At 39.9% G+C, this 144,179-nt stretch overlaps 6 protein-coding genes across 13 annotated transcripts in view; 2 read left to right on the forward strand and 4 right to left on the reverse strand.

The window, feature by feature from the left end:
* Positions 1 to 1,418: 1,418 nt before the first annotated feature.
* LOC133617244 (uncharacterized) lies at positions 1,419 to 8,600 on the forward strand. The gene is made up of 9 exons (XM_072914920.1): positions 1,419 to 1,475; positions 4,763 to 4,849; positions 6,657 to 6,797; positions 6,995 to 7,119; positions 7,302 to 7,438; positions 7,594 to 7,672; positions 7,771 to 7,870; positions 8,066 to 8,325; positions 8,433 to 8,600. The coding sequence occupies exons 1-9, from the start codon at positions 1,460 to 1,462 to the stop codon at positions 8,493 to 8,495; spliced, it is 1,008 nt and encodes a 335-aa protein (XP_072771021.1). The 5' UTR covers positions 1,419 to 1,459; the 3' UTR covers positions 8,496 to 8,600.
* Positions 8,601 to 13,055: 4,455 nt separating this feature from the next.
* LOC133617245 (group XIIB secretory phospholipase A2-like protein) lies at positions 13,056 to 31,114 on the forward strand. The gene is made up of 4 exons (XM_061977112.1): positions 13,056 to 13,361; positions 17,900 to 17,988; positions 28,979 to 29,144; positions 30,782 to 31,114. The coding sequence occupies exons 1-4, from the start codon at positions 13,118 to 13,120 to the stop codon at positions 30,898 to 30,900; spliced, it is 618 nt and encodes a 205-aa protein (XP_061833096.1). The 5' UTR covers positions 13,056 to 13,117; the 3' UTR covers positions 30,901 to 31,114.
* An 8,614-nt stretch (positions 31,115 to 39,728) lies between these two features.
* Positions 39,729 to 65,404, reverse strand: LOC133617337 (uncharacterized). Of its 2 annotated transcripts, XM_072914921.1 has the most exons (6): positions 65,052 to 65,404; positions 64,634 to 64,980; positions 64,405 to 64,557; positions 48,724 to 51,699; positions 41,491 to 41,548; positions 39,729 to 40,306 (listed from the first exon to the last, which is right to left on the reverse strand). In XM_072914921.1, the coding sequence occupies exons 2-5, from the start codon at positions 64,937 to 64,939 to the stop codon at positions 41,498 to 41,500; spliced, it is 3,486 nt and encodes a 1,161-aa protein (XP_072771022.1). In that variant the 5' UTR covers positions 64,940 to 64,980; positions 65,052 to 65,404; the 3' UTR covers positions 39,729 to 40,306; positions 41,491 to 41,497. The 2 variants fall into 2 exon arrangements, with proteins under 2 accessions (XP_072771022.1, XP_061833255.2); XM_061977271.2 differs by lacking the exon at positions 39,729 to 40,306 and having other exon boundaries at positions 40,543 to 41,548.
* An 8,669-nt stretch (positions 65,405 to 74,073) lies between these two features.
* Positions 74,074 to 88,764, reverse strand: LOC133617254 (uncharacterized). Its single transcript, XM_061977134.2, has 4 exons — positions 88,393 to 88,764; positions 87,979 to 88,327; positions 87,758 to 87,910; positions 74,074 to 78,415 (listed from the first exon to the last, which is right to left on the reverse strand). Exons 2-4 carry the CDS (start codon positions 88,282 to 88,284, stop codon positions 76,016 to 76,018), a joined length of 2,859 nt encoding a protein of 952 aa, XP_061833118.2. The 5' UTR covers positions 88,285 to 88,327; positions 88,393 to 88,764; the 3' UTR covers positions 74,074 to 76,015.
* Positions 88,765 to 96,050: 7,286 nt separating this feature from the next.
* LOC133617252 (uncharacterized) lies at positions 96,051 to 121,910 on the reverse strand. 2 transcript variants are annotated; one of them, XM_061977133.2, is made up of 5 exons: positions 121,520 to 121,908; positions 121,102 to 121,448; positions 120,873 to 121,025; positions 106,721 to 109,735; positions 96,051 to 98,195 (listed from the first exon to the last, which is right to left on the reverse strand). In XM_061977133.2, exons 2-5 carry the CDS (start codon positions 121,405 to 121,407, stop codon positions 98,145 to 98,147), a joined length of 3,525 nt encoding a protein of 1,174 aa, XP_061833117.2. In that variant the 5' UTR covers positions 121,408 to 121,448; positions 121,520 to 121,908; the 3' UTR covers positions 96,051 to 98,144. The 2 variants fall into 2 exon arrangements, with proteins under 2 accessions (XP_061833117.2, XP_061833116.2); XM_061977132.2 differs by lacking the exon at positions 96,051 to 98,195 and having other exon boundaries at positions 102,201 to 109,735; positions 121,520 to 121,910.
* Positions 121,911 to 122,619: 709 nt separating this feature from the next.
* Positions 122,620 to 144,179, reverse strand: part of LOC133617250 (uncharacterized) — a 30,588-nt gene continuing 9,028 nt past the window's right edge. For 2 of the 6 annotated variants that reach the window (XM_072914933.1, XM_061977126.2), the window contains exon 5: positions 131,277 to 132,192. The gene's annotated coding sequence lies outside the window, so the exon portion shown is untranslated. Of the gene's footprint in view, positions 126,099 to 129,107; positions 129,501 to 131,273; positions 132,193 to 138,574; positions 138,877 to 142,075; positions 142,203 to 144,179 lie in introns of those variants that run through there. The other 4 variants (XM_072914928.1, XM_072914929.1, XM_072914930.1 and 1 more) reach the window with 4 other exon arrangements.

Below are 144,179 nucleotides of genomic sequence, written 5' to 3' on the forward strand. Positions count from 1 at the left end.
AAGCTTTTATAATTGTAAAGGACAATGTTTTATCAACTGATTGCAATAATGTTAATTTGTTTTAACTATTAAATGAACCAAAAATATGACTTATTTTATCTTTGTGAAAATATTGGACACAGTGTGTTGTCAAGCTTATGAGATGCGATGCAAGTGTAAGCCACTGTGACACTATTCTTCTTTCTTTTTTTTCTTTTTTATAAATGTCTAATGATAGTGTCAATGAGGGATTTTTAATCACTGCTACGTTGAAATTGTAACTAATATTGATACTGTTGTTGATAATATTCATTTTTGTTTCACTACTTTTGGTTTGTTTTGTGTCGTGTTTGTGTCTCCTCTCAATTGCTCTGTTTATTGCTGTTCTGAGTGTTGCTGGGTCGGGTTTGGTTTTGGAATTGGATTGCATTGTTATGGTTAGGGATGTCCGATAATGGCTTTTTGCCAATATCCGATATTCCGATATTGTCCAACTTGTGACGACCGGGGCGCATGGTGATGCGGGGTTCGTTCTCTCAGAAATGCAGACGGGCGGCAGACACAGCGTGCAGGTAAGAAAGTATTTATTTAATAAATAAATTATACTGGAACAAAGAAAAGGGTGCTCATAGCACATAAGGCAAAAACTAAAAGAGCTAGCATGGGAGCTATAGGTAAAAAGGAGTCTAGCGTGGAAGCTAGCAGGTTCAGAGCAGGAAACAAAAGTCGTCATCTGTTGTATGAAAACAAACTAGGAAGCAAGACAGAATGACAGGGAAGGCAGGCTTAAATAATAATGTCAGTGATGACAAACAGGTGCGCGTCGGGAACACACGCGGCAGGTGAAAATAATAAGCAGCCATGGCAACAAACTCAGGTGTACAAAACAGGCACTCAAGGAGTCCAAAACTAACAAAAAACACAAGTACCTCGAAAACGTAAACGAAAATATGATCCGGGCAGCGGATCATAACACAACTCTTTAATTACCGATACCGATATCAACCGATACCGATATCAACCGATATATACAGTCGTGGAATTAACACATTATTATGCCTAATTTGGACAACCAGGTATGGTGAAGATAAGGTTCTTTAAAAAAAAAATAAAAAAAATAAGATAAATAAATTAAAAACATTTTCTTGAATGAAAAAGAAAGTAAAACAATATAAAAACAGTTACATAGAAACTAGTAATTAAGGGAAATGAGTAAAACTAACTGTTAAAGGTTACGGTAGTACTATTAGTGGACCAGCAGCACGCACAATCATGTGTGCTTACACAGTAAAATCCCCAGTGTTAAATATGCAGTGTTAACATGAATTACATCTATCAGTTATTACAACAACAGCTGGAGTAAAACGCCCCCCAGTGTTGGTGTTGATTTCCATCGTTAAACGAGACAGTGTTAGAGGTACTCTGATTAGCCACTCCTCGTGTCCACACCCTGAAGAATTTTCTGGACGCCATATTCTGGATGTTTAAGGACTGTGGTAAGTTGCTTCTCCTCTCTTACTAAATCAATTATTTGTCATTTGTAGCATCATGTCAGAATTTACTTTATATTGTTGCTCAATACGTAATTAAGTTATTTGTGTACGGTTTTGTATCTAATAAATATGGTATTCTAAAAGGGCTAATGTCACCCAGTGAATGTTAGCTTAAATGTTAGGCACCTCAGACTTCGATTTTGCGCGGGATGTGGGACAATTTTAAACATTATGTGAAATAGAATATTTGATATGTAAATTGTACATAATTATATACTGTATAAACCTGGAAAACTTATGTTTTACTCACTTATTCACACAATACCGGTTTTCACTGTAGTATAGTGATGTACATTGATCCCTGTACTTGAGTACTTCAAATGCCTAATGGAGTGCTTCAGTACTTATATCTTTTAATTATAATTTTTTTTTTTAATATATATATTTTTTAATGTATTTATTTTTCTAACTTTTAATACAAGGGTTTTTCGACCACGGAGCACAACATTAGAAGAGTCATTTTTCAGTTCAGTTCAGTTCAGTTCAGTTTCAGTTTATTTCGAACATGCATCACACAATTCCAGTTGTTTCATGACAGCATGTCCGAAAAGGAGTAGGAAGAAGCAGAGCTTATTTAATCATACCCCTTTTCATACCATAGCAATTTTATCCAATTTCCTTGTTCTCTGTAACAGAACAGTGAACAAATAAATAAGGAATAAATATTAAATACATAAATATTAAAAAATAAAATAAAATAAAATAAATATGTTCATCATAATTCTTGTTCTGTGTACTTTGTGAACACTTGTAGTTTGAACCGTCTCTTGAACTGAATCATATTGGTGCTTTGTTTGGATTTCTTTGGTTAATCTGTTCCATAATTTAATTCCACATACTGATATACTAAAGGTTTTAAGTGTTAAACGAGCATACAAATGTATTAAATTAGATTTTCCTCTAAGGTTATATTTCTCTTCTTTTTTTGAGAGGAATTGTTGTACATTCTTGGGTTGTAGTTTGCTTTATACATTATTTTAGCTGTTTGCAAATGCACCAAATAATTGATTTTCAATAATTGTGATTTAATAAATAAAGGCTTTGTATGTTCTCTACATCCAACATTATGTATTATTCTAATTTATCTTTTTTTTTTAACACGTTTGTTACATTTACAGGAAACATTTAAGCCCAAAAATAGATTATTTTTGCACCCAGTCCAAATAAGGCAGTACCTTTGTCATTCCGCGCCCACAACAGTGGAAGCTCAGTATGTTAGCCGCTTGGCTAACAGCCCTAACTAGCAGACGAGGCTCGCAGAGCTCTGGGCGGACAGGTGAGTTTACCGCCGCTGCCACGAAGCGAAAAGAGGAACTCGTATAAATACCACAGTGTTTCTATGTCTACTATCAGGTTAGTGTGCCGGGTAATTTTATCATTGTATAATCTTGTGACGATATGCTCCGTGTACAGGCTGGGAAAGGGAGAGTTTAAAGATGTAAGTACCGTATTTTCCGCACTATAAGGCGCACCTAAAAACCACAATTTTTCTCAAAAGCTGACAGTGCGCCTTATAACCCGGTGCGCTTTATTACGATTCATTTTCATAAAGTTTCGGTCTCGCAACTTCGGTAAACAGCCGCCATCTTTTTTCCCGGTAGAACAGGAAGCGCTTCTTCTTCTACGCAAGCAACCGCCAAGGAAAGCACCCGCCCCCATAGAACAGGAAGCGCTTCACCCGCCCCCGGAAGAAGAAGAAAAAACGCGCGGATATCACCGTACGTTTCATTTCCTGTTTACATCTGTAAAGACCACAAAATGGCTCCTACTACGCGACAAGGATCCGGTTCATAAAAAGACGCAATCTCTCCATCCGCACACGGATTACTACCGTATTTCACAGCAACTGATATTCCTGTGAACTGCACTGTGGAACGGGAGCACGTACGGTGAATATTCGCACCACAGGGAATGAGAAGTCATCCTTCACTGTGGTTCTAGCTTGCCATGCTAACTTCCACCCATCCAAAAGAGACCTTTCCAGCCGGCGTCATCATAAAAGCTAACTCGAAGGGATGGATGGATGAAGAAAAGATGAGCGAGTGGTTAAGGGAAGTTTACGCGAAGAGGCCGGGTGGCTTTTTTCACACAGCTCCGAAGGCGAACACACCTTCACTAAGACGGGCAGATAGCGCCGGTCGACATACGCCAACATCTGCCAGTGGATCGTAAATGCCTGGGCAGATAGTTTCGGTCACAACTGTGGTCCGAGCTTTCCGGAAGGCAGGATTCACAGAACTGCTGCACAACAACAGCGACACTGAATCCGATGACTTCGACGAGGCGGAGCCGGCCATTTTTGGATCCCACGCTTGCGCAACTTTTCAATTCGGACACCGAAGACGAAGAATTCGAAGGATTTACGAATGAAGAATAACTTCAGAAGGTGAGCGCTATGTTTATTTTGTGTGTTGTGACATTAACGTTCGAGCAACATTATGTTGCTATTTATTGCTCTACACCATTTTGAATTTTACTATGTTTGTGATTGCACATTTGCGTACATTTTGGGACAGAGTTGTAAGAACGCTGGTTTTCAATATATTATTAAAGTTTGACTGAACTATCTGACTGTTTTTTTGACATTCACTTTAGCGCAGCGTTTTTTTGACATTCACTTTAGCGCAGCGTAGGCGCGGCTTATAGTCCGGGGCGGCTTATTGGTGGACAAAATTATGAAATATGTAATTCATAGAAGGTGCGGCTAATAATCCGGTGCGCCTTATAGTGCGGAAAATACGGTATTGTAAGGACGCCACTCGCGCCGTTATCAACAGTGAATGAATGTAAGCTGTAAGCTGTATTCAACGCCAAAATAAATATATAATAATGAACGCACAGAAACCGGCTTTTACTCTGTCCTTCGTTACACACACAGACCAAACTTGAACCTCCCCTTGCTCTGTAAACTGCATGTAACAATTGGCTTCAAGTTTATATCAGAAACCAGAACATTTGTAACTATTAAATAAACTAACATAGGGCTCAGTCCGTTACAGTATAGATGCATATATATATATATGCATACATACATATAAGTATTTATAACTTACTTTCACAAATGCATTGCAGTTCTTAAAAATAATAATTTAAAAAAAGGCTGCTGTATCACATATACCCAGAACTGTGATACGTTGACTTCTTTTCCGGCATTCTGAATGAAATGTGCATGTGGATGGATCTTTATTATGTTGCTCTAATCCTGCTTATGTGTTATGTACTTTCTACAGTGAAAATGCTGGTAAAAGTGAGACTCGGTGATGTCCAAAAAGTTGTTAGAATAACGGAACCAAATTTGTCGGACTTTTTGAATGCAGGTAGGAATTTGATATTGTGAATGTGATGTTTGCACACAAGCTTTAACTGTGCTATGAGCAGAGTTTGTACACAGCCTTGAATGTCTGGAAATATAGTGTTTTCCAGGTTTCAAATCAGAATCATCTTTGTTGGCCATGTATAACACACAAGGAATTTGACTCCGATAAACTGCTTTCTCTGAAACAATGAACGAAAAAAAAAAAATATATATATATATATATAAATGTGCTGGAAAATGCTGGATTTACTCTATGATGGCCAGTGTCATAATTTAAAAATGTATAGTTTGATGTAATTGTGTTGCTCCCGGTGTAAGCATCAAATGTGTCTGGGTGGGGCAAGCCCAGTTATTTGTCATGCAGTATATATATAGATGTATATAGTCTATTTAAAGCTTTGGCTTCTTTAAAAAGTTTACATTTTATCTTGAAAGTGCTGGAAAATAGCTTGAATGTTGCTCCTAAAAAGCTGTATGTTAGTTAATAGCACTGTTTCAATTAAATTAAAATTCAGTTGAATTTAGTTATAGAAATCTGCTCTCACTTTATAACTAATGGTAAGCACAAAGTGTATATTATAACTCAAATGATAGGTTTTAATTCCAAATTTAGTGTCTGTAACTGGGTTTCCATTACAGATTTTTTGCAAAATAAAAACATTTCTAAATGGCGACAGTCGAATTGCGCATGAAATCTTATCTCGTAAGAATTCGGCATAGGAAGATGGACTCTCCAAAAATCCATATAACACTCTGTATTCTATGTTGTTATAACACAAAATGGCTTCGAACACTCACAAAATGCTACAAAAACCCATAAAATGACTTAAAAAACACACAGAATACTACAAAAACCCATAAAATGACTTAAAAAAACACAGAATACAACAAAACCCATAAAAGACTTAAAACACACATACAATACCCCCAAAACACACAAAATACTAAAAAAAACCACACAAAATGACTTAAAAAACACACAGAATACTACAAAAACCCATAAAAAGACTTCAAACACACATACAATACCCCAAAAACACACAAAATACTCAAAGAACATACAAAATGACTTAAAAAACACACGGAATACTACAAAAACGCATACAAAGACTTAAAACTCACATAAAATACCCCCAAAACACTACAAAAACACACAACATACTCACAAAACTCAGAAAATGACTTAAAACGCACATAAAATACCCCAAACAACAACATGACTTAAAAAACCCACAACATGACTTAAAAACACAATATACTCAGAAAATGACTTGAAACACATAAAATACCCCACACAACACTACAAAAACCCATGAAATGACTTAAAAAACACACAAAATACTCCAAAACACACAAAATTAAATAGTGAGTAACCCTGGTCTAGGCACTATTGAGCATAGGTGGCCAGAGCACAAAATCATGAGGTGTGTGTGTAAATATTTTTGCTTCTACATTGTTAATGGTGAGGTTACTAAACAATCACCTGTTAGCTTACCAGCGTGAAAATATGCAGATAAGATTACAGGTATCATAAATCATGTTTCATTTTATGTGTTTTTTGAATTGAGTGTGCAATTTCACATTTGTTGGCCCTTTTTTTTGGTAGCCCTATTTGAAATTATATATAGGAGTATCAAGTCATTAGGTTTTTCTAATGATCATTTTTCTTATATTTGTGTATACAGTATTTGTTTTGACTGGGCCTTTCAACTTTGGCTGTATGTTTTGCTTCAAAATAACTGATTTGAAACTCATTTTAAAAATATATCAAATGACCTGTCGGTTTCTGCTTTTTTTCTGTTTCCTAGCATTTTCCAAATTCTGTGTCCCAGCTATAACAGAAGGTGTCAAAGTTGTTGACAGTTCAGGGACTGAGATAGACGATGATGTTTTTGAGGAAATTGTGAAGGATCCATCCACTGGGGTACTAACCATCAAATACGAAACAGGTTTGTTACCGCTTTAAATTTGTAAGCTATATTAACATTTTTATTCCAATAGTGAGAAGAGGTAAATCTTTATTTATAATCAAGCTAAGTAACTTTTTTTTTCAAAGCAAACCGATATTCTCCATTAGATTAGGTGTGGGTTTATGAGCAAATTGTGTCCAACATGTCTTCTTTCTCCTTTATGCAATGGTGGTTAGAATCTGTCTCCATGGTAACCTCTCCAATGTCCCAATCATCCGTTTGTTCATCGGACTCAGACACAATCATCCTTGAAGACACTCCTACCAGAAAGCGTCAGAGGCCGGACTTTGAAGCTATGCAAGTAAGACTTCATACAGGCACTAACGCTCTCTATTGAACAAGGATTAAAATGGTTCGAACAATGATCTTAAATTGCATCGTATGAGGGCTATGTTTAAGTTATGTCCAGATTTTAACATTGTATTGTACTAAATATAGATTTCTTAAACTGTTTTATATTTTTGTTTGATATTTTTATTTCAGCTGGTGAAATCCATTCTTACCAAGAAATCGGGTGGAGAATATTTAATAAATGAATACAACCGAACTAAGTCCTTGACAGATGAGAGCAGAAGAAAATTGGTGAATATACTGGCAGCTGAGATGACGGAGAAGAATGGGTAAGTTGTTTATTGGTTTTGATTGGCGCATGTGTTCTTATTTAGGTTTCAGAGTAATTTTAAATCTAAATAATAAACATTTCACTACATCTTATAAAACGTGTGTATGACAAATAAACTTGAATGTGATTTTTTTTTTGTACATCTCCATCTAGACAGGTGAAGGAAATGTATGCACAAGGAATTGTGAACCTGTTCCCCAACCTCAAAGACCCATTTTTCAAGAATGGCTATGTGAGTTACACACTCTTAATTGTTGTTATAGTTTTTATTTTGAGTCGTCCCAGAGTATGTTGTGACTAATAGTGCCTATTTTTGCAATTTTCTCAAAGGAACATTTTTATGATAGCAACAGTGGTACTGGGTACTTGTCCTGGATAATTAAAACTATTCAGAGATGCAGTGCTAAAGAAAGGCGATCATCATTTGGAGGTAATCCTATATTATTCTTGAAAAATGTATTAAATAGAATAGTCATATGAGCACTTATTGGTTTTGTTGCATTTGTTGCAATGCTTTTCAGCTAGTAGCCAAACATTTTTTCATAAAAGTTGGGTCAAATCCAGCTGACAAAGTGTTTTGAACTGTATGTGATTGTCATGAGTAGTATGTCCCCATATTGTTTAGCTTTGGCGGAAGGACCATCTGATGAAGACAAGTCGGGAGGACCAACTGTTGGACGAGTTACCCAATTCATTCCAGAGATTGTCCTGTCTGAAGATGAGTGCAAGGAAGCGATGTCACTGATGAAACATTCGGCTGACGTGGACATGGTCATCAAAGAGATGAAGCTGACATTTGCTCATCGGCATAACATGGTCCTGGACCCACAGCAGTCAAGCAACATTCTATCTTATTTTCCTCGTTTTAAAGACATCAAAGGCTTGGTAATTATCTCATCAACATTTTCTGTATTAATGTTGTACAACTATTGCACATTTTAACTGTCGTTTACTGTGTAATTTTAAAATTGGTACCTAACTTCCCACTACAGGTTGAACAGGATTTTGTTCTATTGTTTGGAGAGGATGTATCGGGCAAGTTTCTGGAGAAGTAGCCAATCACATTCAAAAAGAAGATCATCCAACAATGCAGAAAGCTTCCCTCCATCACTGAGCTTGAGAAACTCCTGATGGCAGCTGACCCTCCTGAGGATGGGGCTGAAGTGAATGTTGACTTTGGTAAGATGTTTGTAAGGATACATTCATTTAAATGAGGAAGCATGTTCAAAATGCAGACTTACAACCATAATTAGAACAAAATTCCAAAGTCTTTGGCCTCACCAAGAAGATATTTTTTGAAAAAAAGGGCTTCTTCAGGTGTTTTTAAAGTGACATATTTTATTTATATATATATATATATATATATATATATATATAGTAATGAAAATGCCACTGACCTTGCAGTGTATTAAATTAAATTGTTGGTCCACATTTGAAGTAGGCTATCAAACTTGTTCTGTTTCAGGTTGGGACAATGACCTCTCATCGATTTTGCTGCTCTTACACTTGATCCCACCGACTGCTCTAGGTCGGAAGAGGCCAGGAAAAGTTTCTGCATCCCGGGATGAGAAGCATCTTGTGGTCTTCAAGAAGGTTTGTATTGTTCTCTAATAAAGGATTTTTAGTTTACAATAATTTATGTAATCATTTCTACAATATAACCACAACCATGTTGATTTGTTTTTATTCTTCTCTCCATAGACTGGAACAAGCATCCAAGAACATCTTGACAACATTACTACCAGCACTCAACCCTATCTCCTGGCTGTTGGAGTTCATAATTCTCGACAAGAATGCCATACCTTGCAGGTCACACTCCTCTCTTGGTGCTTTTGATGAACTGTTTAAAGCACACTTTGTGTTTGCAACATCATACCACACCATGCTCCACAACATGTACACGATCATCCAGACTACTTTGTACAACATTGATGTTGGGAAGGTCAAAGAGAGTCCTTGTGTTGCTGAAATTAGGACAAGGTTGCTTCTGTAGTGTTTGACTTTTGTCTTCCACCATTAAGTGTTTTGTTTGTCAGGCTGAGTTCCCGAGTTCAAACATGCTTGTTCGACATTTACGTTTAGTTCACGGTTACCTGCCTGGAAAAAATATTAACCTTAAATGCGTTCAAACTGGATGTGGTGGTGTGTTTGGTACTTTCTCTGGTTTTAGGAAGCATTTGAAAACAAAACACTCAGTGTACTGAACTACAGATTGGCACCTATGTTCACTTAAACAGGACAGAAGAGACAGTGTCAGTTAATGTAGATGAGTCAGCCACAACATCTGAACAGTCGAGACAAGCTAATAGGAGCAGTCTTGATATGTGTACCACTGCTGTTGCACAATTTAAGGTAGCTGGATTAAGTCAGTCTACTATGAATGGTTTTGTCTCATCCATGGAGGAAGTGTACAGAGTACCGCTGTGACTTTCATTGTCTGTTCAGATGTGGCATTTGACATGCCTGTGTTTTGTAAGATAAAAAATATTATTGTCAAAGCTGATGATGTATTGCTCTGTGGGAAACTGATGGAAACTGTGTTTTGAGGAGCATTACCATGCCTATAAGGTCAGGTTGCATCCAGACAAAGTTGTTAAGGTTTTGGACATAAAGAAACTGCCTTACTCCAAACCAATTGATGTTCAAATGGCATATGGAACATCATGTTCCACATTGTATGTTGTCCCATATTGCCATTTCATGCAGACCTAAGGTCACCCTTTCTGTATTCTCTCCCTAAAGTTGATTGTTCTGCCTGACAAAGAAATAAAGGTAATTAAACGTATGATATTGTATTACTGTGTTTTGCACTCACTCTTGCTATTTACAAGACAAAGTTGTTGAGACTTAATTTGACACTGCACAAGAGTAAATCAAGTAGAACGAGCACCTTTTTTTTTTTTCAGAAATAGTGAGGTTTTATAAACACTGCAATGTTAAAGCATTTTTACTATTTACTAAATATTTTTTTCTTCACTGCAAGGGAGTGAATAATCAACATATTATGAAACCTTATCAGAGTTATTTGAACACCAAAGCAGTGTTAATGAGCAAATACATTTAACTTGGTGTACATTTATCACCACAGAAGAGTAATTTATCAACACTACTCAAGAGTAATATTTACACTAATCAGAGTTAAAAAAATAAGTTGAACAACACTCTACAGTGTAACAATTTTTGACTCTATTTAGTGTTCATTTAACACTATGGAAAGAGTAAATTTAACACCAGACAACACTCTACAGTGTTACAATTTTTGACTCTATGTAGTGTTCATTTAACTCTATAAATGTAACACTATGGAAAGAGTAAATTTAACACCAGACAACACTCTACAGTGTTACAATTTTCAACTCTATTTAGTGTTCATTTAACTCTATAAATTTAACACTATGGAAAGAGTAAATTTAACACCAGCTCAGGTTAGGACCATATAGACTCGGGAATAGTGTTAAATTTAACTCTTTAAGTGTTGATTTGACACAATGGAATTTACTGTGTACGGACTGTATCCCTTGCAGACTGTATTGATATATATATATATAATGTAGGAACCAGAATATTAATAACAGAAAGAAACAACCCTTTTGTGTGAATGAGTGTCAATTTTTTGGGTTGGTGCACTAATTGTAAATGTATCTTGTTTTTTTTGTTGATTTAATTAAAAACAACAAAAACCGATACCGATAATAAAAAAAACGATACCGATAATTTCCGATATTACATTTTAACGCATTTATCGGCCGATAATATCAGCAGGCCGATATTATCGGACATCTCTAGTTATGGTATTGCTGTGTATTGTTTTGTTGGATTGATTAATTTAAAAAAAGAAAAAATTAAATAAATAAAAGAAAAAGAAAATCGATTTTTTTGAAAATGAGAATCGATTCTGAATCGCACAACGGGAGAATCGCGATTCGTATTTGAATCGATTTTTTCCCAAACCCCAAGTAGTCACACTGTCATGTTATGAAATGTTAATTCATTTTTTGTACATGAATTACTATAAAACAACTATATATTCAGCTTGTCCATCAATAGCAAAACCATTGTGTGAGCAGTTGTGTTGTTTTGTCTCTGCACTTACACATTTTAATTGTATAAAAGTGCCATCCTGTTCTTGGCATAAGATTTCATCTTTGACACCTACCGTATTTTCCGCACTATAAGGCGCACCTAAAAACCACAATTTTTCTCAAAAGCTGACAGTGCGCCTTATAACCCGGTGCGCTTTATTACGATTCATTTTCATAAAGTTTCGGTCTCGCAACTTCGGTAAACAGCCGCCATCTTTTTTCCCGGTAGAACAGGAAGCGCTTCTTCTTCTACGCAAGCAACCGCCAAGGAAAGCACCCGCCCCCATAGAACAGGAAGCGCTTCACCCGCCCCCGGAAGAAGAAGAAAAAACGCGCGGATATCACCGTACGTTTCATTTCCTGTTTACATCTGTAAAGACCACAAAATGGCTCCTACTACGCGACAAGGATCCGGTTCATAAAAAGACGCAATCTCTCCATCCGCACACGGATTACTACCGTATTTCACAGCAACTGATATTCCTGTGAACCGCACTGTGGAACGGGAGCACGTACGGTGAATATTCGCACCACAGGGAATGAGAAGTCATCCTTCACTGTGGTTCTAGCTTGCCATGCTAACTTCCACCCATGGTGATATTCAAAAGGAAGACCTTGCCAAAAGAGACCTTTCCAGCCGGCGTCATCATAAAAGCTAACTCGAAGGGATGGATGGATGAAGAAAAGATGAGCGAGTGGTTAAGGGAAGTTTACGCGAAGAGGCCGGGTGGCTTTTTTCACACAGCTCCGAAGGCGAACACACCTTCACTAAGACGGGCAGATAGCGCCGGTCGACATACGCCAACATCTGCCAGTGGATCGTAAATGCCTGGGCAGATAGTTTCGGTCACAACTGTGGTCCGAGCTTTCCGGAAGGCAGGATTCACAGAACTGCTGCACAACAACAGCGACACTGAATCCGATGACTTCGACGAGGCGGAGCCGGCCATTTTTGGATCCCACGCTTGCGCAACTTTTCAATTCGGACACCGAAGACGAAGAATTCGAAGGATTTACGAATGAAGAATAACTTCAGAAGGTGAGCGCTATGTTTATTTTGTGTGTTGTGACATTAACGTTCGAGCAACATTATGTTGCTATTTATTGCTCTACACCATTTTGAATTTTACTATGTTTGTGATTGCACATTTGCGTACATTTTGGGACAGAGTTGTTAGAACGCTGGTTTTCAATATATTATTAAAGTTTGACTGAACTATCTGACTGTTTTTTTGACATTCACTTTAGCGCAGCGTTTTTTTGACATTCACTTTAGCGCAGCGTAGGCGCGGCTTATAGTCCGGGGCGGCTTATTGGTGGACAAAATTATGAAATATGTAATTCATAGAAGGTGCGGCTAATAATCCGGTGCGCCTTATAGTGCGGAAAATACGGTACTTGCAGAATATGAAACGCAATCAGGCTGACATGAATCATCAATAATGATTAAAGGCTCCACAAAATGCGGACTTTGTTCTTCCACATGCAACGCTCTCTTGACGTCTGGCTCAAAGGTCAGGTCAGGCAGTTTGATTAGTGTTTCCCCTCGGCCTCGCTCACTCGGTTTATTTGTGCGGGACCGTCTGTGTTGCAGAATGACCCGCTGGGAAGGGATCGCTCCCCTCCTGCTTCTGCTCCTACAAAGCGTTGCCGCTCAAGAAACGGACCAAAGCGCGGCACCACCTCCACCTTCGGCATCCAACGGCACGGAGGAAGAGAGCGAAGAATGGGGCCTGAACTCCCTGAGAGGAAGCTTCGAGGCAGTCAGTGGCTACTTTGACTCAATGCTGGAGTTCATGGGTGGACGGGACGGACTCTGCCAATATCGCTGTCGATACGGTAATGCAGATTTAGCAAAATATCGTCTGAACGCATACTGGGGGTTTGGGTTTCCTCTGTCTTATGGAGGAAAGGAAGGATAAAGGACAATATGCAGATTAATTTCACAAAGAAATCACACCAATGTTATGTTTTTATGCCAAAACTTGAAGACTTATACCAACACTTCATTGAGACTGATACTGTTTTGTAAATTCCTTAGTATTTATCAATGTCGTTATCATCTGGACTGTGGCCTCAAGCCTGATAGGAACAGGCGATGATAGAAAAACGTGGAAAGTTTTTAATGTGTCAGCATAATAATTTTCAACGCATACAAATTTTCAAACAACACTGCAAAAACTGAAATCTAAGTAAAATTAAATATCTCAAATAAGGGTGATATTTGCTTATTTTCTGTCTGATAAGATAATTCTTCTCACTAAGCAGATTTTATGTTATAGTGTTTTACTTGTTTTAAGGGTTTTTGGTCCTAAATTATCGCAGTAAGATATTACAGCGTGTTGCTGAAATGTTATGACCTATATTGAGTAAAACATGCCTGAAACTAGAATATCAACTGTTGCAAAGCTGTGTCATCAACACTCACAAGTATAAAACTACTTTTTTAAAGTAATATTTTTTTATTTCAAGCATGAAATAAAAAATCATGACTCATAGTTAAAACAGATGACAGCCAAATGGACTTTGCTGTTTTATTTTCAATGAAATAATAGAAAATACGTACTATTGGTACAGTACAGTAAACTGACAGTTAATATTTAAACATTTAACATGTGACATTTCTAACAGAATTACAATTGAAAACAATTTGGCTGGGGGAAGGGCTTTGTATATGCGCACTAATTGACTGAAAGAGCACGCACTTGGCACGATGACGTCATGTTGTCGATGGAAAAATGCATTTTTAGACAATATGATTTGCCTGAGCGGCGAGGAGACCCCGAGAGTAACAAGCGGTTGCCTTGTTGCCTTTCCATTAAGAACAATAAATTAGTTTTTAGTATAAGTGTGCTGGTTTCAAGAAATGTAATGCCGAGCGCATATCATTATGTCAAGATAATGGCACGAGCATTTACTTCATTTAAGAATATTTTTCAACATATTGAGCAAAAAGGTCTCTTTTTTTTTCTACCAAGAAAAGTGCACTTGTTATTAGTGAGAATATACATATTTTAAGGTATTTTTGGGTTCATTGAGGTTAGCTAATTTTACTTGTTTTGGAAAGTCTTGACAAGCCAAATTTTCTTGTTCTATTGGCAGATCACTTTGCTTAGTTCAAGTAAAAAAAAACTAATTTTTTGATTTTTTTCCCCTTGTTTTTGAACACTGCCTTTTTGCAGTGCATTTTGTTGCTGTTTTAAAGTGAGTCCAAGATCTCAGGATTTCAAAAGAGCAACATGAGTGCAAAAAACCTAAGATTATTATAGTACATGTACAGTAGAGGCCAAAAGTTTGGACACACCTTCTCCTCATTCAATGCGTTTTCTTTATTTTCATGACTATTTACATTGTAGATTGTCACTGAAGGCATCAAAACTATGAATGAACACATGTGGAGTTATGTACTTAACAAAAAAAAAAGGGGAAATAACTGACGACATGTGTTATATTCTAGTTTCTTCAAAATAGCCACCCTTTGCTCTGATTACTATACAATTGAATTAAGTAACTCATATCATGTTCTACATACAGTGAATGTCTACATTCATCTTGGAGGAAGCAAACCACCAAGTTTGAGTAAATTTATTTCAGTTTGAGCACATGATAAGGCCCCTTAGTTTGATATTCGCAGTTGGATTGGATCACTACTCGTAGGAAAGACGCCCTGATTGGGACTTTGGAATGCAAAAGTGATAACTATATCCTTGAGAGGAGATGAACTGTCTAGCTCAACGCTAACATTTAAGTTATGACTTAAAGCAGTTGTTTTCCAGACACTTACACAGTAGCATCTCCTTTTATAGTCAGGATGTGCTCTCCTGACTTAGCACACACAGAGACACGAGGTAGGAATACAAAACTGGTGGTTTGGCTTCTCCATTTGAGGAGTCCTTCATTTTTTTGACCTAGGTTCCTCTGGGTACGGCAGACGCTCGCTTGTAATAAGGCAACTTTTGGTTCAGTAAAGCGTCTCCAACGTCTCTTTTGATCCAGCCGCACTGCCGTGTCACCCTTCTGTCCGGACGAGGATGACAAAACCAGAAATACACTTCACTATTTTGCACACTCTTGGCATTCTCTCAATGAGCTTCAAGACATAGTCACCTGAAAGGGTTTTCACTTCACAGGTGTCATAGTTTTGATGCCTTCAGTGACAATCTACAATGTAAATAGTCATGAAAATAAAGAAAACACATTGAAATGAGGTGTGTCCAAACTTTTGGCATATACTATATATACATATATGTACAGTATATATATATATATATATATATATATATATATATATATATATATATATATAGTCAAGGTTTCTGTGGTTTATCCGTTATAGTGCTCAATACCGGGGTAGAGCGGAATGTATGTGAAAAACCGCAAGAGGCTATATCAGGGGATTTTATAAAATCCCCTGACGAGCAGGGAAACCTGTGAAACAGGCTTGTAGGGATGATATAGCCTCTTGTGTTTTTTACCGACCTAACATACTGTATATATATATATATATATATATACATATATCAGTGACGTGCGGTGAGGTTCTTGACTGGTGAGGCACTGACTTCATCACAGTCAGATTTACAAAACATATGAACCCTAAAGAGTATCTTATTCACCATTTGATTGGCAGCAGTTAACGGGTTATGTTTAAAATCTCATACCAGCATTCTTCCCTGCTTGGCACTCAGCCTCTAACAGCAACCAAAAATGATTCCCGGGCACGGCGCCGCTGCTGCCCACTGCTCCCCTCACCTCCCAGGGGGTGATCAAGGGGATAGGTCAAATGCAGAGGACAAATTTCATCACACCTAGTGTGTGTGTGACAATCATTGGTACTTTAACTTAACTTTAACTTTACACATACTAACTGTAGCACACAAAAAAAGCACATTTAATAAAAATAAACTTTATTATGGTCTTACCTTTACTTATAAATGAAGTCCATGCGCCGCTCCTTTTGAACAAAAGCATCGATAACTTGTTTATAGAAGTCTTCCTTATCTTTCTTCAGTTTTAAAAGTCTCTCTGTCTCGATGGAGATCTTCCTTTAAGTATTACCTCCTGCTTCGATTGAAAGTCCAGTTTAGAAAACGGTTTTATTTTAGATATGTAATCCTCCATGTTAATAGTCCAGGCAAGAGGAAAAAATAAACGATCGCTGCTAACTGTTGCTGCTTGTTGTCACTTCTTTTGCAGCCGAGTAGTCGCAAGAATGATCTCTGGGATCACTAGCGCCCTCTACCACCAGGAGGCGCGATTACTGCGAGCCTCACACAGTGCGTCTTCGCAGCCGTTTTATGATTGCTCAGCACAAGAAATACGTTACACACATACAGTTGTTGACAAAATACACTGTACATTATATACCTCAGCTAACTAAACTATGGAAATGTATAATATAATTCATATAGCAATACGGTCTCACTGCACAGCAGGCCAGCAGTTAGCCGAGTCATTGCGCAATCCATGGTGAGGCTCAACTGGCTGCTGACTCACCGCACCGTCTCTTCTCAGTATTTGAACAGCAAATGTGAAAATTCAGCGATTTTGAATAAAAATAATCTAAAACTGGTGAAGTTAAATGGAAAATAACTTTATAGTATAATCACTGGATACATAAAACAATTTAATTATTTTTTTTCTTTTTGAATTTGTTTTCTTTCCATGATGGCACGTGAGGCTCCGCCTCACCTGCCTCCCCTGACTGCACGTTACTGAGATATATATATATATATATATATATATATATATATATATATATATATATATATATATATATATATATATATATATATATATACACACATTATACTCCAGTTAGTAACATTGAGACACAGACAAAACAAAATTACCTTTTCATTCTGACATTTCAGCCATTTGTTTTTGATTCTGCAACGTTCAAATGACTGAAGCATTTTCGTTTAGCATCTGTGTTTGAACACTGCTGGGCGTTTGCCTCTTTCGGTAGCCGTAGACCAGGGGTCTTTAATGTTTTCAAGGCCAAGGACCCCCAAACGTAAATGTCCAGAATAAAATTGTCCTACACAATAGTTTTCAATTTAAATGGTTCTAAAGGTACCTTGTTATTGTGCGAAATAAACTTAAACTCAACTCAATAGTAAAATTATTTAATAATGCAGTACTTAGCTGCTAATTGCTTGCTATCCAAAATGCTAACATAAATATAGTAGTTTAATCATTTGTTATTTAGGGTGCAGGCAATGCCACTGCCTTTTATAAACCACGCCACAGTGTGTTGCATCAGTGTTAATATGTATTTAAAGACATTTAAATTTGTGGAATGAAACATTTTATGTAAAAAAAAAAGTCTAATTGACCAAAAATTTCACTAAATCTTCATACAACAATGTGTGCAGGTAACGCTCCTCTGCCACGCCCTGGGTACCAAATGCCAGAACCTGATGGGTGCAGCTCCTACTTCTTTGGTCTTCCTGTTCCAGAAGGGGTATGTACTTCACTCCATTTAAGACAATTGTAGGTGTGCATTTAACATATTTTTCAAGGGGTACAATATGATGAATTTAAAGCACAGCCTTGGCACTTTTGGGCTTATGTCTTTACAGTCCTTTGGACAACCAACTTGACAAAAACAAAAGTACAACCTATGATCAACTGTGCCGCCATGTGTGATCTTATATGTACTTTAACCCACGTTTTTTGATTAACATACAGTACAGGCCAAAAGTTTGGACACACCTTCTCATTCAATGCATTTTCTTCATTTTCATGACTATTTACATTGTAGATTGTCACTAAAGGCATCAAAACTATGAATGAACACGTGGAGTTATGTAGCCACCCTTTACTCGGATTACTGCTTTGCACACTCTTGGCATTCTCTTGATGAGCTTCAAGCACACCTGTGAAGTGAAAACCATTTCAGGTGACTACCTCTTTGAAGCTCATCGAGAGAATGCCAAGGGTGTGCAAAGCAGTAATCACAGCAAAGGGTGGCTACTTTGAAGAAACTAGAATACAAGTCATGTTTTCAGTTATTTCACCTGTTTTTGTTAAGTACATAACTCCACATGTGTTCATTCATAGTTTTGATGCCTTCAGTGACAATCTACAATGTAAATAGTCATGAAAATAAAGAAAACGCATTGAATGAGAAGGCGTGTCCAAACTTTTGGCCTGTACTGTATTTTAGATGCACTTCCAGTGTGCTTAATCAGATGATTACATAGGCACGTCACCGGTGACTTGAGTTGAATGTTGCAACGTTCCTCTATGTCCGCAACCTATCATTATTAATAATATATGTGACAACTTCGCTCATATTTCTGCAAATATTTTGTTATATATTTTAATGGGTGAGTCAACACTGAATAAATGACAGTTAGATGGAATGTAAAGAGTGTAAATATACGGTCCCCTCTAACAACACACAGCCAGTCATGTCTAAAACTGCTCCGGTACTCAAATCCCTGTACCACAATAAGGTAGTGATTTGCAAAGGGGGTTTTGTTTGGTATGGTTTGACTATAAATATAGTTTTCTTTCATATAGTCAGACTAGACAGTATGGTTCGTTTTTGTATAGTCAGACTGGCAATATGTATATCTACCAGAGGTGTGGACTCGAGTCACATGACTTGGACTCGAGTCAGACTCGAGTCATGAATTTGATGACTTTAGACTCGACTTGACAAAATGTAAAGAGACTTGCAACTCGACTTAGACTTTAACATCAATGACTTGTGACTTCACTTGGACTTGAGCCTTTTGACTTGACATGACTTGCCACTTTCCCCAAAATCCAAAGCTTAAAAAGTTATTTGGGAGCGCTCTGTATTTTTCATTTTCTTCGTCTGTCTATCAGCGTGTTGTTCCTGTCAGCTGGTGTGCTGTCAGCGTGTGTGCTGTCAGTACAACAGCCAATCAAATTAGATCTACGTTGTTTTCATCACACAGCATTCATCCAATCAAATTGCAGGAGAACCAATGAAGAAGAGTTGTCCAACAACGTGCCAGTGATAAACAATTATGCCAAAGTTGGTTTTGTTCGGGTATAAAAACAACGACTTGGTCAACAAAAAACGAATTGCCGTATGCAAATCACGCAGTTCGAATATTACAGACGGAGACGCAACAACTTCCAACTTCGTTCGACATTTGAAGTTGCACAAAGAAGGGTAAGTTTTGAATGTAAGATAACGTTTATTGGCTAAGTAACGTGACTTTTATTTTCTGTGTAGTTAAATCAGTGAGGCTGCAAACTCACTGCTAACGTTATAACCATAGACATCTTATAAGTAGACGCAGCATGGAGCGCTACTGCCTACTGGCGCAGACGAGGCGCGGGGCCGCCATCTTGGAGTGGTGATCCGCTCCACTCAGTGCAATTCATTTGGCAGGAACAATGAACTGTCAGCGCATTTCATTCATTTTACCTCACTGAATACCACTGATTTTCACCCCCTTTTTTGTCATACGTGTAGCTATGATAACAGACACATGTTTTGGCGTGTTTTATTATTCATAGTTTGCTTAACAGTAATAGAATATTCTTATACGCTATAAGTGACCAGACGTCCGAGATCAAAACTGGGAATATAATCCCAGAGAAGGGGGAAAAAAACGGTCAGCTATTTTTAAATTGAAGAAACAATATGATTAGGTTATATATGCATATGCGTGTATCCTACATAAACAATGTATGAATACATTAGATATCTATATATCTTAGGGACTGTATCTCTGTTGCTTCAGCAGCAGAGAGTTTATTCTGTCTTGACACTTTGTATTGATATTTTCTATTACATTCTTCCCTTAAATGATAATGTTTGCAGTGATTGTTTTATATGTATTATTTTATGTAAGTCGCTTTGGATAAAAGCGTCTGCCAAATACTTAAACATATATAAACACCTGAAAGTCTTCATATCAGCTAAAACCACCAATCTGTTTCACTGGATTCAGAATAAAACCAAATTCTGTTTTACCCAACAATGTTAGTATTTGAATATTGTTACTTGAAGACTTATTCCTGGTTACAATTATATTGTTAAGAAAGTATTGTCTTATACTTTGCCTAAAATGAGAATGCATCATAATCAGTGGCGGCTGGTGAATTTTGTTTTAAGTGGGGCTGAAAGTTTGTAAACCAAACCCCTGTAGGGGCGTCATCTTCCCCCAGAATATTTATTTGTGATTTTCACATACAAATATTGAAGATCTTTGATCCTTCTCAACTCTGTGGTAAGATTATTTTCATAAAATACAACCAATAGTACGTTAATGTTAAATCTTACTTGTGAAAAGTAATCCCCCGATTCCTATTTTCAACAGTCCGCTCATTTGAGCAGGAAAACGCTGAACACCAGCCCGGCATCTTTGTTTTCTACCTTTCAACTGTCAGTTTAGGCTGCTCGCCGGCTCCTCATCAGCACTTCAAGATGGCGGCCAAATTGCTCACTTCACAGCAACCAATGCTGCGTCTACTTATAAGATATCTATGGTTATAACGTCATTGCAAACACTGCAATATGTTGCGTCCACTGCAGTTTGCTACCTTATTCATACTTTTTGTCAAGTTATTTTTTTTTCAAGCAGGGTTGCATGAGGTACCTATACATAACGTTACGTTAGTCAATGTATCACACACAGTAACATTACGTTAGTCAATGTATCACACACAGTAAGGTAACGTTTGACGGCGGTCAGCAGCACCGCGTATTTTAGCCACCTACAAAAAGACAAACATAGTCAAATAAAGGTCAGTTAAAATGTATACTATATTAAGAATATGTGTACATATTGCATAGGGCCCTGACATCTAAAAAGTACAACTCTGTTCATTGTTATGTTCATGTATTTGTTATGTTTTTCATGTGTACGCACACATCAACACACATACAGTATGAGATGAGATCAATGAGATAAGGTAAGAACAGGATAGAAACTGCTGTGGAACTAGTTACAATGCAATATGCCATGGAAATACAATGTTAACACTTTTGTGCAAATAAGTACAGTTGCACTTGTTTTTTTCAAATGTGTTTATTCTGTAAAGGGATGAGTTACATGTTTAAAATGACTGGTTAATAGTGCTATTTTGAAGTGCAATGTCAGCACTATCTTTTTCCCTGCAATTTCAAATGCACTTGTTTTAATAAATAAATACAGCGTTTTAAAAGCATACACAATCTGTGTAAATATATTAGTCTGTGGTTAAACGACTTGAAAGGACTCAAAACTCAAAATGCAGGACTTGGGACTTGACTTGAGACTTTCCAGTCTTGACTTTGGACTTGACTCGGACTTGCCCTGTCTTGACTCGGGACTTGACTCGAGACTTGAGGGCAAAGACTTGAGACTTACTTGTGACTTGCAAAGCAATGACTTGGTCCCACCTCTGATATCTACACTGAATAGTTGGCATGTACGAAATGTTTTATTCTGCAAAATCTATGGCATGAACTTCCACAACAAAACCTACGGTCTACATTTACAAAACAAAACATACAATATAGTATGTTTCTTCTGGATATTACGGAGAAAAAAAGGTTTTGGTATGGAAAGTCATACCTTAGGTTCTGTTTTGTATAGTCAGACTATATAGAATGTAAGTTTTGTTCTGTATATTATAGTCAGACTATGTTTCGTTTTGTATAGTCAGACTATAGAATGTATGTTTTGTTTTGTATACTATGGTCAAGTTCAAGTTGCTTTATTATTGTCCATTCTTCACATGTACAAGGTATACAAGAATTTATATTATGTTTTCAGCACAGTCCCACTCAGAGCAGACATACATTAAAGGGAGACAAGACAGGACCGCTGACGGATCAGCCACTTACGGTGCCCCTTAAAAAGGTGGATATAGAATGAATGAATAGAATCAACAAAACTTGCAACAGAAGGGAGGAAGTTACAGAGGCCGGCTGCTGCTGTATAAGTGCTACTCAGCCGTCTATCACCCCTAAGGGGAATCAAGCGGTGGTGAAGGCGTGGGGTGGGGGTTGGGGAGTGCATAAGCCCATTGTCCAGGGTGGTGTTGTGTCTATAGGCCTGGAGCCGCTCTGCAGGCAGTGCAAGCAAAGTTCAACTCCCAGGTGTTGTTGAGGAGGGAGGGGGGTCAGAGCGTCCATCATTGAGGTGTCCTCAGGGGATGTTTTCAGAACAGCCTTCTTCTGTTTTGAGCAGTGTCAAGGCCATACGAGGGAGTCAAATCGTAGATTAGGTTTGTTGTTTTTCCAAGCGAGCAGACATTTCCATGGCTTGTCTGTTCTAATCGTTTGGTCATATCCAAATTTTGCATTTCCATAAGCCTCTCCATGATGTGATCCAATTTACGATTCAGTTTAGAAATCTCCAAGGTCTGTGAACCCACAGCTGGACCCGTGCCTTCCATTGCAACAAACAGCCTTTCGGCTCCTTGAGTGGCAGCCATCGTCTTCCGAATTTAACGATACACCAAGCCAATGCTCAGCCCAATCAGCAGATGCCCTGCGATCACGGTTCCAAATAGGTAGATGTCTTCCACGTCCTCGATGGAAAGCCCTGAGAGGCACATGATTCTCCATTTGTCCCAGGATTCTCTCACGTACCCCGCAGCAATTACTCTGTCAGGGCAGCCAGGCTCCCCAGAACCTCTTTTGCTCGTCAAAAAAGATTTTGTCAAGTCCAGAGAGGCCAGCTAATCAATTCCATTTCTGGTGTTTAGATTTTGGAGGACAGTGCAGAGAAAGAGGCTCTAAAAAGTATAGACAAGACAAGACAAAGAGAGCAAGCAGGGAGAGACAGAAGGGGGCGGGGGTGACCGCCTCGACCAAGTGCCAAGGCAGGAAATATAATAATAATGTAATATATATAATACAATGTATGTTTTGTATACTATGTATACTATAGCATGTATGTTTTGTATACTATAGCATGTATGTTTTGTATACTATAGTCAGACTATGTTTTGTATAGTCAGACTATATAGAATGTAAGTTTTGTTTTATATACTGTACTATAGTCAGACTATGTTTTGTACAGTCAGACTATATAGAATGTAAGTTTTGTTTCATATACTGTACTATAGTCAGACGATGTTTTGTACAGTCAGACCATAGAATGTATTTTTTGTTTTGTAAACTGTAGTCAGACTGTTCTGTTTTGTATAGTAAGACTATATGGAATACAGGTTCTGTTTTGTATACTATAGTCAGACTATATGGAATACAGGTTCTGTTTTGTATACTATAGTCAGACTATGTTTTGTTTTCTATAATCAAACTATAGAATGTATGTTTCGTATACTATAGTCAGACTATGTTTGGTTTTGTATAGTGTTCGACGAGGGACTCGAACAAACCTTGACTTTGTTCCACCTCACCACGTGTTCATTTGATCAGAAGAAGAATAAAACTGGTCACTTATTTCAACGTTAAATCAGTTACATTTATTTGCATCAACAAAAAGGTATATACTTACAAAGATGTATGGAAAATTGGCCACACACGTCACCTTGCTTGTTGGATCATGTGTAGGCGAGCGTGTCTTCTCTCAAAATCATCTCTTCTGGGCTAACACAGTAGCAACATTGCCTTCTTCATATAATTTCATTGTTAGCTACAGTATGAGCTTGATTTACTAAGATCCAAATACCACGCACTAAACAGTGTAAGCATTCTATAAAATAGCGTGTACTATTAGTGGGTGTGTTGCATGTAATTCACTAAGACCAGAGGTGGGTAGTAACGCGCTACATTTACTCCGTTACATCTACTTGAGTAACTTTTGGGATAAATTGTACTTCTAAGAGTAGTTTTAATGCAACATACTTTTACTTTTACTTGAGTATATTTATAGAGAAGAAACGCTACTTTTACTACGCTACTTTTATCTACATTCAGCTCGCTACTCGCTACTATTTTTTATCGATCTGTTAATGCACGCTTTGTTTGTTTTGGTCTGTCATAGTGCCTGCGTTTCAACAAATACAGTCACTGGTGACGTTCACTCCGTTCCACCAATCAGATGCAGTCACTGGTGACGTTGGACCAATCAAACAGAGCCAGGCGGTCACATGACCTGACTTAAACAAGTTGAAAAACTTATTCGGGTGTTACCATTTAGTGGTCAATTGTACGGAATATATACTGTACTGTGCAATCTACTAATAAAAGTTTCAATCAATCAATCAAAAGTGTGAAGGAAAAAAGACCCTTTTTTATTTCAATCGTACATCCTGTCAAGAGCCTAAAGACTGACTGCACAGTTCCTGTCTTCACAATAAAAGTGCCGCTCCATCGCGCCTGCGCTTTCAAAACAAGAGTCTCCGAAAGCCAGCGCAAACAAGCTAGCAAGCTACGGAGTTTGCCGCCAATGTATTTCTTGTAAAGTGTATAAAAACGAATATGGAAGCTGGACAAATAAGGTGCCAAAAACCAACCACTTTCATGTGGTATTAGACAGAAAGGAGGAACTTTTTTTCTCCTCCATTTGAAAACGTGGACGCTATCAGCACTACTGTCTGATTACAATCAATGCAAGTCATCAGAATCAGGTAATACACCAACTTATATTCTTGTCTTCATGAAAGAAAGGAATCTATATGTGTTAAACATGCATGTATATTCATTAAAACACCTTTAACATGTAAACAAAAACGGCAAAATAAATAAATATAAATTATATACTGTATATATATATGTGTGTGTATATATATGTATATGTATATGTATATATATATGTATATACACATATATATATATATATATATATATATGATATGTGTGTGTATGTTACTCATCAGTTACTCAGTACTTGAGTAGTTTTTTCACAACATACTTTTTACTTTTACTCAAGTAAATATTTGGGTGACTACTCCTTACTTTTACTTGAGTAATAAATCTCTAAAGTAACAGTACTCTTACTTGAGTACAATTTCTGGCTACTCTACCCACCTCTGACTAAGACCGTGTGTACAACTGAAAAGTAGTGCGGACCACCTTATTTAAATGAGGATTTTGCATGCATTCTACGGGGAATCACCATGGAGACACTCATTTACTGCGCATCCACATTATCATGCTGTGGCGTTTTGCTATGTTTTTAAACGACATCTACCACTTTTTATGGGCATTTTAGAAGCAGTCGTTCCAGTGCATCTTCATTGACACCATTTTATTTAATTTTTTTTACCACTGAAGGTGCATGGAAGGGAGCTTACACTTACTTTGCGCAATTCGCAAAAATACATACTTCAATATAGAGATGTCCGATAATATCGGACTGCCGATATTATCGGTCGATAAATGCTTTAAAATGTAATATCGGAAATTATCGGTATCGCTTTCAAAAAGTCATTTTTTTTTTTTTTTTGTCCTGTCCAGCTTCTCAGGCATATCATATCGTTGATGTAGATGCCCATATCGGCTGTTCAGATTGAGCCCAGTTTATAATTTCCTGTTACACAGTATGCCAGGCAGTCTTGCACTAAAGGAGTACTGTGTTATTGTTCACTTTATTACTCTAGTATACTCTGGACTGAAGCTGTGTGCTTCATTGTTTTTGTAGCTGTTGTTTTGAGGCATGTTTAAAAAAAATAATGCACTTTGTGAAAGTCAAAGTATAGTATTTCCCATAGTTGTAGTGGGTATCAGGATTATCTCAGGGAGAGCATGTCCCAAATTCCAAGCTGCTGTTTTGAGGCATGTTAAAAAAAATAATGCACTTTGTGACTTCAATAATAAATATGGCAGTGCCATGATGGCATTTTTTTTCCCATAACTTGAGTTGATTTATTTTTGGAAAACCTTGTTACATTGTTTAATGCATCCAGCGGGGCATCACAACAAAATTAGGCACAATAATGTGTTAATTCCACGACTGTATATATCGGTATCGGTTGATATCGGAATCGGTAATTAAGAGTTGGACAATATCGGATATCGGCAAAAAAGCCATTATCGGACATCTGTACGTCAATACGTTTTTTCCATATAAAAAAATAATTGAATGATATATATTCTATGCGGGGAAAAATGTACATCATTAAAAAAAGAAAAGTAAAGGACACCAAAACATATAAATTGAATTTGTTTTAATCAGCCCCTTAAGTCCTCGAACAGCTATAAAATTATGTTGCTGAACAGACGATATGTGTAATAATTTATTTTAAGTACAACAATAGTCAGTATTTACATAAATGAAAAGTACAGTAGTCTTATAATCAATACAAAAACGTTCTTCTCAAACTAGTTTATCATCAGCTCAGCTGCATCGTGCCTCAAAGTTTCTGCATTCTACACTCATTCTCATAGACAAAGAAACTTAACAGCACCGCCTACACTCTAGACATACTAATGTTTTTATCCAAGTTGTGTTTTACTGTACCAACCAGGAGTCATTAATTCCCCCTGTTCTTTTAAATTCTATTAAAGGCCTACTGAAATGCGATTTTCTTATTGAAACGGGGATAGCAGGTCCATTCTATGTGTCATACTTGATCATTTCGCGATATTGCCATATTTTTGCTGAAAGGATTTAGTAGAGAACATCGATGATAAAGTTCGCAACTTTTGGTCGCTGATAAAAAAGCCTTGCCTTTACCGGAAGTAGCAGACGAGTAGCGTGACGGTTGTGGAGCTCCTCAGATCCACCAGCAGCGAGAGCGATTCGGACCGAGAAAGCGACGATTCCCCCATTAATTTGAGCGAGGATGAAAGATTTGTGGATGAGGAAAGTGAGAGTAAAGGACTAGAGGGCAGTGGGAGCGATTCAGATAGGGAAGATGCTGTGAGAGGCAGGTGGGACCTGATATTCAGCTGGGAATGACTAAAACAGTAAATAAACACAAGACATATATATACTCTATTAGCCACAACACAACCAGGCTTATATTTAATATGCCACAAATGAATCCCGCATAACAAACACCTCCCCCCTCCCGTCCATATAACCCGCCAATACAACTCAAACACCTGCACAACACACTCAATCCCACAGCCCAAAGTACCGTTCACCTCCCCAAAGTTCATACAGAATATATATTTCCCCAAAGTCCCCAAAGTTACGTACGTGACATGCACATAGCGGCATGCACGTACGGGCAAGCTATCAAATGTTTGGAAGCCGCAGCTGCATGCGTACTCACGGTACCGTGTCTGCGTATCCAACTCAAAGTCCTCCTGGTAAGAGTCTCTGTTGTCCCAGTTCTCCACAGGCCAATGGTAAAGCTTGGCTGTCATCTTTCGGGAATGTAAACAATGAAACACCGGCTGTGTTTGTGTTGCTGCAGCCGCCCGCAATACACCGCTTCCCACCTACAGCTTTCTTCTTTGCTGTCTCCATTGTTCATTGAACAAATTGCAAACGATTCACCAACACAGATGTCCAGAATACGGTGGAATTTTGCGATGAAAACAGACAACTTAATAGCTGGCCACCATGCTGTCCCAAAATGTCCTCTACAATCCGTGACGTCACGTGCAGACGTCATCATACCGAGACGTTTTTAGCAGGATATTCCGCGCGAAATTTAAAACTGCACTTTAGTAAGCTAACCCGGCCGTATTGGCATGTGTTGCAATGTTAAGATTTCATCATTGATGTATAAACTATCAGAATGCGTGGTCGGTAGTAGTGGGTTTCAGTAGGCCTTTAATGAATACACATCAAAATACTATAATTTATGTCACCACATGACCACGGCTGAAGAAATACTATACAGAAACACACTTGTGCACTACTGGACATTGACCCCCTTAACAGTGTACAAAACAGGCTATATTTCGGCACATTTAAAAATCAATATACCCACTTCAGCATTTAAAACATTATGTGGTACTGTCAAAATTAAAATAATTGTAAAGAATATATTAAATGTGGAAAAATAGATAAATAAAATATTTGAACTTTTTCTTTGTGAGTTAAAAAAGTGAGAATCGATAATTTCTCTGTTGGCCAGGTATGGCTCCGGTGCCCCTTCCTGCTTTTTCGCAAATTACAACCTGTGATTGGATTCTCACTTGGGAGTGACAAGTGATAATCCAATCACAGTCACATTTAGCGTAAGGCAATTTAAATGGGCTACTGTCAAGAACTCGTGATCTGATTGGCTATCGCAACTGTCTATCCGGCAGAATTCATATGGCGCTGGCAACAAGCTGGCTGAATTCTGATTGGATGAAAGCTCTAACATAAAAACAAGCAACACTGGAGCCTAATAAGACATGAAGAGAATATGATGTAAACATTATGGGAAGTAGATCATGATCATGATTTATGTTAGGCCAGCAGAGAAGGCCTTGCTGGCCCTAACGGCACACCACTGATAGAATATAGGTTTTGTATCGTATAGTTTAACAACAAGTTTTAACAGCCTTTTTCTTTACTTTGTAATTGAAATGATCAATATCATGCAAAATGTACTTTGTGGCATCAACAATTTATTAGAAACATATTTTATGTGTACCATTGCCACTGTTTGTTGTACTTCAGATGGACATGGGCATCCCCGCCATGACCAAGTGTTGCAACCAGCTGGATATGTGTTACGAGACCTGCGGTTCTAACAAGTACCGCTGTGACTCCAAGTTCCGCTGGTGCCTCCACAGCATCTGCTCCGACCTCAAGAAAAGCCTTGGCTTTGTGTCTAAAGTTGAAGGTTGGTAACTCAGTCCTATTATTACTTTGTATTATACAAAGTATATGAGTTGGGAAATTGTGTTAGATGTAAATATGAACGGAATACAATGATTTGCAAATTACTTTCAACCCATATTCAGTTGAATATGCTACAAAGACAACATATTTGATGTTCAAACTGATAAACTTTTTTTTTTTTTTTGCAAATAATCATTAACTTTAGAATTTGATGCCAGCAACACGTGACAAAGAAGTTGGGAAAGGTGGCAATAAATACTGATAAAGTTGAGGAATGCTCATCACTTATTTGGAACATCCCACAGGTGAACAGGCAAATTGGGAACAGGTGGGTGCCATGATTGGGTATAAAAGTAGATTCCATGAAATGCTCAGTCATTCACAAACAAGGATGAGGCGAGGGTCACCACTTTGTCAACAAATGCGTTTTCACAAATTGTTGAACAGTTTGAGAAAAACCTTTCTCAACCAGCTATTGCAAGGAATTTAGGGATTTCACCATCTGCGGTCCGTAATATCATCAAAGGGTTCAGAGAATCTGGAGAAATCACTGCACGTAAGCAGCTAAGCCCGTGACCTTCGATCCCTCAGGCTGTACTGCATCAACAAGCGACATCAGTGTGTAAATGATATCATCACATGGGCTCAGGAACACTTCAGAAACCCACTGTCAGTAACTACAGTTGGTCGCTACATCTGTAAGTGCAAGATAAACTCTCCTATGCAAGGTGAAAACCGTTTATCAACAACACCCAGAAACGCTGTCGGCTTCGCTGGGCCTGAGCTCATCTAAGATGGACTGATACAAAGTGGAAAAGTGTTCTGTGGTCTGACGAGTCCACATTTCAAATTGTTTTTGGAAACTGTGGACGTAGTGTCCTCCGGACCAAAGAGGAGAAGAACCATCCGGATTGTTATAGGCGCAAAGTTGAAAAGCCAGCATCTGTGATGGTATGGGGGTGTATTAGTGCCCAAGACATGGGTAACTTACACATCTGTGAAGGCGCCATTAATGTTGAAAGATACATACAGGTTTTGGAGCAACATATGTTGCCATCCAAGCAACGTTACCATGGACGCCCCTGCTTATTTCAGCAAGACAATGCCAAGCCACGTGTTACATCAACGTGGCTCCATAGTAAAAGAGTGCGGGTACTAGACTGGCCTGCCTGTAGTCCAGACCTGTCTCCCATTGAAAATGTGTGACGCATTATGAAGCCTAAAATACCACAACGGAGACCCCCGGACTGTTGAACAACTTAAGCTGTACATCAAGCAAAAATGGGAAAGAATTCCACCAGAGAAGCTTAAAAAATGTGTCTCCTCAGTTCCCAAACATTTACTGAGTGTTGTTAAAAGGAAATGCCATGTAACACAGTGGTGAACATGCCCTTTCCCAACTACTTTGGCACGTGTTGCAGCCATGAAATTCTAAGTTGATTATTATTTGCAAAAAAAAATTAAGTTTATGAGTTTGAACATCAAATATCTTGTCTTTGTAGTGCATTCAATTGAATATGGGTTGAAAGGGATTTGCAAATCATTGTATTCCGTTTATATTTACATCTAACTCAATTTCCCAACTCATATGGAAACGGGGTTTGTAATTGAGGATAAAATGTAATGTTCTCTCAACAGCATGTGAGACGGTGGCAGACACTTTGTTCAACACAGTGTGGACTCTGGGCTGCAGACCCTACATGAACAGCCAGCGAGCGTCATGCTTCTGCCAAGGAGAAGAGAGAGATGAACTCTAGACTAAACTCAAACCATATTTTTATTTATGACAATTATAATTCACAGAAACATCTCATCTTTATGGCAACATTGTTTTACCTGAGTGACAGTTGTTTTTTTTGCTATTCACAACACAATGCATTTATCTTAGTAGCCTCTTAATTATTTTGACAAATGATTATGCATTTTCTTTGTCTCGATTGTACAGTATGAAATATTAAAATAAAAAATAAAAACATAACACTACCCTCATTTTTAAAACACCTCCTTTTGGCCTACATTAGGGGTATCTCATTATTTTGACATGGGCGCCCTACTTTTCCGCGACGGAGGGGCCCTAAGCCCACTCAAATATTAACACGGAATAAGGCATTTTACTCTTGAAGTTAATTGTATTCTGTAGAAGTCGCTGTCTTGCGGTTCCACAGAAATGCACGCCAAGTCTCCAAGCGTACAGAGTTGACAACAGGTTTCATGTTTTTTAACACAACCATCAAATAATATGCTTTCTTTCAGGACTTTCCAGTCTCTCTCCAAACTTCCTCCTCCTGCACCCGGCCGCTCACTGTTAAAGACAACAGGTGATTAGATTAACACGTACCACCTGTGAAATCTAATCACCTGCCAGCTGTGTCTCGCTGTCAGCACATGCCCCGCCCCTGCCCGATGGCGCTCGTCCTCAGCACCACGGACAGCGGCGGTGACTTTTACTCCTACAGGCGGCGCTGGCTACATCTCCCCCCACATATTCAATAACTCGAAAATTCACGCGGAAATTTGGATCGGCCTGCTATCTGTGCCCTGGACCTCTGGCCGGGGGTCGCCGGAAGCCGCCGTACTTTTAAGATCAATCAATCAATGTTTATTTATATAGCCCTAAATCACAAAAGTCTCAAAGGGCTGAAGATGGTGCCGAGTGTCTGAATCCGTCAATTTTAGGTGTAACTGTACAAAATGAGCTACAGAGCGAGCCTAAAACGTTAGCATGCTTACATAAAATTTCTAACATTTAGCATGTGTGCTAAGGACGGCATGCTAACAGTTAGCATGTCTCACATTTCAAGTAACGCGGCGGTAAAGTTTATGGCTGCGGAAATAGAGAAAACAAGTGTAAAATTAGATGAAAAAGTTAGCATGCTAACGTTAGCACACTAACAGTTAACAGCTGTCACATACGGTTGCAAAATTAGCTCAAAAAGCTAGCACTTTAATGTTAGCATGTTTACTCTTGAGGTTAATTGTATTCAATATTTACAGTACCGTATTTTTCGGAGTATAAGTCGCTCCGGAGTATAAGTCGCACCGGCCGAAAATGCATAATAAAGGAGGAAAAAAACATATATAAGTCGCACTGGAGTATAAGTCGCATTTTTGGGGGACATTTATTTGATAAAAGCCAACACCAAGAATAGACATTGAAAGGCAATTTAAAATAAATAAAGAATAGTGAACAACAGGCTGAATAAGTGTACGTTATATGAGGCATAAATAACCAACTGAGAACGTGCCTGGTATGTTAACGTAACATATTATCGTCATTCAAATAACTATAACATATAGAACATGCTATACGTTTACCAAACAATCTGTCACTCCTAATCGCTAAATCCCATGGAATCTTATACGTCTAGTCTCTTACGTGAATGAGCTAAATAATATTATTTGATATTTTACGGTAATGTGTTAATAATTTCACACATAAGTCGCTCCTGAGTATAAGTCGCACCCCCGGCCAAACTATGAAAAAAACTGCGACTTATAGTCCAAAAAATACGGTATATATAACCTACTTACAGTTTAACAAATTATGTCAAGCATGTGTTAACCCCCAAGATTATTATCAAGGCTTAGGTTAGGCTAAATATAAAAAAAATAGTACTAATCAAATATACGGCAAAGAAGGGAAAAAAAAAAAAATTACATACAATTAAACAGTGCTAAAATAAATACGTTCTAACTTAATGTTTATTTAAGTGCAATTTAAAATACCTCTTCAACACTTTAATCACAATTTTTGCTCTCAACTTAAGAAACTTCTCTATGACTTTAATATTGTCATTAATCCCACAAGTGGTGGAAAAGTATATTACCACAGCTGAAATTTTCTTTGGGCCAGCCTTATGGGTAAGAAACACTGGTCTAAATAACATGTAATGATGTTTTTTTAGTCAAAATGCTGCTGTAAAGACCAATCTTCAAGCTACTTTTGGGCTGCCTTTGAAAACAATCCGTTTTGAAAGGCGGAATTGTTGCAGATGAATACTCACGCTAACTAAACTTTCGTCCCCATGTTTGTAGTTTAAGCGAGAAACTTTCCGCGAGGTACTGAAAAAATCTTATTTTAAGAATATTCAACTTTTGAGCAACATACACTATATTTCCAAAAGTATTTGACCACCTGCCTTTACTCACATAACAACTTGAAGTGCCATCCCATGGAATTGTCCAAAATGTTTTGGTATCCTGGAGCATTCAAAGTTCCTTTCACGGGAACTAAGGGGCCAAGCCCAACTCCTGAAAAACAACCCCACACCATAATTCCTCCTCCACCAAATTTCACACTCGGCACAACGCAGTCCGAAATGTAGCGTTCTCCTGGCAACCTCCAAACCCAGACTGGTCCATCAGATTGCCAGATGGAATAGCGTGACTCATCAGTCCAGAGAAGGCGTCTCCACTGCTCTAGAGTCCAGTGGCGACATGCTTTACACCAGTGGTCCCCAACCTTTTTGTAACTGCGGACCGGTCGACGCTTGACAATTTTACCTCGGACCGGGAGGGGCCGGGGGGGGGAGGTTGATTGTTATGAAATAATAATAAACGTGAATCCACTGTGTACTCAGCCCATTACATACATAAAAATCACATGGAAAAATGTATAATTGACAAGAACCAGCAATTCCACACTACTTTCTTTATGAATGTTATTTTTCAACAGCTACAACATTAAAAATCGAATATAAAGTGCATGAGAAGTTTAACTCACCGTAACGCTAAATCAATGGGAGCCCTGAGCTTGTTTCTCTGCAACAAGACGGTCCCAACTGGGGGTAATGGGAGACAAAGTGTGTTGCATATGTCCAGTCTGCTCCGTTGTTTTGTTTTGGTGGCTGTCACTGCAGAAAATCCCGCTTCACACAGATAGGATGTCGGAAATGGCAACAGGGTTTTCAGTGCTGTGGTGGCGATCTCGAGGTATTCTGCCATGACTTTAAAGGCCTACTGAAATGCGATTTTCTTATTTAAACGGGGATAACAGGTCCATTCTATGTGTCATACTTGATCATTTCGCGATATTGCCATATTTTTGCTGAAAGGATTTAGTAAAGAACATCGACGATAAAGTTCACAACTTTTGGTTGCTGATAAAAAAGCCTTGCCTGTACCGGAAGTAGCAGACGAGTAGCGTGACGTCACAGGTTGTGGAGCTCCTCACATCCGCACATTGTTTACAATCATGGCCACCAGCAGCGAGAGCGATTCGGACCGAGAAAGCGACGATTTCCCCATTAATTTGAGCGAGGATGAAAGATTCGTGGATGAGGAAAGTAAGAGTGAAGGACTAGAGGGCAGTGGGAGCGATTCAGATAGGGAAGATGCTGTGAGAGGCGGGTGGGACCTGATATTCAGCTGGGAATGACTAAAACAGTAAATAAACACAAGACATATATATACTCTATTAGCCACAACACAACCAGGCTTATATTTAATATGCCACAAATTAATCCCGCATAACAAACACCTCCCCCCTCCCGTCTATATAACGCGCCAATACAACTCAAACACCTGCACAACACACTCAATCCCACAGCCCAAAGTACCGTTCACCTCCCCAAAGTTCACACAGCACATATATTTCCCCAAAGTCCCCAAAGTTACGTACGTGACATGCACATAGCGGCACGCACGTACGGGCAAGCGATCAAATGTTTGGAAGCCGCAGCTGCATGCATACTCACGGTACCGTGTCTGCGTATCCAACTCAAAGTCCTCCTGGTAAGAGTCTCTGTTGTCCCAGTTCTCCACAGGCCAATGGTAAAGCTTGACTGTCATCTTTCGGGAATGTAAACAATGAAACACCGGCTGTGTTATCCGGCACAACAGTCAGGGGGTGCATTTTACGGCGGGGGTGCGTTATCCGGCACAACACCTGCCGCAATACACCGCTTCCCACCTACAGCTTTCTTCTTTGCTGTCTCCATTGTTCATTGAACAAATTGAAAAGATTCACCAACACAGATGTCCAGAATACTGTGGAATTTTGCGATGAAAACAGACGACTTATTAGCTGGCCACCATGCTGTCCCAAAATGTCCTCTACAATCCGTGACGTCACGCGCAGACGTCATCATACCGAGACGTTTTCAGCAGGATATTTTGCGCGAAATTTAAAATTGCACTTTAGTAAGCTAACCCGGCCATATTGGCATGTGTTGCAATGTTAAGATTTCATCATTGATATATAAACTATCAGACTGCGTTGTCGGTAGTAGTGGGTTTCAGTAGGCCTTTAATCCAGAAAACAGGCAGAGTTTTTGTCTCAAACACACTTTTAAGGCTGCCGTCATTTGCAATCTCCAGCAGTAGATCTTCTTCTTGCACAGACGTGCTGGATTCACCTGCTTTGTTGACAAATGGGTCGCGGAGACATCCTGCCTCGTCGGTGTGTTGTCGGAGGGTGTAACAACACGAACAGGGACGGATTCAAGTTGCACCAGTGGCCCAAAGATGCGAAAGTGGCAAGAAATTGGACGTTTGTTCCGCACACTTTACCGACGAAAGCTATGCTACGACAGAGATGGCAAGAATGTGTGGATATCCTGCGACACTCAAAGCAGATGCATTTCCAACGATAAAGTCAAAGAAATCTGCCGCCAGACCCCCATTGAATCTGCCGGAGTGTGTGAGCAATTCAGGGACAAAGGACCTCTGTAGCACGGCAAGCAATGGCGGCAGTTTGTTCCCGCAGACGAGCGAGCTAAACCCCCTATCGACCCTAGCTTCCCTGGCCTGCTGACATCAACTCCAAAACTGGACAGATCAGCTTTCAGGAAAAGAGAGCGGATGAGGGTATGTCTACAGAATATATTAATTGATGAAAATTGGGCTGTCTGCACTCTCAAAGTACATGTTGTTGCCAAATGTATTTCATATGCTGTAAACCTAGTTCATAGTTGTTAGTTTCCTTTAATGCCAAACAAACACATACCAATCGTTGGTTAGAAGGCGATCGCCGAATTCGTCCTCGCTTTCTCCCGTGTCGCTGGCTGTCGTGTCGTTTTCGTCGGTTTCGCTTGCATACGGTTCAAACCGATATGGCTCAATAGCTTCAGTTTCTTCTTCAATTTCGTTTTCGCTACCTGCCTCCACACTACAACCATCCGTTTCAATACATTCGTAATCTGTTGAATCGCTTAAGCCGCTGAAATCCGAGTCTGAATCCGAGCTAATGTCGCTATAGCTTGCTGTTCTTTCCGCCATGTTTGTTTGTGTTGGCTTCACTGTGTGACGTCACAGGAACATGGACGGGTGTTTATAACGATGGTGAAAATCAGGCACTTTGAAGCTTTTTTTAGGGATATTGCGTGATGAGTAAAATTTTGAAAAAAACTTCGAAAAATATAATAAGCCACTGGGAACTGATTTTTAATGGTTTTAACCATTCTAAAATTGTGATAATGTTCCCCTTTAAATTAAACTGGTCATAAAGGTACCTTGTTCATACTTGCCAACCCTCACGGATTTTCCGAGAGACTCCCGAAATTCAGCGCCTCTCCCGAAAATCTCCCGGGACAAATTTTCTCCCGAAAATCTCCCGAAATTCAGGCGGAGCTGGAGGCCACGCCCCCTCCAGCTCCATGCGGACCTGAGTCCGCTTTCCCACAATATAAAGAACGTCTACAGTAAAGCAGTCCGTCTGCCGTAAACAGCAATGTTGTGACACTCTTAAACAGGACAATACTGCCATCTAGTGCATTTGATGAAAGCACTTTTGTGCGTGCCACACAGCAATGCATAATCAGAGAGGGTGTTCAGCATGGTTAGAAAGATAGTGACAGAGAATAGAACAAGGATGGACAATTCAACCCTTAACTCAACAATGAGTAGATGAGTGTTATGTGTGTGTGTATGTGTAAATAAATGAACACTGAAATTCAAGTATTTCTTTTATATATATATATATATATATATATATATAGCTAGAATTCACTGAAAGTCAATTATTTCTTATATATATATATATATATATATATATATATATATATATATATATATATCCATCCATCCATTTTGTACCGCTTATTCCCTTCGGGGTCGCAGGGATATATATATATATATATATATATATATATATATGAAATACTTGACTTGGTGAATTCTAGCTGTAAATATACTCCTCCCCTCTTAACCACGCCCCCTGCACCCACCCCCCACCTCCCGAAATTGGAGGTCTCAAGGTTGGCAAGTATGACCTTGTTATTGTGGAATAATAGGATTTCAAATAATACACTAATCTAATCTCTAATCTCTATCTGACATTTGCGCCCTAAACATTAGCTCTCAGCTTGCATAATAATCAACTAGCTTTTTTAGATGCTAACATGACAATGAAATCATTTTTAATAGGGTGGCCATGCCACTGCTCAACCACTACAGTGTGTTGGATCAATGCTAATGTTTATTTAAAAAGATTCCAATCAGCCAAAGATTTCACAACCCCCTGCTGAAGGCCTCTGCAACAGGCCATTTAAGTAGGCTATCATGTTTTTTTATGAAACTAAAATACATACTGTTCACTTATATTGATGATTTATAGCCAATCGCTTTGTTTCACTTCCTTTGAATCGCTTCTACTTCCGTGGAGTTTCGGTGTGCGTTTAAGAGTGCAATGCTGTTGGAGGAGAAAAATATTTGATGTTGCGGTTTCATTCTGAACGTGCAACAAGCGTCCTTCCGTCAGCTGCTGGGACAGAGTTACCATGCAGCAGGTGATGTGTCGGGAACGTCGCCACAACTTGTTTATAACGTTTTTAGTTTGTTGACTGGGATGGTCACCATACTTGCCAACCCTCCCGATTGTCCCGGGAGACTCCCGAATTTCAGTGCCCCTCCCGAAAATCTCCCTGGGCAACCATTCTCCCGAATTTCTCCCGATTTCCACCCGGACAACAATATTGGGGGCGTGCCTTGAAGGCACTGCCTTTAGCATCCTCTACAACCTGTCGTCACGTCCGCTTTTCCTCCATACAAACAGCGTGCCGGCCCAGTCACATAATATATGCGGCTTTTACACACACACAAGTGAATGCAAAGCATACTTGATCAACAGCCATACAGGTCACACTCAGGGTGGCCGTATAAACAACTTTAACACTGTTACAAATATGTGCCACACTGTGAATCCACACCAAACAAGAATGACAAACACATTTCGGGAGAACATCCGCACCGTAACACAACATAAACACAACAAATATACACCCCCGCTACCACAACCCCCCCCCCCCCCCCATCTCCCGAATTCGGAGGTCTCAAAGTTGGCACCGACACCAGCAGATGACATGGCACCCCAAACCATCACCCAACCATGCAAATTTTGCATTTCCTTTGGAAATCGAGGTCCCAGAGTCTGGAGGAAGACAGGAGAGGCACAGGATCCACGTTGCCTGAAGTCTAGTGTAAAGTTTCCACCATCAGTGATGGTTTGGGGTGCCATGTCATCTGCTGGTGTCGGTCCACTCTGTTTCCTGAGATCCAGGGTCAACGCAGCCGTCTACCAGCAAGTTTTAGAGCACTTCATGCTTCCTGCTGCTGACCTGCTCTATGGAGATGGAGATTTCAAGTTCCAACAGGACTTGGCGCCTGCACACAGCGCAAAATCTACCCGTGCCTGGTTTACGGACCATGGTATTTCTGTTCTAAATTGGCCCGCCAACTCCCCTGACCTTAGCCCCATAGAAAATCTGTGGGGTATTGTGAAAAAGAAGATGCAGAATGCCAGACCCAAAAACGCAGAAGAGTTGAAGGCCACTATCAGAGCAACCTGGGCTCTCATAACACCTGAGCAGTGCCAGAAACTCATCGACTCCATGCCACGCCGCATTAACGCAGTAATTGAGGCAAAAGGAGCTCCAACCAAGTATTGAGTATTGTCCATGCTCATATTTTTCATTTTCATACTTTTCAGTTGGCCAACATTTCTAAAAATCCCTTTTTTGTATTAGCCTTAAGTAATATTCTAATTTTGTGACACGGAATTTTGGATTTTCATTTGTTGCCACTTCAAATCATCAAAATTAAATGAAATAAACATTTGAATGCATCAGTCTGTGTGCAATGAATAAATATAATGTACAAGTTACACCTTTTGAATGCAATTACTGAAATAAATCAAGTTTTTCAAAATATTCTAATTTACTGGCTTTTACCTGTATATATATATATATATACATATACATACATACATATATATATATATACATATACATACATACATATATATATATATATACATATACATATATATATATATATATATATACATATACATACATACATATATATATATATACATATACATACATATATATATATATATACATATACATATACATACATATATATATACATATACATACATATATATATATATATACATACATACATATATATACATACATATATATATATATATATATATATATATATATATATATATATATATATATATGAAATACTTGAAAATATATGACGTCTGGTCACTTATAGCATATAACAATATTCTATTACTGTTAAGCAAACTATGAATAATAAAACACGCCAAAACGTGTACTTTATCATAGCTACACACATGACAAAAAAACGCGTGAAAATCAGTGGTATTCACTATTCAGTGAGGTAAGATAAATTAAATGCGCTGACAGTTTATTGCTCCTGCCAAATTAATTGCACTTAGTGGAACGGTGGCAGAGGGGTTAGTGCATCTGCCTCACAATACGAAGGTCCTGAGTAGTCTTGGGTTCAATCTCGGGCTCAGGATCTTTCTGTGTGGAGTTTGCATGTTCTCCCCGTGACTGCGTGGGTTCCCTCCGGGTACTCCGGCTTCCTCCCACCTCCAAAGACATGCACCTGGGGATAGGTTGATTGGCAACACTAAATTGGCCCTAGTGTGTGAATGTGAGTGTGAATGTTGTCTGTCTATCTGTGTTGGCCCTGCGATGAGGTGGCGACTTGTCCAGGGTGTACCCCGCATTCCGCCCGATTGTAGCTGAGATAGGCTCCAGCGCCCCCCGCGACCCCAAAAGGGAATACGCGGTAGAAAATGGATGGATGGATGGAGCGGATCACCACTCCAAGATAGCGGCCCCGCGTCTCGTCAGCGCCAGTAGGCAGTAGCGGTCGATGCTGCGTCTACTTATAAGATGTCTATGATCCAAACAACAGAAGAATAATTGATTATTACATGTTAACAGAAGTGTAGATAGAACATTTTAAAAGAGAAAGTAAGCAGATATTAACAGTAAATGAACAAGTAGAATAATAATTCATTTTCTACCACTTGTACTTAATAATTTTGACAAACTAATAGAATGGCAAATGACAATATGTTACTGCATATGTCATCAGACTAAATTAGGAGCCTTTGTTTGCTTACTTACTACTAAAAGACAAGTTGTCTTGTATATTCACTATTTTATTCAAGGACAACATTGCAATAAGAAACATATGTTTAATGTACCGTAACATTTTTTGTTAAAATAAAGCCAACAATGCCATTTTTTGTGGTCCACTTTATTTAAAAAAGTATTGAAATACATTTTGGTACCAGTACCAAAATATTGGTGTCAGAACAACACTAATATATACACATATACATATATATAATAATGTAGTTTGTTTGAGCTGGTGTAAAACTACATGACAACACAATAACAGGTGCCAACAAGGGTGTCTCCCAGGAAATAAGATGATGTAAAAGAGTTGTCATTACGAAAAAATATGTCTCAGCTTTTAATTACAAAAGCTGTTATACTTTTCAAATGTTCTTGTTGTCAGACAATATTTTCGATATATTAGAATACCAAAAATATCTCACATTATTAAATATATTCACTTGCACCGGTCGCCCGGGGGGGTCCCCACATCTGTGGTCCCTTCCAAGGTTTCCCATTGTGCCCATTGGGTGGAGTTTTTCTTGCCCTGGTGTGGGATCTCGTTGTGGCTTGTGCAGCCCTTTGAGACACTTGTGATTAAGGGCTGTATAAATAAACGTTGATTGATTGATTGATATTGTCTGACTAAGAGAACATTTGAAATAAGAAGACATAATGAACCTATTTATTCAAACTATTAGTCACAATTTGCCATGGGTATGAATGCTTTTATGCTTGACTGTATATTATATCACTATAATGAATAGTAATCAAAATAATATTGCCCAGAGTTCAACTTCACACAGTTGCTGTCGTGTTGATGCAGATCTAAGAGCGCCTTTCCTGTTTGCACCCAATATGTTGTAAATCAACTAATAAATGTCACATATTTCTCAATCAAAAGATCATAAGGCCCATTGCTGTTTCAAACATGACAGTATGGCATAAGTGGCTTACTTGTGTGTCACGATTTTGGAATGGTGTGAGGCTTGTTCTTCTGGTTAAATTCTTCCAACTAGGACAGAAAGCACACAGAAACAAAGTATGTAAATAAAGACAATTTCATAAGAAAAATGTACTGCAGACTATAAAAGTTCATTATGGAACAAAACTTTTCTTGAAACTAGAGACTCTTGATTTGTTGAATAAATTCCAGAAATGTCCATAAATTACACAATACACAAAATTGCTGTAAACTAAAAAAATTCAGTGGTTTCAATTAAAAGCATATTTGAGAGTACCTTTGAAAATGTGGCTGTACTGTATTCTTACATATTTGGCAGACATCCCTCTTCAATTTGGTATGAAATTAATACGCAGACTTAAAGCATCGTGATCGACAATTACCTGTAAAAACAGTTGTGTAAACCGGATCACAGATCACTCGAGACAGCAGATATACAGTAGTTGTAATACATATTTAATATCTATATAAGTACACATACTTCAGAACTGTATACATATATAGGTTTATATATACATATATAGGTTTATATATATATATATATATATATATATATATATACATATATATATATATATATATATATATATATGTAATATTTGAATGATGATAAATGAATGTGATATGACCAGTGTTGGGACTATTGTAACGCCGTTATTTTCGGTGGTAACTAGTAATCTAACGCGTTATTTTGGGTGGTAACTACTAATCTAACGCGTTATTTTTTATATTCAGTAACTCAGTTACCGTTACTACATGATGCGTTACTACATAAAAAAGTATCGGCTAGAAACAGAAGATCTGAGCGCGTTTCATTGGAGCGCTGCGGTGTCGTCCTTCTGTGTCACAAGGAAAAGAAAAGGCGTGCTTTGTGGGGGCTCCCAGACCGTAGTTGAGGGGCGCAGGAGAGACGTCCTATGTACTTCGGGGCTAACAACCTTCACTTTACCCGGAAGTGGGTCTTTACAGCTGAGGGTGATTGACGAGGCCGGCGGTTTGTTGCAACTTTGTGACTTTATTTGGACGCGCGCGCGCACACGCGCACGCACACGCACACACACACACACACACACACACACACACACACACACACGCTACTCTCATAACAACTAACAAGACATCATGGCGAAGCCAGAAGTTGAGTTTCTTAACATGGAGACATTCTCAATACTTTTCTTTTGTCGAGCACAAAGAAAATAACATTTTAGTTAAATGTAAGTTGTGTCTTGGATCAAAGATCCTATCTACTTAAAGCTAAAGTTAAAGTGCCATTATGTTGCAGCTATTTTTTTTAAATAGTTTTGTCAATTTGTTCTGGCCTGAAATAAATTGGACCTTTGAAACATATCTTTGTCTTTGTGTGTTGTATGTAGACCACATTGCTTTCTGAGTTCAGTGATACAAATGCATGCCAAGTTGATCAACAGATTGTATTATTCTCCAGTGCAATAACAGTACTGAAATGAAGGCTAAAAGGGCATTAATGGGAGCCTTTAAAAAAAAGAAGAAAAAAATAAGCAACTAAATTGTTACTTTTCACAGTAACGCATTACTTTTTGGTGTAAGTAACTGAGTTAGAAACTGAGTTACTTTTGAAATAAAGTAACTGGTTTTCAGTGGCGAAGTTGGTAGAGTGGCCGTGCCAGCAATCGGAGGGTTGCTGGTTACTGGGGTTCAATCCCCACCTTCTACCATCCTAGTCACGTCCGTTGTGTCCTTGGGCAAGACACTTCACCCTTGCTCCTGATGGCTGCTGGTTAGCACCTTGCATGGCAGCTCCCGCCATCAGTGTGTGAATGTGTGTGTGAATGGGTGAATGTGGAAATACTGTCAAAGCGCTTTGAGTACCTTGAAGGTAGAAAAGCGCTATACAAGTATAACCCATTTATCAATTATCATTTAACTAACCCAACACTGGTTATGACAGTTGCGAATGTCACCAATGCGGCGGCTTGAGTAAACACATCTTTAAAGGTGAAATGCCAACATGAGAATGCTTAACAGGAAGTGCTTAAAGTTTAATGGCTTTGTAAATAGACCGAGACAAAGTCTAAGTGTATTGTGTTCTTCATGGTATTTTTCAAACTGCACCATTTTTTTTCCTCAGAATTTTCAACTAACTTGAAATGTTTTGCCAAGAGGATTATTTACGATATGAAAATTTTCAGGGGGTTGGTGGTAGCGGGGGGTGCATATTGTAGCGTCCCGGAAGAGTTAGTGCTGCAAGGGGTTCTGGGTATCTGTTCTGTTGTGTTTATGTTGTGTTACGGTGCTGATGTTCTCCCGAAATGTGTTTGTCATTCTTGTTTGGTGTGTGTTCACAGTGTGGCGCATATTTGTAACAGTCTTAAAGTTGTTTATGCGGCCACCCTTAGTGTGACCTGTATGGCTGTTGATCAAGTATGCTTTGCATTCACTTGTGTGTGTGTAAAAGCCGTATATATTGTGTGGCTAGGCCGGCACGCTGTTTGTATGGAGGAAAAGCGTACGTGACGACAGGTTGTAGAGGACGCTAAAGGCAGTGACTTTAAGGCACGCCCCCAATAATGTTGTCCGGGTGGAAATCGGGAGAATAGTTGCCCCGCGAGATTTTCGGGAGGGGCACTGAAATTCGGGAGCGAGAGTCTCCCGGGAAAATCGGGTGGTTGAAACTGATACCGATAATTTCCGATATTACATTTTAAATATTATCGGACATCTCTAATTTTGAGCGATTGTTTGTGCAAAGTTTCCAATGGCCTCAGGGTGGTTTTACTTGCCTATAGGTTTACCTTTTGTAAATGACTTGACTAAAACACAAAAAAAGGCCAACCTTGTGTGCTTATTGGAGGAAATATTGATATTAACTGGCTGTCCAGCTTTGCACAAGTTAAAGGTGCCATATGTAATGTCAAGTCAAGCCCTGATAGATAGATAGATAGATAGATATATAGATAGCTAGATAGATAGATAGATAGATAGATAGATAGATAGATAGATAGATAGATAGATAGATAGATAGATAGATAGTTAGTACTTTATTGAGATTTCCCTCAGGAAAATGTCAAAGGGCATTAATAAATCATATTCTTTTCGAATACCTCTATAACTTGATAACAGTAGTTAAGCCGGGATATGCTCATTTCAAAATTAGATTTACAGCCCCGAAATCTTGTTATTTTTTCAATTTCCATGTCCCGCCCTCTACCGTTTCACCAATTAGAAAGTCTGTGAGTGTGTCACATCCAGGTTGCCAGTTACGCACCGCCACCTTCATCTAGTTACTGCCACTGGTAAAGTTACTAAACATGTCAGACCTTAGTAAAGCTAAAAGACGGTGTTATGAGGAACAAAACGAGGATTTGTATCGGGGATGCCTTTGAAAGATGAAGACGGTTAAAGGGGGAGAAGATTTGTTCATCTCACGCCAAACTTGCTAATTTCCTCCTTCATCTCACGCCAAACTACTAAAAGTCCATTAATGATTTCACAGATACAATGTATAGTATGAGTTTGTATCCCCAAATCACAAGGCCAACCAGAATTGCAAGCCACAGTGCTACACTTATTGACAATATCTTCACTAATGTCTTTGAAAATAACACAACAAGTGGACTGTTAACAACCGACATCAGCGACCATCTGCCAGTCTTTACTATTTATGATGGGAACTACAGGAAGAAGAATATTGACAAAAAGACATTTCAAAGACTATGCACAGAGGAAGGAATGATTTCCTTCAGGAATGATCTGAGGAAACAAATTTGGGACAACGTATATAATGAAGATGATGTAGATGATGCATATGGGAATTTTGTTAACACCTTTCTTACACTCTATGATAAACATTGCCCATGGAAAGAACGTAGTAAGAAGCAAAAGAAAAACAACCAACCATGGATGACAAAAGGACTGAAAAATGCTTGTCACAAAAAAAACACATTGTATCGAATATTTATAACACAGAGATCTATAGAGGCAGAAAATAAGTATAAGAAATATAAAAACAAACTAATTGGTATACTACGAACATGTAAGAAGGAATACTACAGTCAATTATTAAACAAGAACAAAAACAACATGAGAGCAACATGGGGCATCCTAAATAGCATAATTAAAAATGGTGCTAAGAAAGATTACCCCCAGTACTTTCTAGATGGAAATACAAAAAATGACAATATGAACCAAATAGCGGAACGTTTCAATGATTATTTTGTTAATATCGGAAAAAATCTGGATCAAAGAATTCCAAATGCAGATGATGGGTCAGTTGAGGCCTTGAGTGAGCTCATAGACAGAAATCCCAATTCCATGTTTCTTAAAAGTGTAACAAAAGAAGAAATAATCAAAATTGTAAAAAATTGTAAATCCAAGACCTCAACCGACTGTCATGGAATAGATATGGTAACGATAAAAAAGGTTATACAAGACATTTCAGAACCTCTGACATATATCACCAATGTATCATTTTTAACCGGTAAATTCCCTGATATAATGAAAATTGCAAAAGTCGTACCAATTTATAAGAATGGAGACGTACACCAGTTTACTAACTACAGACCAGTTTCATTACTTCCACAATTCTCCAAAATCTTGGAAAAATTATTCAATAGTCGATTAGATTTATTTATTAACAAAAGTGGGACGCTTGTGGAGAACCAATATGGATTCCGAGCAAATATCTCAACATCAATAGCACTAACCAAAATAACAGAGGAAATTACCAATGCAATAGATGATAAAGAATGTGCGGCCGCAGTATTCATGGACTTAACAAAAGCATTTGACACAATTAATCATGATATTTTAATACGAAAATTAGAACGATATGGCATCAGAGGTTTGGTATTGAATTGGGTAAGAAGTTATTTAACCAACAGGAAGCAATATGTAAATATGGGTGAAAATATGTCAACACGGCTAGATATATCCTGTGGTGTACCCCAGGGGTCAATACTGGGACCAAGATTGTTCAATCTTTATACAAACGACATTTGTAAGGTTACGAAGGACTTAAAGTTGGTTTTATTTGCAGACGACACAACTGCTTTCTGTTCAGGAGAGAGCACACAGAAGATAATACAAATAATAACAGAAGAAATGAACAAATTAAAAAGATGGTTTGACAAAAACAGACTATCTTTGAATCTCAGTAAAACTAAAATAATGCTATTTGGTAATAGTAGAAAAGAGCATCATACACAAATACAAATAGACAAAGTAGACATAGAAAGGGTAAAAGAAACTAGATTTTTGGGAGTATTAATAGATGATCAAATGAACTGGAAATCTCATATACAAAACATACAACATAAGGTGGCAAAAAACATTTCAATAATGAATAAAGCAAAATATGTCCTGGGCCAAAAATCACTGCATATTCTCTACTGCTCGCTAGTGTTACCATATCTGAGTTATTGTGCAGAAATATGGGGAAATAACTACAAATGTGCGCTACATTCGCTAACCGTGTTACAAAAAAGATCAGTTAGAATAATACATAATGTTGGATATAGAGAACACACAAACCCTTTATTTATTAAGTCAGAAATATTAAAGTTTGGTGATTTGGTAAAATTGCAAACAGCTAAAATGATGTACAAAGCAAACTATAACCTGCTACCAAAGAATGTACAACAATTCTTCTCAACTAAAGAGGAGAAATATAAAAATAATTAAAAACATTTATATGCACGTACAACACTTAGAACTTTTAGCATATCAGTATGTGGAATTAAATTATGGAATGGATTAAGTAAAGAAGTTAAAAATTGTACTGATATGATCCAGTTTAAGAGGTTGTTCAAAATAATAGTGCTTACAGAGTACAAAAAAGAAGAATTATGAGAAATACTTTCAACCTTATTGAAAATAAGGTTGAAAGTATCTCAGTATGTTAATAATGACTGAATTAATTAATTAATTACATATTACAAAACTGTTGTATACTAATTCATAGATGTTATTTTATTATATAAAAGGTCAGTAAATGATTCTAAATATTTGTAAACACTTGAAGTGAGAAAGGGGTAGGATTAAATAAGCTTTGCTTCTTCCTACTCCTTTTCGGGCATGATGTAAAATGAAATGATATGAAATTGTGTGATGTATTATGATGTAAGTGTGTTCATGTTCGAAATAAACTAAAGAAAGAAAAGAAAAGAAACTTGCTAATTTCCTCCTCGATAGGCAAGTAACGCATTTGCGTTTTATTATTACTTGTAATAAATAGACATTGACATTTTGTATGTAAACTATATTGTCCAATACAGTCTATGATATTGACTAACAAAGCTAGTATGTTTGTGCAACAAATGCTTAGTGTGAGGTAATGTTCCCTCTAAGGTGCGCGCCTGCGCAATTGCGCACTGCTCCCGATTTACTTCACGCACGGAAAATCTATGCAGCGCACAAAATCCAAATCCAACCTGAACTCTAAACAAAATTAACACAATTTCCTCCGTATCATTTTCAATAAGTGGTCACAACAAACATTGACGACATCAGCCGAGACGTTGTAAGGAGGGGAAGGAGGTGGTCTGCATCAACAATCATTTTATTGAGACAAACTGATTACTGTCGGTTGTAACTACACCAAAAAAAAATCAGCAACAAAATTACTTTCATGCAAAACGGATCACTTTCTGTCGTAATCACACCAAAACAAACAAACTTTAGGTTGTATTGACAGCAACCGCTCGCTTTCTTTCATTCACACCAAAGGGCGCGCACACTCAAATCAGCCAGTGATGTGTTCACGACCACAAAAACAGTCGGACAACTCAAAGACCACACACATACTAACTATTAGGTCGTTACAATGTGAAACAGTTCACACGCAGACAATCAATATCATTAACTGTGTGTTATGTGTCCATATTGCGGTTTTGCAGGTTAGCTTATAGCAGTGCTTCTCAAATATTTTGTGTTACGCCCCACCTCGGAAGAAGAAAATATATTGTGCCCCCCCACTCTCCACTCTATAAATAGTATAATTTGTCTGTAAAATGGTTATAACTATACCTCTGCATAACATTTTAATCTTACTGACATTAAAGGAAACAACACACCAGTCTTTCCTCGTCTCCCATCGTGATTACAGTAACTGCTACATACGCGTCATCATATTGACAGGTGGTGGGCTCTTGCTCGGTGGCTACATCAACATAGTATTGGATCTTGCTCGTTTTTGTCGGAAAGAGAGCAGAATGATCAAATGTAAAAATTCAAAAAAACATTGTACCAACCTTTTTTCTCAGTTTTGCTTTAATTTCCTCTTCTGTTGGTGGCTGTTTCGCCTTTCTTGGATGATCAACCTCTTGGTGTTTCGTGCCGTGCGGAGGCTCCTTCATCTTCGGAAGGTCACTTGTCAGTTTTGTTTGTTTTAGTATCTCTTGTAGCTTTTCCTTTTTTTTAGCTTGGAATTCACCACTATGGCGTGACAGTTCGACTGTTTGCAGGCAACCTGGGCCAGTGTTTGAGCCAAACTGACATTCGCTCAAGGAGAGGTCTGGATTCTTATAGACATGTTCATGGGAGTGGTAGACATAGTGGCTTAATTCAGAGTCTGCGGAAGCAATTAAAGGGTGGGAGTGGTCTGTATACAATGAGTAAGGCAAAGAGAACATGGAACTGGAACCATGAGCGTGTGTCCAGCAAGAATTGTTGTCACCGTTGAAAGAAGCATTGAATTGAGAATGCTCAGGCAAACTGTAGCCTGAAACAGTATTACACTCCTGGCTGGAATGTGCCTGATGGGTTTCATCAAAGGTTTGCAGATCTTGGTTGTTGCCAGCAATCCTCCGTAGTGGTGCATTATCTTGGTAAGAAAATAAAGAAAGTTCCTCTCTGCTCTTTCTTGAGTCGCTGCACTCGGAAAGGGACTTTTCACTGTGATGATCCATAGAGTTCCTGCTGTTGGAGATCTGCATGCGAGAGGGACTGTGACTACTACTAGTACTGTCATGCTCCACTATGCTGGGGGCCACTGGACTTCTCTCATTCCTTTTCCCATAAAGTCTCTCTTGAGTTCGGTCTGTTAGTTTGCTCAGCTCTTCGGTTTCCAGGTTCAAGCCCAGAGTTTTTAGGATGTTCTGAAGCAGTTCACACCTCCCATCAACCTCTGCCGGTTTTTCTTTTTCTTTTTTGTTCTCTATTGTTGGGGGAGATTCGGATCGATCACTGAGGCTTAAAGAGCACTTTTGTCTGTCTTTTCTGTTCTTGTTGTCATCAGACAGTGAGTGTGTCTCACAGGAGGACTGTTCGTAAGTGGACCGCTCTGTTCCCACTGGTATCAGAGTGTAATTGTTACATTCGCGGTTCTCACTGCCAATAGGAACATCTAAAACGCCCTTTAATTCCTCCCCAACTACTTTTCGCTTGTGTTCGGGTAGCCTATAGGGCCGAGACCTCACCGTCACGCCTGGGCTGGTCTCTATGTGATGCTGGGTGAGGTTCGTGTGGCCTGGCATGGGGGAGAACACGTCAGCAAAACGCTGCGGCAAAGTGGCCACATCTGCTCTCTGTGACGGCGTGAGATGATTATCACAGAGGAGAGGGGAGGGCTGCGGGGAGGGAGGAACCTCCGGACCCAGCTCCTCGCTCTCCGCTATCGCCGTTACCATGGAGAAAGGCTCCGCCTCCCTCCATCTTTTTAGGAGGTTGAGGTGGTATATTTGTGTTGCCAAGCCTCGGCCACACTGCCTGACCTCATAATCCACGTCACCTACTTGTCGAGAGACCACAAAGGGTCCTTGCCACTCGGCGAGTAATTTAGAGCTGGACGTTGGGAGTAATACAAGTACCTTCTCTCCCGGTGAAAATTGTCTGAGTTGCGTCCCCCTGTTATACAGGTGATGCTGATGTTCTTGTGCTCGGAGCAAATTCTTACGTGACAAGTGCTCCAATGTGTGGAGTTTCGCTCTCAAGTCCATGACGTATTGAATTTCCTTTTTACTGGGGCTTGGACCTTCCTCCCAGCTTTCTTTAACTAGGTCCAGCACCCCGCGCGGCTTCCTGACGAACAACATTTCGAATGGGGAAAACCCTGTGGAGGACTGAGGAACCTCCCGCACTGCAAATAACAGGGGATCCAACCATTTATGCCAATTTGGTTTGTCCTTGTGTACGAACTTCAGGATGATGGATTTCAAGGTTCTATTCAGCTGCTCTATCAGCGAATCAGTCTGCGGGCGGCAAACGCTGGTACGAATGGATTTGATCCCTAATAATCCGTACAGCTCCTTTAACGTGTCTGACATAAAGGACATTTTCTGGTCAGTCAGAATCTTTTTCGGGATTCCGACTCGGGAGATAACTTGAAACAGCGCCTGCGCGACACTCTTTGCAGAGATGGAGCGCAGCGGTACTGCTTCGGGATAGTGCGTTGCGTAATCCACCAGGACTAGCGCAAAATTATATTCCTGGGTCTTCGGGTCAAATGGTCCGACGAGGTCCAAGACAATTCGCTCAAATGGGACTTCTTTGAGTGGCAATGGCCGCAAAGGCACCCTAGAGGCCGCTGAGTTGACTTGTTGACAGTCTGGGCAAGCTGCGCACCAGCGGCGCACGTCTGCCCGGATGCACGGCCAATAGAAACGGGCCATTACCCGGTTGAGTGTTTTATTATACCCCAAGTGATCAGCCATCGGGTTGAAATGTGCCGCCTGGAAAATCATTCCCCGACGATTTTTTGGCACCAGCAATTGGGTGATTTCCTCTCCTGTCTGAGTGTCACGACTCACTCTGTATAATCTGTCCCTAATTAATGCAAAGTGAGGGAAATGCCGCTCTATCCCCGGGCGAACCAGCTGCCCATCAATTGATATCACTTGGTCCCACGTCGCGCGCAGAGTGTCATCTCGAGACTGCTCGAGTGGAAAATCATCCATGGGGCGCCTTTGGGGAACCGGGGAAACCTCTTGCGAAGTCCCCGCCGACTCCCCTTCCCCCTCCCCCCCGGCAGCGTCGACATCATTGGGCTTAATGTTCATGGACCCGTCGTCTGAATGGAGATCTTCGCTGTCATCGTTGACAATCTTACTTAGCAGTTCGATGTTGACTCCACTGTTGAGCAAGCTTAGGAAGCATTCAAAGCCTTTGTTGGTGTCACTCTCCTCCTGGTCTGGTAAAGTAACACTTGAACTGGGAGGAGGCGTTGCAATAGGTGGTGGTCTGGGAAATAATTGTGCAGCAAGAGGTCTAATGGCCGTGTGATCAGGAACCTGGCAGAAGATCAAATTACAGACATGTTACTTATAAATGATTGAATCAAAACAGTGTTGAAGTAGTCTTTAATTGTACAACAAGAGTTTTGAAAGCACCATTAACTTGTCACAACGCTACAGTTTCAATCCACTTTATTTATTTTAGTTTGGAATGGGGAGACCCTGATCCGGTTAGCATTTTGGGTAGAGATGGACATGTAATCACTGTAAATTTGCTTAATTAACTATGAGCTAAACAATTATTACCTTGGAGCAGGGGTGTCAAACTCAAATACAGAGTGGGCCAAAATTTAAAACTGAACAAAGCCGCGGGCCAAGGTTGAACGAATTAACCTTTTAATAGGGACCCAAACAAGCTTTGCATTGAATATTGAACAAGCAAGGCTTATATAACTTCATAGTGACATGCAAACTCGAGTTTCAAATAATAATAATAATTTAAAAAAATCACTGGCATATCAAATACAATTTAAATAAAAATTGAATGCCTCTTTTCTATTTGCAGCCTTCTGAGGTAAATATCAACATTAACTTTTTCCACAGGCTATTAAATTTGAAAATAAAATAACAATGAATAAATCAACCATTCAGGACTTTAAACTGCTCAGTTTGCAACACACTAACCTAACCTGATGCGCCTAAGCCAGATACCTGGCATCTTTTCTTGGATGCTAGTTCATTAATGTCGGGGCTCAGGCTTTGAGCTGAGGCAACCTTCATTATCGAATGAAGGTGTTCATCAGTCAGACGTATCCTGTGAGACGTTTTCGTCATCTTCATTGAGGAGAAAAGTTGCTCACATAGATAAGTGCTGCCGAACATGGAGAGCAATTGAGCAGCTTGGTTGCGGAGCTGAGGCATTGTCAGGGATGAATTGTGGAAACTGTGCGGCGCCAACAGCATCATACTTTAACTTCAGTGTGTCATCACACTGGAGTTCTATCAGCTACATTTGGAGGTTAATTGGTGCATTTTCCACATCAACTGCAAAGGGATTACTAAGCAGTTCAAATCTACAATTCTGACCATCAAAGTCGCCAAATCGCCGGCTTAACTCAGCGCCGAGTACACTGAGTTTTTCAGCAAACTGTGCACACACGGTGGTAGAGCACACTTGCCAACCCACCCGAATTTCCCGGGAATTGCCCCTCCTGAAAATCTCCCGGGGCAACTATTTTCTCGTATTTCACCCGGACCACAGTCTTAGAGCGTGCCTTAAAGGCACTGCTTTTAACTTCCTCTACGAGCTGTCGTCACGTCTGCATTTCATCCATTCTAACAACTTGCCGGCTCAGTCACAAGATATGTGCGGTTTCTGTACGCACACACACGTGAATGCAACGCATACTTGATCAACAGCCATACAGGTTTCACTGAGGGTGGCTGTATAAACAACTTTAACACTGTTACAAATATGCGCCACACTGTGAACCCACACCAAACAAGAATGATAAACACATTTCGGGAGAACATCCGCACCGTAACACAACATAAACACAACAGAACAAATACCCAGAACCCTTTGCAGCACTAACTCTTCCGGGATGCTACAAGGTGTGTGTGTGGGGGGTAGGGAGTAGCAGGGGGTGTATTTTGTAGCGTCCCAGAAGAGTTAGTGCTGAAAAAGGGTTCTGGGTATTTGTTCTGTTGTGTTACGGTGCAGATGTTCTCCCGAAATGTGTTTGTCATTCTTGTTTGGTGTGGGTTGACAGTGTGGCGCATATTTGTAACAGTGTTAAAGTTGTTTATACGGCCACCCTCAGTGTGACCTGTATAGCTGTTGATCAAGCATGCCTTGCATTCACTTGTGTTGGTGCGTGCAGAAGCCGCACACATTATGTGACTGAGCCAGAACGTCGTTGGACTGGATGGAAAGCGGACGTGAGGACAGCTCGGGGCAAATTTTCGGGAGGGGCACTGAAATTTGTGAGTCTCCTGGGAGGGTTGGCAAGTATGACAATTAGCGGTGAATGCGGTGTTACAGCGGCACCGCCGCTGTATATAATCGGCGGGCCAGCTCTAGTGTTAATTTGATATTGCCTCAAGGGCCAGAGTTTGACACTCATGCCTTAGAGTATGTAAATGCAGTCATTACTGTTGGTTTGTCAGCTTGTTAATGAGTAAGTTAGTCAGCAACATAACTCAAAAACTTAATGATGGATTTTCATGAAACATTCATGAAATGTAATAAGGAAGAACTGATTGGATTTTGGGCCTGATCCATATCATTTCTACTATGTTACCTTATGTTTCTGTGTGTGCTAGCAATCTTATAGAGACAAAGCTAGTGGATGACTGACAGAGGCTTCCCTCTGTTTCCTTCATTCCACTATAGATTAAATCAAGGGCACAAACACAGATCCCCTTGTGCTAGTATTGTATTTATTTTAAATTCTCCGACTGACAAGCTAGCAGCTAATTGTGTGAAGCCGCTCTCCGAAGTTAATAATCAACTCCATTATGGCAAATAAACTACATTTCTTAATAACCTAAGTATCATTATCAAGTATTAGGACGAGGCTAAACCTTTTACACACCAAGAAAGAGCAAGCAGGAGAAGGCATGCTAATAGCTAAACTAGCCGTTGAACTAGCTTGAAGTAGAATAAATACGTGCATAGAGTAAGACTGAGCGGTATACCGGTATTAGGGATGTCCCGATCCAGGTTTTTGCACTTCCGATCCGATACCGATATTGTTTTTGCATTTCCGATCCGATACCGATACTGACCGATACCGATACTGACCGATACTGGCCTATCCGAGCATGTATTAAAGTTTAAAGTTATTTAGCCTACTTAGTTGTCAGAATCATGTTGAAAAGGGTTTTAGTACTCTTGATAACAACTAGCCAGCTGAATTAGGGGAGTTTGAATAATACACAATGGTTGGTAACAAGAAACTGACCTGTTTATTCAAGGATAAACACAAAATAGACAAAATTATACATGACAAACAGAAATGGCATCATTGAAATAGGGCTGGGCGATATGGCCTTTTTTTAATATTGCAATATTTTAAGGCCATATTGGGATACACAATATATATCTCGATATTTTGCCTTAGCCTTGAATGAACACTTGATGTATATAATCACAGCAGTATGATGATTCTATGTGTTTGGATTGATTGATTGAGACTTTTATTAGTAGGTTGCACAGTGAAGTACATATTCCGTATAATTGACCACTAAATGGTAACACCCGAACAAGTTTTTCAACTTGTTTAAGTCGGGGTCCACTTAAATTGATTCATGATACAGATATATACTATCAGATATATACTATCATCATAATACAGTCATCACACAAGATAATCACATTGAATTATTTACATTATTTATAATCCAGGGTGTGAAGGGGGGCGCCTGATGTAAGTGTCAAAAAGACAGCCAAAAGAGTTTGATATGAGAATAAATCTAAAGTTAAAATATAGGATAGAAATGCACCCATTTGCAGGAAATGTAGTCTTGATTTTTAAAATGTTCTTTCAAGGCTTGCATGTCTACATTAAAACATTCTTCTTCATACTGCATTAATATATGCTACTTTCAAACTTTCATGCAGAGAAGGAAATCACAACTAAAAAAATCACACATTTTTTCATACGGTGTTGATGTGGACATTTTTTGCCATTTTGATGGTGTGGAGTCTGGACGTGTGGCACCGAATGGAGATAAGCGTCTCGACAGACGTCACAATATTTGAACAATGATGACGAAAACTGTTGTCTCTGTCGTGTCCGTGTGTCGAAAATTGTTATGCGCTTATTTTTTTATTTGATTTTGTGCGTGGCATAGATTTGCCGTGCGCAGAGGACGTTTGAGCAGGCGCGCACCTTAGCGGCTGCGCTAGCATCACAGCTAACGTTAGCCATGCCGCTACCTCGCCCTCTGCTGGGAGAGGACGTATACGTATGTGACGTATGACGTGACAGTATGTGACGTGTGTAAGAAGGTGCGCTTGCTGTCTGTGAGAGGGAGACACAGGAAAGAGTGAGAAGAGCCTGTCGTGTAATGCCAGCAGCTAAAAGCAACTGCGTGAGAATCGTGGATCTGTTGAAGGTGTGCTGGAAAATGCGGAACGGAAATTATGGAGCAGCAGAAAAGTGGAATGTATTATTTAAATAGGTGCGTTGGAAAACACAGAGTTTTTTTTTAAACTGGATCTGGATCGGCATTTTCCCATGCCTTGCCGATACGCAATTTTTGGCAAATATCGGCAGCCGATCCGATCCAAATATCGGATCGGGACATCCCTAACCGGTATCACAGTTAATACCGGTATTTTAAAAAAAGAGATATATATTTGAGACAATACCGCCATACCGGTATCATTTGATGTGCCTTTGTTACGGCCGCGCATTGCCTCCAACCCCCCGCCACATTCCCCTTCACACACAGCCGACATGCCCGCACCGTAGCGCAGGCGGATCCTTTTTTTTAACCAGAGGTAACACAAGCCGGTGAAAAGATTCAACAAAACAGCCGTCAAAACTGCCACTGCTAACTGCTAAAGCTAACAAATACAGTTCAGCTGAAATCCTTGCTGACGTCACAAGTCGCTTGACACAAAAGGCCCACGCACGCATGCGCTGCTCTCATAAACTTCTCTCAACTGCATATGACATTTCCTAAAGGTTTTTTAAATAACAAATTAATTACTTTCCCCAGTAATTAATAAAAAAAGTAATGCCTAAAAATACCGCCCAGCCCCAGTGCTCAGTAAAGTTTAAGAAGGGTTGATGGAACCATATTACAGCAGAAAGTACACTGAAATTAAAAAGTAGGTTACAGTTGGCGAGAGGAAATATAGTAACAACTGTTGCCGTGTCAACATTGTCAGTCAGTATACGACACTTCTTTACGTGTCGTATATTGACTGACAATGTTGACACGGCAACAGTCGTATGTTTTACGCCAAATGTAATAATTTCATGTCAAGTCATCATTAAATGGCACTGATATGTCAAAAGACATTTATAAATCCTGTTATTTTCAAATACCTCTATAACTGATAACAGTAGTTCAGCTGGGATGTGCTCATTTCAAAATTAGATTTACAGCCCCGAAATCTTGTTATTGTTTAATTTCGATGCTCCGCCCTCTACTGTTTAACCAAATAGAAAGTCTGTGAGTGTGTCACATCCAGGTTGCAAGTCGCGCACCGCCCTCTTCGTCGAGCTACTGCCACTGGTAAAGTTACTAAACATGTCAGACCTTAGTAAATCAACTTATTCATGACAAAGCCAGGAACAAAATGAGAATTTGAATCGGGATGCTTTTGAAAGATGGAGACGATAGAAGGCAGAAAATATTTTTTCATCTGACGCCAAACTTGCTCATTTCCTCCTAGATAGGTAAGTAAGACATTTATGTTTTCTTATTACTTTTAATAAATGTAAATGGACATTTCGTATTCAAACTATATTGTCCAATACAGTCTATGACCTTGTCTAATAAAAGCTAGTATGTTCATGCAACGAATGCTTAGGAGCGAAGCACCATCACACTAGTGTAGTAGCATGCTAGCCTGGTCAATGACACATTGACATATAGGCGGGGGAAATATATGCCGTTAGCCTGCATGTCGATGTGTCATTCAAATGACAGGGCAAAATATATTTTCGACAAAAAAAACCTATGTGGATACACGTAGTGTCAGTGCCTAATTCGTTCTCAATATGCAGATATGCTGAGGAAATGAGTTCCAACATTAGCACGGCTAATTGCGGTTTATGGTACAGAATTTTGACCCTGATTGCAGCACCATTTCTGGCCACATTATTACACATGGCACCTTTAAGAGGATCGAGCCATAAACTGGTGGTGCCTAAACCAACGGTAATTTCGATATGAGAGTGATTAGATTGTGATTTTTATTTTCTCAAAATATTTTATTTTTTTTGGTTAATGTTTAAAAAAATATGATAATTCCTTGGACAGAGGAAGACTGAGGGTAAAACATGATTTAAATAAATAGTAGAAGGTATTTTTTGCGTTTGTATAGTAATTTAGTACTATTGACTTTGTTTTGATAAAACAATTGTATGTAATATAAGAGAATAAGGAACTTGTTAAAATATTGTGCTATTGAATATATATTGAAATATTTACCAGTGTTTCCCACACATTCATTTATTTGTGGCGGCCCGCCACGAAAGAATTACGTCCGCCACAAATGGATTTTTCGGCTTTTGACTCGCTCGACCGCTCATAAAAGCAATGGGACTGTCTGTGAATGTTGCTTGTAGTTACACCTCTGGTGCAGTAGGTGGCGGTAGCCTACTATGCTACGCCAATAGCGCTTAATTCACCTGGTGCTCGCCGGCTACTTTTCATAATGATGGCGCTTCCTACGTTTCTACCTCAAACGTCCAAAAGCTGCTGAAAGCCTTGATCCAGGATGCCATGGGGAAAAAAACTTAAATGGTGCCTTTTGGCGATAGTTAGCAGCTTGGTGGCTCATAGCCGGCTAGCTAACGCTTGCTAGCGTGGTAGCATTGCTTCATTTTTACAGGTGTTATAGGTAGATAGTAGTGATGGGTCCGGCAACACCGATGCATCATAGAGCAAAACCCTGTGTCGGTGCGCGTACCGCTTTTAGAAAGTCACGTGACCGATCATGAGCTGTTTTGGTCACGTGACCAATACGCGAACTGTGTCGCACTGACGCCTCCTCTGTGCCCTGTGAGCGTGTCTTTTCTACAGCCGGAGAAATAATAACTAAGAAGAGAAAGCGTCTAAAATGGAATACGTTGGAAAAACTGTTTTTTTTTAAAATAAAAATGTGTAAAAATAAATAAATAATTTCCAGGTCCACAAGCATCCTCATTCACAACACGTTCTCTTAGATTTCCATGTTATGATACATGTTCACATTATTTATTGACTGTATCTAAAAAAGACAAAAAATATATTTTTATTTAAATGAAGTTATGAAATAATCCTAAATGAAATACAATGACTTGGTTTATATTATTGTATATACTAGGTCAGTGGTTCTCAACCTTTTTTCAGCAATGTAGCCCCTGTGATTTTTTTTTAAATTCAAGTACCCCCTAATCAGAGCAAAGCATTTTTGGTTGAAAAAAAAAAGATACAGAAGTAAAATACAGCACTATGTCATCAGTTTCTGATTTATTAAATTGTATAACAGTGCAAAATATTGCTCATTTGTAGTGGTCTTTCTTGAACTATTTGGAAAAAAAGATATAAAAATAACTAAAAACTTGTTGAAAAATAAACAAGTGATTCAATTATAAATAAAGATTTCTACACATAGAAGTAATCATCAACTTAAAGTGCCCTCTTTGGGGATTGTATTAGAGATCCATCTGGATTCATGAACTTAATTCTAAACATTTCTTCACAAAAAAAAAAAAATCTTTAACATCAATATTTATGGAACATGTCCACAAAAAATCTAGCTGTCAACACTGAATATTGCATTGTTACATTTCTTTTCACAGTTTTTTTTGACAGACATTTTAGTGACAAACCTGAGCTTGTGCTTCACTGAGTTTATGAACTTACATTCATATTTTGTTGAAGTATTATTCAATAAATATATTTATAAAGGATTTTTGAATTGTTGCTATTTTTAGAATATTTTTTAAAAATCTCACGTACCCCTTGGCATACCTTCAAGTACCCCCAGGGGTTCGCGTACCCCCATTTGAGAACCACTGTACTAGGTCATAAAATCAGTGTCAGTTGAGTCGGTCCATAGGTTGCCTGTAGAGATTTTTAATGTCCAGCAGATGTCAGTATTTAGTGACACAGTATCGACACAGTATCAATACAGTTTTGCAATGTCTCGAAACGCTTCATGACGCCTCATCAACCCATCACTAGTAGATAGGTTATAGCTGCATCGCTCGCGGCTCGTCATATATTTAACGTTAATCCGTGATTTCACCGAGCGTTTCACTGACGGTGAGCAGCCTGACGCTGCTTCATTAACACCGCCGCTGTTTGACTCGTGGCCCGGGGCAGACGCACGTAGTAACAGTCACGTGTTACAATACCGACGAGCTAACGTGTCCAGGTTATAACCATGTTGTCAATAAACACACATGGACTGAAGCTAAATTGTCCACTGTCCACTGCAGCATGTGAATGCAATGAAAAGAATAACATCTGAGCCAACCAGCTGTTAAAATGTTGTCCAGGTTAATGTTTTGGCCATTAAAGGCCCTTAATTTCAAGATTTCAACTGTGATCGGGCTTTAAACAGGTGGCTGACCTGTTCAGATGAGTGTAACTGCTACTGGTCAAATAATGTGAAATAGCATTTAATTTTACATGTATGCAATGCCATTTAAATGTAATTATAGATAATAATAATAATAATAATAATTACTGTGTAGTGTTGTAAATAGTCAACGGGAAGAATTTTAGTAAGATATAAGCCATGAGCACTACACAGCCAGAAAAAAACCTAGGCAGGACAAGTAAAAATATTGGGGCAAGTAGATTTGAGAAGTCGGGCAAGTAGAAAAAACCTTAACGTTGAACCCTGCATGTGTTGAGCTGCTGCCGCTTAAGGTTAGACGGCACTGTACAAAGAGCAGTTCTGCTCGCTAGTAATAAATTCTAATGTTGGATGTTCACTCCTTCACACAGATGAGTATAGAAAAATATTTTCAACAGCCGAAAAGGGCTCGACTTGGAGAGGAGGTAGGCCTACAGGAGGAGGTTGTTGACTGACTGTGGCAGGACACCTCTGCCTCCGTTTCACTTCATGTTGCTGGTAAATAATATGGTTGTAGTAGTAGGCTAAAGTTAAATTATTTAGTATTCACTAATTAAAGGGGCAGAGCTTTAAGAGACATTTTAGCTTTTATATTTTATAAGATATATTTTTTGTAAGAACCACAATTAATAAATATATTTCAGTGAATCACTAATTGTTCAAATCTGTATATAAATATGTACATAGAATGTTGTAATTATATTCCAACTCCGCGTTCTTCTTGGTCATCGCCGCTGCCGCCACCCACCACCCCCGACCACACCACCACAAATAGATGCCTGTCCTGTGGGAAACACTGTTTACAGTTAGTACACATGATCGGTCTCGTTATTGGGCAATCTCCCTAATGGATAATCAGTATTGCCAGCAAAAATACCCGATTGGAACATTCAAAGTCAAAAATGAATAAATAGAACAAAAGCATGTAATGAGAAAAAGCTCAAATGTAAATACCAATTATGAAAAAACATAAGTGGATAACTTTTTGTAAGCCTTTTGAGCACTCTATTTTATAACACATTACATAATGACGTAACGTTTAGGTTTATCCAACATAAATAATAATTGTGACTATTAATTATGCTTTCAGGAAATACCAAAGACTGTTTGAAACCTAGAAAAGTAAAACAGGGAAAGGTAGTGAAAGTGAAGAGTTTTATGGCCAGTAAGATGCTTTTTGTGCAGTTTAAAACTTAAGTGGCTGTTGGAAACTTGAAGAAATTTACATTTTTCGAACCAAAAAAGAATACAACTACAACACCATCGGATAGCTTATGTTACCTTTGGTGGCTTATGTAACATTTATGCGTCCTCAACTTTCACAATTATTTATTGTATCGGATAGAAATTGGTCCTCTGCATACTTGCCAACCTTGAGACCTCCGATTTCGGGAGGTGGGGGTTGGGGGGCGTGGTTGGGGTGGGGCAGGGGCGTGGTTGGGGGCGTGGCTAAGAGGGGAGGAGTATATTTACAGCTAGAATTCACCAAGTCAAGTATTTCATATATATATATATATATATATATATGTCTTAATAAGGTTATCCAAAAAATAGTGCTCGATACCGTAGTAGAGCGCAATATATGTATGTGTGGGAAAAAAAATCACAAGACTACTTCATCTCTACAGGCCTGTTTCATGAGGGGGTTCCCTCAATCATCAGGAGATTTTAATGGGAGCATTCACAAACCATGGTTTATTTGCCATGTTACATGGCAAATTCTTGCATCCAGCACACCTTACAATAGTGGTAATAAAAGATGCAACCTATGCTTGAAAGAGAAACTGTTTATTATATACCGTCCAGACCTGTCATCCCTCAACAAGCGCAGCGAAATTGTATCAGCATGCCGCCACAGACGGAAACACCTCCTAGGTAACACATGAGCCAATCACCACGCCCCTACGCCAGCCTGTACCCACCCACTCTGTGCCCTATATAAACCATGGTATGTGAATGCTCCCATTAAAATCTCCTGATGATTGAGGGAACCCCCTCATGAAACAGGCCTGTAGAGATGAAGTAGTCTTGTGATTTTTTTTCCCACACATACATATATATATATATATATATATATATACTGTATGTATGTATATATATATATATATATATATATATATATATATATATATATATATAGCTAGAATTCACTGAAAGTGAAGTAATTCACTGAAAGTGAAGTATTATATATAATATATATAATATATATATATATATATATATATATATATATATATATATATATATATATATATATAAGAAATACTTATATATATATATATATATATACATATATATATATCTCAAGAGGGACAGAGACAGCGCACAGTGCATGTGGATCACATGTTACCATGGCGAGAAAACATGGAGAGACTGCCAGTTATCTAGTCTCCACCAGTTGCAGAAAATGTGCCATCAGTACAACTGGACAGTGCTGTTTCAGTTCCATCACCAGGACCATCAGTGAGTCAGACACAAACTAGTCTCATCATTGAACCAGATTCAAGGGCTGCTGAGTTGCCATCATCAGAACCCAGATCACCCACAACAAAAACCCCACCAGTGATCCGCAGGTACCCAGAAAGGTTTCGAGTACCACCAAAAAAACTGAATCTCTGAAGACAGTATAAAAATCTGTGTTAAAGATGTACAAATACTGTTTGTAAAATAAGCATGTTATTGTTTACAAATGAGGGTTAAGAGTTCAGTACTAAAAAAAAAAAAAAAAAGAATGTGGCTTAAGTACAGTTTTTTAATTGAGCTGCTGCATTTTTTGGCTGGGTTGTTTGGGTGATCTGTGTTTGTCTGTTGCCATCTCCTGGTGAATGTTGGCTATAGCGTACTGGGGTTACTTTTTGGTTGGCCAACGATTTACGTGGTGTTGCGCACCTGACTTCAAGTGTGTGAGTCTGTTCTGAAGTCTACAGTAAAGAGACGTACTTCATCACCTCGCCTGTTTATTGCCTCCAACTCAATATATTACAACAACATTGCTCCATGCAGACTCTCTAGGTCCGCATGGAGCTGGAGGGGGCGTGGCCTCCAGGTCCGCCTGAATTTCGGGAGATTTTCGGGAGAAAAATTGTCCCGGAGGTTTTCGGGAGAGGCACTGAATTTCGGGAGTCTCCCGGAAAATCCGGGAGGGTTGGCAAGTATGGTCCTCTGGCTGAGGAATTCATCTGGCATTTAGGCTTGTCACTCACTGCTGATACACACATACTCAAAAGGAGTCCCAAGAAAAGCAACTGACAATTTGCTGAAATGTTGTTATGCTACAATATAAATTCAATGATAGCTATCTAAGTAGCTATCATAAGCTAGCAACACAAGGGGCTAAATGCTAAATTGCATAAACTTAAGATGTAAGGTGACACTGCTCGTGCAGATGTTAAAACAGCAAGTGAGATTCTAATGCCTTGGCTGGTATTATAAAAAAGTAAACATTTTTTTTACAATTACTGTTTCATAGAAAAAGGAAATCTGGGGCCCAGAATTAATTGTAAGTATGCATTAATGCTATCCTCTGTTACATTGGAAAACAAAATGTTTAGCCCAACTACAAACACCAGAAGCCTCAATATTATAAACTTATGAGAGGGACAAGCGGTAGAAAATGGATGGATGGATTTGTTTGGAAAGAAATTATTGGCAAATTGTGTAATGGCCGTTTTTATGATTTCCCATTGAATTCCAATGTGTTAAGTTCCAAAGTTATCTTTCAGAAGTTGCAGTCTGCTTCATATCAAATGTTTACACATGACAAAAACAACCTCAAAGTCGCCTATAGTGGAGGAAAGCACAATAGGCGCAGTTGGGAGAGTGGCTGTACCATCAACCGGAGGGTTCCTAGTTCAATCCCCACCTTCTCCCATCCTAATATACACCCTCAAAAATCAATACATTTTACTTATGTGAGAAAAAAGTTTATTATGCATGTATTTTACATAAACATACCGTTAATATATTTCTAAGACCTTTCATTGTCGTATTTAAGACTTTTTACGAGATTTTAAATAAGATTTAAGACATTTTAATAGTTTAAATTATAATTATTAGATATTAGACTATTTAAGACCCGGTGGATACCCTGATGTATTAACATGTAGTATTACATGAGTATTAAGAGTTAATTTAGGTATGAGTTCTGATTTACTCTAAAAATTGACTCATAATGGAACTTGTTTGTAACCTAAGAATCACTTGTGGTCGACTCAATTTTCCTACACCATTAACAAACAACCAATTATTGTTGTAATTTTGATAGCCTTTGGTGCAAAGTAGCACAATGACATTCAAATACAAATCCATACTGTACCGCTTGGTGAAAAGGGAGCTCAACCATGACTCATGGATGGCGATAGACATGTTTTGCAAATTTAAGCATAGCATGCATTTTATTTTAACATTATATTACAATTGTATTGATTGATATTGACAAATGTACTAACCGGGTGGTTTGATACAAAGACACTGGGATGACCATTTATATGCTTCAGCAGAGCTTTCACTCGTCGCTTCAGAGGGTGATGGTCTTCCAGCAATTCTTGATCTGATCTGGGGATTGGAGCCTCTCTTGCAACAGGTGGCTTAAACATATTGCACTGGGTGAACATAAATACAAATATTAATAATCATGAGAAACTTAAGACAGCTGATAGGCCATTGTCTAAGTCTTACCTTTAACACAAAGCTGGGACATTGTTGCTCCTGCAAAAATGTAGTTACTCTGTTCCTGAGAGTTGTGGCTACACAATCTGGTCCTGGTTGTTCCTTCTCAGTCAGTTTCATCTTCTTCGGAGCAATAGCAGCATTCCTTTCAAAAAGGTGTTCCTCGATGTGTCGAAGCATAATCCCTTTTCTTGTCAGCTCTGGATCAGATTTCAAACGTTCCCCACCAGAGTGCAAAGTTTCTGCATCATTGCGGTCAAAACTACGGGGAGCGTTCGCTGCAATGTGAATGTATGTCTGATAAACTTGATCCATTCTTTTATTCAACTCTCTCTCAACAGTATGGCTGGTGCGTTCTAGGAAGTGGAAACAGAGATGGATTATGACCATAAATTAAGTTCACATGCAAAATGCTCCTTTTACTTACCCTCTTCGTGGAGTAGCCTGCTCCCCTACCGTGCTACGTTCAAAGCAACATTTTTAGTCACCTCAAATGAGTACAAATAGTACAGTAAATAGCACGCAGCAGTTGTAGTACAAAGAAAATTACACTCGATGTTTAGCTTGGGAGCTAACACCTATCTGACCGTTAACGGGGATTAAATGTCCGTTTCGTATTCCGGCAAATAAATATGTTTACACATTTTAGTCCCGGTTGAATTTTCGCTTTAAAACGTGTAACGTGAATGTGAGCATTATTTGGGGAAAGAACGTTCACGGTCGATTAAACCTAGCTTTATTTTCCTGAAAGGAACAGACAACATAAGACTGCTTCGATGGTCCAGTTGGAGCGTTGACTACGTCACAGCGCCCCCTACTGGGTGGAAGAATTCACGCGCAGCTTCATCCAGGACAATATTCATGACAAATTAGTGCTTTGTTTTAAAGATATATTTAGATTTACAATGTATGAAAACAAGGAAAAGGAATTTTACCTTTGCAACCTCATTATACTATCCCGACTTGTTTTTTGTACCTTTAAAAAAAGAATTAGAACTATATGTTAAAACACTCTCTGCCTCTAACAACCAAAAAGCTGTGAAAACGATGATGCTGTGTTCCAAATTTCAATTATTTACTGAAATTGTGTGAGCCTGTGGCTTTGCACTTTGTATATATATATATATATATATATATATATATATATATATATATATATATATATATATATATATATACATATACATATATATATATATATATATATATCAGTGACGTGCAGTCACTAGAGGCCATCATGGAAAGAAAAAAAAAGTAAAAAGAAAAAAAAAAATTAAATTGTTATATGTATCCAGTGATTATACTATAAAGTTATTTTCCATTTAACTTCACCAGTTTTAGATTATTTTTATTCAAAATCGCTGAATTTTCACATTTGCCGTTCAAATACTGAGAAGAGACGGTGCGGTGATCAGCAGCCAGTTGAGGCACGTCACTCAGTGCCGCAACATGGATTGCGCAATGACTCGGCTAACTGCTGGCCTGCTGTGCAGTGAGACTGTATTGCTATATGAACTATATTATACATTTCCATAGTTTAGTTAGCTGAGGTATATAATGTACAGTGTATTTTGTCAACAACTGTATGTGTGTAAAGTATTTCTTGTGCTGAGCGATCATAAAACGGCTGCAAAAGACGCACTGGCTGAGGCTCGCCTCCTGCACCCCCGCCGTAGAATTGTTATATCAACTAAAGCCCACACTTAAACTTTCCACGTGCAAGATTGAATCTATTTAAAAAAATTATTTCATAAGAAGCCAAAAAGTGCAAAAACAATAATGTTGGTGTTGGAGGAGTTGTGAATGACTGCAGGGCCACAACATTAGAATTAGATACACCTGCAGACTGCAGGTGTACCTAATTCACAACTCCTCCAACACGAACATTATTGTTTTTGCACTTTTTGGCTTCTTATTGAATAACTTTTGTAACCTATTTTCATGGGCTTTCCTCTTTGTGATGTTAAGTTCCTTTTATGCGCTGTTATACAGTATATGCCTTGAGCTCTTATTTTGAAGGCGCTAAGAGCGGAAGTGATGTCACGTTGCGGAGGTTTTTGAAAGAATGTAAATAAAGTGGTCCTCGTGTAAACTAGAGCCTCCGTGTTTGTTATTTTGTAGTTTCATACAGTATAGGCGACATTTATAAACCCTCGGTTACACTTTTTTAAATAGATTCAATCTTGCACGTGGAAAGTTTAAGTGAGGGCTTTAGTTGTGGCGCATGGACTTAATTTATAAGTAAAGGTAAGACCATAATAACGTTTTTTTTATTAAATGTGCTTTTTTGTGTGCTACAGTTTGTATGTGTAAAGTTAAAGTTAAGTTAAAGTACCAATGATTGTCACACACACTAGGTGTAATGAAATTTGTCCTCTGCATTTGACCCATCCCCTTGATCACCCCCTGGGAGGTGAGGGGAGCAGTGGGCAGCAGCGGCGCCGCGCCTGGGAATCATTTTTGGTGATTTAACCCCCAATTCCAACCCTTGATGCTGAGTGCCAAGCAGGCAAGAATGCTGGTATGAGCTTTTAAACATAACCCGTTAACTGCTGCCAATCAAATGGTGAATAAGATACTCTTTAGGGTTCATATGTTTGTAAATCTGACTGTGATGAAGTCAGTGCCTCACCAGCCATCAACCTCACCGCACATCACTGATATATATATATAAGAAATACTTGCATTTCAGTGAATTACAGCTATATATATATATATATATATATATATATATATATATATATATTGCATTCTATTTTAGTTACTTTATTGAGTTTAAAACCCCCAGGCGCTGTTTTGTACTGTTTTTGTACTTATTTTGATTATTATTTCTCAACTGTCCTCCCACCTCCAAAGACATTCACCTGGGGATAGGTTGATTGGCAACACTAAATTGTCCCTAGTGTGTGAATGTGAGTGTGAATGTTGTCTGTCTATCTGTGTTGGCCCTGTGATGAGGTGGCGACTTGTCCAGGGTGTACACCGCCTTCCGCCCGAATGCAGCTGAGATAGGCTCCAGCGACCCCAAAAGGGACAAGCAGTAAGAAAATGGATGGATGGATGGAGTTGAGCATATGTCAGCATGTGGCCCCACTTTTAACTCTTTTTTTCAAACGCTTATTTCAAACTTGTCACCTCATGTGTTTAAATAAAACATTTGTTACGCAAGACAAATATAGGATGTTAGTTACTAAAATACACTTTTACCTTGTTTCTGCTCGTCTGCTGCTCTTTAAGGGGAACTGCAATTTATTTATTTATTTTGTCTATCGTTCACAATCATTATGTGAGAACATACATCTTTTTTCTTTTACGATTTTAATGATAATAAAAAACAATTGAAAGATGCGGCTAATAGGAATCACCGTTGTAGCTTTTAAAGCATGGGTGTCAAACTCTGGCCCGCGGGCCAAAATTGGCCCGCCGTGTAATTTCACTTGGCCCTTGAGGCAATACCAAATTAACTCTAGAGCTGGCCCGCCGATTATATACAGTGGTGGTGCCGCGGTACACCGCATTCCCCGCTAATTGTCATACTTGCCAACCCTCCAGGGAGACTCCCAAATTTCAGTGCCCCTCCCGAAAATCGTCACGTCCGCTTTTCATCCAGTCCAACGATTGCTGGCCCAGTCACATAATATGTGCGGCTTCTGCACGCACACACAAGTGAATGCAATGCATACTTGATCAACAGCGATACAGGTAACACTGAGGGTGGCTGTATAAACAACTTTAACACTATTAGAAATATACGCCACACTGTCAACCTACACCAAACAAGAATGACAAACACATTCCGGGAGAACACCCGCAGCGTAACACAACAAAAACACAACAGAACAAATACCCAGAACCCTTTGCAGCACTAACTCTTCCGGGATGATACAAGGTGTGTGTGTGTGGGAGGGTGTTGGTGGTAGCGGGGGGTGTATTTTGTAAGGCATCCACCCCGGTGGGATTACAGACGCCGCCATCAACCCCGGTAAACTCTCCCACGCCTGCTCCTCTGACTCCGCCCACGCCAGCAGACGAGCCTCCTGCTGCTCTGACTCCGCCCACGCTGGCAGACGAGCCACCTGCTGCTCTGACTCCGCCCACGCCGGCAGACGAGCCGCCTGCTGCTCTGACTACGCCCACGCTGGCAGACGAGCCGCCTGCTGCTCTGACTCCACCCACGCCGACGACATAGTCTTCCTCGTCGCCAGCGGGCCACCCCACGGCTTCGCCAGCGTCTACAGCATCGTCGCCTCCGCGACCTCCAGCTGGCCTGACGCACAGTCGGCCATCAGGCGCCGGCATGCGGTCCTCTCGTCAGCCATGGATGTGGCCATTCCATGGGCGACCGCCTCGCCCACCTGACTCTTCCCCGCTGATTGCGGGGACAATAGGCCTGGTGCCTCACCGCCTCGTCCTCCCTCCGCCCTCCCGTGACTTTGGACTCTTTTGGTTTTCTAGAACGTCTGGTATCCGTTATTGGAAGGGGGCCTACTGTCAGGCCTGTCACTGACAGTTTTGGTTATGTTTTAGTTTTCCTTCTGTTTGTTATATTTCCTGTCATCGCTCTTATTTTTGTTCAGTTTTCTGCTTGCCTCTCTTAGCGCTGTTCCCCTCAGCTGCGACTGATTGGCACCTGGCCACACCTGGTGTCAATCAGTCTGCTGCTATTTATACCTGCCTTGCCCTCCAGTCAGTGCTGGAGTATTGTTTGTTGTATGATGTGGACTGCCTGTTTCTTGTATGCTGTGAGCTATTCCCTGGATCCTGACTCCTGTCCCTGTTTGCTGTTTCCTGGTTTCTGGTTTGTGTTTTCCTTGCATTTTTTGAACATTAAAACCATGTTTTCTTGTACCAATCCTGCCATCTCTGCATATTGGGGTTCGTCACCACCACTTCATGACACCGAGACGTTGCAAGGAGAGGAAGGAGAAGGTCTGCATCAACAATCATTTTATTGAGAAAAAACTGATTAGTCGGTTGTAACTACACCAAAACAACATCAGCAACAAACTACTTTCATGCAAAACCTATCACTTTCTGTCGTAACCACACCAAAACAAACAAACTTTAGGTTGTATTGACAGCAACCACGCTCTTTTTTTCTTTCATTCACACCAAAAGGTGCACACACTCAAATCAGCCAGTGATGTGTTCACGACCACAAAAACAGTCGGACAACGCAAGGACCACACATATACTAACTATTAGGTCGTTACAATGTGAAACAGTTCACACGCAGACAATCAATATCATTAACAGTGTGTTATGTGTCCATGTTGCGGTTTTGCAGGTTAGCTTATAGCAGTGTTTCTCAAATATTTTGTGTTACGCCCCACCTCGGAAGAAGAAAATATTTTGTGTCCAGCAAAAACTGTTGTCACCGTTGAAAGAAGCATTGAATTGAGAATGCTCAGGCAAACTGTAACCTGTAACAGTATTACACTCCTGGCTGGCATGTGCGTGATGGGTTTCATCAAAGGTTTGCAGATCTTGGTTGTTGCCAGCAATCCTCTGTACTGGTGCATCAGTACTGTACTGTTCATAAGTGTACCGCTCTGTTCCCTCTGGTATCAGAGTATAATTGTTACATTCGTGGTTCTCACTGCCAATAGGAACATCTAAAACGCCCTTTAATTCCTCCCGAACTACTTTGCGCTTGTGTTCGGGTAGCCTATAGGGCCGAGACTTCACCGTCACGCCTGGGCTGGTCTCTATGTGATGCTGGGTGAGGTTCGTGCGGCCAGGCAGGGGGAGAACACGTCCGCAAAATGCTGCTGCAAAGTGGCCACATCTGCTCTCTGTGACGGCGTGAGATGATTATCACAGCGGAGAGGGAAGGGCCAGGGAAAGGGAGGAACCTCCGGACCCAGCTCCTTGCTCTACGCTATTGCCGTTACCATGGAGACAGGCTCCGCCTCCCTCCATCCTTTTAGGAGGTTGAGGTGGTATATTTGTGTTTCCCCGCCCTGGTCAGACCGCCTGACCTCATAATCCACATCACCTACTCGTTGTGTGACAACAAAGGGTCCTTGCCACTGGACGAGTAATTTGGAGCTGGACGTTGGGAGTAATACAAGTACCTTCTCTCCCGGTGAAAATTGTCTGAGTTGCGTCCTCGTTATACAGACGCTGCTGACGTTCTTGGGCTTGGAGCAAATTCTCACGTGACAAGTGCCCCAATGTGTAGAGTTTCGCTCTCAAGTCCATGACGTATTGAATTTCATTTTTTCTGGGGCTTGGACCTTCCTCCCAGCTTTCTTTAACTAGGTCCAGCACTCTGCGCGGCTTTCGCCCGAACAACATTTCAAATGGGGAAAACCCAGTGGAGGCCTGAGGAACCTCCCGCACTGCAAATAACAGGGGATCCAACCTTTTATGCCAATTTGGTTTGTCCTCGTGTACGAACTTCCGGATCATGGATTTCAAGGTTCTATTCAGCTGCTCTATCAGCCCATCAGTCTGCGGGTGGCAAACGCTGGTCCGAATGGATTTGATCCCCAATAATCCGTACAGCTCCTTTAACGTGCGTGACATAAAGGACGTGCCCTGGTCAGTCAGAATCTCTTTCGGGATTCCGACTCCGGAGATAACTTGAAACAGCGCCTTCGCGACACTCTTTGCAGAGATGGAGCGCAGCGGTACTGCTTCGGGATAGCGCGTTGCGTAATCCACCAGGACTAGCGCAAAGCGATATCCCTGGGTGCTCGGGTCAAATGGTCCAACGAAGTCCATGCCAATTCACTCAAATGGGACTTCTATGAGTGGCAATGGCCGTAAAGGCGCCCCAGGGGTGGCCGCTGGGTTGACTTGTTGACAGTCTGGGCAAGCCGCGAACCAGCGGCGCAAGTCTGCCCGGATGCCTAGCCAATAGAAACGGGCCATTACCCGGTTGAGTGTTTTATAATACTCCATGTGACCGGCCATCGGGTTGAAATGTCCCGACAGCTTTTTGGCGCCAGCAATTGGGTGATTTCCTCTCCTGTCTGAGTGTCACGACTCACTCTGTATAATCTGTCCCTAATTAATGCAAAGCGAGAGATACCCCGCGCTATCCCCGGGCGAACCAGCTGCCCATCAATTGATATAACTTGGTCCCAGGTCGTGCGCAGAGTGTCATCTCAAGACTGCTTGAGTGGAAAATCATTCCTGAGGCACCATTGGGGAACCGGGGAAATCTCTTGCAAAGTGCTCTCAGTACAATAGCCAATCAAATTAGATCTACGTTGTTTTCATCCCACAGCATTCATCCAATCAAATTGCAGGACAACCAACGAACAAGAGTTGTCAAACAACGTGCCAGTGAGAAAAAATTATGCCAAAGTTGCTTCCGTTCGGGTATAAAAACGACTTGGTCAACAAAAAACGAATTGCAGTATGCAAAACATGCAGTTGGAATATTACAGACGGAGACGCAACAACTTCCAACTTCGTTCGACATTTGAAGTTGTACAAAGAACGGTAAGTTTTGAATGTAAGCTAACGTTTATTGGCTAAGTAACGTGACTTTTATTTGCTGTGTAGTTAAATCAGTGAGGCTGTAAACTCACTGCTAACGTTATAATCATAGACATCTTATAAGTAGACGCAGCATCGAGCGCTACGGCCTACTGGCGCTGACGAGACACAGGGCCGCCCTCTTGGAGTGGTGATCCGCTCCACTCAGTGCAATTCATTTGGCAGGAGCAATAAACTGTCAGCGCATTTAATTAACCTTACCTCACTGAATCCACTGATTTTCATGCGCTTTTTTGTCATGCGTGTAGCTATGATAAAGGCCACATGTTTTGGCGTGTTTTATTATTCATAGTTTGCTTAACAGTAATAGAATATTCTTATATGCTATAACTGACCAGATGTCTGAGATCAAAACTGGGAATATAATCCCAGAGAAGGGGGAAAAAAACGGTCAGCTATTTTTAAGTTCAAGAAACAATATGATTAGGTTATATAAACATGCGTATATCCTACATAAACAATGTATGAATACATTAGATATCTATATATCTTAGACTGTACCTCTGTTGCTGCAGCAGCAGAGAGTTTATTCTGTTTTGACACTTTGTATTGATATTTTGTATTACATTCTTCCCTTAAATGATAATGTTTACAGTGATTGTTTTATATGTATTTTTTTATGTATGTCGCTTTGGATAAAAGCGTCTGCCAAATACTTAAACAGATATAAACACCTGAAAGTCTTTATATCAGCGAAAACCACCAATCTGTTTCACTGGATTCAGAATAAAACCAAATTCTGTTTTACCCAACAATGTTAGTATTTGAATATTGTTACTTGAAGACTTATTCCTGGTTACAATTATACTGGTAAGTATTGTCTTATATTTTGCCTAAAATGAGAATGCATCATAATCAGTGGCAGCTGGTGAATTTTGTTTTAGGTGGGGCTGAAAGTTTGTAAACCAAATCCCTGTAGGGGCGTCATCCTTCCCCAGAAGATTTCTTTGTGATTTTCACATACAAATATTGAAGATCTTTTCTCCTTCTCAACTCTGTGGTAATATTATTTTCACAAAATACAACTAGTACATTAATTTTAAATCTTACTTGTGAAAAGTAATCCCCCGATTCCTATTTTCAACAGTCCGCACATTTGAGCAGGAAAAGACGGAACACCATCTTTGTTTTCTACCTGTCAACTGTCAGTTTAGGCTGCTCGCCGTCTCCTCATCACCACTTCAAGATGGCGGCCGAATTGCTCGCGTCACAGCAGCCAATGCTGCGCCTACTTATAAGGTGTCTATGGTTATAACGTCATTGCAAACACGCCAATCTGATGCGTCCACTGCAGTTCGCTACCTTAATCATACTTTTTGTCAAGTCAGTTTTTTTTAAGCAGGGTTGCATGAGGTACCTTACGTTACGTTAGTGAATGCATCACACAGTACCGTAACAGACGGCGGTCAGCAGCACCGCGTATTTTAGCCACCTACAAAAAGACAAACATAGTCAAATAAAGGTCAGTTAAAATGTATACTATATTAAGAATATATGTACCTATTGCATAGGGCCCTGACATCTAAAAAGTACAACTTTGTTCATTGTTATGTTAATGTATTTATGTTTTTCATGTGTACGCACACATAAACACACATACAGTATGAGATGATATCAATGAGATAAGGTAAAAACAGGATAGAAACTGCTGTGGAACTAGTTACAATCATACTTGCCAACCTTGAGACCTCCGATTCCCGGAGGTAGGAGGCGGGGGGCGTGGCTGGGGCGTGGTTAAGAGGGGAGGAGTATATTTACAGCTGGAATTCACCAAGTCAAGTATTTCATATATATATATATATAGGAAATACTTGACTTTCAGTGAATTCAAGTTGTATATAATTTTTTTTAAATTATATTATATATATATATATATATATATATAAATAAAAGAAATACTTGAATTTTAGTGTTCATTTATTCACACCTATACACAACACTCATCTACTCATTGTTGCACTTGAAAGTGCAATGCTTTGCAGCCAGAAGCACAGCTTTTGGAGGAGCATAGGTATGGGCAGCATCTGTGAAATGTAATTTGCAGGAAAGGAGTTAAGGGTTGAATTGTCCATCCTTGTTCTATTCTCTGTCACTATTTTTCTAACCATAATGAACACCCTCTCTGATGATGCATTGCTGTGTGGCACGCACAAAAGTGCTTTCATCAAATGCACTAGTCTGGAATCTTCCATCTCTCCCTAGCATGGCCCAAAACCGGTCAATCCTTGCTTCCTGAGGAAGATCTTCAATGCCAACTTGTTCCCTCTAATTGTTCATGTGTGTGAGCAAACACAAAAACTCCCTGAGCATTCAGTCGAGCACATGTGAGCAACATCACACGTGGCAATACCAGCAGCACACCTGTCTCAAACCAATCTTTTATTATAACACTCAAATGAGAGCAGTCATTTTCATGAGATTATTTTGTAATATTAGTGATTTGGCCCACTTGTAATGAAAATAAAATAAAACTTGTTTTTCATAAACTATGGATTAGTATTGTACAATATGTCTGGGTGGGGGTCCTGCTTTGAAAATCATTTGTACCCCTTTCAGAGATCACATTTAGTTCCCCTTAAACATCCTCATGTTGCACAATGAAATGTAAGCATAGGATGAATTCCTGTAACTTTCTCTATTAACAGCATTCCATGATTAATATAAACAAATTAACATTAATAATAAATGACAGTAGAATAAGCACACGTATGACTGAGGAGTCATAGTGTAACTTTGTGTGGTGTTAGAGTTGTCCGACTTTTTGTGTGGCCATAAACGCACCAGTGGCTTAGTGCTATGCGTGTTGGTGACCGATGACAAGTTGGTTTTGGCCTGGTTTGTACGGCAGAAAATGACTAGTTTTTCGAGATAGCAGTTTTTTAATCATGTTTTTGGTGTGGTTATGGCCGAATATAAACAGTGTTGCTCAATAAAGTGATCGATATAATTCGTGTCCTTGAAACATCTCGATAAACGTTACAATAATTGAACGGTGTTCAATTGAACGGTGTTGACGAACACCGTTAGGGCCGCTTGTTGTCACTGTCACTCAGAGTTGCATTGCAAAATTACACAGAATAAATGTGTTTATTTTGTTTAGAATTCAGATGGGTTTGATTTGGTGCGCGGCATGTATTTGCTGTGCGCAGAGGACGCTTGAGCATTGCGCAATTGCGCAGGCGCGCACCTTAGAGGGAACGTTGTGCCAAGCACTTGGTACTCCACTACTTTTTCCCGGAGGCTATCAGGTCTAATTGCAGCTGCTGCTTGGAACTTACAAGCGTATTTCTTCATCTTACTCGTCGTTGGCGTCACCATGGCTGTATCTTCCTCGTTCTTCTGCGTCGTCTCCCTGTTTTGTGCGCAGTTGTGCGCTCTCTAAAAGCCGTAGATGTTATAACGTGATTGGGCAGGCACGCTGTTTATATCGTGGGAGAGCGGACGTGAAAACAGGCTGTCGACAAGTCACTCAGGTCTGCATGGAGCTGGAGGGGGCGTGGCCTCCAGCTCCGGCTGAAAATCAAGAGATTTTTGGGAGAATATTTGTCCCGGGAGGTTTTCGGGAGAGGCGCTGAATTTCGGGAGTCTCCTGAAAAATACGGGAGGGTTGGCAAGTATAGTTACAATGCAATATGCCATGGAAATACAATGTTAACACTTTTGTGCAAATAAGTACAGTTGCACTTGTTTTTTCAAATGCGTTTATTCTGTAAAGGAATGAGTTAAATGTTTAAAATTACTGGTTAATAGTGCTATTATGAAGTGCAAAGTCAGCACTATTTTTTTTTATCAACCTCTTGGTGTTTCATGCCATGCGGAGGCTCCATCATCTTCGGAAGGTCACTTGTCAGTTTTGTTTTAGTATACTTTCACTACTTCTCATTGACAGTTGTAGCTTTTTCTTTTCTTTTTTTTAGCTTTTAATTTACCACTACGGTGTGACAGTTCGACTGTTTGCAGGCAACCCGGGCCAGTGTTTGAGCCAAACTGACATTCGCTCAAAGAGAGGTCTTGTTCATGGGAGTGGTAGATATAGTGCCGTAATTCAGAGTCTGTGGCAGCAATTGAGGGGTGGGAGTGGTCTGTATACAATGAGTAAGGAAAAGAGAACATGGAACTGGAACCATGAGCGTGTGTCCAGCAAGAACGGTTGTCACCGTTAAAAGAAGCATTGAATTGAGAATGCTCAAGCAAACTGTAACCTGAAACAGTACTACACTCCTGGCTGGAATGTGCGTGATGGGTTTCATCAAAGGTTTGCAGATCTTGGTTGTTGCCAGCAATCCTCTGTACTGGTGCATCAGTACTGTACTGTTCATAAGTGTACCGCTCTGTTCCCTCTGGTATCAGAGTATAATTGTTACTTTCGTGGTTCTCACTGCCAATAGGAACATCTAAAACGCCCTTTAATTCCTCCCGAACTACTTTGCGCTTGTGCTCGGGTAGCCTATAGGGCCGAGACCTACCCGTCATGCCTGGGCTGGTCTCTATGTGATGCTGGGTGAGGTTCGTGTGGCCTGGCATGGGGGAGAACACGTCAGCAAAACGCTGCGGCAAAGTGGCCACATCTGCTCTCTGTGACGGCGTGAGATGATTATCACAGCAGAGAGGGAAGGGCCGCGGGGAGGGGGAAACCTCCGGACCCAGCTCCTCGCTCTCCGCTATTGCCGTTACCATGGAGACAGGCTCCGCCTCCCTCCATCCTTTTAGGAGGTTGAGGTGGTATATTTGTGTTGCCCCGCCCCGGTCAGACCGCCTGACCTCATAATCCACGTCACCTACTCGTCGTGTGACCACAAAGGGTCCTTGCCACTGGACGAGTAATTTGGAGCTGGACGTTGGGAGTAATGCAAGTACCTTCTCTCCCGGTGAAAATTGTCTGTGTTGCGTCCCCATGTTATACAGGCGCTGCTGACGTTCTTGGGCTTGGAGCAAATTCTCACGTGACAAGTGCCCCAATGTGTGAAGTTTTGCTCTCAAGTCCATGACGTATTGAATTTCCTTTTTACTGGGGCTTGGACCCTCCTCCCAGCTTTCTTTAACTAGGTCCAGCACCCCACGCGGCTTCCTGCCGAACAACAGTTCAAATGGGGAAAACCCTGTGGAGGCCTGAGGAACCTCCCGCACTGCAAATAACAGGGGATCCAACCATTTATGCCAATTTGGTTTGTCCTCGTGTACAAACTTCCGGATCACGGATTTCAAGGTTCTATTCAGCCGCTCTACCAGCCCATCAGTCTGCGGGTGGTAAACGCTGGTCCGAATGGATTTGATACCCAATAATCCGCACAGCTCCTTTATCGTGTGTGACATAAAGGACGTGTCCTGGTCAGTCAGAATCTCTTTCGGGATTCCGACTCGGGACATAACTTGAAACAGCGCCTGCGCGACACTCTTTGCAGAGATGGAGCGCAGCGGTACTGCTTCGGGATAGCGCGTTGCGTAATCCACCAGGACTAGCGCAAAGCGATATCCCTGGGCGCTTGAGTGAAATGGTCCGACGAGGTCCATGCCAATTCGCTCAAATGGGACTTCTATGAGTGGCAATGGCCGCGAAGGCGTCCTAGGGGTGGTCGCTAGGTTGACTAGTTGACAGTCCGGGCAAGCCCCGCACCAGCGGCGTAAGTCTGCCCGGATGCGTGGCCAATAGAAACGGGCCATTACCCGGTTGAGTGTTTTATTATACCCCATGTGACCGGCCATTGGGTTGAAATGTGCTGCCTGGAAAATCATTACCCGACGGCTTTTTGGCGCCAGCAATTGGGTCATTTCCTCTCCTGTCTGAGTGTCACGACTCACTCTGTATAATCTGTCCCTAATTATTGCAAAGTGAGGGAAATGCCGCTCTATCCCCGGGCGAACCAGCTGCCCATCAATTGATATCACTTGGTCCCACGTCGCGCGTAGAGTGTCATCTCGAGACTGCTTGAGTGGAAAATCATCCATGGGGCGCCATTGGGGAACCGGGGAAACCTCTTGCGAGGTCCCCGCCGACTCCCCTTCCCCCTCCCCCGCGCCAGCGTCGACATCACTGGGCTTAATGTTCACGGACCCGTCTTCTGAACGGATATCTTCGCGGTCATCGTTGACAATCTTACTTAGCAGTTCGATGTTGACTCCACTGTTGAGCAAGCTTAGGAAGCACTCAAAGCCTTTGTTGGTGTCACTCTCCTTTTGGTCTGGTGAAGTAACACTTGAACTGGGAGGAGGCGTTGCAATAGGTGGTGGTCTGGGAAATAATTGTGCAGCAAGAGGTCTAATGGCCGTGTGATCAGGAACCTGGCAGAAGATCAAAATGACAGACATGTTACTTATAAATGATTGAATCAAAACAGAGTTGGAGTAGTCTTTAATTGTACAACAAGAGTTTTGAAAGCCCCATTAACTTGTCACAACGCTACAGTTTGGAATGGGGAGACCCTGATCCGGTTAGCATTTTAGGTAGAGATGGGCATGTAATCACTGTAAATTTGCTTTATAACTATGAGCAAAACAATTATTACCTTAAGAGTATGTAAATGCAGTAATTACTGTTGGTTTGTCAGCTTGTTAATGAGTAAGTTAGTCAGCAACATAACTCAAAAACTTGATGGATTTTCATGAAACTTTCAGGAAATGGGATAAGGAAGAACAGATTGGATTTAGGGCCTGATCCATATCATTCCTACTATGTTACCTTATGTTTCTGTTTCAATGTCAGAAGTGGGATTTGAACCCACGCCTCCAACTGGAGACCAGAATTCCCAAGCAGGGAAGGTGTGACCTTGAACCTGGCGCCTTAGACCACTCGGCCCTCCTGTTTCCTTCATTCCGCTATAGATTAAGTCAAGGGCACAAACACAGATCCCCTCGTAATAGGATTGTATTTATTTTAAATTCTCCGACTGACAAGCTAGCAGCTAATTGTGTGAAGCCGCTCTCCGAATTTAATAATCACCTCCATTATGGCAAATAAACTACATTTCTTAATAACCTAAGTATCATTATCAAGTATTAGGACGAAGCTAAACCTTTTACACACCAAGAAAGAGCAAGCAGAAGAAGGCATGCTAATAGCTAAGCTAGCTGTTGAAATAGCTTGAAGTAGAATAAATACGTGCATAGAGTAAGGCTGAGCGGTGTACCAGTATAACAGATAATACCGGTATTTTAAAAAAAAGAGATATATATTTGAGACAATACCTCCATACCTTCATGTAGTATCATGGCGCCGATGAAGGCTGCCTCGGTGCTCTCGTGCGCTCTGTTTTGTTTGTTTTTGTGCGTAAATTGTGTGTCCGCGTGCTCTTACACCCGCGAAGAGCTACTGAACATCAGATCCATCATCCCTATGGACTTATTACCGGTCATTTTAGCGTCAGCTGCGGATTTGGTCCATTCTGTGATCAAAAGAGGGAGACCGCACCGAAGAGGGAAGCGAGCGGGCGCCCTTATTAGTCTTCGCGGACGGGGATTACGCACGCCTCTACCAGGCATCTTTCTCTCCAACGTCCACTCACTTGCCAACAAGATGGACGAGCTAGCGTTGCTGATGAGAAGAAACAAGGACTTTTCCTCATCTTGTGTTTGAGCGCAAGTGTCCCGGACAGCGCGGTTCAACTCTCCGGCAAAAAAAGAGGCGGCGGAGTCTGCTTCTTTATCAATAACAGCTGGTGTACAGACGTGACGGTAATATCCAAACACTGCTCTCCTTCTCTGGAATATCTTTTCATTCACAGTAAGCCCTTTTACTCACCGCGTGAGATCATTTCATTCATTCTGGTGGCCGTTTACATCCCACCCGGTGCGGACATGCGTGATGCTCAACGCACGCTTGCAGGACAGATCTTACATGTGGAACGGTCTTTTCCAGACTCTGTTATCGTGCTTGGTGACTTTAACAAGGGAAATTTTAGCCAGGAATTACCCAAGTATAGGCAGTCTATTAAAGGCCCGACCAGAGAGGAGAACACTTTGGATCACTGCTACACTACAATAAGCAAGGCTTTTCATGCAGTCCCGCGCACTGCTCTTGGACTATCAGATCACGTGATGGTGCACTTAATCCCTTCATACAGACAGAGACTGAAACTGGCTAAACCTGTTGAGGACCATTAAGTGTTTCACCGCCGAGGCTGTGGAAGAGCTGCGTGCATGTTGGGAGACGACAGACTGGGAGGCAATTGGAGCGGCCACGGACAATCTGGACGAGTATACATACATACATACATACATACATACAGTTCAATGAGGCGCGCGTCATTCCAACACGCACCAGGGCTTGTTATAACAACGACAAGCCCTGGTTCACACCCAAGATCCGACAGCTGCGCAAGAAGGAGGCTGCGTGGAGAAGCGGGGACCGAAGTACCTACAGAGAAGCGAAGTACCACTTCAACAGGGAAGTGGAGAAAGCTAAATCTGTGTACTCTAACCGTCTACAGGAACAGTTTCGCTCCAATGATTCTGCGGACGTTTGGAGAGGGCTAAGGGCCCTTACGAACTATAAGCCCAAAATCCCCCAGGCCCTGAATGACCGGACTCACGCTCAAGACCTCAACACACATTACTGTCGTCATGAACGGCCTTCAGCTCATCAAAGCTCTGCTCCCCCCACCATCACCCTCCCCACCAACGCCAGCACTTCATTAAAGGAGTTAAAGGACATCACAGGACTCCAAGAATATCATAGGACTGTAAAGGCCCTCTCCATCCAAGAGGAGGATGTACGCCGGCAGTTCTTGAAGCTGAATACGCAGAGGGCCCCCGGGCCGGATGGTGTCTCCCCTTCCACTCTCAGACACTGTGCGGATCAGCTGGCTCCTGTCTTCACTGACATTTTTAACACCTCTCTGGAGCTATGCCGCGTGCCGTTCTGCTTTAAGACCACCATTGTCCCTGTCCCCAAGAAAGCATGGATCACAGGACTTAATAACTACAGGCCGGTTGCGCTGACGTCTGTGGTCATGAAGTCCTTTGAGCGATTGGTCCTGCCCCACCTCAAGGACATCACCGCCCCCCTCCTGGACCCACTGCAGTTCGCCTACAGAGCAAACAGGTCTGTGGATGATGCAGTGAACCTGGCCCTCCACTTCATCCTGGAGCATCTGGACTCCCCAGGAACCTACGCTAGGATCCTGTTTGTGGACTTCAGCTCTGCCTTTAACCATCCTCCCTGGACTGCTACGAGACAAGCTCTACCAGCTCAGCGTGCCCAACTCCCTCTGCAGTTGGATCAATGACTTCCTGACAGACCGAAGACAGCACGTGCGGCTGGGGAAGATTGTCTCGGACAGTCGAACCACGAACACTGGTACTCCTCAGGGCTGTGTACTCTCCCCCTGGCTCTTCTCCCTGTATACAAACTGCTGCACCTCCAGTCACCAGTCCGTAAAACTGCTCAAGTTTGCGGATGGCACTACCCTCATCGGGCTCATCTCGGATGGTGATGAGACCGCCTACAGGAGAGAGGTGGACCGGCTGGCGTCCTGGTGCAGCCTCAACAACCTGGAGCTGAACGCCCAGAAAACAGTGGAGATGATCATGGACTTCAGGAAAGTCACAGCCCCACCATCCCCCCTCAACCTGATTGACTCTCCCACCCCCGTCTCCATTGTGGACTCCTTCCGTTTCTTGGGCACCACCATCACCCAAGACCTCAAGTGGGAGCCGGCCATCAGCTCCCTCATCAAGAAGGCCCAGCAGAGGATGTACTTTCTGCGGCAGCTGAGGAAACGTAAGGTGCCGACCAAGATGCTGGTGCAGTTTTACTCAGCTATCATCGAGTCCATCCTGACCCCCTCCATCACCGTGTGGTTCCCCGGCGCCACAGTCCAAGATAAGCATCGACTGCAGCGCATGGTACGTGCTGCTGAGAAGGTGATTGGCTGCAAGCTTCCATCCCTCCAGGACTTGTTCTCCTCCAGGACCAGGAGGCGTGTGGGTCGGATCACAGCTGACTCTTCTCACCCTGGACACAAACTATTCTCCCCTCTCCCCTCAGGCAGGAGACTATGGTCCATCCAGACCCACATCTCCCGCCACATGAACAGTTTTTTCCCTTCGGCCATCAGGCACATAAACAACTCCCAACAGTAGCTCCTTCTAATTCTATAACAAGATCTGATAGCTCAGTTACAGCTCTTGTTATTACCAAATCTGTGTTATATGTGTTTTATGTTGCACGATTGCACCAAGAAAAATTCCTAGTTTATGAACCCATTCTCAAACAATGGCAATAAAACTATTCTGAGTCCGGTATCATTTGATGTGCCTTTGTTACGGCCGGTGCGGCGCACAGGCACCATAGCTGAAGAAGGGTCTGGCACATGTCCAGAGTCGCTACCGCGCATTGCCTCCAATCCCCCGCCACATTCCCCTTCACACACAGCCGACATGCCCGCACCGTAGCGCCGGCGGATCCTCTTTTTTAACCAGAGGTAACACAAGCCGGTGAAAAGATTCAACAAAACAGCCGTCAAAACTGCCACTGCTAACTGCTAAAGCTAACAAATACAGTTCAGCTGAAACCATCGCTGACGTCACAAGTCGCTTGACACAAAAGGCACACGCACGCACGCGCCGCTCTCATAAACTTCTCTCAACTGCATATGACATTACCTAAAGGTTTTTTAAATAACAAATTAATTACTTTCCCCAGTAATTAATATAATATATATATATATATATATATATATATATATATATATATATATATATATATATATATATATTATATTTCGCGATTCGGCCTAAAAATACTGAGGTATCAGTTTTGGTCCATACCGCCCAGACCTAGTGCTCAGTAAAGTTTAAGAAGGGTTGATGGAACCATATTACAGCAGAAAGTACACTGAAATTAAAAAGTAGGTTAGAGTTGTCGAGAGGAAATATAGTAACAAGAGTTGCCGTGTCAACGTTGTCAGTCAGTATACAACACTTAAAAGAGCCATATGTAATAATTTCATGTCAAGTCATCATTAAATGGCACTGATATGTCAAAAGACATTAATAAATCATGTTATTTTCGAATACCTCTAACTGATAACAGTAGTTCAGCCGGGATGTGCTCATTTCAAAATTAGATTTACAGCCCCGAAATCTTGTTATTGTTTACTTTCGATGCTCCGCCCTCTACCGTTTAACCAATTAGAAAGTCTGTGAGTGTGTCACATCCAGGTTGCAAGTAGCGCACCGCCCTCTTCGTCGAGCTACTGCCACTGGTAAAGTTACTAAACATATCAGACCTTAGTAAATCTAAAAGGTGTCGTTACGATTCTCAATTTATTCATGGCAAAGCCAGGAACAAAACGAGGATTTGTATCGCAATGCTTTTGAAAGATGGAGACGATTGAAGGCAGAAAATATTTTTTAATCTGACGCCAAATTTGCTAATTTCCTCCTTGATAGGTAAGTAAGACATTTACGTTTTCTTATTACTTTAAAAAAATGCAAATGGACATTTCTTATTCAAACTATATTGTCCAATACAGTCTATGACCTTGTCTAATAAAAGCTAGTATGTTCATGCAACGAATGCTTAGGAGCGAAGCACCATCACACTAGTGTCGTAGCATGCTAGCCTGGTCAATGACACATTGACATATAGGCGGGGGAAATATATGCCCGTTAGCCTGCATGTCAATGTGTCATCCAACTGACAGGGCAAAATATATTTTCGACAAATAAAACCTGTGTGGATACAATGTAAAGCGCTTTGAGTCACTTGAGAAAAAGTGCTATATAAATGTAATTCACTTCACGTAGTGTCAGTGCCTAATTCGTTCTCAATATGCAGATATACTGAGGAAATGAGTTCCAACATTAGCACGGCTAATTGCGGTTTCTGGTACTGTATGTTCATCAAACACATATTGGGTGGTATGTGCTTGGTATTACTTGTAATGATTTTGTACTTTGTGTATTGACATGGTAGTAGGCTATATGATTTATGCGTAATGTGGTTTTTGCGTAACGTGGTTTGCTCATAGAATTGCACTCTGCACTGAAAGATGGTGATGTGCGAAGATGGAAGTGAATGCAGTGCGTCAGGTTGGATGCAACATGGGAGTTATGCTGAACGAAATGTGGCGGTAATTTTAGTGTTGGCCCTGGCTTGCCATCAAAGTAGGCCTATGCAATATATAATACCTACTCAGTGGCCTAGTGGTTAGAGTGTCCGTCCTGAGATCGGTAGGTTGGGAGTTCAAACCCCGGCCGAGTCATACCAAAGACTATAAAAAAAATGGGACCCATTACCTCCCTGCTTGGCACTCAGCATCAAGGGTTGGAATTGGGGGTTAAATCACCAAAATGATTCCCGGGCGCAGCCACCGCTGCTGCCCACTGCTCCCCTCACCTCCCAGGGGGTGATCAAGGGTGATGGGTCAAATGCAGAGAATAATTTCGCCACACCTAGTGTGTGTGTGACAATCATTGGTACTTTAACTTTTAACTTTAATATATTATCATATATATAATTATTTCGATGGTGGTCCGTGTGGTCAAACCAGACATTTTAGCAGGGTAATGCCAACAATCTGTCCCAACTCCCGGCGAAAATATCGCTGCGTAACTTTACAAATACATTTAACAAATCGACATCAGTAAACAATCTTGCAAGAAGCATAAACAAGAGAAACCTACAGGGTAGAACTCGTCGATTGCGATTTGAAGTTCCTTGGAGTAGAATTCGGATTCGGCTGCGTATCTGGCAACCTCAGTCATGGAGAGTGGGAGGGGACTACAGAATTTTGACCCTGATAGCAGTACCATTTCTGGCCACATTATTACACATGCCACTTTTAAGAGGGCGGATCGAGCCATAAACTGGTGGTGCCTAAACCAATGGTAATTTCAGTATATAATCAATGAGAGTGATTAGATCGCGATTTTTATTTTCTCAAAATATTTTCTTTTTCTTTTTTTAATCCATCCATCCATTTGCTACCGCTTATTCCCTTCGGGGTCGCGGGGGGCGCTGGAGCCTATCTCAGCTACAATCGGGCGGAAGGCGGTGTACACCCAGGACAAGTCGCCACCTCATCACAGGGCCAACACAGATAGACAGACAACATTCACACTCATATTCACACACTAGGGTGATTTAAATAAATAGTAGAAAGTAGTTTTTGTGTTTGTATAGTTATTTAGTACTATTGACTTTGTTTTGACAAAACAATTGTATAAGAGAATAAGGAACTTGTTAAAATATTCTGCTAGTATTGTAAAACTGTAAATGGCAATCATCATAAATGCATTGAAACATTTACACTTAGTACACATGATCGGTCTCGTTATTGGGCAATCTCCCTAATGGATAATCAGTATTGCCAGCAAAATCCCTGATTGGAACATTCATACCGTATTTCCTTGAATTGCTGACGGGGTGGTAATTCATTTAAAACCTCTTCTCACTCCGGCGCTTACCAAAGGCATGCGGTAAATTTAGGCCTCTGCTTATAAATTTGAGTGTGATGTATGGATACCATCATGAGAAGCACATTTAATAAAAAAAACGTTATTATGGTGTTACCTTTACTTATAAATGAAGTCCATGCGCAGCTCCTTCTGAACAAAAGTATCAATAACTTGTTTATAGAAGTCTTCCTTATCTTTCTTCAGTTTTAAAAGTCACTGTCTCGATGGAGATATTCCTTTATTACCTCCTGTTTCGATTGAAAGTCCAGTTTAGAAAACTGTTTTATTTTAGATATGTAATCCTCCATGTAAAAAGTGCAAGCGAGAGGAAAAAATAAACGATCGCTGCTAACTGTTGCTGCTTGTTGTCACTTCTTCTGCAGCCGAGTAGTCGCAATAAGGATCACTAGCGCCCTCTATCACCAGGAGGCGGGAGTCATTTAATGACTCATATTTGGCACACGCAGCTACGGTATATTAATAAAACATAGCTGCTTACTGTTCTTTTTAGCATATTCAATAGCTTGGACCTTAAATCCTACTGAATAGCTCTTTATCTTCTTCCCTTTATGCGATTTCAAATTATTGAAATCAGCCTCCTCCATTTTGAAAATGATGACAGGTGAAGTGTCACTCGTGACGTGACGAGTTTGACCCGGCGGAAATTCTAGGCATATGCTAATTATTTTGCGAAACGAGTTTGACCCGGCGGAAATTCTAGACATGCGCTAATAAAAATAATATTTAGCGAAACGAGTTTGACCCGGCGGTAATGCTAAGCATGCGCTAATTATTTTACAAAACCAGTTTGACCCGGTGGTAATTCAAGGCAGGCGCATACTATATACCCGGCGGCAATTCAAGGTAATACGGTAATCAAAAATGAATAAATAGAACAAAAGCATTTAATGAGAAAAAGCTCAAATGTAAATACTATCCATCCATCCATTTTCTACCGCTTATTCCCTTTGGGGTCGCTGGAGCCTATCTCAGCTACAATCGGGCGGAAGGCGGGGTACACCCCGGACAAGTCGCCACCTCATCGCAGTAAATACTAATTATGAAAAAACATAAGTGGATAACTTTTTGTAAGACTTTTGAGCAGTCTATTTTATAACACATTACATAATGACGTAACCTTTAGGTTTATCCAAAATAAATAATAATCGTGACTATTAATTATGCTTTCAGGAAATACCAAAGACTGTTTGAAACCTAGAAAAGTAAAACAGGGAAAGGTAGTGAAAATGAAGAGTTTTATGGCCAGTAAGATGCTTTTTGTGCAGTTTAAAACCTAAGTGGCAGAAATTTACATTTTTCGAACCAAAAAAGAATACAACTACAACACCATCGGATAGCTTATGTTACCTTTAGTGGCTTATGTAACATTTATGCGTCCTCAACTTTCACAATTATTCACTGTATTGAATAGAAATTGGTCCATACTGTTAATATATTTCTAACACCTTTCATTGTCGTATTTAAGACTTTTTACGAGATTTTTAATAAGATTTAAGACATTTTAATAGTTTAAATTATAATTATTGGATATTAGACTATTGGGGCGGTATAGCTCGGTTGGTAGAGCGGCTGTGCCAGCAACTTGAGGGTTGCAGGTTCGATCCCCGCATCCGCCATCCTAGTTACTGCCGTTGTGTCCTTGGGCAAGACACTTTACCCACCTGCTCCCAGTGCCACCCACACTGGTTTGAATGTAACTTAGATATTGGGTTTCACTATGTAAAGCGCTTTGAGTCACTAGAGAAAAGCGCTATATAAATATAATTCACTTAAGACCCAGTGGATACCCTGGTGTATTAACATGTGGAGTATTAAGAGTTAATTTAGGTATGAGTTCTGATTTACTCTAAAAATTGACTCATAATGCGCCGTAGGAACGGAACTTGTTTGTAACCTAAGAATCCCTTGTGGTCGACTCCATTTTCCTACACCATTAACAAACAATCAATTATTGTTGTAATTTTGATATCCTTTGGTGCAGATTAACAAACCCTAAATTATTGTTGTAATTTTGATAGCCTTTGGTGCAAAGTAGCACAATGACATTCAAATACAAACCCATACTGTACTGCTTGGTGGAAAGGGAGCTCAACCATGACTCATGGATGGCGATAGACATGTTTTGCAAATTTAAGCATAGTATTCATTTTATTTTAACATTATATTACAATTGTATTGATCGATATTGACAAATGTACTAACCGGGTGGTTTGATAAAAAGACACTGGGATGACCGTGTATATGATTCAGCAGAGCTTTCACTCGTCGCTTCAGAGGGTGATGGTCTTCCAACAATTCTTGATCTGATCTGCGGATTGGAGCCTCTCTTGCAACAGGTGGCTTAAACATATTGCACTGGGTGAACATAAATACAAATATTAATAATCACGAGAAACTTAAGACAGCAATTGTCTAAGTCTTACCTTTAACACAAAGCTGGGACATTGTTGCTGCTGCAAAAATGTAGTTACTCTGTTCCTGAGAGTTGTGGCTACACAATCTGGTCCTGGTTGTTCCTTCTCAATCGGTTTCATCTTCTTCGGAGCAATAGCATCTTTCTTTCCAAAAAGGTGTTCCTCGATGTGTCGAAGCAAAATCCTTTTTCTCGTCAGCTCTGGACCAGACTTCGAACGTTCCCCACCAGAGTGCAAAGTTTCTGCTTCATTGCTATCAAAACTACGGGGAGCGTTCGCTGCAATGTGAATGTTTGTCTTGTAAACTGGATCCATTCTTTTTCATTCAACTCTCTCTCAACAGTATGGCTGGTGCGTTCTATGAAGTGGAAACAGAGATGGATCATAAATTAAGTTCACATGCAAAATGCTCCTTTTACTTACCCTCTTCGAGGAGCAGCCTGCTCCCCTACCGTGCTACGTTCAAAGCAACATTTTTAGTCACCTCAAATGAGTACAAATAGTACAGTAAATAGCACACAGCAGTTGTAGTACAAAGCAAATTACATTCGATGTTTAGCTTGGGAGCTAACACCTATCTGACCGTTAACGGGGATTAAATGTCCGTTTCGTATTCCGGCAAATAAATATATTTAGGTTAAACACATTTTAGTCCCGGTTGGAATTTTCGCTTTAAAACGTGTTACGTGAATGTGAGCATTATTTGGGGAAAGAACGTCCACGGTCGATTAAACCTAGCTTTATAAGCACGGACAACACGAGACTGCTTCGATGGTCCAGTTGGAGCGTTGACTACGTCACAGCGCCCCCTACTGGGTGGAAGAATTGACGCGAAGCTTCATCCAGGACAATATTCATGACAAATTAGCGCTTTGTTTTAAAGATGTGATATTTGGATTTACAATGTATGAAAAAAAAAATGTAAAAGGAATTTTACCTTTGCAACTTCATTATACTATTGGCTAAGTTTTATATTCATAAATGTACATTTCTCAATTCCCGACCTGTTTTTTGTGCCTTTAAAAAAAAATTAGAACTCTATATTAAAACACTCTGTACCTCTAACAACCAAAAAGCTGTGAAAACGATGATGCTGTGTAACACATTTAAATTATTTACTGAAATTGTGTGAGCCTATGGCTTTGCACTTTGTTTGTATTATATATATATATATATATATATATATATATATATATATATATATATTATATTATATTAGGGATGTCCGATAATGGCTTTTTGCCAATATCCGATATTGTCCAACTCTTAATTACCGATACCGATATCAACCGATACCGATATCAACCGATATATACAGTCGTGGAATTAACACATTATTATGCCTAATTTGGACAACCAGGTATGGTGAAGATAAGGTGATTTTTAAAAAAAATAATAAAACAAGATAAATTAATTAAAAACATTTTCTTGAATAAAGGGGATAGGTTGATTGGCAACACTAAATTGGCCCTAGTGTGTGAATGTGAGTGTGAATGTTGTCTGTCTATCTGTGTTGGCCCTGCGATGAGGTGGCGACTTGTCCAGGGTGTACCCCGCCTTCCGCCCGATTGTAGCTGAGATAGGCTCCAGCCCCCCCCTGCCACCCCGAAGGGAATAAGCGGTAGAAAATGGATGGACGGAAAAAAGAAAGTAAAACAATATAAAAATAGTTACATAGGATTCTTAATAGGACTAGTTGTTAAAGATCCCTAAATATTCAGCACAACAATTAGATGGGGTTGGAGATGTCCTCTTGCGTGGGGTGGAGTTTGGCAATAATCATGTGGTGCCACCAGTACAACACATCTTCAGTTGTGTTCACCGACGTCATTGGGCGTTTCAGCCATTTATCACAGAACACCCTCTGCCGAGGTTGGCCCACCACAGGCTGATCAGACCTGAGTGTGTGTCGCATGGTGGCACCACGTGGTTATTTGGCAGCCCATGCTGCATCCCTGCGCTTCAGCCACAGCCAGTGACTGCTCCGTTCTGCTGCGGTGGCAAGTTCTTTAATAGCCTTGCGTTGGGCCTGTCCTCTGATTCCTACTTCTTTCAGGAGCCTTGTGGTGGAACCGGCTACAAAGCCTCTACAGCCCACCTCCACTGGCCACACCTTCACGTTCCAGCCCCGTGCCTCTGCTTCAGCTGCCAAGTTGGCAGTAATGAATGAAAATGAGTAAAATTAACTGTTAAAGGTTAGTACTATTTGTGGACCAGCAGCACGCACAATCATGTGTGCTTACGGACTGTATCCCTTGCAGACTGTATTGATATACAGTATATTGGTATATAATGTGGACAAGACCAAGGAGCTGGTCATCGACTTCAGGAAGAGAGTGACCCCGGTGGAGCCCATCAAGATCCAGGGCCAGGAGATGGCAGTAGTGGAGCAGTACAAGTACCTGGGAGTGCACTTGAACAGCAGACTGGACTGGAAGGACAACTGCAAAGCTGTTTACAAAAAGGGCATGAGCAGACTCTTTTTCTTGAGGAAGAGTCGGTCCTTTAATGTGTGCAGCAAGCTGTTGGAGATATTTTATCAGTCTGTTGTGGCCAGTGCCCTGTACTTTGCAGTGGTTTGTTGGGGGAGCAGCACCAGCAAAATGGACTCAAACCGGATTGATAAACTGATCCGGAAAGCCGGCCAAACTATTGGTACGCAGTTGGAGGCGTTTGTGTCAGTGAGGGACAGGAGGACACTGGACAAACTGCTGGCCATCATGGACAATCCTGCCCACCCACTCCACCTGACAATTAAGGGACAGCGGAGTTCATACTCCAACAGGCTCCTTCAACTTCCTACCCGCACTGTGCGATTCAAGAACTCCTTCCTTCCACACTCCATTCAGCTGTATAATCACTCGCCATACAGCAATAGATGACTTCTGCCTAAAACCTGACACCTGACATGCTAGCTACTTCTCTTTGTTTATAATGTCTATTTTCTATTTCCTGCTGGATCTACTCTCTATTTTATGCTGCTGCTGTCACATATACTGTAATATTGTACATGGTCATTGGTATATATTGTATATATGTTATTGACATAATATAATATATCTGTATATATATTATTCTGTACACATATGTATATATTCGTATGTATGTTAGATTTTTTATCGCTATATTAGTCTATTTATACCTGCATTGTCCTTTCCATCCTTACACTTTCCATCATTGTAACTGAGCTACTGTGTTGAACAATTTCCCTTGTGGATCATTAAAGTTTGTCTAAGTCTAAGTAAACCAGAATATTAATAACAAAGAAACAACCCTTTTGTGTGAATGAGTGTAAATGGGGGAGGGAGGTTTTTTAGGTTGGTGTACTAATTGTAAGTGTAGCTTGTGTTTTTTATGTTGATTTAATAATTTTTTTTTATTAATAATTAAAATAATTTCCAAATATTACATTTTAAAGCATTTATCGGCCGATAATATCTAATATATATATATATATATATACATACATACATACATATATATATATACACACACACACACACACACACACACGCACACGCACACAGGACTGTCTCAGAAAATTTTAATATTGTGATAAAGTTCTTTATTTTCTGTAATGCAATTAAAAAAACAAAAATGTCATACATTCTGGATTCATTACACATCAACTGAAATATTAAAGCCTTTTATTATTTTAATATTGCTGATATGGCATACAGCTTAAGAAAACTAAAAAATCCTATCTCAAAACATTAGAATATTTCTTCAGACCAAGTAAAAAAAAAAAAGATTTATAATCAATCAATCTTTATTTATATAGCCCTAAATCACAAGTGTCTCAAAGGGCTGCACAAGCCACAACGACATCCTCGGTACAAAGCCCACATACGGGCAAGGAAAAACTCACCCCAGTGGGACGTCGATGTGAATGACTATGAGAAACCTTGGAGAGGACCGCATATGTGGGTAACCCCCCCCCCCTCTAGGGGAGACCGAAAGCAATGGATGTCGAGTGGGTCTGACATAATATTGTGAGAGTCCAGTCCATAACAGCAAAACAAAATCAAACATTTGAAAATGTCAATTAATGCACTCAGTACTTGGTTGGGAATCATTTTGCATGGATTACTGCATCAATGCGGCGTGGCATGGAGGCAATAAGCCTGTGGCATTGCTGAGGTGTTATTGATGCCCAGGATGTTTCAATAGCGGCTTTTAGCTCATTTGCATTATTGGGTCTGGTGTCTTTCAGCTTCTTCTTCACAATACCCCACACATTCTCTATGGGGTTCAGGTCAGGGGAGTTGGCAGGCCAATCGAGGACAGTAATGCCATGGTCAGTACACCAGTTACTGGTGGTTTTGGCACTGTGGGCAGGTGCCAGATCATGCTGGAAAATGAAATCATCATCTCCATAGAGCTTTTCAACAGATGGAAGCATGTAGTGCTCTAAAATCTCTTGGTACACAGCTGTATTGACTCTGGACTTGATGAAACAGAGTGGACCAACACCAGTAGCTGACATGGCTCCCCAAACCATTGCTGACTGTGGGAACTTCACACTGGATTTCAAGCAACTTGGATTTTGCTCCTCTCCAGCCTTTCTCCAGACTCTAGCGCCTTAGCTTCCAAATGAAATACAAAACTTGCTTTCGTCTGAAAACAGGACTCTGGACCACTCTGCAACTGTCCAGTGCTTCTTTTCCATAGACCAAGTCAGACGCTTCTAGAGATTTTAGAGCACTACATGCTTCCATCTGTTGAAAAGCTCTATGGAGATAATGATTTCATTTTCCAGCATGATCTGGCACCTGCCCACAGTGCCAAAACCACCAGTAACTGGTGTACTGACCAAGGCATTACTGTCCTCGATTGGACAAATAGAGAATTTGTGGGGTATTGTGAAGAAGAAGCTGAAAGACACCAGACCCAATAATGCAAATGAGCTAAAGGCCGCTATTGAAGCATCCATAACACCTCACCAATGCCAAAGGCTGATTGCCTCCATGCCACGCCGCATTGATGCAATAATCTGTGCAAAAGGATTCCCAACCAAGTACTGAGTGCATTAATTGACATTTTCAAATGTTTGATTTTGTTTTGCTCTTATAAATCTTTTTTTTTTTTTACTTGGTCTGAGGAAATATTCTAATTTTTTGAGATAGGATTTTTGAGTTTTCTTAAGCTGTATGCCATAATCAGCAACATTAAAATAATAAAAGTCTTTCAAAATTTCAGTTGATGTGTAATGAATCCAGAACGTATGACATTTTTGTTTCTTTTTAATTGCATTACAGAAAATAAAGATCTTTATCACAATATTCTAATTTTCTGAGACAGTCCTGTACACGGTATATGGGGCGGTATAGCTCGGTTGGTAGAGTGGCCGTGTCAGCAACTTGAAGGTTGCAGGTTCGATCCCCGCTTCTGCCATCCTAGTCACTGCTGTTGTGTCCTTGGGCAAGACACTTTACCCACCTGCTCCCAGTGCCACCCACACTGGTTTAAAAAAAAAAAAATTTAACTTAGATATTGGGTTTCACTATGTAAAGCGCTTTGAGTCACGAGAGAAAAGCGCTAATATATAAATATAATTTACTTCATTGTACACACACACACATATATATATATATACGTATATACATATATATATATATATTTTTTTTTGCATTCTATTTTAGTTACTTTATTGAGTTGACAAACCCCTGGCGCTGTTTTGTACTTATTTTGATCATTATTTCTCAACTGTTTGTAAATGTTGCAATTTATAAATAAAGGTTTATAAAAAAATATTTTTTTAAATAAATAAAAAATAAATACAAATAATTCACTCGCAGCTGACTTGTTCAGGTAAAGCCTGGGAGTTTAAGGGGGAACCGCACTTAAAAAAAAAAAATCATTATTCATTCAACGACATTTAACATGTACTTCTTTACGCAAAACTGGTCCACTCACACGTGATCTGCATAGGTACATAATTGTATGTTTCAGATATGCTTAACAAACATTGACATTGATTAAATATAAAACACACTCTTTTTCCACGCCTTTTACTGAACACTCATTCATATCATAACTTTGACAAATGTATAATTTTGTCACTTCCTGTGTTTGTGAAAGAAAAGGAAGGTGTTGAAAACAAAATATCAATAAGCAAATACTTCAAAATGTTAGGGGTCCTCGGTACGTACCTCGGTTTAGAGGTCACGGTTCGGTTCATTTTTGGTACAGTAAGAAAACAAAATATAATTTTTTTGGTTATTTACCAAATTTGTAAACAATGGCTTTATCCTTTCAACATTGGGAACATTATAATAATTCTGCCCACATTAATCAATATTAAACTACCTCAAGTTGTTGCTCAGTTTAAATAAAATGACAAAACTTTTCTTCTACATATAAAAAGTACAACATTAAACAGTTTCAAGTCAACTCATCATGCTTAATTTATTACAGCATTTGGGAAACCTGTAGTACCCCAAAGGGAGTAAGTGGTAGAAAATGGATGGATGGATGGGAAGCCTGTAGTTGATTTTTATTATGTAAATGTTATATTTTTATCAACATGTGATAGCAGGGACCCTGCCATTCAAAACTAGGCTGCTACATTACTAATGATTAATGTAACTATAGCTGAAAAAATAGTACAATAGCAATAGGAGAGACTATTCATCCCTGAACACCATGGAGTTCATGTAGGCTTAATGATGCAGTTACATTATTATATCAACAATCAGAGACAGAAACTCTTCATTTAACATAATGTCCTGCTTCAACACAGCTCAATCAACACAGAAAAAGGTAAAGTGAAATAACAGACAGACAGGGCTTTGCTGTCCGTAACACACACACACGCATGCACGCACACACACCACAAAATGAGCTAACATTACGCTAAAAGCGAATTAACCTTCACCAGGACTGCGAGCGAGCTGAGCTGCTGTTTAGGTTTCCAGAAGGTCAACGAGCTCATAGTGATGTTACTAGTTGACTTAAGCTGTACATCAAGCAAGAATGGGAAAGAATTCCACCTGAGAAGCTTAAAAAATGTGTCTCCTCAGTTCCCAAACGTTTACTGAGTGTTGTTAAAAGTAAAGGCCAGGTAACACAGTGGTGAACATGCCCTTTCCCAACTACTTTGTCACGTGTTGCGGCCATGAAATTCTAAGTTAATTATTATTTGCAAAAAAAAAAAAAAAGTTTATGAGTTTGAACATCAAAGATCTTGTCTTTGTAGTGCATTCAACTGAATATGGGTTGAAAAGGATTTGCAAATCATTATATTCTGTTTATATTTACATCTAATACAATTTCCCAACTCATATGGAAACGGGGTTTGTACTAATGAATCGTATTCGGTACTATACCGCCTCTGAAAAGTACCGGTCAACCATCACGTCCAGTCATTGCTGGTTTTACGAGCAGAGGAGCAGGTTCGGCAGCGCACAATCACGGAGTACCGTATTTTCCGCACTATAAGGCGCACCGGATTATTAGCCGCACCTTCAATGAATTGCATATTTCATAACTTTGTCCACCAATAAGCCGCCCCGGATTATAAGCCGCGCCTACGCTGCGCTAAAGGGAATGTCAAAAAAACAGTCAGATAGTTCAGTCAAACTTTAATAATATATTGAAAACCAGCGTTCTAACAACTCTGTCCCAAAATGTACGCAAATGTGCAATCACAAACATAGTAAAATTCAAAATGGTGTAGAGCAATAGCAACATAATGTTGCTCGAACGTTAATGTCACAACACACAAAATAAACATAGCACTCACTTTCTGAAGTTATTCTTCATTCGTAAATCCTTCGAATTCTTCGTCTTCGGTGTCCGAATTGAAAAGTTGCGCAAGCGTGGGATCCAAAATGGCCGGTTCCGTCTCGTCGAAGTCATCGGAGTCAGTGTCGCTGTTGTTGTCCAGTAGTTCTGTGAATCCTGCCTTCCGGAAAGCTCGGACCACAGTTGTGACCGAAATATCTGCCCAGGCATTTACGATCCACTGGCAAATGTTAATCGTAATATTAATCCATATATAAAGCGCACCGGGTTATAAGGCGCACTGTCAGCTTTTGAGAAAATTTGTGGTTTTTAGGTGCGCCTTATAGTGCGGAAAATACGGTACTTACAAGTACACACAGTGTGTGGACAGAAAAGGGAGAATGGACACATTTTGGTTTTAAAACTAAAGATAAAGGTGAAGTTATAACACTGAAACCACCTTAGAATCAGAATCAGAATCAGTTTTATTGTCATTACGCAAGGTAACGAGATTGAGGCCATTCCATACAGTGCGATGTGTGCATGCAAGAAAACAATTTGTAAATATATAAAAATATATTATATTAGTGTACACTCTATACTCTCAGTACAATGTACACCCTATACACTCTGTACAAATGTGACCCTATACACTTTGTACAAATGTACACTCTATACAGTGGGTGAAATGAATACATACATGCATATTAGGAAGAGGTGCTTTAAAACATGGCTAGCTAGCTAGCAACTAAATTTCAGCCGCAGTCGGCAGTGTTTTAGCTACTTCTAAATGACTAATATTTGCCTCCATGGCGACAAATAAAGTAAGTTTCTTACAAGTATCATTCCTGCAGGATGAGGAATAGCTAAACATGCTTCACTACACACCGTAGCTCACAGGCGTCAAAATGTAAACAAACGCCATGGGTGGATCTACACCTAACATCCACTGTAATGATACCAAGTACAGGAGCGTATCTAGTCGATACTACTATGATTACGTCAATATTTTTAGGCATCACAACCTCTTTCTTTTTTTTTAAAATGTATATTATGTTTATGAACTCAGGATATATGTGCCTGGACACCAATGTATGACCCTGTAACGACTTGGTATCGGATTGATACCCAAATTTGTGGTATCATCCAAAACTAATGTAAAGCATCCAAACAGAAGAATAATTGATTACATTTTAACAGAAGTGTAGATAGAACATATTAAAAGAGAAAGTAAGCAGATATTAACAGTAAATGAACACGTAGAATAATTCATTTTCTACCACTTGTACTTAATAATTTTGACAAACCAATAGAATGGCAAATGACACAATATGTTACTGCATGTCATCAAACTAAATTAGGAGCCTTTGTTTGCTTACTTACCGTACTACTAAAAAACAAGTTGTCTTGTATATTCACTATTTTATTCAAGGACAACATTGCAATAAGAAACATATGTTTAATGTACGGTACCGTAACATTTTTTGTTAAAATAAAGCCAACAATGCCATTTTTGTGGTCCCCTTTATTTAGAAAAGTATCGAAATACATTTTGGTACCGGTACCAAAATATTGGTATCAGAACAACACTAATATATACACATATACATATATATAATAATGTAGTTTGTTTGAGCTGGTGTAAAACTACATGACAACACAATAACAGGTGCCAACAGGTAAGAAAGGTGGATTTTTATTACCGTAATATAACTCCTTTAGAGTCACTCTCATTCAACTAGCAAGTGTTTTTCTTCTTCTTACATGGGTGTCTCCCAGGAAATAAGATGATGTAAAAGAGTTGTCATTACGAAAAAATATGTCTCAGCTTTTAATTACAAAAGCTGTTATACTTTTCAAATGTTCTTGTAGTCAGACAATATTTTCGATATATTAGATAGAATACCAAAAATATCTCACATTATTAACTATATTCACTTGCACCGGTTGCCCGTGGGGTCCCCACATCTGTGGTCCCCTCCAAGGTTTTCCATTGTGCCCATTGGGTGGAGTTTTTCTTGCCCTGATGTGGGATCTCGTTGTGGCTTGTGCAGCCCTTTGAGACACTTGTGATTAAGGGCTGTATAAATAAACGTTGATTGATTGATTGATATTGTCTGACTAAGAGAACATTTGAAAAGTATATAAATAAGAAGACATAATTAACCTTTTTATTCAAAATATTAGTCACAATTTGCCATGGGTATGAATGCTTTTATGCTTGACTGTATATTATATCACTATAATGACTAGTAATCAAAATAATATTAACCAGAGTTCAACTTCACACAGTTGCTGTCGTGTTGATGCAGATCTAAGAGCGCCTCTCCTGGTTGCACCCAATATGTTGCTACTCAACTAATAAATGTCACAAATTTCTCAATCAAAAGATCATAAGGCCCATTGCTGTTTCAAACGTGACAGTATGGCATAAGTGGCTTACTTGTGTGTCACGATTTTGGAATGGTGTGAGACTTGTTCTTCTGGTTAAATTCTTCCAACTAGGACAGAAAGCACACAGAAACAAAGTACGTAAATAAAGACAATTTCATAAGAAAATGTACTGCAGACTATACAAGTTCATTATGGAACAAAACTTTTCTTGAAATTAGACTCTTTGTTGAATACATTCCATAAATGTCCATAAATTACACAATACACAAAATTGCGGTAAACTAAACAATACAGTGGTTTCAATTAAAAGTGTATTTCCGAGTACCCTTGAAAATGTGGCTCTACTGTATTCTTACATATTTGGCAGACATCCCTCTTCAATTTGGTATGAAATTAATACGCAGACTTAAAGCAATGTGATCGAAAATTACGTGTAAAAACAGCTGTGTGAACCGGATCACAGATCACTCGAGACAGCAGATATACAGTAGTTGTAATACATATTTAATATCTATATAAGTACACATACTTCATATATACATATACATATATACAGTGGGGCAAAAAAGTATTTAGTCAGCAACCGATTGTGCAAGTTCTCCCACTTAAAATGATGACAGAGGTCTGTAATTTTCATCATAGGTACACTTCAACTGTGAGAGACAGAATGAGAAAAAAAATCCAGGAATTCACATTGTAGGATTTTTAAAGAATTTATTTGTAAATTATGGTGGAAAATAAGTATTTGGTCACTTCAAACAAGGAAGATCTCTGGCTCTCACAGACCTGTAACTTCTTCTTTAAGAAGCTCTTCTGTCCTCCACTCGTTACCTGTATTAATGGCACCTATTTGAACTGGTTATCTGTATAAAAGACACCTGTCCACAGCCTCAAACAGTCAGACTCCAAACTCCACTATGGCCAAGACCAAAGAGCTGTCGAAGGACACCAGGAAAAGAATTGTAGACCTGCACCAGACTGTGAAGAGTGAATCTACAATAGGCAAGCAGCTTGGTGTGAAAAAATAAACTGTGGGAGCAATTATCAGAAAATGGAAGACATACAAAACCACTGATAATCTCCCTCGATCTGGGGCTCCACGCAAGATCTCATCCCGTGGGGTCAAAATGATCATGAGAACGGTGAGCAAAAATCCCAGAACCACACGGGGGGACCTGGTGAATGACCTGCAGAGAGCTGGGACCAAAGTAACAAAGGTTACCATCAGTAACACACTACGCCGACAGGGAATCAAATCCTGCAGTGCCAGACGTGTCCCCCTGCTTAAGCCAGTGCATGTCCAGGCCCGTCTGAAGTTTGCCAGAGAGCACATGGATGATACAGCAAAGATTGGGAGAATGTCATGTGGTCAGATGAAACCAAAATAGAACTTTTTGGTATAAACTCAACTCGTCGTGTTTGGAGGAAGAAGAATACTGAGTTGCATCCCAAGAACACCATACCTACTGTGAAGCATGGGGGTGGAAACATCATGCTTTGGGGCTGTTTTTCTGCGAAGGGGACAGGCCGACTGATCCGTGTTAAGGAAAGAATGAATGGGGCCATGTATCGAGAGATTTTGAGCCAAAACCTCCTTCCATCAGTGAGAGCTTTGAAGATGAAACGTGGCTGGGTCTTCCAGCATGACAATGATCCCAAACACACCGCCCGGGCAACAAAGGAGTGGCTCCTTAAGAAGCATTTGAAAGTCCTGGAGTGGCCTGGCCAGTCTCCAGACCTCAACCCCATAAAAAATCTGTGGAGGGAGTTGAAAATCCGTGTTGCTCGGCGGCAGCCCCAAAACATCACTGCTCTCGAGAAGATCTGCATGGAGGAATGGGCCAAAATACCAGCTACTGTGTGTGCAAACCTGGTAAAGACCTATAGTAATCGTTTGACCTCTGTTATTGCCAACAAAGGTTATATTACAAAGTATTGAGTTGAATTTTTGTTATTGACCAAATACTTATTTTCCACCATAATTTACAAATAAATTCTTTAAAAATCCTACAATGTGAATTCCTGGATTTTTTTTCACATTCTGTCTCTCACAGTTGAAGTGTACCTATGATGAAAATTACAGACCTCTGTCATCATTTTAAGTGGGAGAACATGCACAATTGGTGGCTGACTAAATACATTTTTGCCCCACTGTATATGTATATGTAATATTTGAATGATGATAAATGAATGTGTTATGACACTTGCGGATGTCACCAATGCGGCAGATTGAGGAAACACTCGATTGCTTTGCCAAACACGTCTTTAATGGTGAAATGCCAACATGAGAATGCTAAACAGGAAGTGCTTAAAGTGTAATGGCTTTGTAAATAGACAAAGTCTAAGTGTATTGTGTTCTTCATGGTGTTTTTCAAACTGCACCATTTTTTTCCCTCAGAATTTTCAACTAACTTAAAGTGTTTTGCCAAGGGGATTATTTACGATATGTACATTTACAGAATGTGCTTTTCTATTTTGGCCAAAATTAGACAAAGAAAACAATTTTGAACTTGTCTTTATTTTTAAATTATTATGCAATGTTTGTACCAGTCCGGCCCTCGTGGGAATAGATTTTCCTTTATGCAGTCCCTGAGCTAAAATAAGTTTGACACCCCTGCATTAAAGAGTGTGCGTGGACACTTGAACTTCACACATAGGCGTGTAAAAAACCCAATACCGAACTATTTGAGAAATCAGACTTATTTAGTGCATGGAAATGTAGTAAGTGGTGATGGTGTGGTTTTCGGTCGAGAATGTTGAGCGATTGTTTGTGCAAAGTTTCCAATGGCCTCAGGGTGGTTTTACTTGCCAAGAACCAACATCATATGGAATAATAAACAACTACACATAATTATTGCATTGAAATAAGTTTGAGCTGCTTCATGTGTGAACACATGTCTGATACATTTGAAAAATGTTATGTTAGGCCGTAAGTTGAACCCGTTTTTCGTTTCATGTCGTTCCCATGTCTGGGCACTAAATCATTTTTGGTTCTTAAAAAAGATATTTTGGTTTTCAACGAGAAAAAATAAGTTCTCCACTGGACATCCAAGGAAAGTTTTTATATTAGTGTTTAAAGTCGGGATTATTTCTTGCTTGGCGTAACAATATTTTCGTCCCAACAGGTGACGTTTTTGTCACGTGCTTCACATTCGACCAATCAGGTAGCCGCGCGGATCGAAGATGGCGATGTCAACAACGTCTAGCGATGAAGCGGAAAATACTCTAAAACAGCTGAAACACCTTAAAAAAGTTCGAAAAAAGAACAACAAAATATGCTACATGCATGTAACGCCTGTAGGAATGAAAAGGTGAATGATTTCACTATCACAAGGTGGGATACTTGCAGGAATTGTTTAAAACTGTGGCTTTGCTGTGATGGCGAGTCTCTTAAAGTAGCCGAGACATTCAAATCCTGTATCGATGTTGAATTTAAAGATATTCCTGATGACGCTGGGCTTCACCCGACTTGTTACCGGCAGTTCATTGATAAGAAGCGTTTGGATTCTGCCTAAAAACTGTCCAAACGGCTGGATGTGGGTCAAGATGAGTCAGTGGCATCGGACAACGCTCAGGGTCGACAAGTGACATTCCAAAGAAAAAACTATAAGATCGAAGACGGGCCTGCCTATCGGTTCTGCTGGCACTGTGCTCCCTGCCATTTGTATCATTTGCAAGAAAACGGACAAGAGAATTACTGTGGGAGGCAAACAGCAGAGGGACCATCTTTCACAGACACAAACGCATTTAGCAGGTAAACACACACACACACTACACGTAGCACTTACAAACCATTTAATCATCTTTTATTTTTAGGCCAGTTGATGAACGCTGCCAGGATAAAGCAAGACAGTAGCATTCTCTTGCATATTGAAGACAGAGACTGTGTGGTCATGGAAGTGCGGTACCACAAGTCCGGTTACAGACAGTACACCAGCTTCATGACAAAGTCTGATGTAACAGTTACTGGAACCGCAGATGAAAAAGCGTGAGTTATTAAATTGCATTATCAATTATATACACATAATAAATTTGGCTCGATTGTAGTTCATTATAATCCAAAATGATTCTTTATTCATAGAATGAGTTCCAAACTAAGATTCATAATTTGTGGAATGCTGTACACATAGAACTACAGAACAATGCTGTTTTTAGATGCTAGAGACTTTAGCAACCAAATTTAAAATAAATTGCATTACCAGAAGGTCAACATATACCATACCAATACTAAAACATACCACTGTTGATTATTTGTAGTAGTGTTCGATACAACTTTTTTTACTTCTGATATGAACCAATATTGTAGTCTTGAGCATTGGTCGATACAGACATTGATTTGATACGATATCAGCAGGAATTAAACTGTACGCCATTTTATTATTTTGCAATATGCTTCCGCCATAGAGACTTTGTAAGTAAGGCTGCAGCTATCAATTATTTTAGTAATCGAGTAATCTATTGAATAATTAATTTGATTGAGTAATCGAATAAAATACACCTTCTAGCATCAATACGACATTTAAGGAATGTACCGGTAGTTTAAATAAGGAAGGATTTTCGAATGACCTTTCCTTTTTATAAATGCACATAATATTTAAATTGCACTTTTACGGGAGTATCACTATATATTTCTTACATTAAAAAAAGTTAAGTAAAAAAACAAAAAAAAACAACTGATGCCTGATAAACATGAACCAGGTAATAGATCATAATGAACTATTTGGACATAAAACAAGTTTGCATTAGACACAGACAGTATATGCCAACATGTCATCTCATGTGTTTAAATAAAACATTTGTTACGCAAGACAAATATAGGATGTTAGCTACCAAAATAAACTTTTACCTTGTTTCTGCTTGTCTGCTGCTCTTTAAGGGGAACTGCATTTTTTTATTTTTTTATTTGTCTATCGTTCTCAATCATTATGAGAGACAAGAACATACGTCTTTTTTGTTTTACGATTTTAAAGATAATAAAAAACAATTGAAAGATGCGGCTAATGGGAGTAACCGTTGTAGCCTTCAAAGCCCTCTAAAACGTTTATACCGTACACACAGTGCAAGTATATACCGTATTTTTCGGATTATAAATCGCAGTTTTTTTTCATAGTTCGACCGTGGGTGCGACATATACTCCGGAGCGACTTATGTGTGAAATTATTAACACATTACCGTAAAATATCAAATAATTTGAATCTAATTCACGGAAGAGACGAAGCAAAATGTCAGCAATCGTCACACACACGTCAACAATAAGAATTCGGCGGGGGAGGGTCATGGCAGAAGTGCATTGTGGGTCATGGGATGCTAACTGCTATATGCTACTGCCATAGCTATTAAAATGGATAATTTCTACATTGGTGGTAACTTATAAAAACTGAACAAAAATGGCACCGAAAAGGAAATCATTTACTGCAGATTTCAAGCTGGACGTAGTGAAATATGCAGCAGAAAACGGTGACCGAGCAGCAGAAAGAAAGGAAGCGCCGCATACCAGAAGCGACAACGAGGAAGAAGATTTCATCGGATTTAGCGATCAGGAGTGACAGATTGTTTGGTAAACGTATAGCATGTTCTATGTTATAGTTATTTGAATGACTCTTACCATAATATGTTACGTTAACATACCAGGCAGGTTCTCAGTTGGTTATTTATGCGTCATATAACGTACACTTATTCAGCCTGTTGTTCACTATTCTTTATTTATTTTAAATTGCCTTTCAAATGTCTATTCTTGGTGTTAAATTTTATCAAATACATTTCCCCCAAAAATGCGACTTATACTCGAGTGCGACGTATATATGTTTTTTTCCTTCTTTATTATGCATTTTCGGTCGGTGCGATTTATACACCGGAGCGATTTATAATCCGAAAAATACGGTATATAACATAGTAACAGACACGTTCATAACATTTTGTAATATGTTCAATACTTACGGTATTTTGATCATTTTAATCATTTCCGGGACTGATTTCTCTCTCGCATTTATTTCTGTTTCCAAAGCAGTATGACTTCTGGCATCAACTGTGTGTTCCTATTTACGGAACAGTGTGTTTTCTAATCCTGGAATACTTGGTAACAGACAAATTAGGATTCACAACCTCATACTTCTGAAGCTAAATATACTGATGCTTATAGAAGCCAGCACGAAAGAAGAGTGAGACGTTGGAGCAGACGGAAGCCGGGAGAGCGAGGTGAAAGCGATTTTGACACTACAGAACTTGGAGCAAAGCTATTTTGACATAAATGGAGTGCGTACCCAAAATCAACAGGAAACGTGCCCGGCCAGCTGGACCAGACGAGTGAGTCACTTTAATATTGATCATGATACACTCAGCATGTTAGCGCATGCACTGTAGTTGAACTATCTGGCTAGCTGTGTACAAACAAAACATGAAATATGGGCTAATACTTTACGGATACTGTAATATTATTGTTCATGTTTATCAGTCTGTACAAATTGGTGTCGTATCGCAGAGTTGTGCATTACAAACTCAAACGTGTTTCTTGTTGACGTCGAAGCTAGCGTATCTCTTGCCGTAGTTAGCTTTTACGGCTAATACCGTAGCATGGCAATGTGTTATTATGCTAATAAAAGAGTTCCTCAGTGTTTACACTTACAATAACAATGTTGCTACAGCTTTGTTATGTACGTAAATTAAGTATTGTTGCAGATTTTGATTGCATTGCAAGTGATTTAGAGGTAGAATTGATTGCTTTCATTAGCTGCATTGCTAGCCACCAAGAATGAGCAGAATGCTGGAAAGCGGAAAAAACCCCATCCTTTTGTCTTCTTGTTTCTAATAATGATTGTGAACAATAGATAAAATAAAATTCCAAAAACAGTGCAGTTACCTTCTAAATATGCTTCGTTTGATTGTGTAAACATTTCACCAAAGTCTGTGTTCAGTTTTAAATAATCACAAAACCTCTCTCTCATTCTCAGGGTTCTTTGCGCTCATTCCAATTTGTCGTTATTTTTCTGAGCCATCTCTTTCTATCGGCACTCCAAAAGTCCCAGATCCTATTAGCCTATATGTTTACCTTTTGTAAATGACTTGACTAAAACACAAGAAAAGGCCAACCATGTGTGATTATTGGAGGAAATATTGATGTTAACTGGCTGTCCAGCTTTGCACAAGTTAAAGGTGCCATATGCAATGTCAAATCAAGCCCTGATATGTCAAAAGGCATTAATAAATCATATCCTTTTCGAATACCTCTATAACTCGATAACAGTAGTTCAGCCGGGATATGCTCATTTCGAAATTAGATTTACAGCCCCGAAATCTTGTTATTGTTTCCATCTCACGCCCTCGACCGTTTGACCAATTAGAAAGTCTGTGAGTGTGTCACCGCCACCTTCGTCTAGCTACTGCCACTGGTAAAGTTACTAAACATGTCAGACCTTAGTAAAGCTTAAAGGCGACGTTACGATTCTCAACTTATTCATGACAAAGCCAGGAACAAAACGAGGATTTGTATCGGGGATGCCTTTGAAAGATGGAGACGATTGAAGGGTGAGAAGATTTTTTCATCTGATGCCAAACTTGCTCATTTCCTCCTTGATAGGCAAGTAAGGCATTTGCGTTTTCTTATTACTTGTAATAAATGGAAATGGACATTTTGTATGTAAACTATATTGTCCAATACAGTCTATGATATTGTTTAACAAAGCTAGTATGTTTGTGCAACAAATGCTTAGTGTGAGGCAATGTTCCCTCTAAGGTGCGCCCCTGCGCAATTGCGCACTGCTCCCGATTTACTTCGCGCACGGAAAATCTATGCAGCGCACACAATCCAAATCCAACCTGAACTCTAAACAAAATGAACACAATTTCCTCTGTATCATTTTCAAAAAGTGGTCACAACAGACAGCCGACATCAGCCGAGACGTTGTAAGGAGGGGAAGGAGGTGGTCTGCATCAACAATCATTTTATTGAGAAAAACTGATTACTGTCGGTTGTAACTACACCAAAACAACATCAGCAACAAAACTACTTTCATGCAAACTGATCACTTTCTGTCGTAATCACACCAAAACAAACAAACTTTAGGTTGTATTGACAGCAACCGTTCGCTTTCTTTCATTCACACCAAAGGGCGCGCACACTCAAATCAGCTATTTGTGTGTTCACGACCACAAAAACAGTCGGACAATTCAAAGACCACACATATACTAACTATTAGGTCGTTACAATGTGAAACAGTTCACACGCAGACAATCAATATCATTAACAGTGTGTTATGTGTCCATGTTGCGGTTTTGTAGGTCAACTTATAGCGGTGCTTCTCAAATATTTTGTTACGCCCCACCTCGGAAGAAGAAAATATTTTGCGCCCCCCCCCCTTCTCCACCGTGACTATAAATAGTATAGTTTGTCTGTAAAATTGTTATAACTATACCTCTGCGTAACATTTTAATCTTATTAACATTAAAGGAAACAACACACCAGTCTTTCCTCGTCTCCCATCTTGGTTACAGTAACTGCTACATACGCGTCGTCATATTGACAGGTGGTGGGCTCTTCCTCGGTGGCTACATCAACATAGTATTGGATATTGCTCGTTTTTATCGGAAAGAGAGCAGAATGATCTAATGTAAAAATAAAAATAAACATTGTACCAACCTTTTTTTTCCAGTTTTGCTTAATTTCCTCTTCTGTTGGTGGCTGTTTCCCATTTCTTGGATGATCAACCTCTTGGTGTTTCGTGCCGTGCGGAGGCTCCATCATCTTCGGAAGGTCACTTGTCAGTTTTATTGGTTTTAGTATCCTTCCACTACTTCTCCTCGACAGATGTATCTTATTTTTTTTCTTTTTCTTTTTATTTTTTTTAGCTTTTCGTTTAGCACTATGGCGTGACAGTTCAACTGTTTGCAGGCAACCTGGGCCAGTGTTTGAGCCAAACTGACATTCGCTCAAGGAGAGGTCTGGATTCTTATAGACATGTTCATGGGAGTGGTAATTATAGTGGCGTAACTCAGAGTCTGCGGAAGCAATTAAAGGGTGGGAGTGGTCTGTATACAATGAGTAAGGCAAAGAGAACATGGAACCGGAACCATGAGCGTGTGTCCAGCAAGAATTGTTGTCACCGTTGAAAGAAGCATTGAATTGAGAATGCTCAGGCAAACTGTAACCTGAAACAGTATTACACTCCTGGCTGGAATGTGCGTGATGGGTTTCATCAAAGGTTTGCAGATCTTGGTTGTTGCCAGAAATCCTCTGTACTGGTGCATCATCTTGGTAAGAAAATAAAGAAAGTTCCTCTCTGCTCTTTCTTGAGTCGCTGCACTCGGAAAATGACTTTTCCCTGTGATGATCCATAGAGTTCCTGCTGTTGGAGATCTGCATGCGAGAGGGACTGTGACTACTACTAGTACTGTCATGCTCCACTATGCTGGTGCCCACTGGACTTCTCTCATTCCTTTTCCCATACAGTCTCTCTTCAGTCCGTTCTGTTAGTTTGCTCAGCTCTTCGGTTTCCAGGTTCAAGCCCACAGTGTTTAGGATGTTCTGAAGCAGTTCACACCTCGCATCAACCTCTGCTGGTTTTTCTTTTTCCTTTTGGTTCTCTATTGCTGGGGGGAAATTAGATCGATCACTGAGGCTTAAAGAGCACTTTTGTCTGTCTTTTCTGTTCTTGTCGTCATCAGACAGTGAGTGTGTCTCACAGGAGGACTGTTCGTAAGTGGACCGCTCTGTTCCCTCTGGTATCAGAGTATAATTGTTACATACGTGGTTCTCACTGCCAATAGGAACATCTAAAACGCCCTTTAATTCCTCCCCAACTACTTTTCGCTTGTGTTCGGGTAGCCTATAGGGCCGAGACTTCACAGTCACGCCTGGGCTGGTCTCTATGTGATGCTGGGTGAGGTTCGTGTGGCCTGGCATGGGGGAGAACACGTCAGCAAAACGCTGCGGCAAAGTGGCCACATCTGCTCTCTGTGACGGCGTGAGATGATTATCACAGAGGAGAGGGAAGGGCTTCGGGGAGGGAGGAACCTCCGGACCCAGCTCCTCGCTCTCCGCTATCGCCGTTACCATGGAGACAGGCTCCGCCTCCTTCCATTTTTTTAGGAGGTTGAGGTGGTATATTTGTGTTGCCAAGCCTCGGCCACACCGCCTGACCTCATAATCCACGTCACCTACTTGTCGTGAGACCACAAAGGGTCCTTGCCACTCGGTGAGTAATTTAGAGCTGGACGTTGGGAGTAATACAAATACTTTCTCTCCCGGTGAAAATTGTCTGAGTTGCGTACCCCTGTTATACAGGCTCTGCTGACGTTTTTGGGCTTGGAGCAAATTATTATGTGACAAGTGCCCCAATGTGTGGAGTTTCGCTCTCAAGTCCATGACATATTGAATTTCATTTTTACTGGGGCTTAGACCTTCCTCCCAGCTTTCTTTAACTAGGTCCAGCACCCCGCGCGGCTTCCTGACGAACAACAGTTCAAATGGGGAAAACCCTGTGGAGGACTGAGGAACCTCCCGCACTGCAAAAAACAGGGGATCCAACCATTTATGCCAATTTGGTTTGTCCTTGAGTACGAACTTCCGGATGATGGATTTCAAGGTTCTATTCAGCCGCTCTACCAGCCCATCAGTCTGCAGGTGGCAAACGCTGGTCCGAATGGATTTGATCCCCAATAATCCGTACAGCTCCTTTAACGTGTGTGACATAAAGGACGTGTCCTGGTCAGTCAGAATCTCTTTCGGGATTCCGACTCGGGAGATAACTTGAAACAGCGCCTGCGCGACACTCTTTGCAGAGATGGAGCGCAGCGGTACTGCTTCAGGATAGCGTGTTGCACAATCCACCAGGACTAGCGCAAAACGATATCCCTGGGTGCTCGGGTCAAATGGTCCAACGAGGTCCATGCCAATTCGCTCAAATGGGACTTCTATGAGTGGCAATGGCCGCAAAGGCGCCCTAGAGGCCGCTGGGTTAACTTGATGACAGTCTGAGCAAGCCGCGCACCAGCGGCGCATGTCTGCCCGGATGCGTGGCCAATAGAAAAGGGCCAATACCCGGTTGAGTGTTTTATCATACCCCAAGTGATCAGCCATCGGGTTGAAATGTGCCGCCTTGAAAATCATTTTCCGACGGCTTTTTGGCACCAGCAATTGGGTGATTTCCTCTCCTGTCTGAGTGTCACAACTCACTCTGTATAATCTGTGCCTAATTAATGCAAAGTAAGGGAAACGCCGCTCTATCCCCGGGCGAACCAGCTTCCCATCAATTGATATCACTTGGTCCAACGTCACGCGCAGAGTGTCATCTCGAGACTGCTCGAGTGGAAAATTATCCATGGGGCGCCTTTGGGGAACCGGGGAAACCTCTTGCGAAGTCCCCGCCGACTCCCCTTCCCCCTCCCCCCCGGCAGCTTCGACATCATTGGGCTTAATGTTCACGGACCCGTCTTCTGAATGGAGATCTTCGCTGTCATCGTTGACAATCTTACTTAGCAGTTCGATGTTGACTCCACTGTTGAGCAAGCTTAGGAAGCGCTCAAATCCTTTGTTGGCGTCACTCTCCTCCTGGTCTGGTGAAGTAACACTTGAACTGCGAGGAGGCGTTGCAATAGGTGGTGGTCTGGGAAATAATTGTGCAGCAAGAGGTCTAATGGCCCTGTGATCAGGAACCTGGCAGAAGATCAAAATTACAGACATGTTACTTATAAATGATTGAATCAAAACAGCGTTAAAGTAGTCTTTTAACTGTACAACAAGAGATTTGAAAGCACCATTAACTTGTCACAACGCTACAGTTTGGAATGGGGAGACCGTGATCCGGTTAGCATTTTGGGTAGAGATGGGCATGTAATCACTGTAAATTTGCTCTATTAACTATGAGCAAAACAATAATTACCTTAGAGTATCTAAATGCAGTCATTACTGTTGGTTTGTCAGCTTGTTAATGAGTAAGTTAGTCAGCAACATAACTCAAAAACTTAATGATGGATTTTCATGAAACTTTCAGGAAATGGGATAAGGAAGAACTGATTGGATTTTGGGCCTGATCCATATAATTTCTACTATGTTACCTTATGTTTTCTATGTGTGCTCGCAATCTTACAGAGACAAAGCTAGTGAATGACTGACAGAGGTTTCCCTCCGTTTCCTTTATTCCGCTATAGATTAAGTCAAGAGCACAAACACAGATCCCCTTGTGCTAGTTTTGTATTTATTTTAAATTCTCCGACTGACAATCTAGCAGCTAATTGTGTATATATACAGTGTGAAGCCGCTCTCCGAAGTTAAAAATCACCTCCATTATGGCAAATAAACTACATTTCTTAATAACCTAAGTATCATTATTAAGTATTAGGACGAGGCTAAACTTTTACACACCAAGAAAGAGCAAGCAGAAGAAGGCATGCTAATAGCTAAGCTAGCCGTTGAACTAGCTTGAAGTAGAATATAGAGTAAGGCTGAGCGGTATACTGGTATCACAGTTAATACTGGTATTTTTTTAAAATATATATATTTGAGACAGTACCGCCATACCGGTATCATTTGATGTGCCTTTGTTACGGCCGTTTGCGGCCGGTGCGGCGCACAGGCACCATAGCTGAAGAAGGGTCTGGCACATGTCCGGAGTCGCTACCGCACATTGCCTCCGACCCCCCGCCACATTCCCCTTCACGCACAGCTGACATGTCCGCACCGTAGCTCCGGCGGCTCCTCTTTTTTAACCAGAGGTAACACAAGCCGGTGAAAAGTTTCAACAAAACAGCCGTCAAAACTGCCACTGCTAACAAATACAGTTCAGCTGAAACCCTTGCTGACGTCACAAGTCGCTTGACACAAAAGGCACACGCATGCACGCGCTGCTCTCATAAACTTCTCTCAACTGCATATGACATTTCCTAAAGGTTTTTTAAATAACACATTAATTACTTTCCCTAGTAATTAATTACATTTATTAAAAAGTAATTCCATTAGTAAATAAATTAAGTTTTTTGGTTAAGTAACGAGTGACTATAAATAATTACTTTTTCAAAGTAATTTTCAGAAAACTGATAGTAACAGTAATGTGGTGTTAAGTTTAAACTAAACATTTTGCATGTTTTGTTTAAAACACCGTTATATATTATATTTGGCGATTCGGCCTAAAAAGACCGGGATATCAGTTTTGGTCCATACCGCCCAGCCCTAGTGCTCAGTAAAGTTTAAGAAGGGTTGATGGAACCATATTACAGCAGAAAGTACACTGAAATTAAAAAGTAGGTTAGAATTGGCGAGAGGAAATATAGTAACAACTGTTGCCGTGTCAACATTGTCAGTCAGTATACGACACTTCTTTAAGTGTCGTATATTGACTGACAATGTTGACATAGCAACAGTCATATGTTTTACGCCATATGTAATAATTTCATGTCAAGTCATCATTAAATGGCACTGATATGTCAAAAGACATTAATAAATCCTGTTATTTTCAAATACCTCTATAACCGATAACAGTAGTTCAGCCGGGATGTGCTCATTTCAAAATTAGATTTACAGCCCCGAAATCTTGTTATTGTTTAATTTCGATGCTCCGCCCTCTACCGTTTAACCAATTAGAAAGTCTGTGAGTGTGTCACATCCAGGTTGCAAGTAGTGCACCGCCCTCTTCGTCGAGCTACGGCCACTGGTAAAGTTACTAAACATGTCAGAACTTAGTAAATCTAAAAGGTGTCGTTATGATTCTCAACTTATTCATGACAAAGCCATGAACAAAACAAGGATATGTATCGGGATGCTTTTGAAAGATGAAGACGATTGAAAGCAGACTAATATTTTTTCATCTGACGCCAAACTTACTAATTTCCTCCTTGATAGGTAAATAAGACATTTACGTTTTCTTATTACTTGTAATAAATGGAAATGGACATTTTGTATTCAATTATATTGTCCAGTCTATGACCTTGTCTAATAAAAGCTAGTATGTTCGTGCAACGAATGCTTAGGAGCGAAGCACCATCACACTAGTGTAGTAGCATGCTAGCCTGGTCAATGACACATTGACATATAGGCGGGGGAAATATATGCCCGTCAGCCTGCACGTCGATGTCTCATCCAACTGACAGGGCAAAATATATTTTCGACAAATAAAACCTATGTGGATACACGTAGTGTCAGTGCCTAATTCGTTCTCAATATGCATATATGCTGAGGAAATGAGTTCCAACATTAGCACGGCTAAATGCAGTTTCTGGTACTGTATGTATGTGCATTAAACCCATATTGGGTGGTATTTACTTGGCACAATATACAGAAATGCATGACTTGTAATTAGAGATGTCCGATAATATCGGACTGCCGATATTATCGGCCGATAAATACTTTAAAAAAAATGTAATATCGGTGTTTAGGGCACGTCCGACCGGTAGGAGGCCGCGGGGAAGACCCAGGACACGTTGGGAAGACTATGTCTCCCGGCTGGCCTGGGAACGCCTCGGGGTCCCCCGGGAAGAGCTGGACGAAGTGGCTGGGGAGAGGGAAGTCTGGGCTTCCCTGCTTAGGCTGCTGCCCCCGCGACCCGACCTCGGATAAGCGGAAGAAGATGGATGGATGGATGGTAATATCGGAAATTATCGGTATCGGTTTCAAAATTATCGGTATCGGTTTCAAAAAGTAAAATGATTGGCAAACTGTGTAATGGCCATTTTTATGATTTCCCCTGGAATTCCAATGTCTTAAGTTCCAAAGTTATCTTGCAGAAGTTGCAGTGTGCTTCATATCAAATCATTACACGTGACAAAAACAACCTCAAAGTCGCCCATCGTGGAGGAAAGCACATTATATACACCCTCAAAAATCGATACATTATACTTATGTGAGACAGAAATTTATTATGCATGTATTTTACATGAACATACCGTTAATCTATTTCTAAGACATTTCATTGTCGTATTTAAGACTTTTTACGAGATTTTTAATAAGATTTAAGACATTTTAATAGCTTAAATTATAATTATTGGATATTAGACTATTTAAGACCAGATGGATACCCTGGTGTATTAACAAGTAGAGTATTAAGAGTTAATTTAGGTATGAGTTCTGATTTACTCTAAAAATTGACTCATAATGCGCCGTAGAAACGGAACTTGTTTGTAACCTAAGAACTTGTGGTCGACTCCATTTTCCAATACAAATCCGAACGGGACAAGCGGTAGAAAATGGATGGATGGATGGATTAACAAACAATCAATTAGTGTTGTAATTTTGATATTATTTGGTGCAGATTAACAACCCATACATTATTGTTGTAATTTGATAGCCTTTGGTGCAAAACTAGCACAATGGCATTCAAATACCGGGAGTGACTGCTCGCTGTTGCGAAAAAGCTAAGTATTGTTCTATCTGTGTGCTTTTAATTGTTTTACAGCTTTCTTTACTACTTCCCAAACATACTTAGTAGTCCTATATAACTTGCAAATCACCCGATCTCTGTCTCACCACCCCTCCCTCAACTAGCTAGCTGCTAAGCTAACGAAGCTAGCGCGGAGAAGGCGGTGCCGGTCTGAAGGAATCTGCCCCCGCATACCGCGAGCACTTCCCTCGGTGACAAAAATACCGTGAGTATGGCTCCCTGCGCTTCGTGCACCGTTCTCATGGATAGGCTGGCTCTGTTAGAGGGCCGTGTCCGCCAGTTAGAGCAGACTAATCTCGTAACTTTAGATGTTGCGGACACATCTGCTAGCATTATCTGTAGCGAGCTAACTAGCCCAGTTTATAGCAGGCCTAAGCGGCCTATAAGCAACGGTGAACCGGTTGAGACGCATAATAGATTTAGCCCTTTAGCTAGTCCTACACCCCAGTCTACCGGGCACCACACCTTAGTCATAGGGGACTCCATCACCCGAAACATAAAGCTTAGAAAACCAGCCACAATTAAGTGTATTCCCAGTGCCAGAGCACCTGACATTGAAGCTAATCTTAGGGAGCTAACTCGCAACAGGCCTAGTAAACACGCACGACAGGCTAATCGCACCACGAGCTATGCAAACATAGTTGTACACGTTGGCTCCAATGACACTAGGATGAGACAGTCAGAGATTACAAAGAGAAACATTGCTAGGACTTGTAATCTCGCTAGAAAGATGTCCAGGCATCGAGTAATTGTCTCTGGCCCCCTGCCCTTGAGAGGCAATGATGAGAGATATAGCAGATTAGTCTCGCTTAACAAGTGGCTGGCTAACTTTTGTAGACAACAGGGACTAATGTTTATTGATAATTGGCCCTCTTTCTGGGGCAAACCGGGCTTGTTGATGAGAGACGGCCTTCACCCTAACCAGGAAGGCGCCATCATTCTGTCTAGAAACAGATTTTTGTTTGAGTCACACTTGAATAACTACACTAGAGCCAGACCGGTCACAGGCAATTACCGTATTTTCCGCACTATAAGGCGCACCTAAAAACCACAAATTTTCTCAAAAGCTAACAGTGCGCCTTATAACCCGGTGCGCTTTATTACGATTAATTTTCATAAAGTTTCGATCTCGCAACTTCGGTAAACAGCCGCCATCTTTTTTCCCGGTAGAACAGGAAGCGCTTCTTCTTCTACGCAAGCAACCGCCAAGGAAAGCACCCGCCCCCATAGAACAGGAAGCGCTTCACCCGCCCCCATAGAACAGGAAGCGCTTCACCCGCCCCCGGAAGAAGAAGAAAAAACGCGCGGATATCACCGTACGTTTCATTTCCTGTTTACATCTGTAAAGACCACAAAATGGCTCCTACTAAGCGATCCGGTTCATAAAAAGACGCAATCTCTCCATCCGCACACGGATTACCGTATTTTCCGCACTATAAGGCGCACCTAAAAACCACAATTTTTCTCAAAAGCTGACAGTGCGCCTAATAACCCGGTGCGCTTTATTACGATTCATTTTCATAAAGTTTCGGTCTCGCAACTTCGGTAAACAGCCGCCATCTTTTTTCCCGGTAGAACAGGAAGCGCTTCTTCTTCTACGCAAGCAACCGCCAAGGAAAGCACCCGCCCCCATAGAACAGGAAGCGCTTCACCCGCCCCCATAGAACAGGAAGCGCTTCACCCGCCCCCGGAAGAAGAAGAAAAAACGCGCGGATATCACCGTACGTTTCATTTCCTGTTTACATCTGTAAAGACCACAAAATGGCTCCTACTAAACGATCCGGGTCATAAAAAGACGCAATCTCTCCATCCGCACACGGATTACTACCGTATTTCACAGCAACTGAACCGCACTGTGGAACGGGAGCACGTACGGTGAATATTCGCTCCACAGGGAATGAGAAGTCATCCTTCACTGTGGTTCTAGCTTGCCATGCTAACTTCCACTCATGGTGATATTCAAAAGGAAGACCTTGCCAAAAGAGACCTTTCCAGCCGGCGTCATCATAAAAGCTAACTCGAAGGGATGGATGGATGAAGAAAAGATGAGCGAGTGGTTAAGGGAAGTTTACGCGAAGCGGCCGGGTGGCTTTTTTCACGCTGCTCCGTCCATGTTGATATATGACTCTATGCGCGCCCACATCACAGATGGTGTCAAAAAACAAGTGAAGCACACAAATACAACACTCGCCGTCATTCCGGGTGGATTAACCAAAGAACTCCAACCGCTGGATATTGGTGTCAACAGGGCATTCAAATCACGACTGCGAACTGCGTGGGAAAAATGGATGACCGAAGGCGAACACACCTTCACTAAGACGGGCAGACAACGCCGGACAACATACGCCAACATCTGCCAGTGGATTGTAAATGCCTGGGCAGATATTTCTGTCACAACTGTGGTCCGAGCTTTCCGGAAGGCAGGATTCACAGAACTGCTGCACAACAACAGCGACACTGAATCCGATGATTTCGAAGAGACGGAGCCCGCCATTTTGGAAGCCACGCTAGCGCAACTTTTCAATTCGGACACCGAAGACGAAGAATTCGAAGGATTTACCGGTACGAATGAAGAATAACTTCAGAAAGTGAGCGCTATGTTTATTTTGTGTGTTGTGTGTTGTGACATTAACGTTCGAGCAACATTACCGGTATGTTGCTATTGCTCTACACCATTTTGAATTTTACTATGTTTGTGATTGCACATTTGTACATTTTGGGACAGAGTTGTTAGAACGCTGGTTTTCAATATATTATTAAAGTTTGACTGAACTATCTGACTGTTTTTTTGACATTCACTTTAGCGCAGCGTTTTTTTGACATTCACTTTAGCGCAGCGTAGGCGCGGCTTTTAGTCCGGGGCGGCTTATTGGTGGACAAAATTATGAAATATGTAATTCATAGAAGGTGCGGCTAATAATCCGGTGCGCCTTATAGTGCGGAAAATACGGTACTACCGTATTTCACAGCAACTGAACCGCACTGTGGAACGGGAGCACGTACGGTGAATATTCGCACCACAGGGAATGAGAAGTCATCCTTCACTGTGGTTCTAGCTTGCCATGCTAACTTCCACTCATGGTGATATTCAAAAGGAAGACCTTGCCAAAAGAGACCTTTCCAGCCGGCGTCATCATAAAAGCTAACTCGAAGGGATGGATGGATGAAGAAAAGATGAGCGAGTGGTTAAGGGAAGTTTACGCGAAGAGGCCGGGTGGCTTTTTTCACACAGCTCCGAAGGCGAACACACCTTCACTAAGACGGGCAGACAGCCTCGGACGACATACGCCAACATTTGCCAGTGGATCGTAAATGCTTGGGCAGATATTTCGGTCACAACTGTGGTCCGAGCTTTCCGGAAGGCAGGATTCACAGAACAACAGCGACACTGACTCCCGATGACTTCTACGAGACGGAACCGGCCATTTTGGATACCACGCTTGCGCAACTTTTCAATTCGGACACCGAAGACGAAGAATTCGAAGGATTTACGAATGAAGAATAACTTCAGAAGGTGAGCGCTATGTTTATTTTGTGTGTTGTGACATTAACGTTCGAGCAACATTATGTTACTATTGCTCTACACCATTTTGAATTTTACTATGTTTGTGATTGCACATTTGCGTACATTTTGGGACAGAGTTGTTAGAACGCTGGTTTTCAATATATTATTAAAGTTTGACTGAACTATCTGACTGTTTTTTTGACATTCACTTTAGCGCAGCGTTTTTTTGACATTCACTTTAGCGCAGCGTAGGCGCGGCTTATAGTCCGGGGCGGCTTATTGGTGGACAAAATTATGAAATATGTAATTCATAGAAGGTGCGGCTAATAATCCGGTGCGCCTTATAGTGCGGAAAATACGGTACAGAGTCTGCTAGTCCGGGTGGGGAGTCAGTTAAGCTAGACTGGAAAATCCCTGCACACATAGCATTTCTCTTAGAATAATACACAACTCACATAATGTTTTTTCTGCAGTGACTTTCTGAGGTGGACATGCATTCTACTGATGTGGCAAATTATGATGCGTTCAGTGTATCGCAGCACCAAGCAAACAATCTGAAAATTCCCGTCATATCAATTCCTAGATATTGTCGAAATTATTTAAAGCGCACTGCGCATAATAAAAGCAACATTATTAATATTGCTACTACGGATAATTTCAAGAAAAACTCCTCAAAAAAGCCCACTACCTATAATATGGGCTTTTTAAAACATAAGATCATTGTCTCCCATAACGTTATTAGTTAATGAGGTCATTAGAGACATCAACGTCATTGGTCTCAACGAAACCTAGCTCAAACCAGACAATTTTTTTGCGCTGAATGAGGCATCTAACTATACGAATGCGCATATTGCCCTTAAAAGGGGTGGGGGGGGGTCGCACTAATATACAATGAAAACTTTAACCTTACCCCTAACCTAAATAATAAATATAAATCGTTTGAGGTGCTTACTATGAGGTCTGTCACACCGCTGCCTCTCTACCTGGCTGTTATCTACCGCCACCCAGGGCCCTATTCGGACTTTATCAGTGAATTCTCAGAGTTTGTCGCTGATCTAGTGGCGCACGCCGACAATATAATCATAATGGGGAACTTTAATATCCATATGAATACCCCATCGGACCCTCCGTGCGTGGCGCTCCAGACTATAATTGATAGCTGTGGTCTTACACAAATAATAAATGAACCCACGCATCGCAACGGTAATACGATAGATCTAGTGCTTGTCTGGGGGGCACCACCTCCAAAGTTACGATACTCCCGTATACTAAAGTAATGTCCGATCATTATCTTATAAAATTCGAAGTTCTGACTCATTGTCAACAAGCTAATAATAATAACTGCTTTAGCAGCCGCAACATTAATGCTGCCACAACGATGACTCTTGCTGGCCTACTGCCTTCGGTAATGGCACCATTCCCAAATTATGTGGGCTCTATTGATAACCTCACAAACAAATTTAACGACGCCCTGCGCGAAACCATTGATAGTATAGCACTGCTAAAGCTAAAAAGGGCCCCTAAAAGGCGTACCCCATGGTTTACAGAAGAAACTAGAGCTCATAAATTATCATGTAGAAAGCTGGAACGCAAATAGCGCGCGACTAAACTTGAGGTTTTCCATCAAGCATGGAGTGATAGTTTAATGACTTATAAACACATGATTACCTTAGCTAAAGCTAAATACTACGGTACTCAAATCTCATCCGCCTCAACAAAAAAGATCCTAAATATTTGTTTAGTACAGTAGCATCGCTAACCCAACAAGGGACTCCTCCCAGTAGCTCCACCCACCCGGCAGATGACTTTATGAATTTCTTTAATAAGAAAATTTAACTAATTAGAAAGGAGATTAAAGACAACGCATCCCAGCTACAACTGGGTTCTATTAACACAGATACGACTGTATATACGACGGATATTGCCCTCCAAAATTAGCTCTCTCTTTTTGATGAAATAACATTAGAAGAATTGCTAAAACGTGTAAATGGGATAAAACAAACAACATGTTTACTTGACCCACTTCCTGGGAAACTTATCAAGGAGCTTTTTGTATTATTAGGTCCATCAGTGCTAAATATTATAAACGTATCACTTTCCTCTGGCACTGTTCCCCTAGCATTCAAAAAAGTGGTTATTCATCCTCTGCTCAAAAGACCTAACCTCGATCCTGACCTCATGGTAAACTACCGGCCGGTGTCCCACCTTCCGTTTATTTCGAAAATCCTCGAAAAAATGGTTGCAAAGCAGCTAAATGAACACTTAGCGTCCAACAATCTCTGTGAACCCTTTCAATCCGGTTTCAGGGCAAATCACTCTACGGAGACAGCCCTCGCAAAAATGACTAATGATATAATGCAAACGATGGATTCTGATGCGTCATCTATGTTGCTGCTTCTTGATCTTAGCGCTGCTTTCGATACAGTCGATTATAATTTTATTAGAGCATATCAAAACACGTATTGGTATGTCAGACTTAGCCTTGTCTTGGTTTAACTCTTATCGTACTGACAGGATGCAGTGCGTCTCCCATAACAATGTGACCTCGGACTATGTTAAGGTAATGTGTGGAGTTCCCCAGGGTTCGGTTCTTGGCTCTGCACTCTTCAGCATCTACATGCTGCCGCTAGGTGACATCATACGCAAATCCGGTGTTAGCTTTCACTGTTGTGGTGATGAAACCCAACTCTACATGCCCCTAAAGCTGACCAACACGCCGGATCGTAGTAAGCTGGAGGCGTGTCTGAATGAAATTAAACAATGGATGCCCGCTAACTTTTTGCAACTCAACGCCAAGAAAATGGAAATGCTGATTATTGGTCCTGCTAGACACCGACACCTATTTATTAATACCACTTTAACATTTGACAACCAAACAATTACACAAGGCGACTCGGTAAAGAATCTGGGTATTATCTTTGACCCAACTCTCTCGTTTGAGTCACACATTAAGAGTGTTACTAAAACAGTCTTCTTTCATCTTCGTAATATCGCTAAAATTTGTTCCATTTTGTCCACTAGCGACGCTGAGATCATTATGCATGCGTTCGTTACGTCTCGATTACCGTAACGTATTATTTTCGGGTCTCCCTATGTCTAGCATTAAAAGATTACAGTTGGTACAAAATGCGGCTGCTAGACTTTTGACAAGAACAAGAAAGTTTGATCATATTACGCCTATACTGGCTCACCTGCACTGGCTTCCTGTGCACTTAAGATGTGACTTTAAGGTTTTACTACTTACATATAAAATACTACACGGTCTAGCTCCAGCCTATCTTGTCGATTGTATTGTACCATATGTCCCGGCAAGAAATCTGCGTTCAAAGAACTCCGGCTTATTAGTGATTCCCAGAGCCCAAAAAAAGTCTGCGGGCTATAGAGCGTTTTCTATTCAGGCTCCAGTACTCTGGAATGCCCTCCCGGTAACAGTTAGAGATGCTACCTCAGTAGAAACATTTAAGTCTCATCTTAAAACTCACTATGGCCCCACTATGGACTGGACTCTCACTATTATGTTAGATCCACTATGGACTGGATTTTCACAATATTATGCTAGACCCACTCGACGTCCGTTGCACCAGTCGCCCTAGAGGGAGAGGTCACCCACATCTGCGGTCCTCTCCAAGGTTTCTTCATTGTCATCCCACTGGGTTGAGTTTTTCCTTGCCTTGATGTGGGATCTGAACCGAAGATGTCGTTGTGACTTGTGCAGCCCTTTGAGACACTTGTAATTTAGGGCAATATAAATAAACATTGATTGAAATACAAACCCATACTGTACCACTTGGTGGAAAGAGAGCTCAACCATGACTCATGGATGGCGATAGAAATGTTTTGCAAATTTAAGCATAGAATGCATCTAATTTTAACATTACATTATAATTGTATTGATTGATATTGACAAATGTACTAACCGGGTGGTTTGATACAAAGACACTGGGATGACCATTTGAATGCTTCAGCAGAGCTTTCACTGGTTGCTTCAGAGGGTGATGGTCTTCCAGCAATTCTTGACCTGATCTGGGGATTGGAGCCTCTCTTGGAACAGGTGACTTAAACATATTGCACTGGGTGAACATAAACACGAATATTAATAATTACGAGAAACTTAAGACAGCTGATAGGCCATTGTCTAAGTCTTACCTTTAACATAAAGCTGGGACATTGTTGCTCCTGCAAAAATGTAGTTACTCTGTTCCTGGAAGTTGTGGCTACACAATCTGGTCCTGGTTGTTCCTTCTCACTCAGTTTCATCTTCTTCGGAGCAATAGCAGCTTTATTTCCAAAAATGTGGTCCTCCATGTGTCGAGGCATAATCATTTTTCTCGTCAGCTCTGGATCAGATTTCGAACGTTCCCCACCAGAGTGCAAAGTTTCTGCATCATTGCGGTCAAAACTACGGGGAGCGTTCGCTGCAATGTGAATGTATGTCTGGTAAACTTGATCCATTCTTTTATTCAACTGTCTCTCAACAGTATGGCTGGTGCGTTCTAGGAAGTGGAAACAGAGGTGGAACATGATCATAAATTAAGTTCACATACAAAATGCTCCTTTTACTTACCCTCTTCGTGGAGTAGCCTGCTCCCCTACCGTGCTACGTTCAAAGCAACATTTTTAGTCACCTCAAATGAGTACAAATAGTACAGTAAATAGCACGCAGCAGTTGTAGTACAAAGCAAATTACACTCGATGTTTAGCTTGGTAGCTAACACCTATCTGACCGTTAACGGGGATTAAATGTCCGTTTCGTATTCCGGCAAATAAATATGTTTAGGTTAAACACATTTTAGTCCCGGTTGAATTTTCGCTTTAAAACGTGTAACGTGAATGTGAGCATTATTTGGGGAAAGAACGTTCACGGTCGATTAAACCTAGCTTTATTTTCCTGAAAGGAACAGACAACATAAGACTGCTTCGATGGTCCAGTTGGAGCGTTGACTACGTCACAGCGCCCCCTACTGGGTGGAAGAATTCACACGCAGCTGACTTGTTCAGGTAAAGCCTGGGAGTTTAAGGGGGAACCGCACTTTTTTTTTAAATCATCGTTTTTTTTTACCATGTGCTTACACCATCCTACATGTGGTATTATTTGTTTCAGATATGCTTAACAAGCATTGACATTGATTAAATGTAAAACACGCTCTTTTTCCACGCCTTTTACTGAACACTCATTCATATCATAACTTTTACAAATGTATAATATTCTCACTTCCTGTGTTTGTGAAAGAAAAGGAAAATGTTGAAAACAAAATATCAATAAGCAAATCGTTTAAAATAAAAACCAAATAGCCTGCAATGTTTAAAATGAGGCAAACAGTAAGACGAAAATGAAGTAATGAGATTATATATATATATATATATATATATATATATATATATACATACATATATATATATATATATATATATATAATCTCATTACTTTATGAGATTATATATATATATATATATATATATATATATATATATATATATATATATATATATATATATATAATCTCATTACTTTAGTTCATTTTCATCTTACTGTTTGCCTCATTTTAAACATTGCAGGCTATTTGGTGTCATTTTAAATTAATTTATATATATATATATATATATATATATATATATATATATATATATATATATATATATATATAATCTCATTGATGTCCGATAATGGCTTTTCGATATCCCGATATTGTCCAACTCTTTATTTACCGATACCGAAATCAACCAATACCGATATCAACCGATATATACAGTCGTGGAATTAACACATTTTTATGCCTAATTTGGACAACCAGGTATGGTGAAGATAAGGTACTTTTAAAAAAAATTAATAAAATAAAATAAGATAAGTAAATTAAAAACATTTTCTTGAATAAAAAAGAAAGTAAAACAATATAAAAACAGTTACATAGAAACTAGTAATTAATGAAAATGAGTAAAATTAACTGTTAAAGGTTAGTACTATTAGTGGACCAGCAGCACGCACAATGTGTGCTTACGGACTGTATCCCTTGCAGACTGTATTGATATATATTGATATATAATGTAGGAACCAGAATATTAATAACAGAAAGAAACAACCCTTTTGTGTGAATGAGTGTAAATGGGGGAGGAAGGTTTTTTGGGTTGGTGCACTAATTGTAAGTGTATCTTGTGTTTTTTATGTTGATTTAATAAAATAAAAAAAACAACAAAAAAAACGATACCGATAATTAAAAAAAACAATACCGATAATTTCCGATATTACATTTTAACGCATTTATTGGACATCTCATATATATATACATATGTATATACATATATATATAAATACATATATATCAGTGTTTCCCACACATTCATTTATTTGTGGCGGCCCGCCACGAAAGAATTACGTCCGCCACAAATGGATTTTTCGGCTTTTGACTCGCTCGACCGCTCATAAAAGCAATGGGACTCTGTCTGTGAATGTACCTTGTAGTTACAACTCCGGTGCAGTAGGTGGCGGTAGCCTACTATGCATTGTAACTCCGCCAATAGCACTTAATTCACCTGGTGGACCAGAAGAAGATGAAGACGAAGACGAAGAAGGCGAAGACGAAGACGGACGGACGGACGAGATCAAAATACAAGGGTAATATAGGTAATAGGTAGATAAGTTATAGCTGCATCGCTCGCGGCTCGTCATATATTTAACGTTAATCCGCGATTTCACCGAGCGTTTCACTGACGGTGAGCAGCCTGACACTGCTTCATTAACACCGCTGCTGTTTGACTCGGGGACCGGGGCAGACGCACGTAGTAACAGTCACGTGTTGCCAGGCACGTGCACACATAGGGCCCTATGGGTGCTTGAGCCCCTGCCCTTTTTTTGCCTCGTCTTAAAAAGTGCCCTCTGCCTGTGTGTTTTTTTTTTTCTTTTTTTCTTTTTTTTTCTTTAAACAACATTAATAAATTCCTGTCAGGGATGTGAAAAACAAAACAAAACAAAAAAAACAGCGGTACAAAAACTCCACGTTTTCTTGTAATACCGGGTTGTTTGAGCCTGCCGCTTCCGCCAGAGAGAGAGAGAGAGGCGAGTGAGTGAGTAAGCGAGAGGAGAGAGAGCCAAGTTACTGCGCCCCTGAGGAGACGTGACAGTGGAGCAACTTGGACCTGTGAGTTATGGTCTAGTCGCCGTCCACTTATTCAGCATCTAATATGGGTAATATTTCAGAAAAACGCTGTATTATTCTATTATTCAATGTGTCAGCTTCTGTTTTTGCCGGACGTCGGAGCAAGGCGCATCAATTGAGCACGGCACATCAATTCCGCACAGAGCAGAGCGGATCGTGCGGGACAGGAAGTAGTGTACAAAATACAAAATAAAACACCGGGTTAATTTTCAAAATAAAATGCACTGTGTTTACGGCGGATCACATTCTACATGCTGTGCGAATTCTATGGAGGAGAAGAAGAGAAGCTGAAGACAGAGCTCAGAGTTTTCTATGCATCATTCCATGACACTCTCACACTGAAGGGGATCTTAAGAACACTAAGAGGGATGGCGTGGCGAAGTTGGTAGTGGCCGTGCCAGCAATCGGACGGTTGCTGGTTACTGGGGTTCAATCCCCACCTTCTACCATCCTAGTCACGTCCGTTGTGTCCTTGGGCAAGACACTTCACCCTTGCTCCTGATGGCTGCTGGTTAGCGCCTTGCATGGCAGCTCCCGCCATCAGTGTGTGAATGTGTGTGTGACTGGGTGAATGTGGAAATACTGTCAAAGCGCTTTGAGTACCTTGAAGGTAGAAAAGCGCTATACAAGTATAACCCATTTATCATTATTTATAAGAGACAACAGTGGACATGACATCTTTCCAGCACTGGAAGAAATGATGAAAACATATGCCACGATTCCAGTGTCCACTGCCACAGTAGAGAGGTCTTTTTCTAAACTGAAGCTGGTCAAAAACTCACTCAGAGGCCTATGCACAGGAGAGGCTGTCTGATCTCCTTCTCCTCTCCATTGAAAAAGACGTAGTCATAAATCACAATGATGTGATCAACATCTACAGGCCCCCAGAAGGTTGCTGTGCACTGATTTCACAGCATTTCATGGAAGCCCTGAATTTACATTGAGGAGCATATTTGGGTGTGGGTGGCCTCCATCCTGCGTTTCAGTTGTTTAGTCTGAGCATTAAGTGAGAAAGACCATTACAACTTGATGGTGTTTTCATCAAGTTAAGGGAAGAAGGACAGATTTTCACATTGAAGTTTTTTCCATTTGGGTATTTATTTTTGTATTTTTTTTCAAAGTTCATGTTGCACTGTTCAATGTTCAATATTAAAGTGCTTATCTTTAACAATAAATAGCCTAATAATAAACCAGTGTTTTGTTGCTTTTCATGTCTTCCAAGCCTATGATAATGTGAATTACCGGTAACTCATTATGACAATAATTTGTTGACACAAAAGAAATGGCAATCACTTTTACCTACAAAGGACACACAGCTAAGTAGTTAGCTTCCTATTAGCAAATTTAATTTTACATTAATTTCCATATTGTGTAAAGGACCAAAAAAATATTTCCTGCCCTTTTCTGACTTTGAGCCCCTGCCCCTCTATAATCATGTGCACGTACCTGCGTGTTGCCATACCGACGAGCTAACGTGTCCAGGTTATAACCCTGTTGTCAATAAACACACGTAGAGACGGTGCTTCAGATACTACATTAATACTCAAGCTAAAATGTCCACTGTCCACTGCAGCATGTGAATGCAATGAAAAGAATAAAATCTGAGCCAACCAGCTGTTAAAATGTTGTCCAGGTTAATGTTTTGGCCATTAAAGGCCCTTCATTTCAAGATTTCAACTGTGATCGGGCTTTAAACAGGTGGCTGACCTGTTCAGATGAGTGTAACTGCTACTGGTCAAATAATGTGAAATAGCATTTAATTTTACATGTATGCAATGCCATTTAAATGTAATTATAGATAATAATAATAATAAATACTGTGTAGTGTTGTAAATAGTCAACGGGAAGGATTTTAGTAAGATATAAGCCATGAGCACTACACAGCCAGAAAAAATTCTAGGCAGGACAAGTAAAAATATTGGGGCAAGTAGATTTGAGAAGTCGGGCAAGTAGAAAAATTACGGCGAGGGAACAGGTGAGACTCAGCAAACCCTGAAAAATAAAGCAGGGTCAGATCAGAAATGCACTTTTCTCATGAAAAGGGTCCTAATTTATATTCTTATGTGCCTTATAGAGAGGACCACGACAAAACATACACCTCTGCCTCTGTTTCACTTTATGTTGCTGGTAAATAATATGGTTGTAGTAGTAGGCTAAAGTTAAATTATTTAGTATGCACTAATTAAAGGGGCAGAGCTTTAAGAGACATTTTAGCTTTTATATTTTATAAGATATATTTTTTGTAAGAACCACAATTAATAAATATATTTCAGTGAATAACTAATTGCTCAAATCTGTATATAAATATAAATAATATGGTTGTAATAGTAGGCTAAAGTTAAATTATTTAGTATGCACTAATTAAAGGGGCAGAGCTTTAAGAGACATTTTAGCTTTTATATTTTATAAGATATATTTTTTGTAAGAACCACAATTAATAAATATATTTCAGTGAATAACTAATTGTTCAAATCTGTATATAAATATGTACATAAAGTGTTGTAATTATAATCCAACTCCGCGTTCTTCTTGGTCATCGCCGCTGCCGCCGCCACCCCCAACCCCCCGACCACACCACCACAAATAGATGCCTGCCCTGTGGGAAACACTGTTTACCCATAATCAAATGGTACAAGGTTGGATTGAATTGCCATGCAGACAGACAGTTTCTCCGGAGAAAAAGAAAAGCGAGAATCATACTCTAGACTTGGTCCAACTGGCCATTTATATGTTCCTCTGGTGGGTCTAAGGCCAGCATAACAAATAATCAAGTTAACATGTACAATATCAGGGCGACCCGCCTTGCCATGTCATGTCCTCCCTAATGCATTCCGACCTCGCTCTCTTTGACTTTGACAAACAACAAAATAGAAATGGTACAAAGGTCAGAAATTCCACTACATTATTAAAACAGTTAGCTCCATCTTTTGACACTTCTTCCACCCCCGTCCTTGCACGCTACACCGCTACAACAAAGATGACGGGGAGAGGACCTGTCGAAGGTGAGCCACGTAAATAAGACCGCCCACAAAACGGCACATCCTGAAGAGAGATGCTCAGAAAGCTACTTGAAAATGGTCCGTAAAACATAATCTATGCAACACTTTCACCAAAGAACCACCATTACATGTTATGTAGACCACAAGATAGTGTTTTAAATTTACACAAAAATCATAATATGACCCCTTTAATGCGCCTTTTGTATGGAAAAAAGACCTGAATAGACCCGCTCATCGGCAGTGCGCCTTTTAATCCGGTGCATCCTGGGGTCCGAAAAATACGGTATATCAAACAAACCTTTTAACAAAATGATCACTACAAACTCATGTATTCTTCGACTCTGCTCCCTTGGACAGGAGTGTGTGCTGCTTTTCTCGTTGTTTTGTAAAATCTCGCAGTCTTCTTCCCTTATTTATTGCCTCCCGAGGAACTCTGAAAAAACGTTTATTCTTTTTGCCATTTGAACGATTCGTTCGGCCGAAAAAAACACAAGCGTTTTTGTCTTCGAGAAAAGCTAAATAGCGCCGAGTACCCATTGAGAACACAGCTAGCTTGACTTGCTTCGACACAAGCAAGGGTGACAAACTTTTAGCTCGGGAGCCGCATGGAGGAAAATCTATTTCAACGTGGGCTGGACGGATACAATCACGGCATAATAACTTCAAAATACAGCAACGACAATTTCAGATTGTTTTCTTTGACCCAAAATTGAACAAACATTCTCCAAATGTATGTACATATCACAAAAAATCCTCTTGACAAAACACTTCAAGTTATTTGAAAATTCTAAGGAAAAAATTGGTGTCAGTTTCAAAAACACCATGAAGAACACAATTAACTTACACTTAATCTGAGTGTACCTACAAAGCAAATAAACTTTAAGTCACAGCCTATCTAGGATTGAACAAAAAACATAATAAAGCATAAAAAAAAAAACGCTTTTATGTATCAACTACCTCATTTGTCATTTCCACTGTTCTTTTTCTTTAAATGTGCACAGAAGACAGTAATATTCACAGAACTATATCAATGTGCAGTGTCTCAAGCAGCATTTCAAGAGGGGTTACCAATTGTTTATTTTATTCATGTTTGCTTTACATTGGGTCGAGGGGGAGGAGTCGCAGCCCCGCTTTACTGTGTACCTCTTGCTCGCCCCGATATAAATGATTTGCTTGCCTAACATAATTGCTTATGCGACATCCAAAGGACAAATCTACAACATAAGTTTCTTTAATTTAAAAATGCAACTCAATTTTACACTTAGCAAACTCATCTCGCGGGCCGGATTGTATCTGTTTGACATCCCTGGACAATAACAATAATGATAAAGAATAGATGAAAAACAGTGTAAAACCTTATCAATAGAAAGGCACTTTGAGACCCCAGACTTCCGCCAGGTATTAAGAAAGTCCTGATTCCAGACAGTAATTCGGATCAGTCCCAAAATGTAATTTAGACAAAGTGTTCCTTATCCCATTTCGGACATTTCCTGAAAGTTTCATAAAAATCTGCCCATAACATTGTTATTTTGCTGACTAACTAACCAAATAACTAATTAGACTAACTAGGTAGTTAACTAACTAACAAATGGCAAGGATTACAAAGCAGAGGTAATAATTCAGTGGAATAGAAAAATACAGGATCATTTATTAGTATATATAATGTATTTGATTGTAGCGGTGCGCCATGGCAACATATTAGCCGCCGCACCTTACAAATGAGTGTTTTTTTAACGTGAAAACAAAATAAAGTAATATAATGCATTGTAGCGTCCAGAAGAAAAAACACAAAGTCTGACACTCTTTTGAGCTTTTGTTGCCAATCTTATGCTTACAATGGGCACAATTCCAACCAGGGCTGGAACAATTAGTTGACATCGTCGACAAACGCTCACACTAAAATTTGTTCCCGACAATTATATTTGCTCATTTTGCAAAGTGGACCTTGTTTTTATGGTAGTATATCTGTGATACGTAAGCATTTAAAAAATATTCAGTTACAAACGGGCCTCGTAGGGCAGCCACAACGGCCAAATGGTCCTCAATGAAAAATAGTTAGACACCCCTGTTCTATTGTATTTCTTATCTTGAATGGAGTATATGCTATGTCAGGGAACCACAATGTAATGTATTTTAAAGTAGGCCTACAAATACACAAGAGTATTTCTGTTGGTATTTTGAAACTGGTCCAATTAAAACATATATAAACTTATAAATTCATAAGCTGTTTTATGATTGGCTCCCCACATACTAAAATCACTCCGTTAAAAGTTTGGACACCCTGCCCTGATGTGTTTGATACTGAAGTAAAGCTACTTTGTGAGTGAAACCCACCTTTTTCGTCAATCCATCCGACAACTTTCTTGCTTGATTGTGAAGACGATCTTTAGGGGAGCTATTCATGGAGATGTATTTTTGAGTTAACATCATACAAAATCAAATCATTACATACAACAACTGGAGACTAAGCATGTTACCTTTGAAGAGTCATCATATGGACATAGTTTGATATCGGGTGAGTAAATGTGGTTCATTCCTTGACTTGTGTCTATCTTTTCGTCGGCGTGTGGAATCATTCAGCTGTTGGTGCCAGGATGGAAGTTCTTCTAGGTTATGCCGATTTCTGATAACGTATGTACCCTTTCTGTATTTGAGATCCTCTTCCTGGGCTAATTGGTGCTTGAAATTCCTAAAGTCATGCGAGTGCAGTTACGTCTTATGTCAATAAAGGTGCCATTTTGCGAAATGTTCACATTGTTATTTATTTATAGTATTATTTTGTTTCTGCCATATTACTTTGTTTATAATGCTTGTGTTGCTTTCATATGCACATTCAACTTTCTACTTGAGGTACATATATAATATAAATGTTGAATGTTTCGGTTGTGTTTTTTAAAAATAAAACTTGGTTAAAGGTTTTCAGTACAAGTAGTTTTTGAAAATTTTGAGCACATTTAAAATTACTGCGATAATAACCGTGATAAATTTGGTCACAGTAACCATTTTGGTCACAATAACCGTGATAAAAAAATGTCATACCGTGACATCCCTGATACAGTATATATATATTTATATATATATATATATATATATACATACACATATATATATATATATATATATATGTGGGGCATCATATACCGGTATTGGTATAGTACCGCGATACTAATGAATCGTATTCGGTACTATACCGCCTCTAAAAAGTACCGGTCCACCCACCCCACGTCGTCATCACATTTTGTCATTGCTGGTTTTACGAGCAGAGGAGCATGTTCGGTAGCGCACAATCACGGACTACTTACAAGCAGACAAAGTGTGTAGACAGAAAAGGGAGAATGGACACATTTTGGCTTAAAAACTAAAGATAAAGGTGAAGTTATAACACTGAAACCACCTTAGGAAGAGGTGCTTTAAAACATGGCTAGCTAGCTAGCAGCTAAATTTCAGCCGTAGTCGGCAGTGTTTTAGCTACTTCTAAATGACTAATCTAATGACCGGCGTCAAAATGTAAACAAACGCCATGGGTGGCTCTACACCTAACATCCACTGTAATGATACCAAGTACAGGAGCGTATCTAGTCAATACTACTATGATTACGTCGATATTTTTAGGCATCACAAAATCTTCCATTTTTTTTAAATGTATATTATGTTTATGAACTCAGGAAATATGTGCCTGGACACCAATGTATGATCCTGTAACGACTTGGTATCGGATTGATACCCAAATTTGTGGTATCATCCAAAACTAATGTAAAGCATCCAAACAACAGAAGAATAATTGATTATTACATTTTAACAGAAGTGTAGATAGAACATATAAAAAGAGAAAGTAAGCAGATATTAACAGTAAATGAACAAGTAGAATTATAATTCATTTTCTACCACTTGTACTTAATACATTTGACAAACTAATAGAATGGCAAATGACACAATATGTTACTGCATATGTCATCAGACTAAATTAGGAGCCTTTGTTTGCTTACTTACTACTAAAATACAAGTTGTCTTGTATATTCACTATTTCATTCAAGGACAACATTGCAATAAGAAACATATGTTTAATGTACCGTAACATTTTTTGTTAAAATAAAGCCAGCAATGCCATTTTTTGTGGTCCCCTTTATTTAGAAAAGTATCGAAATACATTTTGGTACCGGTACCAAAATATTGGTTATAGAACAACACTAATATATACACATATACAATAATGTAGTTTGTTTGAGCTAGTGTAAAGCTACATGACAACACAATAACAGGTGCCAACAGGTAAGAAAAGTGGATTTTTATTAATATAACTTCTTTAGAGTCACTCTCATTCAACTAGCAAGTGTTTTTCTTCTTCTTACATGGGTGTCTCCCAGGAAATAAGATGATGTAAAAGAGTTGTCATTACGAAAAAATATGTCTCAGCTTTTATTTACAAAAGGTATTATACTTTTCAAATGTTCTTGTAGTCAGACAATATTTTCGTTTTATTAGATAGAATACCAAAAATATCTCACATTATTAACTATATTCACTTAACTTCAATTGCACCGGTCGCCCGGGGGCGTCCCCACATCTGTGGTCCCCTTCAAGGTTTCCCATTGTGCCCATTGGGTGGAGTTTTTCTTGCCCTGATGTGGGATCTCGTTGTGGCTTGTGCAGCCCTTTGAGACACTTGTGATTAAGGGCTGTATAAATAAACGTTGATTGATTGATTGATATTGTCTGACTTAGAGAAGATTTGAAATAAGAAGACATAATGAACCTATTTATTCAAACTATTAGTCACAATTTGCCATGGGTATGAATGATTTTATGCTTGACTGTATATTATATCACTATAATGAATAGTAATCAAAATAATATTAACCAGAGTTCAACTTCACACAGTTGCTGTCGTGTTGATGCAGATCTAAGAGCGCCTTTCCTGGTTGCACCCAATATGTTGTTAATCAACTAATAAATGTCACATATTTCTCAATCAAAAGATCATAAGGCCCATTGCTGTTTCAAACGTGACAGTATGGCATAAGTGGCTTACTTGTGTGTCACGATTTTGGAATGGTGTGAGGTTTGTTCTTCTGGTTAAATTCTTCCAACTAGGACAGAAAGCACACAGAAACAAAGTATGTAAATAAAGACAATTTCATAAGAAAAATGTACTGCGAACTATACAAGTTCATTATGGAACAAACATTTTCTTGAAACTAGAGACTCTTTATTTGTTGAACAAATTCCAGAAATGACCATAAATTACACAATACACAAAATTGCGTAACCTAAAAAATACAGTGGTTTCAATTAAAAGCGTATTTCCGAGTACCCTCGAAAATGTGGCTGTACTGTATTCTTACATATTTGGCAGACATCCCTCTTCAATTTGGTATGAAATTAATACGCAGACTTAAAGCAATGTGATCGAAAATTACGTGTAAAAACAGCTGTGTAAACCGGATCACAGATCACTCGAGACAGCAGATATACAGTAGTTGTAATACATATTTAATATCTATATAAGTACACATACTTCAGAACTGTATACATATATAGGTTTAAATATATATATATGTGAATGTAATATTTGAATGATGATAAATAATGTGTTATGACAGTTGCGGATGTCACCAATGCGGCGGATTGAGGAAACACTCGATTGCTTTGCCAAACACGTCTTTAATGGTGAAATGCCAACATGAGAAAGCTAAACAGGAAGTGCTTAAAGTTTAATGGCTTTGTGAATAGACTGAGTGACTGACGACTAAGTGTATTGTGTTGTTCATGGTGTTTTTCAAACTGCACCATTTTTTTGTCAGAATTTTCAACTAACTTGAAGTGTTTTGCCAAGGGGATTATTTACGATATGTACATTTTCAGAATGTGCTTGTTCTATTTTGTTCAAAATTAGACAAATAAAACTATTTTGAACTTGTGTTTATTTTTTAATTATTATGGAATGATTGTACCAGTCCGGCCCTCGTGGGAATAGGTTTTCCTTTATGCCATGGGTGTCAAACTCTGGCCCGCGGGCCAAATTTGTCCCACCGTGTAATTTCACTTGGCCCTTGAGGCGATATCAAATTAACACTAGAGCTGGCCCGCCGATTATATACAGCGGCGGTGCCTCGGTACACCGCATTCACCGCTAATTCTCATACTTGCCAACCCTCCCGGGAGACTCCCAAATTTCAGTGCCCCCTCCCGAAAAACACATACTTGATCTTCAGAGATACAGGTTACACTGAGGGTGCCCGTATAAAAAGCTTTAACACTGTTAGAAATATACGCCTAACTGTGAACCCACACCAAACAAGAATGACAAACACATTTTGGGAGAACATCCGCGCCGTAACACAACAGAACAAATACCCAGAACCCTTTGCAGCACTAACTGGGGGGGTGTGTTTGTCATTCTTGTTTGGTGTGGATTCACAGTGTGGCGTATATTTCTAACAATGTTAAAGTTGCTTATACCGCCACCCTCAGTGTAAACTGTATCGCTGTTGATGAAATATGCGTTGCATTCGCGTATGTGTGCGTACAGAAGCCGCTCATATCTTGTGACTGGGCTGGCACGTTGTTAGAAGGGATGAAAAGCGGACGTGACGACAGCTCGTAGAGGACGTTAAAAGCAGTGCCTGTAAGGCACGCCCCCAAGACTGTGGAATACGAGATATAATGACTGATGAACACCTTTGTTCGATAATGAAGGTTGCCTCAGCTCAAAACCTGAGCCCCGACATTAATGAACTAGCATCCATGAAAAGATGCCAGGTATCTGGCTTGGGCACATCAGATTAGATCAGTGTGTTGCAAACTGAGCAGTTTAAAGTACAGAATGGTTGGTTTATTCATTATTTTATTCTCAAATTTATTAGCCTGTGGAAAAAGTAAATTTTGATATTTACCTCAGAAGGCTGCAAATAGAAAAGAGGCATTCAATTTTTATTTAAAATGTATTTGATATGCCATTGATATTTTTTAATTATTATTATTATTTGAAACTCGATTTTGCATGTCACTATAAAGTTATATAAGCCTTGCTTGTTCAATATTTAATGCAAAACTTGTTTGGGTCCCTATCAAAAAGGTTAATTTGTTCAACCTTGGCCCGCGGCTTTGTTCAGTTTTAAATTTTGGCCCACTCTGTATTTAAGTTTGACACCCCTGCTTTATGCGGTCCCTGAGCTAAAATATGTTTGACACCCCTGCATTAAAGAGTGTGCGTGGACACTTGTACTTCACACATAGGCGTGAAAAAAAACAAAAAACGAACTATTTGAGAAATCAGACTTATTTATTAGTGCATGGAAATGTAGTAAGTGGTGGTGTGGTTTTCGGTCAAGGGTTTTGAGCGATTGTTTGTGCAAAGTTTCCACTGGCCTCAGGGTGGTTTTAATTGCCGGGACCCAACATCATATGGAATAATAAAAAACTAGACATAATCCTTGCATTGAAATAAGTTTGAGCTGCTTCATGTGTCAACACATGTTTGATACATTTGAAAAAGGTTATGTTGAACTCTGGCACATCTGTTTTATTTTTTGTTGTTGTTTTAAAGCTACGTGTTGGGTCTAAAATGACACCCAGGTAACAATATTCAAACATTTTGTAATATTTCCCTTTTACAGTTATGACGTTTTATACAAAGTACACTGTTGCCGTTTTCTTAATATTTAATGTGAGACGAGTCATGTAGCCATCTTGCCACCTTCTCTATGGCGGCTGTAAGTTCATTGGCGACCGTTTCAGCGTCTTTCCCCCAAATATAAATAGCTGTGTCATCTGCATAGCATACATCTGGATATTAACATCCTCACATACAGATGGCAGGTCGTTTGTATACAGTACATGTCTGCTCTTGAATGGAATTGTGCTGAAAATTTGAATTTCCCCTCTGGGACTAATAAAGTCAATGACAAACAAATGAACACAAGAGAGCCGTTGTTAGAGCTTTGTGGCACCCCGATATCAATAGCAGTGAATACACTACATCCAGTAATGTAGTGTATTCGATACAGACACATTGGGTTCGACCAGATAAGTATGACTTAATCCAGGCCAGAGGATCTGTCGACAGTTTAAACGTTGTTCATTTTGTAAGTAACGTGGGGTGACTGACAGTATCGAATGCCTTGCGAAGGCCTAAGAATATTGCTCCTACTACACCCCCATTATCAAGGTTTTGTTTTCTTGTTTCTGTGCGAAGGCAGCAAGCCGTTTCGGTCGAGTGATTTGCCGAAACCCAAACTGCATGGGATGTAGAAGGCCTTCATCGACCACTTTTTCTATTGTTTTGGATATAACGGGGAGAAGCCTAATTGGTCTGTAGTTGTTGATGTCTTTTATTTCCTGCCTTATGAACTGGAATGATAATGGCTGTATTTAATGTGGTAGGGAAAGTGTTTTAAAGTTATTGATTGATTTATTAATGCTGTTATTGGAGCAGTGAGACTATCTTTATTTGTTTTTAGAAAGAGTGTCCAAACTGTGTATATCTCTTGACTGTGAGCTTGATGTGGAGAGGATTTTGTTTACCTTAGTTTCATTTGTTAATTCTAAACTTAGTTTATCCTGATTAAATGCTAATTCTTTGCATTGATTTTGAGAGAAGTGTTTATTAAGGATTCGTACAGACTGGATGAAATGTTCTATTAAAATGATTACTGATGTCCAGACTATAACAGTAGTGCTATTATATTAACCTATTTAATGTTATTGTGTTGTTGCCCTTTTCCAGTGAGTTTGTCAATGTTTCTAATGTTCCCTTTTTCAGCTTTGATTAATTCAAAGTAACAATCAGCCCAGGCCTTCCAAAGCAGCATTGTGACGTTGTTTCTTAAACTTTTAAAAATCATATGATCCTTATTTAAACCTGTTTGAGTAGCTCTTTTGAGGGCTGAATCTCAACGTTTCATTGGAGTCCAAATTGTATTTATATATTAGCACTTTTCTCTCTGGGTTGTGTTTTACTGTATTTACAGATAATCTATTAGATTTTTTGTCATTAAGCAATCACAGCCATGTTGTTTTTTCTATGTGATCAGGTTTATTAGTAAAGACCAAATCTAGTGAGTGTGTTATTCTATTTGGACTGCTTATCATTTGTTACATGTAGAAGCCATTTGTGATATCCTCAAGTTTCTTTCTGCGCAACTAATTTAACCAGTCCACGATCGGATCAATTATTTTATACTGTGCTGTTTGAAGATGTCAAAATAAACTCAAAAAATGTCTTCAGCAGTGGGCGGCTGGTATGCTACAATTACCTTGAAATACATTTCTGGGAACAATGTGATTTTAATTCCAACACACTCAAAATTGCTCAAAATTAAAATAGTTTAGTAGTGGGGGGCTAGTGGTGTGCCAATAAAGAGAGACGGCTCAGAAAAAAGACAAAGAGAGCAAAGAGCTTAGAAACGATGAAAGGTTTTGTGATCATTTAAAACAGAAAAAAAGACAGACATTGTGGTGAAATGTTTGCACTGTCAAGCAGATTTGACATTTCACAATAGCACAACTTCAATGATGCAGCGCATTACCAGAAAGCAAACATCAATTTATATGTTTGACTTGCAGAACAAATGTTTTATTAAACAAAGTTTGTATGTTGATGCTAACAAGTTTGTTCATAATATCAAACATCCAATTAATATCATTACAAATGTGTATTTTTGTTGAGTTTGGTCCTTTATTATCAATTACCTGGTTTAAGGCTACACACATTTTTTATGCAAGTAATACAGCGATGCTTCAATGTTATGTGCATTGATAAGAAGAGAGAATAAAGGTCATTAGAAAAATTGTTTATTTCAACTATTTTCCCTAGAAGTCATATTGAAGTTAAAAAGTGTGTTTTATTCGATTAATCGAACAACTGAATCAATAAATTAATCGATTATTAAAATAACCGGTAGCTGCAGCTCTAGTGACACTACATTACGGCGTGGCGCAGTGGAAGAATGGCCGTGCGCGACCCGAGGGTCCCTGGTTCAATCCCCACCTAGTACCAACCTCGTCATGTCCGTTGTGTCCTGAGCAAGACACTTCACCCTTGCTCCTGATGGGTGCTGGTTAGCGCCTTGCATGGCAGCTCCCTCCATCAGTGTGTGAATGTGTGTGTGAATGGGTAAATGTGGAAGTAGTGTCAAAGCGCTTTGAGTACCTTGAAGGTAGAAAAGCGCTATACAAGTACAACCCATTTATTACACAACAATATATTAGCTTCACAACATCTATGACCTTCAAGCGCTTGTGGCTGGCAGCTGAGTATGTGCTCCTAAATGAGGCATCAGGAGCTACTTTCTTTGAAGTCTGGTTACTAACATTTACGCAGGCCCCGGTGACATTATGGAACCAAGTTTTTGATACTCATCCCTAGTCGACATCCAGGTTGTTGACATTTGGCTCGATTGTAGTTCATTATAATCCAAAATAATTCTCTATTCATAGAATGAGTTCCAAACTAAGATTCATAATTTGTACAATTGTGGAATGCTGTACACATAGAACTACAGAACAATGCTGTTTTTAGATGCTAAAGACTTTAGCAACCAAATTTAAAATAAATTGCATTACCAGAAAGTCAACGTATACTATACCAATACTAAAACATCCCACTGTTGATTATTTGTAGTAGTGTTCGATACAACTTTTTTTACTTCTGATATGAACCAATATTGTAGTCTTGAGCATTGGTCGATACAGACATTGATTTGATACGATATCAGCAGGAATTAAACTGTACGTCATTTTATTATTTTGCAATATGATTCCACCATAGAAACTTTGTAAGCAAGGCTGCAGCTATCAATTATTTTAGTAACCGAGTAATCTATTGAATAATTAATTTGATTGCGTAATCAAATAAAATACACCTTCTAGCATCAATACGACTTTTAAGGAATGTACCGGTAGTTTAAATAAGGAAGGATTTTCTAATGACCTTTCCTTTTTATAAATGCACATAACAGTTAAATTGCACTTTTACGGGAGTATCACGAGATATTTCTTACATTAAAAAAAGTTAAGTAAAAAAAACCTGATGCCTGATAAACATACATCCATTTTCTACCGCTTGTCCTGTTCAGAGTTGCGGGGGGTCGCTGGAGCCCATACTTGCCAACCCTCCCGGATTTTCCGGGAGACTCCCGAAATTCAGGGACAAATTTTCTCCTGAAAATCTCCCGAAATTCAGGCGGAGCTGGAGGCCACGCCCCCTCCAGCTCCATGCGGACCTGAGTGAGGACAGCCTGTTTTCACGTCCGCTTTCCCACAATATAAACTGTAGGATGATCGAGGGCGAGTTCTTGGTTTCTTATGTGGGTTTATTGTTAGGCAGTTTCATTAACGTCCTCCCAGCGCGGTAACAACACACAACAGCAGTCACGTTTTCGTCTACCGTAAAGCAGTTTGTCTGCCATAAACAGCAATGTTGTGACACTCTTAAACAAGGCTATACTGCCATCTACTGTACATGCATATGTGACAATAACATCTATGGCTTTTAGAGAGTGCAGTGCACAACTGCGCACACAACAAGGAGACGAAGCAGAAGAACGAGAAAGATACAGCCGTGGCGACGCCGACGACGAGTAAGATGAAGAAATACGCTTGTAAGTTCCTAGCCGCAGCTGCGATTGGACCTGGATAGCCTCCGGGAAGAAGTAGTGGACTACCAAGAGCTTGGCAGTGAAGATATTCCTCAGGAAGCAAAGATTGACCGGTTTTGGGCCATGCTCGGGAGAGATGGAAGATTCCAGACTCTAGTGCATTTGATGAAAGCACTTTTGTGCGTGCCAAACAGCAATGCATCATCAGAGAGGGTGTTCAGCATGGTTAGAAAAATAGTGACAGAGAATAGAACAAGGATGGACAATTCAACCCTTAACTCAACAATGAGTAGATGAGTGTTATGTGTGTGAATATGTGTAAATAAATGAACACTGAAATTCAAGTATTTCTTGTATTTATTTATATATATATATATATATATATATATATATATATAGCTAGAATTCACTGAAAGTCAAGTATTTCTTTTATATACATATATATATATATATATATATATATATATATATATATGAAATACTTGACTTGGTGAATTCTAGCTGTAAATATACTCCTCCCCTCTTAACCACGCCCCCACCCCCAAACACGCCCCCGCCCCGCCCCCGACCACGCCCCCCACCTCCCGAAATCGGAGGTCTCAAGGTTGGCAAGCATGCTGGAGCCTATCTCAGCTGCATTCGGGCGGTAGGCGGGGTACACCCTGGACAAGTCGCCACCTCATCACAGGGCCAACACAGATAGACAGACAACATTCACACACTAGGGCAGTGGTTCTCAAACTTTTTTTGTCATCCCCCACTTTGGACAAGGGGGAGTTTTCAAGCCCCACCTGCCCCCATCGCCCCAACAGAGCGTTAATGCCAAGCTTTAACATTTTCAAATTTATTGAACATCAAGTTGTATACATTCAAACTCAATAACATACAATAACATCAAGTTCAATGATAAATAAAATAACTGTGCAGCTGTGGTACAACTTGCATCAAGTTCAATAATAAATAAAATAACTTCCATCAAGTTCAATAATAAATAAAACAAAAGTGTTATAACTTGCATCAAGTTCAATAATAAATCAAAAAAAGTGTTATAACTTGCATCACGTTCAATAATAAATCAAAAAAAGTGTTATAACTTGCATCACGTTCAATAATAAATCAAAAAAAGTGTTATAACTTGCATCAAGTTCAATAATAAATAAAACAAGTGTTATAACTTGCATCAAGTTCAATAATAAATCAAAAAAAGTGTTATAACTTGCATCACGTTCAATAATAAATCAAAAAAAGTGTTATAACTTGCATCAAGTTCAATAATAAATAAAACAAAAGTGTTATAACTTGCATCACGTTCAATAATAAATAAAAAAAAGTGTTATAACTTGCATCAAGTTCAATAATAAATAAAACAAAAGTGTTATAACTTGCATCAAGTTCAATAATAAATAAAACAAAAGTGTTATAACTTGCATCAAGTTCAATAATAAATAAAACAAAAGTGTTATAACTAGCATCAAGTTCAATAATAAATCAAATAACTTGCATCAAGTTCAATAATAAATACAATAAAAGTGCCACTTTGCAATGTTTGCAAAAAAAAAAGGAGGAGCTATGCATTTGGCAAGACAGGGCAAGTGACAGCACTTTGCCCCAGGAGAGCCACCTTGCTTCACTGTGAAACAGCACGGCTGTATGATCAGCTCCTATTTCCTCACACAGTGCAGAGAACAGTCGCACTTTCGGTGGTCGTGTTTTGATCAAATTTACCGCGCTCACAACATCTGTTAAAACCTCATTGAGTTCGGGGCTGAGCTGCCTTGACGCGAGTGCTTCCCGGTGAATGACACAGTGTGTGCCCGTCACATTTTTGTTTCTCTGCAGGCGCTGGCTTTGGCTCGACGACCTTTGAGGTGCGAGTCACAAATGTATATATTTGTGTAATTGTGGTCCACACATTAGCCTGCTACCCATCCGCGCAAAAGTTTGTTCCGCTTAGCCCCGCCCCCATTAGTTACTGTTGCTATGTCTGTCAAACTTTCGCTCGTACCGAGAAATATAAAGCCGACAGTAAAAATAAGTACCGGTAATTTCCATTTATTTATATAGCGGATTTCACAGACAGAATCACAAAGTGATTTACAGTGTGTATAGAAAATGAAAGCATAGTAAAAAAAAAAATCTAAGAATATAATAATAAAAAAAAAAAAGTAAAGTGAAATTTCCTCCCGTTCCTCGCGCCCCACCTGTCATGTCTCTATTCCCCACCAGTGGGGCGCGCCCCACACTTTGAGAAACGCTGCACTAGGGCCAATTTAGTGTTGCCAATCAACCTATCCCTAGGTGCATGTCTTTGGAGGTGGGAGGAAGCCAGAGTACCCGGAGGGAACCCACGCAGTCACGGGGAGAACATGCAAACTCCACACAGAAAGATCCCGAGGCCGGGATTGAACCCAGGACAACTCAGGACCTTCGTATTGTGAGGCACATGCACTAACCCCTATACCACCATGCTGCCCGCCTGATAAACATGAACCAGGTAATAGATCATAATGAACTATTTGGACATAAAACAAGTTTGCATTAAGACACAGACAGTATATGCCAACATGTCATCTCATGTGTTTAAATAAAACATTTGTTACGCAAGACAAATATAGGATGTTTGCTACCAATATATACTTTTACCTTGTAAACCTTGTCTGCTGCTCTTTAAGGGGAACTGTCCATCCATCCATCCATCCATCCATCCATTTTCTACCGCTTATTCCCTTTGGGGTCGCGGGGGCCGCTGGAGCCTATCTCAGCTACAATTGGGCGGAAGGCGGGCTACACCCTGGACAAGTCGTTACCTCATCACAGGGCCAACACAGATAGACAGACAACATTCACACTCACATTCACACACTATGGCCAATTTTAGTGTTGCCAATCAACCTATCCCCAGGTGCATGTCTTTGGAGGTGGGAGGAAGCCGGAGTACCCGGAGGGAACCCACGCAGTCACGGGGAGAACATGCAAACTCCACACAGAAAGATCCCAAGCCCGGGATTGAACCCAAGACTACTCAGGACCTTCGTATTGTGAGGCAGATGCACTAACCCCTCTGCCACCGAGCTGCATTTTTTAAATTTTATTTTGTCTATCGTTCACAATCATTATGTGAGACAAGAACACACGTCTTTTTTCTTTTACGATTTTAAAGATAATAAAAAACAATTGAAAGATGCGACTAATGGGAGTCACCGTTGTAGCCTTCAAAGCACTCTAAAACGTTTATACCGTACACACAGTGCAAGTATATATATATATATATATATATATATATATATATATACATACACACACACACACAGTATATATATATATAATATAGTAACAGACACATTCATAACAATTTGTTATGTTCAATACTTACGGTATTTTGATCATTTTAATCATTTCCGGGACTGATTTCTCTCTCGCATTTATTTCTGTTTCCATAGCAGTCTGACTTCTGGCATCAACTGTGTGTTCCTACTTCCGGAACAGTGTGTTTTCTAATCCTGGAAGATTTGGTAACGGACAAATTAGGATTCACAACCTCATACTTCTGAAGCTAAATATACTGATGCTTATAGAAGCCAGCACGAAAGAAGAGTGAGACGTTGGAGCAGACGGAAGCCGGGAGAGCGAGGTGAAAGCGATTTTGACACTACAAATATGGAACTTGGACCAAAGCTATTTCGACATAAATGGAGTGCGTACCCAAACTCAACAGGAAACGTGCCCGGGCAGCTGGAACAGACGAGTGAGTCACTTTAATATCGATCATGATACACTCAGCATGTTAGCGCATGCACTGTAGTTGAACTATCTGGCTAGCTGTGTACAAACAAAACATGAAATATGGGCTAATACTTTACGGATACTGTTATATTATTGTTCATGTTTATCAGTCCGTACAAATTGGTGTCGTATCACAGAGTTGTGCATTACAAACTCAAACGTGTTTCGTGTTGACGTCGAAACTAGCATATCTCTTGTCGTAGTTAGCTTTTAGGGCTAATACCGTAGCATGGCAATGTGTTACTATGCTAATAAAATAGTTCCTCAGTGTTTACTCTTACAATAACAATGTTGCTACAGCTTTGTTATGTACGTAAATTAAGTATTGTTGACGATTTTGATTGCATTTTTAAAGTGATTTAGAGGTACAATTGATTGCTTTCATTAGCTGCATTGCTAGCCACCAAGAATGAGCAGATTGTTAGAAAGCGGAAAAAAAAACATCCTTTTGTCTTCTTGTCTCTAATAATGATTGTGACTGATAGATAAAATACAATTCCAAAAACTGTGCAGTTACCTTTTAAATATGCTCCGTTTGATTGTGTAAACATTTCACCACAAAGTCTGTGTTCAGTTTTAAATAATCACAAAACCTCTCTCTCATATTCTCAGGGTTCTTTGCGCTCATTCCAATTTGTCGTAATTTTTCTGAGCCATCTCTCTCTATCGGCACTCCAAAAGTCCCAGTTCCTATTAACCTATGTGTTTACCTTTTGTAAATGACTTGACTAAAACACAAGAAAAGGCCAACCTTGTGTGCTTATTGGAGGAAATATTGATGTTAACTGGCTGTCCAGCTTTGCACAAGTTAAAGGTGCCATATGCAATGTCAAGTCAAGCCCTGATATGTCAAAAGGCATTAATAAATCATATTATTTTCGAATACCTCTATAACTCGATAACAGTAGTTCAGCTGGGATATGCTCATTTCAAAATTAGATTTACAGCCCCGAAATCTTGATATTGTTTTCATTTTCATGTCCCGCCCTCTACCATTTGACCAATTAGAAAGTCTGTGAGTGTGTCACATCCAGGTTGCCAGTTACGCACCGCCACCTTCGTCTAGCTACTGCCACTGGTAAAGTTACTAAACATGTCAGACCTTAGTAAAGCTAAAAGGCGGCATTACGATTCTCAACTTATTCATGACAAAGCCAGGAACAAAATGAGGATTTGTATCGGGATGCCTTTGAAAGATGGAGACGATTGAAGGGGGAGAAGATGTTTTCATCTGATGCCAAACTTGCTAATTTCTTCCTTGATAGGCAAGTAAGGCATTTACGTTTTCTTATTACTTGTAATAAATGTAAATGGACATTTTGTATGTAAACTATATTGTCCAATACAGTCTATGATCTTGTCTAACAAAGCTAGTATGTTTGTGCAACGAATGCTTAGTGTGAGGCAATGTTCCCTCTAAGGTGCGCACCTGCGCACTGCTCCCGATTTACTTCGCGCATGGAAAATCTATGCAGAGCACACAATCCAAATCCAACCTGAACTCTAAACAAAATGAACACAATTTCCTCCGTATCATTTTCAATAAGTGATCACAACAGACATTGACGACATCAGCCGAGACGTTGTAAGGAGGGGAAGGAGGTGGTCTGCATCAACAATCATTTTATTGAGAAAAACTGATTACTGTCGGTTGTAACTACACCAAAACAACATCAGCAACAAAACTACTATCA

The sequence above is a fragment of the Nerophis lumbriciformis genome, linkage group LG16 (genome assembly GCF_033978685.3).
Source record: "Nerophis lumbriciformis linkage group LG16, RoL_Nlum_v2.1, whole genome shotgun sequence".
Lineage (NCBI taxonomy): Eukaryota > Metazoa > Chordata > Actinopteri > Syngnathiformes > Syngnathidae > Nerophis > Nerophis lumbriciformis.

Excerpts from the sequence above, each read along its gene's own strand:
- LOC133617244 (XM_072914920.1), top strand. Across the intron at positions 7,439-7,593 it reads GAGATGACGGAGAAGAATGG|ACAGGTGAAGGAAATGTATG; the intron begins GTAAGTTGTTTA and ends ATCTCCATCTAG. Across the intron at positions 7,871-8,065 it reads AAGGCGATCATCATTTGGAG|CTTTGGCGGAAGGACCATCT; the intron begins GTAATCCTATAT and ends CATATTGTTTAG.
- LOC133617245 (XM_061977112.1), top strand. The coding sequence starts at position 13,118 with ATGACCCGCTGGGAAGGGATCGCTCCCCTCCTGCTTCTGCTCCTACAA. Across the intron at positions 13,362-17,899 it reads CCAATATCGCTGTCGATACG|GTAACGCTCCTCTGCCACGC; the intron begins GTAATGCAGATT and ends CAATGTGTGCAG. Across the intron at positions 17,989-28,978 it reads GTCTTCCTGTTCCAGAAGGG|ATGGACATGGGCATCCCCGC; the intron begins GTATGTACTTCA and ends GTTGTACTTCAG.
- LOC133617254 (XM_061977134.2), bottom strand. The coding sequence starts at position 88,284 with ATGGATCCAGTTTACAAGACAAACATTCACATTGCAGCGAACGCTCCC. Across the intron at positions 87,911-87,978 it reads GTCCCAGCTTTGTGTTAAAG|TGCAATATGTTTAAGCCACC; the intron begins GTAAGACTTAGA and ends ATGTTCACCCAG. Across the intron at positions 78,416-87,757 it reads TCTTTTTATCAAACCACCCG|GTTCCTGATCACACGGCCAT; the intron begins GTTAGTACATTT and ends ATCTTCTGCCAG.
- LOC133617337 (XM_072914921.1), bottom strand. The coding sequence starts at position 64,939 with ATGGATCAAGTTTATCAGACATACATTCACATTGCAGCGAACGCTCCC. Across the intron at positions 64,558-64,633 it reads GTCCCAGCTTTGTGTTAAAG|TGCAATATGTTTAAGCCACC; the intron begins GTAAGACTTAGA and ends ATGTTCACCCAG. Across the intron at positions 41,549-48,723 it reads AAGCAAAACTGAGAAAAAAG|TTGGAAGAATTTAACCAGAA; the intron begins GTTGGTACAATG and ends TTTCTGTCCTAG.
- LOC133617252 (XM_061977132.2), bottom strand. The coding sequence starts at position 121,407 with ATGGATCAAGTTTACCAGACATACATTCACATTGCAGCGAACGCTCCC. Across the intron at positions 121,026-121,101 it reads GTCCCAGCTTTATGTTAAAG|TGCAATATGTTTAAGTCACC; the intron begins GTAAGACTTAGA and ends ATGTTCACCCAG. Across the intron at positions 109,736-120,872 it reads TCTTTGTATCAAACCACCCG|GTTCCTGATCACAGGGCCAT; the intron begins GTTAGTACATTT and ends ATCTTCTGCCAG.